Source organism: Calonectris borealis, chromosome 3, assembly GCF_964195595.1.
Source record: "Calonectris borealis chromosome 3, bCalBor7.hap1.2, whole genome shotgun sequence".
NCBI lineage: Eukaryota > Metazoa > Chordata > Aves > Procellariiformes > Procellariidae > Calonectris > Calonectris borealis.
This window is the reverse complement of record NC_134314.1, coordinates 94,064,164-94,203,775: the sequence shown is the minus strand read 5'-3', so window position 1 is coordinate 94,203,775 and position 139,612 is coordinate 94,064,164. Positions and strand designations below refer to the sequence as shown.

General features: G+C 48.6%; 5 protein-coding genes across 20 annotated transcripts; 3 read left to right on the top strand and 2 right to left on the bottom strand.

Moving 5' to 3' along the window:
- The first annotated feature begins 29,205 nt into the window (after positions 1-29,205).
- On the top strand, positions 29,206-42,078 carry CCDC167 (coiled-coil domain containing 167). Of its 3 annotated transcripts, none has more exons than XM_075146794.1 (4): positions 29,206-29,323; positions 36,483-36,577; positions 38,980-39,032; positions 41,222-42,078. In XM_075146794.1, exons 1-4 carry the CDS (start codon positions 29,285-29,287, stop codon positions 41,323-41,325), a joined length of 291 nt encoding a protein of 96 aa, XP_075002895.1. In that variant the 5' UTR covers positions 29,206-29,284; the 3' UTR covers positions 41,326-42,078. The 3 variants fall into 3 exon arrangements, with proteins under 3 accessions (XP_075002895.1, XP_075002894.1, XP_075002896.1); XM_075146795.1 differs by lacking the exon at positions 29,206-29,323 and adding an exon at positions 35,252-35,719; XM_075146793.1 differs by lacking the exon at positions 29,206-29,323 and having other exon boundaries at positions 35,250-36,577.
- Positions 42,079-42,503: 425 nt separating this feature from the next.
- CMTR1 (cap methyltransferase 1) lies at positions 42,504-74,366 on the bottom strand. Of its 3 annotated transcripts, none has more exons than XM_075146782.1 (24): positions 73,642-74,366; positions 70,613-70,747; positions 66,111-66,253; positions 63,470-63,628; positions 61,991-62,083; positions 61,180-61,251; positions 60,411-60,505; positions 60,234-60,306; positions 59,827-60,025; positions 57,270-57,388; positions 56,920-57,016; positions 55,543-55,675; positions 54,813-54,992; positions 54,349-54,405; positions 53,318-53,375; positions 52,592-52,660; positions 52,287-52,418; positions 51,660-51,782; positions 50,873-50,964; positions 50,176-50,244; positions 48,643-48,690; positions 47,941-48,053; positions 47,280-47,388; positions 42,504-45,522 (listed from the first exon to the last, which is right to left on the bottom strand). In XM_075146782.1, the coding sequence occupies exons 1-24, from the start codon at positions 73,652-73,654 to the stop codon at positions 45,390-45,392; spliced, it is 2,514 nt and encodes an 837-aa protein (XP_075002883.1). In that variant the 5' UTR covers positions 73,655-74,366; the 3' UTR covers positions 42,504-45,389. The 3 variants fall into 3 exon arrangements, with proteins under 3 accessions (XP_075002883.1, XP_075002884.1, XP_075002885.1); XM_075146783.1 differs by lacking the exon at positions 73,642-74,366 and adding an exon at positions 72,288-72,435; XM_075146784.1 differs by lacking the exon at positions 73,642-74,366 and adding an exon at positions 72,225-72,420.
- Positions 74,367-75,068: 702 nt separating this feature from the next.
- Positions 75,069-88,254, bottom strand: RNF8 (ring finger protein 8). 8 transcript variants are annotated; one of them, XM_075146792.1, is made up of 9 exons: positions 87,949-88,209; positions 86,125-86,225; positions 85,185-85,313; positions 82,914-83,654; positions 81,682-81,744; positions 80,761-80,850; positions 79,488-79,595; positions 78,283-78,494; positions 75,069-76,413 (listed from the first exon to the last, which is right to left on the bottom strand). In XM_075146792.1, the coding sequence occupies exons 2-9, from the start codon at positions 86,143-86,145 to the stop codon at positions 76,374-76,376; spliced, it is 1,404 nt and encodes a 467-aa protein (XP_075002893.1). In that variant the 5' UTR covers positions 86,146-86,225; positions 87,949-88,209; the 3' UTR covers positions 75,069-76,373. The 8 variants fall into 8 exon arrangements, 7 of the variants coding, with proteins under 7 accessions (XP_075002893.1, XP_075002888.1, XP_075002890.1 ...); XM_075146787.1 differs by having other exon boundaries at positions 78,290-78,494; positions 87,949-88,203; XR_012673118.1 differs by lacking the exon at positions 86,125-86,225 and adding an exon at positions 77,245-77,377 and having other exon boundaries at positions 76,326-76,413; positions 78,290-78,494; positions 87,949-88,254.
- A 54-nt stretch (positions 88,255-88,308) lies between these two features.
- AARS2 (alanyl-tRNA synthetase 2, mitochondrial) lies at positions 88,309-106,136 on the top strand. Of its 5 annotated transcripts, none has more exons than XM_075146776.1 (22): positions 88,309-88,548; positions 88,867-89,055; positions 89,712-89,857; positions 90,658-90,852; positions 91,384-91,528; positions 91,979-92,124; positions 92,401-92,509; positions 93,114-93,152; positions 93,914-94,025; positions 94,576-94,703; positions 95,437-95,587; positions 97,425-97,594; positions 98,577-98,690; positions 99,104-99,244; positions 99,893-100,030; positions 100,441-100,550; positions 101,678-101,786; positions 103,294-103,416; positions 103,857-103,967; positions 104,839-104,922; positions 105,062-105,172; positions 105,566-106,136. In XM_075146776.1, the coding sequence occupies exons 1-22, from the start codon at positions 88,324-88,326 to the stop codon at positions 105,728-105,730; spliced, it is 2,961 nt and encodes a 986-aa protein (XP_075002877.1). In that variant the 5' UTR covers positions 88,309-88,323; the 3' UTR covers positions 105,731-106,136. The 5 variants fall into 5 exon arrangements, with proteins under 5 accessions (XP_075002877.1, XP_075002878.1, XP_075002880.1 ...); XM_075146777.1 differs by lacking the exon at positions 105,566-106,136 and adding an exon at positions 105,299-105,556; XM_075146779.1 differs by lacking the exons at positions 98,577-98,690; positions 99,104-99,244.
- Positions 106,137-127,083: 20,947 nt separating this feature from the next.
- DRC5 (dynein regulatory complex subunit 5) lies at positions 127,084-133,479 on the top strand. The gene is made up of 4 exons (XM_075146775.1): positions 127,084-127,279; positions 129,229-129,797; positions 130,875-131,324; positions 133,229-133,479. Exons 1-4 carry the CDS (start codon positions 127,099-127,101, stop codon positions 133,403-133,405), a joined length of 1,377 nt encoding a protein of 458 aa, XP_075002876.1. The 5' UTR covers positions 127,084-127,098; the 3' UTR covers positions 133,406-133,479.
- Positions 133,480-139,612: the final 6,133 nt, after the last annotated feature.

Sequence of the window (139,612 nt, the reverse complement as noted above, 5' to 3'; positions counted from 1 at the left end):
AGCAGCTGCCGTTCGAGTGCACACCATCAGCTCTGCTCTGCTGGTTGCTCCTGCACTTTGGTCTCCAGGGAAGCCAGACACTCTTGCAAGCCTGGTGCAGGCAGGACAAACAAAAATCCCTCAGTTCCAGGATTTCAGTTGAGGCAGAAGTGATGAGTTTCTCAAACCAGTCAGGTTCTCCTCTTGGGCAGCCCAGTCTGACAGCCCCGTGATCCCCGCTGTACTCTTCAGGACATCCATGACTTACGCCACTGGAAGGGAGCATTGAGACAACTGCATGGAGGGGGGCAAAGGGGTGCATTTCTCCCATGCCCTGCTTGCTGTGGGTGGCACTCCAACTCCTCTGGTCTTGTAACGATTTGCACTCCATACAACATATTGATACTCCCCCCGCGCAGTCAGGCTCAGCTGCTTTGCCACGTAGAGGTACGAGTGAGGAGGGCTAACTCCTCCATCCCGACCTTTGCCAGATAATTCACTTAGTGCTAAGACCTTTGGCTACCACCATTGTGGGACAAGGCCATAGTTTTATAGCAGCATCCCCACTGCACTTGCCTCTGATTATTCTGAGCACCATCAGCTTCAGTTCAGGGCTCACAGCTCTGTCTCTGTTCCAGGGCGGTGACAATCAGTGACTTGCCAGCTTCCCCAAAACACCGTACTCTTCATTTCAGGACATAAGCATTGAAGAGAAATAATACCTATAAACAAACATGGCAAACACTCGTGCCAAGCCGTTGATCGGCCCCAGCAAATCCTGGTCAGGTCTAACATGAATATGTCAGTCCTCTGTTCCAGCTCTGGCTGTGTGTTTTTCAGTCAGGGATGTTTCTTTAAACCCATCACCATCTTTCTTTGTTTGGTTTCTTAGTAATTTCTCCCATGAGAAATTTCTCCTGTGTTTGCAGATCAGACACTTGTATTAATTAAACAAGGTGGACTTATTTGGAAGGGGCAGGGAGAAAGGAGGGGGCAGAGCCCCACCATCACCATTACCCAGTGCCTTGCTTGCTGCAGGTGGTAGGAGGGGAGAACAGCTGTGCAGCAGCCTAACTCCCTCCCCTCCTGCAGCCTGCTGCCCCGCTCCCTTCCCTCTCCTCCCACCCCACTCTGTCCATCCCGTGGGGCTGAGGAGCCCAATGATACATGCCACCGAGAGCACTGATGCAAGAGTCTCTCCAGTGGCCCTGTGCGTGCCTCACACAGATTACATCTCAGGGTAATCGTCTTTGAAGGTTCCTTGCTTCCAAGGTCTTGCATCTGTCACAAGGAGTATTTCCCATCTGCTGGGATTTACTCCAGGTTCCCAGGACCCAGCTGATTCCTGCCTACCCGGCCTCCATCAAGAGCAGTTACATCAATCTCCAACCTGGCTTCAACTAATATCCCCAGGGCAGCACCATGCAGGGAGCGCGTGGGCTTGCACACCAGGAGTTTCAGCTGGTAACTCTGCAGATTATTTTGCAGAGGCCATGGCAATCTAAGGTCATAAAAGGTATCCCCTCTGTCCCCAGACCTTGTGCTTCGGAGTTAGTGGGCTCCTGTAACCCGAGAGGGTGGATACACGCAATGCTGAGGAAGGCCAGGCTCAGACTTGTGGGATGCTCTGGGACACACTGGGGAATGCAATACCTGCAAACCCTTTGATTCCCCAAGACGGAAGGATGACATTAGGAACAGCCATATTTTCAGACCAAGCACCACCCACCAGTGTGGGGCCAGTGCTGAGGAACCCAGTGGCACAGGCAAGGCAACACGGACACACTGCCCGCACGCAAGGTCAGCAATGATTTTCAACAAACTCTTAACTCCACCAGGTTTAGTCACAGTGATCTTTCAGCACCCATCCCAATCCATCCTCGCTAGCTGGTTCCTCAAGACTCACTGCCAGACAGCAGAGATCAGCCTCCACGCCTGTATCTTTGCTTTCTGGAGCTCAGGGAGGAAAGAGAAGTCCCTCAGAGAGTGCAGCCTCCTCCGGATGCTCTGGACTTGTGGGTTTCCCTCTATGAAAAGCCTTGCTGGGAGACTGCAGGCATGCAGCAACATCTACAGAAATTCAGGGTGTACTGCAGGCTCTACAGAGAGAATCAGAGCCAGCAGCAACAGGGAGCCAAATCGGTGCTCTTTTAATATACATCAGCTTTCCACACCACCACCTTCCCATGGCAGCCAGAAATGTGAGAGACGAATCTCAAGCACTGAGCAGAAATTAGAAAAGGCGAAACTCGGGTTTGTTTCCATATTTTGCGTATCAAAGCTCTGAAGCGAGGGAGGCTTTGGTGCAATGAGTCTTGAAATACTCTCTACAATCTCCTGAGTCTTAAGAAGCAGCAACTTAGCCTGCTTCCATGAGAAAAGAGGAACCAGTGGGCTCAATGTGACCACATGTTTTTGTCCACAGTGCTGCTGGTAGTTCAGACCTGCAACGTTTGTGGGAGGTACCAAGCTTGGGATATCTCTTGCACCCAGGCTTGACCCAGACTGGGTTCAATTTATCCAGCACATAATAACAGCCTGTTGCCTATGCGCGGCAGTCTCCTGGCCCAGGCTGGAGTTTATAGTGCAGATAGTGGACAAGCTTGGAGTGGCTTTGGGCTACTGCTAAGTGAGGGCACAGACAACCTCCAGACGTGGTCCATTGAAAGGTGATTCACCCGCACATGAGAAGCTCAGGCATTGCTATTGGTGTTGCTCTAGTGGGCACCAGTGAGCCTCGGGGCACACGGGTGAACCTTTGTTCTCCTCTTAAGTCCCTTCTGGGCTAAGCTAGGAGACGCAGCAGCATCCCAGGCTGATCCCACAGTCCTTCTCACCTGGAAAGCTTTTGTACGCTCCTAGGCAGCCAAGGATTCAGGCAGCTTGCAGAGAAGTGCTGAATACATGGCCAGGACCCTGCTGTGCACCCATCTGAGGAGGAGGCACCAGGAGCACCCCGCCAGAGTAACACCCCCCTCACCTCCAAGCTGGGTGCCATGCTGACTTCACAGGCTTCTTGGGAGGATCGAATCCAGCCAGGGCTTTTCAAGTTACAGGAGGAATCTACAGATTACTGGATGGATCTGCTGGGTCACCCTCTACCTGTCACTGTCACTTGCTTGCATTAGGGTAGCACTTTGAACAAGTCAGCCAGCAACACAGCCAGGAGTGAGCTCTGCAAATTGCAAACAGCGGGGGGAAACAGGAGGTGAATAAAGTGTTTGCTAGTGGACTCATTATCCCCTTTTTACTGACTGGAGGACTCGCACAACAAATGTGGCTGTCAGCCCTTGGTCAAGGAAAAGAAGTTAGCCCAGGAACACAAGACCTCAAAAGCTCCTCCAGCCTTTTCCAGATAGCAGACAGTGCCAGGCTCACAGGTTGCTCCCTCTTCACTCGTGTGGTGCGCAGGGAGGACTGGCAGCTCTGAGCCCCTCTCTGCTTCAGCTCCCAGCTTCAACAGGGGTCCCAGACCAAGGCAAGGCTGGAGAGGGCTCTGAGCACGGGCTGCAAGGGGGGCTCCCCAGTTCCCCAATGTGAGCCTGGCCAGGTGGAAATCTGGCCATAGCCACAAAATGCCATTAGTGGCAGGAGTGATGCAAACAGGATCCTTTCTCATTTTTCGGATTCTGAGTGTTCCCAGCAGCACTAGAAAGCTGAACTGAAAGCCAACATCTCAGCCTCTCTAAGCCTGCCTGACCAGCTGACCAGACCACGTACCACAGCTGGGAAAGCTGAACACATGCAGCACATTCACAGAAAAGAGAATGTCTCTGAGTAATAGCCACGAGTGCAGCAGCATCGTTACTCTGAGCTGCAGCATTTGGGCTGCTGCTGTGGTGGTGTTTCTGTTCGGCTGGGGAGATGCACTGTGACATTGCCGTTATCTATGACGCAGAGAGCAGAGTAGCACAGATCCCAGTGTGTCATGGATTATTGCCTCCCAGCACAAACAACTTTCTGTTGTTTTTTTATAGCTGAAGCCGTCAGTAAAATACACACCTCTGTACCAAAGGAAAAAACAAAAGAAATTATCCTTCTCAGCTGACAGATACATCAGTGTTTTGTTCCCTTTGGCTTGCAGCTCCTCCATTAGCCCAGAATAAGACGTAACACTGACCAGTACCCAAGTGCAGGGCTGGGCACTAGGATGCACTGATCACATCCTTGCCTGCATGAAGGTACCTGAATTTCCTCTCTCTCCCTCACTCAATAAGAGTTCGGCTGCAGTGGCTGGCCTAGGGTTCATGGCAGAAGCTGGGGTGGGTATGTCCATACCTGCCTGGAATCAGCTTCTCTCTTGGAAACCTTGGCTCCGTAATGCTCTGAATCCTGCAGCGGGCTGGCTGGTGCTCAGGAGGCTCTGCACTACAAGACACACGCCAAGGTCCGTGCCAGGGGTCTACAGAGGCACGGCATGCAGAGGGAGGGACAATGGAGCCCACACCTGGGAGTCAGCTCACAGAGATGTCCCTGACCCTCCTCTCCCCCAGCTCCTGTCACCTCCAAGTGACACAGGACCTGCACACCTCTACCTCTCTCCCTGCCAGCCTCCCCCCCAGGTAGGCTAGTGACAACTCCAGGAGAGCAAAGGTGGAAGCAGAGCGACCCACAAAGGGTGTGAGCCACCATGCCTGAGCAGGAAAATTCAAAGTGGGAAATTAAACATTTCCTGGTGCAATATGCAGAATGGGGGGCTTTAGCTCACTGCTCATGCCAGGGGAGGGCTACATTTCTTAGCAGGTTGCCCAGAGGTGTGAAACTGCTGAATGAAGACATTTTCCCAGAGAGCACTGTTAAAGATATTTGGTATATTATGAGAAAAGATAACCCTCTGATAACAGGAAATACTGCACAAATCTCTGGCAGGGAGCAGGGAGCATCATGGAGACAGCCCAGGCCAATTATAGTGGCACGTTTGATTTCCCAAAACCTAGACTTACAGTAACATAGAAAAGCACAGAAGATTGTATTATAGGTCTGCTATGTCTGTACTTTTTCCCGATTTAGGAAGCCAACAGGAAGAGGTGAACTTTCAGCAAGGGCTTAAAAATGATGATCTAGAAAAAGAAAGAATATAAAACATAACACTGACCTGCTGATGCCAAGGGACTCTCTCTGAAGCTTCAGGTTTGGAGAAATACCCTAAAAGGTGGATTTGTCCTTCTTGGCAGTTTAAAAATACAGGCTTGCAATTGAAATACCTGAGCCCAATCCCCTGCTCCCTCTGGCAAGCAAATGACCATATTCCTCGTATATGTTGACAAGCTCTTTCTTAAATCCCACTGGAGCTTTTTCTCCCTGATACACCTGCTGAGAAACTATTGCAGAACCTCACTGCTTGCTGATGCTTACAAGGCCTTTTCCAGCCTACTTTTATTTGCAGGCAGCCCTTCTGATGGCAGTAGTAATTCCTACTCTTTGCAGGAAATACCTTATTTGAGAGGGCTGGCATTTGCCTTTCTCCTGGCTGTATCATTTTCACACAGAACCACAGAAAGGTTGAGGTTGGAAGGGACCTCTGGAGGTCATCTTGTCCAACTTCCTTGCTCAAGCAGGGCCACCCAGAGCCGGTGGCCCTGGACTGTGTCCAGACAGCTTCTAAATATCTCCAGTGATGGAGATTCCACCACCTCTCTGGGAAACCTGTGCCACTGCATGGTCACCCTCACAGTGCAAAAGTGTTTCCTGACCGTTCAAGAACCTCCTGTGTTTCAGTTTGTGCCCATTGCCTCTTGTCCTGTCACTGAGCACCACTGAAAAGAGCCTGGCTCTGCCTTCTTTGCACCCTCCCTTCAAGTATTTGTAAACGCTGATGAGAAACCAATCGTCATTTTAGCCAGCCAGTACGTTGCAGTAGCACCCCCAGGATCTCTATCTTTCTGACTGTTTCAAAGACATGGACACCCAGCTTATAGCTGAGCTTTTCCTAAGCAGTTTCTCAGACTTTCTGACACTGCATTTTATAGTATCAGACCTTATTACCTCTCTATTATTCCAGTCTTCAAAGTGACCCAATTTCTGCTGCATGATATTCTGATCCTCTTCTGTCCTGCTGATATCTCTCACGTTTGTGTGAATATCAAATTCTACCAGAGGACACCTATGCTTCCATTAATGAAAATATTAGATCAGTCCTAAGATTCATCCCTAAGAAACACCGCTAGACCCTTAAGCCAGGTCAGTACACTCTTGTGAAACACACTCTGCTGTCATCTCCTCTTGAGCTAGTTTTTTACCCTAATTGTCAGCTCTACTGATCCCCAAATACTTCAGCTTCACCGATTTCTCAGTGGCATCCTATCAAAAATGTATTTGAAGCATAAATAGACCTCCCACATCTCTTTTGTCTAGAAAATCAGCTGCCTTCTCAAAGAAAGATATAGATTTCTCTGCCATGATCTGCCCAGGGCAAAACCCGTGTTTTATTGTATGACCTTTTCCATTTACCTCTGTTAATTTGTCCATCCTTCACAAGTTGCTCAAAAGCTTTAAATATTGCTGAGGTCAGACATGGCCATGTACATGCCCAGAGCACATTTATCGCCCTTATTAACTAGAGATACTACCTTTGCTAATCTCTAATCGGGTGTTATTCACAGTTTGAAAGATGTATCAAAGCACCATGCCAGCTGCTTGTTATTTGCATGCAAGTATTTTGGAGTTTGGAAAAGCAAATTACCCGTGCTTCCCAAACTGACCACATCCAACATTTGGAGTCAGTTTCCACCCTGATGTGATCGCTCAGCTGTCTGGTACCTGATGCTCTCAGCTGGCCATCTAAAGAGGGAGAACGTGCTGATTGTCTAATACAGCTGCCTCTAGTCAAAAAGCAAATTGAGAAGGGACGGGTTGGGAATGAGAAGACAGCAGCCCTTGAAGGCTCATACCTGGCAGGAGCAGGATGCTCAGAGACTCTCCCAGGTGGCACCAGGACCGGTTTTCCTACAGGCATCACCCACAGATGTGGTCTAGGGCTTTCAGGAACTCCAGCACAGAAGGAGATGTTTTATTTTATTCCCTGCGTTAAAAAAGGTTGTTCAGCTGGCAGATGGGTAACTGTTGTGGTGAAAGGTTGTGCTAGAAATAAAGTAGGTTAGGAGTAGCAGATCAAATTAAGAGAAAAACATGCTAGTAGCTTGGCTGAGGAACAAATGAGGACAGCATGTAGCATCGACAGTTAAAATTAAACACACTGTCCTCATTTGTCTCTTAGTTACCCAGGCAGGTTTCTTACATGTTGCTGCCAGATTATTTTCTATGCACACACAGAAAGAAAGTCCAGAAAGTATCTGTGCGATAATCCAGCTCTCCAGAAGTTGTGCCATCAGTATATGTCCTCAGGACACTGTCTGTGTGCAGGCATTAAATGGATGGGTATAAAAGAGGTATCTGGCACTCTGCTGGGGAAATCAGAACATGCCTTTATTTTATGGCTTTTTTTCCTCCCCTCTGTACTAGAAATCCTGTTGAGTAAAGAAGCAGATTCTGATGCTTGTTCAGTGCCTACAAAAATGGGCATTTCTAATGGCATTCATAAGGATTCTCATTTTTAAGTTTGACAGCTGTCTACAACTTTTTTGAATCTTTTCCTCTCTACATCCAAACCAATTTGACATCATACAGTAGGGTGAAGATGTTCAGATACCATTGTCTGAGTTCGTACCCTAAGATTATATCAATGCCTTCTGTCATTATATCAAGGACTATGACCACTTAATATCTGATGTTAATTATCATTTTTCCATCTCAAAATCAGGCTGAACCCAGCGTAAGAGTTCAAGGTAACATGTTTCCCACAGTTAAGCCATTCACCACTCTAGTATAATGGCTCTGCGGACTCCCAGTCTCCCTGGGCTGCTCCTCAAGGGGCTGTGGGGCCAGTGAGAACCCCCTGGATGCCCCAAGGTGTCTCAAACAGCATGAGGCATCTGTATTTCGGCAACTAAATCCCACCCGTGCCAATGCAGCCTGCAGAGCTGCATGGCTCACTGCGTGGCATTTCCCTCTGGGGAGCTGCGTTGCCCTCCAGACTGTGCTGGCTGCCTTGACTCCGTCTCTGCTGGCTGAAGTGGGAGCGCTGAGCCCTTGCTTGGCACCAAACATTCGGTGCCTTCTCCATCCCACCCCAAACCAGTAGTCCAAGCTGGATGAGGTGGTTGCCTCCTGTGAAGCACCGCAGATGATAGTATTAAATCATGTTTGCCCCATCTCCAGATAGGTTTGGACACAGAGGTAGCTAGCTATGACACTGCTGATGATCATGGTGTGATTTACACATGTGATTAGCCACCACGGCTTATCTTGTGCCAGCACGACAGAGTATATATTTAAATGTCATACTAAGAGGTCTCAGACACATATATTAAAGTCCCTAGGTGTGACATTACCAGGAAAAGGTAGGAGAAAATTCAGCTGGGATTCATCTGAGTCACTGTTCAGAAACCAGCACTGAATTTCTGATATGGCAGCCTACAGGAATGGAGAAGGCTGTTGAAAGGCAGATACATACACATACAAAATCAGTATATTAAGAGGCAAAAGACTCATTTGACAGATAGCGAGCATGAGAAAATGAAAAGCAAATGGGATGCTAAAATGTTTTACGCTACATACTCATCACAGAGAAGGGGAATTGTGTTTTTAATGAGCAAAGATGTATCATTTCACTTACCGAGACTTCCAGCTGATGATAAAGAGACTTGCTTTAGAGCAGCAAGATTAAACAAGGTGCAGATATGGATTATAAATTGCTATGTACCAAATGTGAACAGATTGCCCTTAAATGTCATTCTTATGTAGATAAATCAATCCTGGTTGAAAAGAACAGTTCAGCATGGGAGAAGGTGAAGGAAAAGATACCTGTCTCCTCTTATGCCTCATACAAGATCCAGTTTTACTAAGAAATGTGCCCCAGGTTTTATTCACCCATAAGGTCATTTGTAAGGCCCCCAGCATGTGTGTCACCCTGTTTGCGGTGCTGAGGGAAGCTGGAAAACAGCAGACTCTTGTGCTAGCCCCCAACACAGCCCATGCAAAGCTTCTTCAGCCTCTTGCACGTGGGCTTGGAGGTACCATGGACCACCTCAAGCCTCCAACAGGAAAGACTTCTGTCTTATGCCCCCAGCGTTCACAGCACGGCCTTTTCCCTGGCTTAGACCCCCAGCAAGCCCTTCAGCCCTCCACCTGAGTCAGCCACCAAACCCTGCAGTCTTCAAACCCTGAAGACCTTTTCTTCTCTGGGGCTCTTCCCCTTACCTCATGAGAGCTCAGAACTACTGAAGGAAGCAAGAAACAAGACGGCAGCAGTCTGCAGACCCAGAAAGTGATTTCACGCAGTTTATCCTCCCTTTGCTCCCACTGTCTGAAATGCAGGTCCTGCCTAGGCACCAGCCTGGGGGAGCTGACCTGGGGAAAGGCTGGCCCCAAAAGCCTCGCAGAGCACCACAAAAGCGATAGCAGAGACTCAGCCTTGAAGAAACGAGCTTTGGAACACGGCCGTTTCCCTCCACAGTCTTTGTGCCCTCCTTGGGGATGTAAAGAGGAGTGAGGAATGCACGCTGACCATCTGAGTCCTTATATCTGGTGGGTACTGGTCTGTACCACCACTGGGGGACCACAACTGTCAGTCCATGGATCAAAATCTCTGTTCAAGGCATTGCCAGGAGCAGGAAGCATTGCCAAGAGTCAACTGCAAAAAGGGACTGTTAGAGCAAGGAAAGACACTGCAGGGAAAGAAGGTGATCTCTCCTCAGGATCCCTCTCACCACGCGTTTGGGGGACAGGGAAGTAAGAGGATGAGGTTAGTCCGGGATCACTCTTTTCAGGCGAAATGGAAAAAGGATTGCAAAGGACTGGGAGGCTGAAAGAACAGGTGCATGAACAACCTAATGCGTCCACAGATCAGGAAGGCACAGAGCTGGTTTATCCAAGTCTTCTAATGCTTATGATATTTCATTAAAATAAGCTACTGTATTGAAGGAGGATTAGAGGGCAGTAAAAGCATATCTTTCTTTAAAATTGGCATTAGTGGTGATCCTGGGAATTACAGACCAATGAGCCTTACCCTGAACTAGGCAAATTAGCTGAAAAGATAATTAAAGCACAAAGAATAAAACATCTAGATGACGGTGGTGATAAAACAGGAACAAACCAACACTGCTTCAGCAAAAGTATTCATGCCTCACACATCTACTAGGATGCTTTGTGCATGTCAGCAAAACAGCAGATAAAGGAAAAGTGAGGTGGTTTATTTGGACTTTCAAAAAGCCTCTATCCACACTCCTCACACTGACTGGCACCGTTTGAAAGCAAAGCAGTCAAAAGTAAGATGTAAACAGCTATTGAAGATCAAAAACAGGTTCAAAGAACTGCTAAAATACAATCAGTGGTCAATCTGGTGAGGGACTTCAAATGCAACAGCACCTATATGGGTAATAGAATTAACAAGTGATCACAGAGGCAAGAAGACTTTAGCAATCTCCTCCTCTCTTTATGTAGCTCTATTACAAGAGCCATCTGCCACCTCTTCAGATCACACAGGAGTGTCTGTGTTCATCGGTCCTGAGGAAACAGTGGAGGAAACAGTTGAGCCTGTGTTATCAGTCTTCACCTTTCTTCCATAAATCTTATACTATTTAATGGATAGGAAAAGGGAGAGTCTCAAATCCTCACTTCCTGAAGGCACGTTATTTCCTGAGCATCTCAGCTTGCCTTCTCCCTACAGATTTTCAAACCACATGATTATGGAAAAGAAAGCTGGAAGCTGCATTTGCTAAGCATTTTAAAAACCCAGATAAAAGGAAACTCAACCAAAAAAAAAAAAGTCTTTACAGCAACATGACTTTGAAGCCGACTTCATTTTGGAGCTGCCTCCTGCCTTGTGATGTGTTGGGGCACCACAGCCGTGATGATGCAGGACTCTAATGAGAGATGCGAGTGGGGCACAGCAAGCAATGCTGATAGGAAGCACACCTTTCCTTGCCAGATGTGGCACCCCAAAGGGTGTCTGTAAGGCCAATGCCATCTGGGCTATGCGTCACCAACGTCAACACAGCATCTGGGTGCATAAAGGATGAGATACAAAGAACAAAAGCCCGGTAATGGCCTGTTCCTGCTCTGTCATTGTGTCACCCAAGTGCAGCTCTATTTGATTCTGTGGGATTGAAGCCTGAGACACACAGGGATGAGTCCTGTTCTCTGGGTTTGACTATGGCAGCTCTGCCTCCAAAATGACATAGTAGGAACAGAGAGCGTAGCAAAAACAATTAGAAGCCAGTAGAGCCTTCTGAATAGGGAGAGATAGGGAGATTGAGGCAGGGTAATATAGAAAGAAGATGAATACAAGGGATGGAAAAAATAGGTACAAAATAACGTCTGGATGGGTGGAAGTAAATCATTCCCTCACATAGACTGCCCAATAATACCAGAACAGAGGACATGCAATTAGAGGGAAAGGCAATGCATTTTTAACTGATAAAAGGAGAGACTATTTTTACACAATGAATAATTAACCTGTAAAGTTCACTGCCACGAGATTTTACCGAGGACAGAGGCTTAGCAGCATTCAGAACAGGAAAAGCCATTGATGTGAATAATGAAAATATCCACCGTTACACTTGACAGAATAAAATCTCTCTGGAAGGGATTTTAACTCCTCCTGGCCCAGTGTAGGACCTTCGCTGCTTGACTAGGAGGGGAGAGAGGACATGTCTCCTGGGCACATGCTCTGTTTTAGCCTATGGATGCCCACCACGGTGGCTGCCACATCCCTCTCTGCAACTCTTGGTGCTGGGAAGAGAAAGAGGAAAGATACCAGGCTGAGGGACGGCAGAGCCGCTCTCATGTGATAATTCCAGCATTCTGGTAGAAAGGATTTTAATTGCTTTTCATTTCCATCTCTGCATTGTTCAGCCATCTGCCAGTTCCCAAGGCCTAAGAAGCTTGATGTCTCTGGAGGAAAGGAGAATTCAGCCTGTTTTCTGCCAGATGAGGCTTGTTGCTTTCTCTCTTGCAAATCTGACCAAAGTATCCCTCCTTGACAGAAGAGTTGGCCAGTTTTCATCTAGTCATCTTGACCTCACCCATATCTTTAGCATTTTCATAGGAAACCCAAAGTTATAAAATAACTTCAGTTATCTGAAGCTGGAGAGTACTTAGGTGCTAACGAGTCGTCAATGGATTTACAGAGGAGACTGGACTTCTTTCAGTGCCATTTTGCATTCAGTATTTACCCTCTCTCAGAAGAGCTCTGTTTACCGCTGCTCACTGAGATCAGCATTGATGGTTCCCTGTGAGACATGTCGCATTATCCCTTCTTTCCAGAAGGAGAAAGTGTGGCAGAGGGATGTGATTCACCCTCTATCTCAAAGAGAAGAGTTGTAACAGATCTCCTAGGCCTTCACGCTAAGTCCATCTTTCCCTGCCTAGAGCTGATCACACATCAGCTCTTGCCTCTGCGGACCATCTTCCATCCCAAGAATGCAGAACATTTCATTAAGATTACCTAGGCAGCCCAACACGCCAAGGAAGCAGGTGGGTGAATACCATCTCCATTTGGAACTGAAAAATTAACATGTGAATTAAGCAGCATGTGTGAGCACAAAATGCAGATCCTTAAAACATCCCTGCAGAGCCTATAAGCTACAATTATTGCTCCATGAGCAGCTAAGAGCGCTGCAATACATCATGCAGGCAACCCTCCACCTGCCTCCTTCCCCCTGCTAGGCCTTTTCAGAGCCGGAGCCAGCCACCATGAAAAGCACAGCCAGGGGAAACAGTGCTGCTGCCTTCCCTGCAACACCGTAGCTCAGCTCAGCTCAGCAGGTAAGAGGCATAGCCAAGGCATGGCAAGCCCAAGTGTGCCTTCTACCCCTGCCCCCAGAGAAGGACTGGAGAATGAGCTATTGCCACCAGCTCTGGTGTTCAGCTTGGTGGCTCCTGTGAGGTTTGGGCTTGACCCCCCCCAGCACACACTGGGAGCTCAACCCGTTTCCCCCATGGGATGAGGAGTGTAAGAAACACCCTGAGTCTGGCTAGGTCACACCAAAGCCCATCTAACCAATTACCTTGGTTTCTGTATATTTAGTAAACGAATTTGGATTCCTTCTCCATGAACCTATCCAACTTCCCCTCGATCATAAGTAAGGTTTAAGCACATACAACACCATGTGGCAAGGACTTCTGCTGCTTAGCTACACGATGTGTGAAGGACAGATGTTTCCTCTTTTGAACCTGCTAGCTGTCAGCATGGCTTGATGAGCTCCTGGTTCTTGCACTGGACAGGTGAGAAGTGGAAGGCCAGTGTGAGGAGAGGCTGTGTTTTGGGCATTGCTTCCTGCTCTCAGGGGAAGATTGCAGAGGCTGAAGTGGAAGTATGAGTCCCAGAGGAAGGCTGGGTTAGCTGTGATCTTCTCTCTCCCCATCAGAAAGCCAAGGTGCCTAATCTGGGGCTCTGTGGGGCCAGGTGCTTCTAGGTGAAATACCAAACAACTCGTCTTTGCAGGTCCAGGCGAGTGGCAGGTGCTTGCTTGCTCTCGTGCACCAAGCGCAACTGAACCCAGTATCCCTTGCTCCCAGGGATTGCTGAGGGATACGCCAAGTCACATCACAGGATCACCCACAGGGAACAAATCAAACTTATGTGCTATTAGAGGGGAAAAAAAAATAGGAAGGAACTAAGAGCAGAATGCAAAGCAAATAAAAACCAACTGTTTGTGATGCAGTGCTACTATAATATTGGAAAAGATGCTGAACATAGCATCAAAGAACAGTACAGTATATACCAGGCATGGGGAATAGTCCAACACCCATGGGGGCTGTGATAAACTCAGAAAATTATTAATCGGTCTAAAGAAAAAGGAAGAAAGAGATAAAAATATTCTTCCTACGGAGGATAAAGTGGATTTTTTATAACCCAAGCAGCAAGGTATCAGGGCTGTTTTTGTGGATTACAATAGGTGATTATATACACCGCTAAGTAGGATGAAGTCAGAAGAGGGTTGATCGTCTTCTGGGAAGACATGAATTAAAGGGATTTTAGAAGATGAATAAAGAACTCCAGGTAAGGCTTTAATGGATCAGAGGATACTGCAGCCATGCTGTTGCTACATTAGAGTAAGAGCTACCTGGGGGAGGCTTTTAGGCTTTTCATCAGCAATTAAGCCTTAGCCAGTCAACCTTTCTAAAATGGGTAGCAAAGGCATGGTGCTGTTGCACTGCCTACAGATTGAGCCTGTCAGACCTTGAAATGCCTCTTCTTGGGCTTTCTTGTGTAGCCCCAGATGAAGACGGCCACCTGAAACCTCCAGAAAGCCTGTGATTTGTCTCCAGAGAAGCTGAGGAAGAACATTGCCTGCTTCCCATCTCTGCCTTACCTTGCAATGGATCTGGCCTCTGTTCTTAAGACCCCAGATCCCAAAGGCTGGGGTCTTCTTCACTGGCCACAGGCAAAAGACAAGCTCCTGGTTTCTGACACCTATACCTACAGCCTAGGATGTGAAAAGAACTTGCCAAACTCATTTCACACAGAAGCTGCCATGCATTCACCAGGCCTTAATAACATTAGCTGACAAAGATTTTGCTAAATAGAAAATAGAGTCTTCCAAGAGAAGCTGAAGAAGACGACCTGAATCTCTTCTCACCCAAATAAAGCAGAGGATAATAAGCCTTTTCCTTGCATGAAAGGTTTGCTTTACTGAACTTAGATAAGACTGGAAAAAGGTAAAGTAAATAACTTCCTGTCTCCCTCCTGTGTCCAAAACCCCACTGTCCTTCACAGCAGGGCTTACGCTAGGTCTCAGGGTGACTACCCAAGCAGCGTCCCTGGGGAACAGGTCCTGTGGAAATGGCGCTCAGCAAAAGGGCGGGTGGGAAACACCATGCCTGTCACTGTGGAGGCAAGGAAACCAAGAATCAAATGCCAGGAACATTTCTGCAAGAGAGACAAATCCTCCCAGCCAGTAGTGAGGAACAGAGCTCGGTGGAGAGGAGCGGAGGGAGCGGGCTTCGATGGCTAATGTCTGTGACTGTCCCCGCAGCTGGGGGACAGTCAAGGGACCAGGGATAGTCAAGGGACATACAAGGGACCAGTATGAAGTCCTATGGCCTGTGTTTCATGCAGGTGGGATGAGCTACTGGTTTGTCCGGCCTACGAATCACTGGCTGTGCCTGTAAAGCTCTGAAAGAGCAACTCCAGAGTGGCCACAAAAGTCATTGCCTGCCTCCTGTCTATGCATCCCTCTCCCAGCCACGCTGAAGTATAGGCAGGGAGTCAAACCCACCTCAGACACACTCAGCCTCACCTAAAGACCAGTGCCTGGTCACCTGGATAGCATATCCCTGCTCCCAGCACTCTGCCAATTAAAAGTACTCCATTTGGTGTCTTCGCTGGGCCGGACAGGGGGGATTTGTCTGTTGTTTGTCTGCTGATGAATGTGCTGGGTTTGCAGCCCACCAAATAGAGGCATGTTGGCAAGTCCCAAGCTTGCAATGAGAAGAGAAAAGCTTGCACAAAGTAAGTGCTAATTCTAGAGAGGCACCAACCACCCATGTCGGAGAGTTTTCTTCTCTTCCCCGCTCGCCTTTCCTACTTTGACCCTCAGCAGAGGCGCCTTCAAAGCACTCTGGCAGGTACTCAGTTCAGCCTGTCTTTCAATAGACAAAACAGTTTTACTCATCTCTGCTTCCAGCTTTATGCCAAAGAAGGGCAGCCAGAGCTACCACAGTTAAAGCCAAGAGAGGCAGATGGCAAGGGTCAAGATTTCCTACAGTCCCGCAAGCTGCTCCTACACACTCTGGGACAGATGTCTCAGGAGATGGTTGCAGATCGCCCCACACTGCCTGCGTTCCCGCACTAGCCTGCTCTGAGCAAACAGGGCTGGTTGTTCTCCACCCCTTCTCCAGCCACAACAGAAGACCCAGGGAGAGCATTCCAGTGCCTCCAACCTATTCACCTGCTGCTTCGTGCTCTCCTGGCATCATGTAGGAACCGCATTGTCCTTGTGCCTCAGTTTCCCCAGGTATAAAAGACTGATTTTTTTTTTTGCTGTGTTTCCCAAGGAGTTGCAACCCATTGCTAATTAATGTCTGCAAAATGCTTTCAAGTTCCTCAAAGGGAAGGTGCAAAAGAAGGACTAAATATCATTAACAGCTTTATTTTACACACAGCAGAAAATTAATGAGGTGTTGGCTCCTCGTGAACTGCAACTACCATCCTGCTGAGTAAATTTTGCTTTCATAGCAGGTATTGCCCACATCTGTGTTTCTGGAGCGCTACCATTTGGGATATATCCTCTGAACCAAACCACTACCAGCTCCTCATGTTAGTGCTCTTGCTAAGGCCTGTAGATCTGCCACTCACAGCTTTCCCGTTCATTTCCCTGGAGTTGCCTGGGATGTTGGTGACAGGAGATGGAAACTGGAGGGGCAGAGCCAGGAGACATTTCAAAGGAGTAAGTTGTCTGCTTCCAAGTTCCTAATAATATACTGCAATGGGAGGCAGAAATTAGCTAATATCAGTCTCCGAATTGCATGGCTCTGAAAGCTTCCCCAAGCAGCTCATTCAGAGTGTTTCTGTTGCCAGTCTCCTATTGTCGGGGCTTTCAAATGGCAGCTTTGGGTCCCTGCTGCTTGCAGTGCTGGCAGCCACTCAGGGACTGCAAAGTCATAAAAAAATTGCTCTTGCTAATTTAAAAGTCAGGTCTCCCATTGAGCACGTTTGGAGTTGGAAGGAGCATTGCCTCAATGCAGACAGTTCACAGAACGGGTCTTACCTCAGCTGGCATACCTGCTGCCTTCATATGCCAAACATATGCCTGCTGGGAAAAAAGCATTTCCCTCAGCAGAGACAAGGACATGGTAGGTCCCAGCCATGTCCCAGGCTCCTCCAGGCAATGCACCCAGGGCTGGGTGTTGGGAACTCCTCCTGCAGCTGGGCTCTGCAGCACCCTCTGCTCCCCAGGGCCTCTGTGCCCCCGCGGCAGGGAAGCACAGAGCCAAGGGGTTCGCAGCCACAGCTCCCCCTGCCCCGCTGTTTCACTCTGACATCAGTTCACGCGCAGGCTTCACTACTCCCCACAGTCCCTCAGGGCTGCCAGGGAAAAGCAGGCAGGCTCAACATGGAGTTAGGGCTGCCACAAGCTGTATTCTCCATCATGTCATCTCTTTCTTGCCCACACGCTGGGCACCACTGGACACAGAGCGCTTGGAAAAAGCTGTTAGCTGCCAGGGCTGCCCAACGTTGGGGCAGCCTGCACAGAAAAGTGCTGCCTTCAGTGCACTTCTATGGATCTGCATGTGGGAAATCCCAGAAGAACAAGAATCCCTTCCTGGGCTTCTTGTCCCTAATCCACTGCAAGCTCTGTGCATTAGGGCAGAGCATGAAGAGTGAAGCAGGGCAATGGCATGCTTTTTCAGGGAAGGAACCAAATCACCTCCATTTGCAAATTACCCCACATGGGAAGCAACCAACTTCACAGGAGCAGAGTGCCAGGAGAGAGTCCCGGTGTGGGAGTGCTCAGGAACTAACACTTTCATGGTATTTCAATGTCTCCAGTCCCAGCCTGGGTCCTCCTTCTTTAAAGGAATTTACAGCAACCTTAATACATCAGAGACTGGTGCTCCAGGTCAAGGTCTCAACATGTTCCAGTAAGATACAGGTCCGTTTATCCATAAAGCCCTCAAAAGAGCATCTGCCAGTGCGAGTGAGGTCAGTAAGGCATGGTGTTTGCCAGGTTGCATGTCAACCGAGACAAAGCACTCCCCTCTGAGATAAACTGCAGAGATGAACATGTGTGGAAAACACCCGAGTACTCTCCAACTGAGAGCAAAATATGGCTAAGGCATGTTTGTCAGTTTTAGCAGCAGCTGGTACACAAAATGGCTCTGTCTATTTGTTTCCCCTATAGATGTCTTCCCCTGTTTCATGGCATTTCTCCAGCCTCTTCCAAACCCTGACAGCATCTCTGAAGCAATACGCCTGATGTCATTTCAAGGACTGGCCATTGGAGGTTGGAGCTAAGTAGTTTGGCTAATTTCCTTCTCTCTCCAGGTTATGAAATCTGGGAACAGTGGAGTCCTTTGTAAAGTCATCAAAAAGCATTCAAATCCCACCTGCATGTGCCACACACAGTTCAAATCCCAAATTAGAAAAGAAAATGCATGCCTTGTGCTGCAGCCTTTTTCCCCTACTGCTTCCTTCCATGCCCTGGTCTCCCTCCTGCCTGCCAACGTCACGCTCACAGCCAAGGCGATGGCTGTGAGACACAGCCCAGAGCAGCACAGCCAGATGTATCTGGCCTCATCTTGGAGATGTGCAAGCTGCCCCAGGTTCAGAGCCATCAGAGGAGCATGGAGCGGTCATATTCTTCCTGGGAGAGGAATGAGCCCAACCAGGGCAGCTGCTTTATCCCTAATATGTGAGGCAGGAGAATCATTTTACCAACTGTTTTCACTGGAAAAGACAGATGAGTTTTTGGGACATTTAAACCTTTCCTCAGGTCTGAGACACAAGTAGAGAACGTCAGGTGAAGGACGAAATGGAGAAAATGATGCTAATGTTTAACTTCTTTACATTAATCAGCCAGACAATCTGAGAGGAAAAGGTAATAAGGCTGTTAGCCTGCTTCACACAGCCACAGCCTCTGCTGTCCACAGAAGAAAAACCTTGCAGCAAAGGGAACTCACCTTTCACAGAAACGTCCTGATGGTTGAGGTGCCACCCTTGAAACAAGGCAGGAGCACATCAAACTGTGCCCAAACCACCTCTCAGCTGAGCTAAAAATTCTCTTGGATTCCATCCACATTGCTCTGTCAGAGCAGCCTCCAGAATCAGCAAGAAAAAGGATGCTCCTGCATCCCCCCTGCACAGCTTGTACATGGGACCCCACACAATCTTTAGACTGTGTTTAACCTGTACGCAGAGGTTCACCTGGCCTCCTAGGGGATCCCATACTTGAACACAGTTTGACTGGATTAAAAATAATACACTGTCAACCTTGAAGCAATGCTGAGAGGCTGGCTGTAAGGGGAGAGCTGGAATGGGCTCTCAGCAAGGGCAGAGACCCTGAAAGCATCTCATCCAAGTGTGCGTTCAATTCCTGCTCCCAGAGTCAGGACTGCTCAGGCCCAAGGAAGGGCAACATTGCCCAGCGCAGCCCACAGCTGGCCTGAGCCCAGCTCCCCGCAAGGGACAGGAAGACGGTTGATGCTTTGTGTGTCAGAAACACAGTCTTTGGGGTTCACCCAGAGCTGGTTCACCTCAGCAGGAAAGAGAAAATACACAGTTCTCAGCACTGATTTCAGGAAGATGCCTATCTAGGGAGGCACAGCCTGCAGTCTTGCTTGTTGAGGGGAGAGGATTGGGGGCACTCCTCCACAGGCTGCTCTGACGCTCCCGCTTCAGGGGCTTGCAAAAGCCTAAGGGGCTACGAAGCATCTCTGAAATGGGGACAGTGTCACATTTTCAGGAAAAGGAAGGAAGTGGGAGCCTGAACCTCGCGGAAACACAGCCCTCTCTTGCTAGCAGTTTCACGAGAAGTGTCTTCATGCTGTGTCAGAAGAATCCCAGCAGCAATTGATAGGGAGGATTTCAATCAGAAATCCATCTCCTGTGAGGACTACTTTGGGGGCCAAATGGAGAAAGCAACCTGCAATCTACTTTGTATTGCTGAGCGATAATGGGGCCAGCTCAGATGGAAAGCAGATGGAGAGAAAGTGAATAAGGCCCCCGAACACTGGGGAGAGTGGAAACAATCAGAGCACCGACTGCCGCAATACAGGCCAATGCTTCAACCAGCTCTGCAATAATCAGAGCCCCATCCCTCTCTCCCCTCTATATTTGCCTCATGACATTCAGCCAGTGAGTAAACATTTTCCTGACTATAGACTAGATTTAAAACCACTTTGGCTGCAGCTAATCTCAACAAATAGAAGACCAGGAGCTAGTCTGAGTGTGTGACTCTGCTCAGCTCTGCCTACAGGCAGCTTGTGCACAGCTGCTTTCACTCTCCCTGCAGGATTAGCACCCAGCATACTCACAACCTGATGGATAAGGTGCTGTCTGACCATTGCTCTGTGTAGCGCCTAAACCAGAGCCACAGCAAGGCAGTCTGGCTGTTGCTGCCACTGCTGAGGGGGAAGTGAAGGGAACATCTGCAGGACATTTGGAAAGGAAAGCAACAACTTGGTCACCGTGCACATCCCACCTCCTCTCACCAGACAGAAGCAGCAAGCCTGCTTCTCCCAGGCTCTCCCTCTCTGGGCTGGCCTTGGCTCTGCCACTCACTCCGGCCCTCCTGCCAGGATTCAGCCAGCTCTGCCCCGGGCACACTCCAAAAGCTGCCTCGCAGACAGACCCTTGCCCTGGAAGGAAGCCCAAAGGAGTCAGTCAATCAACGCAGGGCAGCAAAGCCCAGCTATCGCCTGCCTTTCTTAGATTGCCAAAGTAGAGGACTGTGATCTTTTTTGATCATCTCTGCACTAAATGGAAATCTTCTGGAACTGATTTTATTCCTCAAATCCCTGCCCCAGTAGGTTCAAGGTTCAAGGGACAACCTGGAGGGAACACAAACCATGATTAGGTTGGAGAAAGGCTGGAATATATCTGAAGTAACACAGGAATGGCTTCTTGGTGCCCAGGATTTCTGGCCAAAACAGACCAATTTAAAGCCCTGGAGTATCCCATGAGGAGAGGAGCTGTATCCTGCTCTCCTCACCATGTGCCTTTCATTCTCCTTCCCCATCAGGCACAGTGCTTGCCATGGGGTCCTCCTGAAGCCAGGGCACTGGCCAGACTGGACTCCCTATCTGCTCCCGTACCTCTGTTCTTCCTGAAGAGTTTTGGTAGGCCACGGACACACCCCTGTGCAGGGACGCAAAAGGAACTGCAAAATCTCAGAAAGTTTTAGATAACCTCAAAAACGTTTCCCAGGAAGCTGTATTTGTGCCATATTTTTATATTTCAAGTCTGTTCCAGTTCTCTTATCTTTTTTTTTTTCCCCAACACTTGCAGCAGCAGTGTACTTAGCCTGGTAAATAATGCATACTGCTCTGGCTGCTATGCAGACAAAGGCAGGTAGTGTATCAAAGAATAAAATTGTACAGTGAATTGCAGTGTAATAGCTGTAATTTAGTGCCCTGTGGGTGATCAGAGATTCAGAAAGTATCAGAGACCTATGCTCTGCACTGACTGGCAAGGTGACTGGAAATACAGCAAGTGTTTGACCCTTGGATTATTTCCAACCCAAGCGGAGCTATAAAAAATTCAGGAGACCATGCTGTCTCCCAGCAAAATGGTTTGTGGGGTGGATAAATAGATGGATTTTGTGTGTACGCACACACGATATATTTATGTGGGTGCACAGAGATAATCAAAGAAGCACTGATCAAGACCCGGACTACTTATATAACAGAAATGCCTGGGGAAGCTGGGTTTGTATCTGGGTTGTTTTTTATTGTCTGCTAGCAAGAACAAAGGGAAGTCTTCATTAGGGTGCCAGCTGGATCCCAGCTCAGGAAATCTCAATTCATTTCAGATGCAGGCTAGCGGCTAACGATGCGTGTGTGTGTGTCTGTCTGATTTCAGCTCTTTGGCCATCTCAGACCTGGAGGCATTCAGATTTCTTGCCAGGTTCCCATTTCTGGAGCATTTGTCTCCACCAATCACCCAGGAAGTCATTTGAGGAAGCAGAAATGATAGCAGGAGAAATAATGCTATTTTCAGACTCCCTAGTAGCCCCTTGATCAGAAGCAGCGAGACGCATGTTCCCTTGGAGCTTAGAGGATATCTGGAAGAATATAATCACTCTCTTTCTACCTAAACAACACAAGAGCATGCAGGGATGCAGAGGGCTGTCACCTCCCATTTGCAGACATCTCGGTATAGGAGCAAACTCCTTTCTTCTCCCTGCTCGGGGAGCCCCGAGCACCTCCTGTCCTCATAAGCCTCTCTCCCATTGCCCAGGGGAAACAAGAAGCAAAGTGTTGGCCACGTCCTCCTACGAGCACGGGGGCCTGCCCACAAGTAGCAAGCACCAAGAGGGGCTTTGAAGCAGGAGGGTGACTGGGAAGGGCACTGCTTAGCATAAATACTAGGCACTTTCTTTTCAAAGAGCATCCCGCCATCCAGAAAACCACAGGACACATTAGAGGGCAAGTCCCTCACTGTCCCTGCAGACGGGGACGGACTCAGCCTGACTTGACAGTGAGCTGGCTGACCCAGGGAATATATTTACATGGCTGTCCTCTCTCATAACAAGTGACAGCTCTGTTTGGATCGGCCATGGCACTCAGCAGCCTGTTGCCGCATGACAGGCCTGCAGAAGAGACGGTGGGAAGAGGCACAGATTTGGCTTCTCCTGCCTCTGTCAGCAAGGCTACGAAATCCTTGAGCACATCACTACTCTAGCAGCACCTAGAATCTTGTAGGACAAATCCCCCCTGGAATCTGGATAGAGAACATGGCGCTTTTGACAAACAGCAGATGTGGTTCAGCTTCCTCATGCCTTTCAGAGTACCATCAACCAAAACTGGAGATCTTAATGCCCTTGGGACAAGGAGATGGGGAAATGCCACACATAAATTGAGTGGGAAAGTCAAGATGGAAACAGAAGAGAATCGGGCACCGGCCCATTAACTCCTAATGACTGCCAGGCAAAGGAGGTAGAGCCGGTGAAAATGGGGTGACTGGGGCAGGAACAGAGACTGCGGTCACCAGATGACTAAGCTAGAAACCAGCTGCCCAGCACGGGACCAGAAACGCAGTTGCTGACTCTGATGCTGGCACAGATGTGTGTGTGAGCTCCGCCTCACCATCCCAACCTTGCCACCCTAAATCTCTGCAGCCCATTTGCCAAATAAGTACTTTCTGACTCCCTGGAGCCTGCTCAAGGGGATAAATCTCCAAGAAAGAGCTTAGGCTCTTCTGAATGTAGCTGAGGGACCCCAAGTTAAAAATGGGGCTATAAAGCCAGTCACCCAATTTTGAAGTGGCATGGAAGCCCAGAGGAGGTCTCCTGAAGAGACTCTCCAAGACCCCACACGCAGGTCAGAAGCAGACTTGTCCTGGGGAACGGTGACGGCCACGTTTTCCCTCCCCTGATACTTGCCAAATGTTAAAAGCAAGGCATGCTGTTCCACTCAGCCATGCCCTGATTCAGAAATGCACAGCTCCCCATGACTTCCCGGGCAACCAGCGGGACCCTGTACTGCCTCTGCACCATGGCGCCCATCTCAGTGATGGATGCACCTCTGCTGGCTGCAGAATAAACTCGGCCATGGGGTTGTGGCCCCAATAACACAGCACTTCATAAAGCTACTTGGGTCTCTCTCTCTGTTCTCAGATATTTATAAGGGACCCATCCCCACAATATATCTAAGCACTTCACATTGATGAGATATTTCTTTGTCTAACTGGGCTGTTATCCTTGCTCAATAGATAGGAACTATAACCACGCAGCTTCTTAGACCCTCAAGGTGATGCAGCGTGTTTTTGGGAGGACAGGAATGCTTTCATAAAACAAAGAATGTAAATGGCTGGGACAGGCCCAAAAAAATGCCTCCAAACTGGCACCTGGCATAAGAAAACTTGGGCTGACACGTCCTGAGGGAATGGGCAGAGACTAAAGCAGAGGGTAATTTCAGTAATTCATTTGGGTAAATCTGCACCCCTGTTCCCAGGTTTGCAGAGTGGGATGCACCCACCGGACCCATAGATCCCTCTTAGATCACATCTCTAAAAGCCATTGCTCCCGTTCTCCCGTGTCTTCCACACTAACACAGCACGATTTGGAGTTCAGCTTCATTCAGCATCAAAACGAGATCTATGATTACACACTGTGCCTGGCTCTGTGAAAAGCAGGACTCCATCTGTTCCCACTGCAATTACTGCACTGCATGGACAGTCGTGATCTTGCATGAGGCACACAACTCCTCAGAGCCCCTCATGTTTGACCGAGGCATGTAGGACACGGGATTTCATCCAAACAGAATATATTGATGAGGGCAGGCATCAGCCATGGCTACAGAATCCCTTCTTGGCCCAACTCTGCATTTCACCGATGCCAGTTTTGTCTCCGGGTAGGTTGTTTTGATTAATTTCATTTAATTAATTCTATCATCTCAAGCTGTTCCCAGAATCTGTGTGGAGCCCGTCAAGGTGGGAGCAGAGAACATGATGCGCACAAACTGAAGATGCAGTCCATTGGCTTCTCTGTATTTATCTTCCCAGAGGAAAAAAACACCCCGCCCTACAGAAGCATCTTTCAGCCTACAGAAATCTGACAGTGTTTTTTCTTACTCTTCTATTCCCTGGTGGCATTTAATTCTGCAATTGTCCCCCCTAGGGGCAGACATTCTGCATTGGAATTTGTGTCCCCTGGTCATCATCACAAAGATGCAATTTCATCCCTGCTTATAGGGCTTGGGGAAAAAGGAGGGAATTTATGTGTTGGTCCTATAGGAGTGAAGTGGGGGAAAAACAAAGCTCCATAGCTCAGTTTTAGCTCACAGCACCTCTCAGCTTGTTGTCTGCCTCCCTTGCACTCAGTTTTTTCTTCCTCCAGGAGGTCAACACACAACCTCTGCCGCTGGTGACATTTCCTGCTTATTCCTTTGTGATGGGAGTTGTCCTGTCCCAGGGATCACCCATCCTTGGCTGCCCTCAGCAGAAAGATGCTTCCCTCCATCTCTTCACAGGTGCAAGTGTACAGACAGAGGAAGACCCACCCTGCCTGCTCTCACCTCAGCTTTCTCCTGCAGACAGGCTTCTCCCTTGACATGGGGCAGTGACTTCCTTCCTTCTGTGATCCCAGTGACCAGCTGCATTTGGTACAGCAGGGCTGGGAGGGGAGAGGAGACGTGGCACTGGGCTAGAGCTGGACACCCGCTACATTGGGGAAACCTGTTGTCAGAAGGTCCCTGGAAGATCCCCTCCTGTCTCATTGTTCATGAGGCATTGCCTGACAAGCTGAGGAAGGATGTGCTTGGGGAACGAAGGACTGCTCCCCGTGGTATAGCCGAGGATAAGAGGTCAGGCCCCTGCATTCAGTGCTAGCCCAGCTACTTACTTGCTGCGGAGATTGGGTCAGATACTGCCTCACTCTTCACATCTATAAAGTGAGATGTCTGGCCTCAGCTTCCTCTCGGACTAGTCAGAGGACTGATTCATTTGTGCTTACAAAGCACAGTGAATCTTGCAGATGGAAAAGGCAAAAAGAGGTAGGAAGGTACTAAATCAGGAGTGCCCAGAAACATTCTCCTAGACACATCCTGCAAACTAGCCCTGAATGGCTCACATCCATATTATTAAACTCTCTTCACCTCCAAAACAGAGTGACCTCATGCAAAAGCCTATTGGGAATGGTCCTCTGCCTATGATAACTCCCAAATCATGCCTGGAAATTGTCTGGGACAGTCCTAGGGGGACCAAGCCAAACCATGCCATGGGTGTGCTGACACTTAATTCTGATGATTCAGTTTGTATTCTGGGAACGCTTCCTGACCTTGTTTAATTTACTAGTAAAGACTTAATTACTAGTGAAGACTTAATGTCTGTTCTATTAAATTACCCTCAAAGTCAGCACTGCCCTGATAAAAATCAGCAAGTGTCCCTAAGCCTTCTTGAAAATGTTGATTCCTCAGTCATTACATTTCCATCTCCTCAATGAATGGAGAAGTGGAGCAAATTATTTAATAATCAATTTGTTATCACTTAAAGATACTCAGGTGATAAGAAAAAGCCAGCAGAGAGAAAGCCAAGAACAAATCACATCAAACCGGTTAACTTTCTTTGCCACAGTAACTGGAATAGCAGAGAGAGCAGGTCCAGCAATGCAGGCTATCCTGATGCGTAGTAAGGCTTTTTGAAACAATCCTGTATGATATTTGTCACGGGTACGTGCGCTGAAACTTGTTATCAGTAGTTTGCCGTCAGATCAGGAGGACTTACAGAGATCAAGTCCCAGGGGTGCCTGGCCAGATCTATCAACTAGTTTCCTCAATGACTTAGATGATGAAATAAAGTATGTTTATAAAATACATAGCTGGCCCCAAGTCTGGAAGAGCTTGCAAGATTGAAGGCAGGATAGGAAAAAAAATTATCTTGACAAATTGGAGAAACAGCTCACAATCAGCCAGCTAAAATTCTATAAAACTGGTGCAAAATACTGCACTGAGAAGGGGAAAAAATTAAATGCACCAGTAAAGAAACGGGGAACAGCTGGCTAGACCACAGCACTGAGGAAACGGATTGACGAGTTACAGGATCATGAATCAAATATGAATCGCCATTGTGAAGGTATTGCATAAAAAGGCAAATTTAATTCTTGGCTGCATTACTAGGGCATACTGCCTATAAGACAAAGGAGGTAATTTTTTGCTTTCTTAATACCCCCAAGTTAGAGAAGCTCAGTAAGAGAGGCTTAGTCTAGGTTTGGACTGGAGGAAGGTAACAAACAGTGTAAGAAGCGCAAAATGCATAGGGTTGAAAGAAAAGGATTGAGTCTACCAGGGAGAAAACAGAAGAGGGAATATGATAATGAACCTCAGATATATACGGTTGTTGTAAGAAAGATGCTGATCAGTTGTTCCCCATGTCTCCTGAGAATAGGCCAAGATGCAACAAGCTCAATTAGGTTATAAAGAGGAGGGAAACCTTCCCAGCTATCAGTCAATGAGGAGTGTAACAGGTACTGAGGAGGTGGTAGCATTCTTGGCGTGTGTTAAGGGCAAGAAAGGCATATACCTGCTTCTGTGGCATCAGTGTATCTGATCCTGCCTCTGGACACGCAGATGGGGGGACTTCTGAATGTTCCTTTCAGACTGTGTAATTGTTAGTTTCTAACGTCACTTCATCACTCACGTTGGCTGCAGGGATGTGACCCCCCAACACAGTAGGGACAGTCTAATCAGAGACCCTGAGCAGGGTCTCACCAGGGCCTTACCCAGTCTCATTACTGGATATGTTATTTGATATTCACCCGTACGTCACCACATCCTGCACCTTCCTCTTACAGTCTTTGTGTTAGACCGTCCCATTGAAGAGCTTACTAAAAACTATTTCATTCTCACCCCTCTGGCAGGAGGTGTGTTCCATAATCTGATTGCTCTCACAGCTAGAAACTTCTGATTTCCAGCTTAAATATGCTGGTGGCTAGTCAGCAGCCACTTCATATGGAGTAGTTCATACTCATGTCTGTGGATATTCTAAAATACAGAAGCTGATGTCACTGCACATGAAAAACTTCCAGATCTGTTCTTCAGGTTTCAAGATGGAAAAGATTATAAATTTGCTGAGGAAAAGGAACAGTTTTTCCTTTCTTGCATCAGCACGTAGATGACCTGAATGACATTACAAAGGAAATGAAGATGTAACACCAGAAAGGCTGAAGAGAGGGTGCCAGTTGAGAGCAGATCCAGGAGACCCAAGACCAGGTGACAGGCATAATGAGGTTACTCGCTTGATGGATTCAGGAGGGCCAGAAGGAGTATCAGGTGAATTGAAAATGCTGCTTGCAATGGTGGGAACGGTGGCTTGCTTGTGAGGGAGGAACCAGTTCCCTTTTTCTGTCTTCCCAAAAGATGTGACAACAAAGGTCATGCTCGTCTGCCCGCAAAATGGTTTATGTATGTCTCTCTATGGAGAAGCGCATATGTGAGAATTGACAGTCCTCCCCTGAATCAATACTTACCTTTGTAAAGGAGAAAATGCTTTCTGCTGAACTGATGGCTATTTCACTCCATTGCAAACCATAACAGATGGGTTTTCTTCAAACCTCTATGCATTTTAAGATTGTATTTACACTCACTAAGCAAGTCTTCTGTCTAAGAGGGGAAAAAATAACATTCTCCCGCTTCTTCATTTTCTCCCTTCCCCTGGTGCTGTGCTTTCCCAGGGCTGCTGGCTGGGTCCTACTCAGTTTCTTTACTGCCTTCTGATTGAGCTGCTTCTCCTTGGGAAGCAGTTGTCTGTGTCTCACCTTGGAGGTGGGAGTTCTGGCTCCTCTGGGTTCAGCAGTGTAGGCTCCGTAACATAGAGTCAAGTACCAGATTGGGAAGCAGAGAAAAGTGCAGCTACCCCCCATTTTCTCCAGAGAGAAAATGAGACTGATCCTATTACCAACACATGCCACCTCTCGTAGTAAAAATGTAGGGGTTTTTTTTGCAAGAAAAGTGAAATACACTAATTAGGTATTAGTATTATCACTACTTCTGTGACAGGCATCTGCACTCCTGGATCCTAGCAAAATTTCAGCCAGCAGAGGGTATTTAGCCAAAATGAAAATTCAATCTGTGTGTCTAATAAATGCTGCTGCTGCCTAGCCTTCCATTTTTTGGTCAGCAAATGGCTCTCCTGTTCTCTGTCATGTAGCAGTCATGTCCTACCCTGAAAACAGATGCATTTCAGTGGTGTCTCTTGCTTCCTTTTTTTTTTTCTAATACAAGATAGCAGTGTTTCATAAAAAGCTTTCTTGGGTCAGAACAAAAGCTGCCATGCATATGTAACGTTGTGATTAGCATCTTGCAATGAACTGGATAGTGTGCACAAAGTGCTATCTCTGGGCAGATCAAACAGCTGGCTTTTCCTGCAGCTGCTTTAGCATAAAGCGAGTGTTTGGGAAGGAAGCCCCAAGGACAACCTTAAGTTCTCAGTGATCATAACACACAGCAAAACAGCAGTCCTGTTAGTGCCTTGCTTTTCTGAGAGATCACCTTCTTCCTAGGTGAGCCTGGATCCCCAGCAGTACAAGAACGGGCCTGAGCAGCGCAGAACCTCGAAGCAGGATCGAGCTGGCTCCCCTCGGAGGAAAACCAACGGATCAGTCCAGATTTGCCCAGAGGGCATGCCCAGCCAGACAGCACACTGGAGACCCCTGGCAATACCCCCTACCCCGAGGGAGCAGGGGTCTCTAAGGGGTGGAGAGGCAGGACGAGGCAGGTCCGAGAGGGACAGAGAGGTCCCACCTCAGCGTCCTGGCCTGCTGGTCCTTCCTCAACCATCCCTCATCCGCCGCCACTGGCACGGGCAGAGCTGGCTGCGGGCAGCGCCGGTACAAAGCAGCAGGCGCCGCTCTGGCTGCCGCAGGCCACCCTGCCGTACGTCCTCGGCTGTCTTCAAACCACGGCAAAACGGGCTCACGCGGCCAAAGCCGCCGAAGGGGGCCGGGCAGAAGCGCCCTCACCAACATGGCGGCCGCCCCACAGTGCAGCCCCTCACAAAGATGGCGGCAGCCACGCGGACGTGACCGCGCTCGGGCGCTGGCGCAGCGCGGAAGCCTGCGCATGCGCGGCTACGGTCGGGCCGGGGACCATGGGCAGGAAGCGAGAGGGGCTGAGCGTGGCCCGGGAGGTGAGGGGCGGCGGGGAGGGGCGCGGCCAGGCTTGGCAGGGGCGAGGCGAGGGGAGGCGGCTGCCACCGCCACTGCCGAAGCAGCGTTTCCCTGCAGGGCGGAGGGTGTCGGAGAGGCCTGGGGCAGTGGGGGATCAGAGACGCCGCTCCCAGGCTGTGCTGTGCTGGTGCCAGGCCCGGCCGCCATCTTAATGTGCGATGGCAGCAGAGGAGGCCGAGCCGGGACTGCCTGTGCCTGGCCCTCCCGCGACCAAAAAGCTCGGTGCCCCATCCTCCGTCCCAGGCCTTGGACTGAGCGATGGCATTTGGTGCCCTTGCTCCTGCTGAGCCTTTGAGCCAGTGCAGGGAGAGGCAGTAAGTGCCTGCGCCCATGGACGGTGCTGCGGCAGGTGCTTGCCCCTAGCTAGCAAATCTGTACGCAGCCCGGCGTGTGTGTGCGGTGGTGAAAGTCAGCAGTGTGGTGGGCCCAGGCTGCTGCCTTTGAGGAACCCAGCGATAAACCAGCATGTGAGGTGCCTGTAAATCACAGCAAGCAGAAGGGGAAAAGACTGGTTTTTAAGAGTATGCCTTCCTTCTAAAGCTGCCTTTTATTGTTGCGCATGGGTGTTTCGTAATCTCTTGAGTGGCAGGAGAGCTGCAGGTAAGCTTTGTTTAAGCTTTGTATTTGTTTTAACAAACTGACGCATGTTAGTTAAGGTCTCTCAGAGGCATACTTCATTCTGGCTCCTGCACTATTTGGATTGACTTGGAGGAGGCAGAGGAGAGCCCATAGTTCAAGTCTGTGGGTTGTGGATACTTTGGGGACAGCAAAAGCCTGAACCTTCCTGACAAATGGCTGAAATAGGGCAGATCTAACTGGCCACCTCTCTGTCCTGAAGTCTTTTGGGTGAGCATATGCACAACAGACCAAGATAGCCAGGGTAGAAAGGCAAGGGAAAGGACTTGGGGCTTGTCATACATGCTTCATCAGCCAGTAATGTAAAGGTGAGTGTCCTACTGTGCCGTATAAACAGGAGTTCAGTTTATAGTTGTTTTCTGGTCTGTTTCATCTAGTTAGGCTTTCATTAGAGAAACAGACGTTTCTGGGCACTCTAACCTAAATATAACCACCAACGGGAGTCCAGAGGGGAGTGTGCTGACTGTCCAAGCTTCTCTTCAGTGAGCTTCTCTTCAACTCAGGGGAGAGTTGAAATAATGTATTTTTGGTGGTGGTTGTTTGAGATGTGACAGACAAGGAGGGTTGAGATGGTGAGGTCTATCTTACAAACAGAGGTGGTAAAAAGGGTGAGCCTGTCAGGGATCTGCTGGTCACAGAATGAAAGGGACTGATTTTAGCTGCCACAGAAAATTCTTGCAAAGTGTTTGGGGACTTGTGGTAGCTTTAGATTTTTTTTTTTTAGAAGTTGTCATGGTAGAACACACTACTTTTGAAAGGATTGTAAAACCACTCTTCTTTGGTGTGTTATAGATGAAAACTTAACCTCTCAGTGCAAAGATACAACTAAACAATAAAATCCTTCCCCCTTGCAGTGATGAGAAAGGCACTGAATAGAAGTTAGGGAGGAAGAAAACAAAATCCCTTTAAGCCAGAGGAAGAGGGGGCTGTGTTTCAGGTGTCAGAATGCGTGACAAGCAAGATATTGATTTCATAATTTAAACTTTTATTTGGTTCAGTATTACCTTCTGAGCTGTTATGATTGTAAAGAAAACTTCCAAATGAGTCTTAGTATGACATGATGCATAGCTAGCTTTGAAAGGCCTAATCTAGGCAGAGTCATGCTTGTTTAACTGAAGTCATGATGCTAAATGAATGCCATTTTCTATATGGACACTTACCAGATTAGCTTGCACTTACAAATTGCAGGTGTAATTGCTGTGACCTGGTTTAAACTGATATAAATGTGTCTCTGTAATGTTGTGGTGGTTTAAACTCATGCCACTTCTCCTTTCATATAGCAGCCCTATTGACAATGCTGAGCTGCACAGAACTTTCTTGAGGAGACGCGTCAGGAAAATAAACTGGGAAGGCTGGTCTGTTTTGTCGCAAAATAGTGAAAATGGAATGAGCTTGAGAGAGTGACAAGGATGATCAATGGTGTGGAAAACTTCTATGCAAGAAACAACTAAGCATACCAGGTCCTTTTAAGCTTGAAAACATGACTGCAAGGGGACCCAATATGAGTCTATATCCTCTGCATGCTATTTATAACTTTAAACAAAGAATGAACATCCACTGTCAATGCAAAATTAGGGCTATCAAATGAAACTAGCAGCTGATAAGCTCAGAACAAACAGGAGGGGTTGGTTCTTCCCATAACCTTTGGCTGTGCTGTGAAACTCCTTGCCAGAGAATGTTGTAGCCCTTAAAAATATACTTTTGGCTCAGACAACAACTGAAAAAAATTCGTGGAAGCAAAAAAGTGGGGCTGTTAAATGCAAAGAGAACGCCGTACACTCGGCTGCAAAATGTCGAGTGTGTGTTTGGAGAAAGTATTGTTATGTGTATTGCTGCTTCTGACAAGGCAGTGGCTGATCAGTGTCTGTGCAAGAGCATAAAGAATAGGGAGGAGACCAACGTAGTCTTTACTCAGTAAAGCTGTTCTTACAGGATTTTTCAAAAAGCTGTGGGTGGTGCCGTGTGGTCAAATCTTTTGCTATCCTGAAAAGCCGCTGGTCTGAGCTGAGGCAGGGTGGGCTGCCTAACTGGATAGTTTCTGCAAGGCTGAAGGAAGAGATGCAGGTAGGATCCAGCCCTTTCTTCTTTACCAACATAGAGGGTTGATCTGCAGGATTTATCTTAGACTTTGCTGGTGGATCATCCTCTGTTGTGTAGTAGCTTGCCTGGTAAATATTTCCAAGCATGCTGTGGGCACAGCATCGGTGAAATGATTTGCCAGCATGCAAAATGATTCCAGGAGCGTGGTGAAAATGGAAGTGTGTCCATGAACTGCAAGTTGGAATTTGAACTTAAAGAAAACTCGTCTCTGCTGGACTGATTTTAATAATCCAGCCAAATTTGTGGATGGAGGAACCACTAATTCTTCCGTGAAAATAACGGCTCAAGTGTGCTGGCAGGTGACAAAGCGTGAGAAGACTGCTCGGGGAAGGTTTTTTTTTTCTTTGCCCCTACCTCTTCAGTTGGCTTTGATCTGTTTTATGAGGGTCAGAAGACGAAAACTTCATTACCTAACGCTGTTGGATGTCGACGTATGTGTGATATGGCTCTTTGCCAGTATCTTAATTAGGGAATTCATAAAAGCGGAGGGTGGATGCCAGTTCTTGAAAAGCGCTTTTAGCCTTTCTGCTGGAAAGAAAGCTTTTATTAATTCATTACAAAATATCTTAAAAGGGATCCAGCTCAACTCTGTAAGCAAAGTTGCTTCTTTTTCTCTTCTCTCTTTGTTTCTGCCTTTATGTGAGCCATTTTGGGCTCCATGCCCAAGATAGTCCCAACAAATGAGATTTGTAATAAGCACGTAAGTCAGTTTGGATTGAAATCTGCTCCAGGTCTCTCTGGTTTAAAATACTGCGAGTGAGTGTTGCCAGAATTCAACAAAAATGGCTCAATGCCTTGTCATACCTTGTGGAGCAAGGGAGGCATCTGGTCTTAGATCCCTGTGTGCGTCCAAAGCTGCTGGGACTTGACTTTCTGGAGTGGCTCTTGAGGAGCAGAAGGGCAGCTCTGTGTGCCCCAAGCTGCTGCCTGGATGTGAAGCCCCTGTCTCACTTGTCCTTTTTAACGGACACTACTTAAAGATGTTGCTGTGAGTGAAGTCCTTTGTCCCTGCTACAGGCCATGTGAACCTGAGGAGTTGTCATGTGAGCTTTCTGCCTGCTGCACTTCAGCTCTGTCCCAGAGGATCCTCTTCATGGAAAGAAGAGCCAGAAGGAGCAAGGGTTCATCTTTGCAACTTATAAGCTACTATGCTGAGATTGCCACTAAAAAGATAAGCCGGTGCGAAGTGCAGTGATGGTTCAGCTAAGCGAGTGTGGCTCGCTGTTTTCAGGCGGGCTTCCAGGAAGCCTAGGTACATACCCCAACTAACCTTCTCGAGTATTAGTAGGAGGGAAAGCTTTCCATCCACAACAAGCTCAGGTGTGCAACTGCTTCTAGGACTGCTCTCCCAGAGAGCTGCTGCAGGGAATAATGCCAAAGCTCTACAGGTTTTCTTGTGCTACAGCTTTACAGGCTATGGCCCCCCTGGGGCCTCGCAGCCCAGAGAGTAATCAGTAATTCCCAGTCATTACTCTGATTTCTCCCTGTGCGTATTTTCTATTTTTCTCTTTCCTTTGCCCTACAGTGAAGAGTTACTTGGATGGCTGAGCTGCTGAGAGACTCGTAGCTTGCAGGAACAGATCCCAAATCTCAAGTGAGGCAATGGCACTGGCAAGATAGTGCTCTGCCCATAGTTTGGGTCCCTGTCTGAGGCCTCTTGTGTAAATGAGCCACCTCCGGGAGGTAGATAGTATTGTCCTAATTCATAAGTAGGGAAACTGAGACACAGTGAATGGATAGCATCTGGGAATCCTGACTCTTGTCCTTCCTTACAATGCCCCAGACTAGCCTGAAGAAAAGAAATAGTGAGATTCTGGAGGAAAAATATTTTGTTAATTCAGCAATCTGTTCCTCCTCCCTTGCTTTTTTTTGATTATTTTCTGTCCCTTGTGCCCCCAGCTCAGCAAAGCTGATGGTGCAGTTCTAGGGCATGTGGTTTATTAGCAAATTATTGCTCTCCAACAGGGGACCCAAACTTTGGTTGTGATTTAAGAGCAGTAAAAGCAGTTGAAACTTTTAAAGTATTATGTGGAATCTGGAGACTGTTAGTAAGCAGAAAGTAAAAGCATTGGCAGAGTTGGGCAGAATATCCTCTTGTTATGTCTCATGAAATGATGTAAGTATGAGCAGAGAATGTACTAGTGAGAGCAACTGCAAACTGAGCAGGAGGAGCAGTTCTGGAGGAGAGGATAGGAGGTGCAATGACATGGATAATTTAGTGGTGGGGTTGGCAGCTGACTAACCAAAGCTCTCATTAAATTGTATTATTTAACATGATTTTTAAACGTGTTTCCAGAGAAGGCATGATGCATTGTAGTAAGTTTACTGGCTAAGGAGGAGCCAGGTAACACATGCTGAAGTACCTCTTGTATGTGAGGGTTTCCAACAGGTAAGGGAGCAGAGACATAGCCATTTGCAAATGGTAGGAACTGGTGAGAGGGATGGTTTTAAATTGGACTTGACAGACACCCTACCTCCATTCTACTGCACTCTGCCATTAAATTAATTTGCTGTTAAGTGTGGTCAGAGCTGACTTGGGTGAAGCCCTTTGTTGGCCCTGAAGCAAACTGGGGCAATGCATCTTGCTGACTGAGCTGTAGTGGGTGACAGATAGTGATGAGCAGTTGGAGTTAACATTCTTAACTGGCACAGCTGGATATGGAGGAGGACAATTATCTTTGCCTTGACTGAACGCATCTTCAGCTAACATGCTTCAAAAATATCTGTGTCCCCATCCAGGCAAACCCAAGCATTGCCAAACACAGAAGCACCATTCCCTGTGCTCTGGGATCAGGTGATGTGCCTTGGTGCTCCCCTTGGGCTCAGGGAAGCTGTGCAGGTGCCTCTGGGGAGCTTGGCACCTCAACAGCCCTGGCAGAATTGCCTTATAACAAGGGACTTTGAAATTGCTATCTGGTAAAATGCAAAGATGTATTTGAGCCTTGTTATATATGGCCCTCTCCCCAGCTCTGTTGTGCTCCTTGGAGTGAGACTATTCACCTGACTGGTTAAACTCCTTTTTGCAGTCTGCTTTGTTCTTCCCTTTACGTCAAGCCTCAAGCCTCTTCTTCCATTCTGCTTATTTATAACGCTTGCCTGCCTTTCCTGAGCAGAAGGTGTGAGATTGCTAATGAGCTCAGGACAGAGCTGATCCCCAAAGCAGCAATAATTAGGGATCACTACCTTTGATTTTGTTTCCATATCACTGTTTATGGGACTGTTTGTGCTCTGGGCCACCTCTGAGGCTGATATCCAGGCAACTGGTGTCTCATTCCACCTCAGTACTTTACTCGGGACTGTGCTGCCTCTTAGCTTCTGGTTTGTGAAGGCTCCCACCACAGAGAGGCCATGCTGCCAGCCATCTAGGCGGCCTTGGCCTTGCTTGGAGAACCAGACACGGCAGGTGTGTTGCGCTAAGTAGCTAAAAAGAGAGGTCATTGCCACCTCAGGGCACGAAGGCCATTTTCTTTCAGGCTATGCTATTGTGTTCGTATTATCTGATTAGTCCCACCGTTTCCCTGCTGGAAGCAAGCCTGAAAGACAAAGTTTTCCTAAAGATGTCTATGCTCTGGTTGCCAGGCAGAAAAGAGGAATGATTCCCAGGAGAACTGTTGTCCATGGTAGGATCCCCTCCTGGGCAATCCATTTGCACACAAGTGGATCAACCCTCTTACTCCCCTCCACAGGAAGACACGGATGAGGGTGGCTGTTAGGAAACCTGATGAGGAGACACAAGGAGATGACCAGTGTTTTTTTGCTTGGGAACACGTTGCTGCCAAAACTTGGTGCAGGTCAAAGGTGTGGAGGCAGTAGTGAACGCTTTCTTGAGCATACTGTGCAGACTCCTGTTGTAGATTTAGTTGGGAAAAAGAGATGGTAGGTATCAGTGTTTCCCCTTTGTCCCCTTTTCACCCGACCAGACAGCTAGGGGTGCTTTATAGTCACGTTCCATGAACTTCTGCATCTGTTCACAGCACTAAATCAAGACCTTGTCCCTCAGGCTTTGGCCAAGGCCAGTCTCTCTCATTTTATCCTCGTTAAATTGCATAAAGATGCCTTAGATCACATCTTTGCTTGTGGAGCCACATGCAAAGAAACTAGAACAGGCTGGAACAGGATCAGATCTTAGCAAAAAGGTGCTGGCGAGCCACACAAGTGGGAGTGTTAGAGCTGGCTTGGCTGTGTCTGGGATTACAATGCACAGTTACCTGGGGTATAGTACAGGCTGATCTGGGAGTCGATGGGCTCTCTGTGCTGTGATCTCTACACACAGCTGGGGCTTGGGGAGGAAGGAGGTGGAGTGGCCACCCTTCCCATCTGAGTGGGGATGGATCCATGTTAGCTGGGAGAGGAAATGACGGTGACTGGTGTGGTGTTTTCCAGATTGATGGACTGGAGGAGAAGCTGGCACGTTGCAGACAGAGCATGGAGGAGGTGGATCTTAAACTGCGCAGGGAGAAGCTCGGCCCTGAAGGAAGGTATTGATGACCACCTCCTTTCACAGCTGTGGCTGTGCGCTTCAGTTAGCTGTCATCCTGCTGTAGAACTGAGCAAGGGCTCTTGAAGGCATGGGAATGTGTGGTTCCCCATGACAAGACTCTCTTCCCCCAGCTTGGAGCTTACTTGGGGAACTTGCCAAGGTGAGAGGTTCAGTGATGTATGAAGAGAGCTTCATCATACCAACAGCCTCACTCTCCAACCTGCACCGCAACCAGCCAAGCAGTGCCTGAAATTTGCCAGTTCATTTGCAGAGCTGGCTCCTGGCCTGCTAGGAAACAGCTCTGTGAGCCTGGCAAATGTGCACTGCACACTGCTACTCAAGCCTTGCCAAAAATGCCTGAGTTCAATCAGGGGAGACGTGCAGCAACTGCTACTGAGGCTGGGGATGCAACTGCAAAAGGGGCTGAGGGAAATTACTGTATCTGTGCCTGTGTTGCAAATGTGTCTGGGTGTAGGGATGCAGTGACACTGGCTTTCCTTGGGAAAGGGAAGAGGGACAATTCCCCTGAAATCTGTCACTGACATAGAAGAGACAACTGTAGGCTTCTAGAGCTGGGACTCAAGCAAGGACTTTGACCTGGACTTTGCAGCAGACATGGGCAGAACCTGCTATTTCTCTCGAGTGTGAAGCAAGAGATCCTAGATCTCCCAGCTGATTCTCAAATCTTTCTGCTTGAGGACATTCATCCAGTCACCAGCATCCTACTACTCTGCTTTTAGCAAAAAAGGCTGGGAAGCTCAATCATAGGCCCACGGAGTGGTCCTGTTGGTCCTGGTGTCTGCGCTACAGTACTGTCTTACAGAACTCAGTTAGAAATGATCGTAGCAGCAGTGACATCTCCACACCCTGATACTTATCAGCCTCAGTTTAACTTCTTTGTTCCTCCTTCCACTCTCTCTCTTCTGCCCCACCCCCGCCCCTTTACTGGGGTTTTATATCCCCATCCATATTTGGACAGGGTCCTGTCTCCTCCTGTCCCTCATCTCTCTAGCTGTTCATCTCAGCAGTCCTTTTCTAGGCCTAAATTCTTCTTATGTTTACTGTCTGTATTCTTTACAGTACTTAGGTAGCCAATAACCAAACCTACAGTTGTGGTAACTTGACAGGATGGAATATATCTGTATGATTTCTCTCTGAAATGTGGGGCCTAGAGCAAAGAATTAGGAATAGGGATTCCTGGGGCCTTTTCTGAATTTTACAACTCGTATGGAGATAGAAACAAATTCTGTTGCCCGAATCCAGACCATTTGAAAAACCCTGGAGGAAGGTACCATGATCAAAATTATTGATTCAGTGAGTAGTACACAAAGGAGAGCTCTGCTTTCCCATTTTGAAGTTCAGTTGTCATGGTTTCTTCATGTCTCATTCTCAAAGCCTCTTCCTTTGACCCTCTTCACAAGGCAAGTTTCTAAGCAGCAGCTCAGTCATTTTGGTAAATCTGTCTTCTCACTTCCTCCTGGCTGCACTCCACATTGCCTTTCCCCAGTTTCCTTTAAGAGCCCTTTCCTCTCCTTGCTTTCTTGCCATCCCTTACTTAACTAGCTGTACACACAGATTTGGATCTCTTTCCTCCTACAGGTTCTTGCTCTGCCCCAAGGGGAACAAACTCTGTTACACTTACTGCCTTCTCTGTCTGCTGTGAACCAGGAGATAATTTGTTAGTGCATGTTCATTTATATGCACACAGTCTGAAAGGAGTGACCGCGTCCTCACTGCTGTAATAGAAACGCTGTTGCTTTCAGGCAATTTATTTTGTGTTTATATTTTAAACTGTATATTAATTAATCATCTTGTGCAGTTTAAGACAAGGGCTGGGTTGGCCTGACTTACTTATTATTATTATTATCCTGAGTCTTCAGTCTAATAACAGGTTGTTTAATTGGTTGTTACTGGGCTTGGATTGAGCTTGTTTCCTTGAGTTGACCAATTTGTGTAAATTGGATACCTCTGACAAAGGGATCCCAGCTTTAACTGGTGAGAAGAATTAGCATTCCTGCACTAAGCCAGATGTGCTGGAGGGGCAGGATCCTGCAGAGAGCATGTGGGGACCCTGCCCCATCCTGTAGCTGTGGCAGAACTTCCTACCCCACCTGGGGGAACAGAGTAGGAGGCTCTCTGACACACAGACCCCTTTCTAGCCTGTTCTGAAAGGAGAGAGATGAACCAGTTTCAGGGATGAAAAAAATAATCGAAAACTGCTGCATCTCTTCTCTTGCACAGCTTGGGGTTTTTAAACTGTCATCTCTCCAGAGTGAAGGGTGAGGGGCTCATTCAGCGAGCAGATATCCCCGGCAGTGGGACAGTCTCTCTACCATCATATAAGCAAAGAAATAGGCTGTGTTGTGCCTCACAGGTAATGAACTCCTCTTCTCATTACAGAAAGTCACTGGAGAGAGAGAGAAACTTGCTAATGACCAAAGCTGACAACTATGGTAAGAGCTTCATTAAAAATGGTTCCTCTGGGCTGGATGGGATCAGTTCTGCAGCTTAGCTTCGTCTTCAAGCTCCTGCCACCTCTGACTTGCCTTTGAATTTAGGTTCAACCAAAGAGAGCTAGACTGAGGGAAATCCCGTCAGCATATTGTAATAGGAGTCTGGATCCTCCCGCTTGAGCTGAGCTATCATAGGGGGGGAAAAAAAAAGCATCAGCTAATGAGGGGGGAAAGATGTCCCTTTCACACACCCTGAATTACCAGTCTTTAGATAATCTTAGCCAACAGATTGACTTGAGTGGCTTTTAACATCCCCCCATTCCTTTTTTTTATTTTTTCCCCCTCCCTTTTCTTTTTTAATAGAGGCTTGCTAAGCAAGCTGGCAAGTGCTATCTGGAGCATAGTAAAGTATACCTTCCTTGGGGAAGATTCTCACTGCGTTGGTTTCTGGGGCTGTTCAGCACACGAGCATAGCGATTCACACTGATTGCTACCTGCAATTCCAGAGAGCCAGGGTCTTTCCTGCTGCAAGTCCTGCTGTAAACAGTTAAAATGAGAGTCCCTCTGAGCTACCGCACATTTGACAGCACGTCCATTCCGCTAGGGATGTTGCTGTGCATGTCTTCAGGCTCCTGGTGTTGATCAGTGTGTTAACTGATTGACAGCACTCTGCAGCAATGGAAGCACCAGAGCTCACACAGGGGAAAGAAGCATAAGTGTTCTTCTAGGCCTGGAGAGTTGAAAGCTGGGGTATGGCCAGCAAATTTGTAATTTTAACTCATGTTAAAGGACTGTTTCCAGAAGACTTAACAGTTATTTTAAGCAGATTCAAAGCTGTTCCCTAAGGGCCTACCACTAGAGACAGCAGAATACTCTGCACATTGCTGCCACCCTTTTGCCAGCAGTCAGCCATCACTGCTGGCATCAACAGAGCAATCTGACAGGCTGCTCAGACAGCAGCAACAGCCTCACCTAACGGTGATGGCTGCTCTTCCTGGAACAGAACAGAGAGTGCATGTGCACACAGTCTTTTCAGATCACTGCTATGACCTCCGATTAAATCTCTGCTTATTCCAGCTGACACACTTGAGGCCGTGAACTGCTGTTGCTGACAGTGGCATTGCTCCATCAGTTTAAGCTGGCACATAACTTGGGGTTATGTGACCTCCTGCCTCTACCACCTCCTCTGTAGCCTTGCAGATTCAAGCAGTTTGCGTAAGAATGCTGGTACTACGTGAAAAGTGGGGTCAGAAAGAACAGCTAAAAGCCTCTCTTAATACCAGCACAGTTTGGGAACCTGCAGCACCAGGGCATTCCCACTGGAGGCTGCTAGTGCAAACTGTAGAGGCAGTAACGTGTGCAGTCACTGCAGCTGAATTCAGCAGCAAGAGCAGTCTGGCTCTGGAGACAGTCTGCATCCAACCTTGCCCTGCAAAATAATTATTGCTGTTTTGCCATGCAATGTATAATGCTGTAGGCCTCACTTCATGCCTGTACCATTCAGCAAAGTCTCATGGAACAGAACTTACCATCTTTGGTAAAGGGAATGGAAGAGAAATGGAGATCAGTAGGACGCCATACTTTTGGTAGCCCCTGCCTTCCTCTCTCTGCACCTCTGTTTCTTTTGTAAACCAGGGTCAGGGAGAGTGACCTGTCTCTAAAAAGCTGCAGATCCCAACAGAATCAGTGTCCAGGCTCAGACCTGTTCCACACTCATCCTCTGGGGCACAAGGAAACCCAGATTCTGCAACATTCAAAAGGTGACCACAGTTGTATTTAAGTAAACTTGAGCACTAGGAAAAGGTACCAGACTGTTAGTCTAGAAGATAGTAGAAATAGCTCTCTACCTCCGTCGTCTTCATTCTCTTAGGGAACAAGCAATTACTCTAATGACCCATTCTGTCCTTAGTAGGGTCCTAGAACAAGGTCATTTGCAAACAGGAACTGGTCTGGCACTGAAGTATTCCCAAGCACAGCTACTGAGATTGACAGGATGAGAGTTAGCAAATGAAAGGGTTACTGCTAGTTTACTTCCTGTTCAGCACATCTTATAATTGGCAGCTTTGCATACCGATCCCAAAAGAGTTGCCTGTGGCCAAGGTAGCACTGTGCTTTTAAGACAGTTTTGAAAGGAGATGTAGCTGCAACGCAAAGAACATTCACAGGCAAGGCTTTTGTTTGTTTCCCAGAGAAAGAACTGAGTGTGCTTCGTAAGGAAAATCGCAAGAATGCCGCCCTTGCTGTGGCCATGGGGTTGCTGATTGCTCTTATTTACGCCTGCTGGACGATGTGATTGCACTCAAGAATTCTCTCTGCTGACCAAATGACTCTCCTGCAAGGAGCTCTTCTTCCTCTCACCCCTGTGCCTCTGCCAAGGGTGAGGATCAGCATTTCAAATTGCTGTTCTTGTTTATCCTCTCCAAGCCTCATTGTAGGGAAGCTTTTTCTCTGAGAATTGAGGGGGACAGGAGACAAACCAGAAATCACAGCACACTTGCAGTTGGAAATTGGATCAAGCAGAGCTCAAGGTGGTGCTGTCTTACCCAAAACTCAGTCAAGATCGTCCAGCCTGATGCAGGAAGGCAATACGCTCTCCCTTTTGAAGAGGACCTCTGTGGTTGCAGACGAGTGCTCTCTGCCCAGCCCAGTCGGAATACATGCCACCTTCTTGGTTCCTGTGACTCAGCCATAAGCTGAAGGGACATCAAGCTCTTTGAATCAAAGGGTAACTTTGGTATTGTGACCTAAAGACTCCATGTCTGAGTTAAACAAAGGTGTTTCCTCCTCCACGCTTACAGGATCAAAGGAATCCTACCTCCACAAAAACAGATGGGAGGTAGGTATCTCTTTTTCTGCAAGCAGATAGCATCCAACTTGAGATCTGGGTGCTTGGGCTTTGGGAAGATCTACCTACCTCTCCAGTGCATCAGAGCTTGGTAGCCATTTTGTGCCTCTGAGAATCAACACTTGCAGAAGAGAATTTACTATCAACTCCCAGAGATGGAATTACCTCTGCAGGGCTTTAAATAAAATAATTTGACCTTGTAACTTTCTTTTTTCTTTTTTTTCCCTGTTTTGTAACATGCCTGTTAGCCACTGTTTTATTCTCATTCTACCGTCTCCCTGCCAGCACACATTGCACTGCAGTAAGCCTAGACTGGGTTAAGCACTTAACATCAGTGAGGTCTCAACAGTGGGTATTGGCCTGGAATCCGCTTGACTGTTTGCTTCCTTTGAGTGGAAAAGCAGCCTAGCACGCTGCAGAGGAGTGCTGGAGACTGTCCCCTGTAGTCCCCTCTCATTCTGATGCAGTGACATACACTAGGTAGCCCTCAGTGTGCTCTAACTTGCCAGGAAAGCCTTTAAAAGGGGACTGCCTTGAAAATTTAACTGTGCAAGGCATTTCTGTGTCTCCACGCTAGCACACACTGCTGGCCAGAATTTTGTGGGAAGCAAAGTAAACAAGCACTGTTGTGAACTAAAGGGGCTGTATTGGTAATAGAGACAATGAAAGCAGAGGAGTCAACACAAAATGATACACAGCCTAATAACAATACATTGTGCAATTAATGTACATAAACATTCCCTTCAGCAAGACCTTCCTCACCCCCCTTCCCAACATAATCCCTCCATATTTACCCTCCAGCAGGGAAGCAAGTAGCATGGTGGCTCATGCTTGCCTTCTTGAAGGGGGATTCAGAATCAAGGTTCAGTGCATCAAAAATAAAATTAAAAGCAAATTAAAATCAGGAGGAGCTGGAGGCAACTGGGTAAACAGAAAGTATCTGTTCATAAAAGCTAGCCTGCAGGCTAACCAGGTTTTTTTGCACCCTCAGAGGCCTCCACTCACCCTAGTGTACTTCCTAGTCACCCTTCTGTCTGCCAGCCCGCAGGAGACCAAAGCCCTGAGTGGAGGACACAACACTTAGCAAAGGAGCCTGGCAAAGGGAGCAGCATGCTTTGCTGGCATTGGAACAGCCTCAAGGCAGCCCAAACCAGAACTCAAATTACTGGTTGTTTAAAAAGCCAACTGCACACAGGTGTGGAAACCACACAGTTGGGAGGTTCTTTATTGCCCACTGGGAGAGACAACTCCTCATCCCTCATGGAAGTGCCTTTGCCAAAACAAAACTGCCAGTGACAGGCCTCTTGTTCTTTGGGGAGGAAGGGCCACCATTTCTTTCATACATGTTTTACCGATGCTCGAGAGCAGAGGGTGTCTACAGGTCAGCAAGAGGGTGCATTAACAGCATACAGTCCCTCAACTGCTTTGGTAGATCTAACTCTGTCTGGGGACTAATAATCACCAATGTGGAAAAAGCAGCTTGGACTCACTTCACTTTTGGTCGGAGCTTGAGAAGAAACAGAATAGCTCCCCTGCACAATATTCAAGGCTACCTATTTGTAAGCTAACCTCCCATCCACTCCCGAGCTTTTCCTCTTTTAATTTCCATTGACCAACAGACCTTGCAACTTCTGTGCTACTCCTTTAGCCAGGGGTGTGGTTCTGCAGTGATCAAGCCTGCATATAATTTTCTCTGGTGCAAGGAGCCACAGCTATTAATTCTTTTACACCAAACTGTAGAGAACTAATACATGGTTTTATGGAGACAATTTGCTGGTGAAGACATGGAAGTGCTCCAAGCTCAGAGAGCACAGTCTACTTGTAGGATGACATTCAACTGCATGCTGAGAATGAGCACAAAAGCTACGCATGATGCTGGGCCTTAGAGGGTGGAGGTGGGACTTCTACAACATGCCATCCCTGTTCTGGCTTCTTCAGGTGGGGTGCAGGGCACCCATGCATCTATACACCTACAAGTGAAAGTTTCCATGTCTTGCTACATAAAGCTTGGAGAAAGAAACAGGATTCTAAACAACTGCTATAGATTCTAGAACTATAGCTTTCTTTAAGGCACAGTTCAGACAACCCCTAAATCAGTTTCCTTCCTACTGCCAATCTGTGTTCAAAAACACGCCAAGAACAAAAAAAAAAAAAAAAAAAGGGGGCAATTTTGCTGCTGCTTGGCCAAAAGCAGTCAACTGTCAATTGTGTGTTATCTTCTGATTTATGTGGAAGACCTGGCAAAAGTGCCATGGAAGCCAGAAGTGAAGGTAAAACATGCAACAAAAGACAACTTTGAGCCCAGCACAGAAGTGCATGGAGAAGTCTGTTGACAGACAAATACCATGCTGAGAGTTTCACAGCTCTGTGCCTTCACTCCAGATGCAGTTCCAGGGCCAAGGACATGGAGGGTTTCAAAGCCTACTCTGACATTTAAAAAGGAAAGTCTGGTAACCTTCCCAGTGGGCACTGTCAGGGTACAGGATTTCTTCTGATTAACCAACATGGCCAAAGTCAAGATCTCTTTTCACTGAAGCCCTGGGTTTTTTTAACTAAGACAGACGTTCCCATCATTTCCTCCAAAGACCTCCAGCATCCCAACCTTCTTGTGTCTCCCCTCCCACATCTGCTTTCCTCCCTGAAGATTTGGGTAATAGTGTCGAGTACCAAGAAACAAAGCACCTTGGTCTCAGAAGTACCATGAGGCATAGACATGTTCACAAATTAACCCCAGGCTGCTGGCTCAGGATCAGTCATTGACCTGGAGAGGGGAAATCCTTGTCACAGCAACTTCTACGGGTCTGAGAAATCCCTGGCACTGAGCACATAAAATCTGTGCCAGGAACTCTACTCATCACCTGTGTTGGCCTTTGTCCAACAGGATACCATCACATAGGAATTGCCAGTGGCCAGCCAAGTGCCTTGATAAGCAGAAGTGTTGGAGACACCAACAATAATACATACTTGCATCCCAAAGCTAGCATTCCCCAATGAGTTAACACCCTCCACTGGGTAGTGTAGGCCTTTAGCAAGGCCGAGGAGACAGATAGCTGCCAGGAACGATGCAGGGCCGCTTTAATGTGCTGTTGCCCAGCTCTGCCACCAAGACATCTCTGCTCCTTCCCACACTGCCAGGGAAGCACAAGCCTGGAGAGTTCTGGCACACACAGAGCTCCACAAACCTGGCTGAATGTTTGAACAGGAGCAAAGCAAGCTGCCAGCCCCTTGGCCTCATGCGTGCAGTAGGTCACGACAAAAGGGCGTTAGGCCTTGGCTCCAGGAGTCACCATAGGTACTCCAGCAGCAGGCGCTACCTGGGCCGTACTCTTATATACACTGCCAGGGTAGAGCCTCGTCCTGTGCCTTCTGCATACTACTCCCTGGTTCAATCACCTCCAGGAAATCAGCTCTGGAGAAGACCAGGATAGAAGTTGTGGAGCGTCCCCAGTCTCATCAGTCCCTGAAGAATCCCAGCTGGACTCAGCCCCCCCACACCCCTCAAGAGAGCAGGGTTAGGGGTAGTGCGCTTGGATGAAAGACAGGACATCCTCCTTTGATAGCTTCTCTGGATCTTGCCTTTTCTGAGAGTCGTGCACTTTGACACCTTCCCCCCACTCCCAGAAGAGGCGGCTGTAATGGCAGACGCTGTGGGCAGAGAGGAGAGCAAGATTAGTTTGGCAGGGGAGGGGAAGGAAAACACTGTCATCCTAGCCACGAAGTGCACTACAGAGCCAGCTGCCCTTGCAGTGGGAGCCACACAGAGATACTCTGTCTAAGGGGTGCCTTAGAAAAAGACCAGTGCATTCATTCACCTTACAAACTCCACAGCCCTTAAGGTACAGCAACTTCCAAGCCTAAGAGATTTCCATGGAAACAAACTTCTTAATTCTAGCTTCACTTAAGATTCAGTTCAGTATTTGCTGGAAGGAGACAGGTCATTAGAGAAAAACGTACCTCCCCCCAAGTTTTTGAGAGGATGAAACTGTCATTGCAGGCAATGGAAAGGCCTTAATGAAGAATTTAGAAAGTCTGCCAGCAGCAGCAAGCAGCAATCTAATCACTCACCACAAACCTACTGGAAGCAGTAATAGCTGTCCTATGGAGCTTTGCAAACGAACAGCACTTCACACTGTACAAAAGCGGATAGGATCATCCCCTCTTTCCCCTCGTGTGAAATAACCGAGCTCCACTTGGCTGCTGAGAGTTCTGGTCCTACAACGCCATCTCTCACTCCATCCATCAAGCACAGCCCTCCCTCACTGCATCAACATAGTCCCAGCCATAATGAAAATAGAGCTGCTAATTACTGCCGACACAGCAGCCTTTAGTTTTGTACAATTATTGACACTTAATATTCATAGCTTATTTAGTGCTACTGTTCTAACAAAGCAGTACTAGCACAGCGACAAGAGCACATGTCAATGGCTAATTACAGACACATTAGTACTCACTAACCACAACACAACACATCCCTTCCGCAGTCCCACACAAGCGCTCCCTCCACCTCCTTAGCCATTCATGCAGGTTCATGCTGGCCTACTTCTGAGTACAGAGGCAGAACTAACTCCATCCTGACACATGGAGGGAAAAAGCATCATGTGCCTCTGCTTTTTAAGCCTGTTCTTCCATTTACCTGGTTAAGGAAAGCCTTAAGGATTCTTAAAAGCACTGCTGTAAGGTAGGTAAGGAGATTCAAAGGCTCTGTCTCAGAGGCACAGTCCTGGGTAGTGGTGGAGGGCATCTCTTCAGACTACCTGAGGGCAGGGTGTGCAGAACATGTCCACCCATGAGCCCTGAGGCATCTCACAGACTCAGGATTTGCTATACTTAAGACGTGGTCTTAGCCTAGTACTCAATAGATACAGATGGGGTTCAGCAGCCACAGTATTAATGACTATCCAATGACAAGCTACTCCATCCTTTCCCATGGAGCTGCTGCTTTTCTCTCTCATCCTCTCTTTAAGCAGCTCCCAACTACCTACAGCTTATTCCAGAGCCTGGGCTAAATGAACTGGGATTTGCTTTTAAGTTAGCAACTTCCAGCCAAGCATCTTAAAATACAGAGATGCAGCAAATTACAGTTGCTGGGCTCAACTTCCGTCTCCCTGTGTGCAGGGAGGTTCAGTAACTTGTACTCTGCTGCAGACAGGGGAACAAAGCTGCGAGATGTGTGTTATTCATGGCAACTAATTGCAAAATCCATGAATCCAGATCAGCAGTTTCCTGAAAGTCTGAGAAGGTGCCAGCTTCTGCAGCACACCCTGCTGGTGACCAAGCTGCGCTTGCACTGCAAGCGACTGCAAGAACATAGCACAGCACACCTGAACTCCCTTCCAAATACCCCCCCACACAAACTTGCACACAGCTATCCTTCCACAGCCTCAGCTCTGGCTCGTACTCACTGAAAGGGTGCGATGGATTCAGAAGGGAGGTCATATGTCGCTTTCTTGGTCATTTTGTTGAAGAAGAATTTCCTCTTGGAGTTTTTGCTGTATGCCATTGTCCAGGGATCTTGCAGAAGAGTCACGGGGATCCGACAGAAAATGGGAAGGGGAAAAAAGCACAGTATAAATACACATATGGTGCAAGCAGGGAGGAGGAATCTATAAGAATAATTGTGATCCTTCTCATACTCCTTTTTTCCTTCCCTTCCCCAAGAAGACCTGCTTCCCAAACTGTTCTCTATTCACTGAGAAAACTCCCTTCTCCCTGCATTTAAAAGTTGACATTCCAAATAGGATATTTCCATGTACTATTACTCTGGAAAATATCTTCTTGACAAAAAATTATGATCTCGTTAAAAAAGAAAGTCATCAGTCATGTAAATAAATAGAATTACCCACACAATAGCTAATCAATGTGCAACAGAAAAACCTATCATATAAATACCCTAAACCTTATCCAAATCCAAGCTGCCCTCATTACATGCAAACAGTTAATCCCTAGCATTGGAATACTCCCATTAATTTTTTACCAAGTTATAACAGGAAGGAGCCTGGTCAATACTTTATACTTGAAGATACAAAGAAAAGTTAAATAGGAGTGGGGACTCTCTCTTCCTACCATTCACAGTCCGTACGATGTAGAGTCCTGTGGGCACAAAGTGCCGGTCATCTCGGCCAGTGTAGGATAGCCGGGGTATTCCCCCTGAACTCTTGATGATTTTCATCTCTAACCTAAATGTTGAAAGAAGGCAGTGATAGAGGTTCCATTTCTTCCTTTACCATCCTCTTGCACACAACGTGCCACACGCACACCCTTCTCCAGAGTGTCGCTGTGAAAACTGACAGCACCGCACATGACAGGAAGAATCATCACATCCTGGAGAATTCAGTCTCTTGCCTCCCCCACACGGCTAGAGGAACCAGCCAGAGCTGTCTAGATCAGATAGCAAATCCAGTGTTGCAATGAAGGATCTGTCATGATCTACCTCACTTAATCCAAATGGGGTTCCCATTTCAGGTATGAACTCTTAATCTTTCAAGCCACTGAGAAGCCACTGACACTTCTGCACACAAACTCAAGCGCCATTCCTACTCCTACTGTTGTAAAGCGCACTGGCCACATCCACGGCATTAGAACTCAGCAGGATGATGCTCTGAGTCAGCAGCATCTCGGAAACAACAGCCACGAGCTGCACGAGCTCTAACAGGTTTTTCTCCAGGACTCCTCAAGCATAGATCAGCACATCCCTCCCATTCCTGTGCATTGGTGGCTGATAACCTCAATGGGCCCTGAAGTCGCTCATTTGTGCCGGTCCCTTACCTCACAAAAATCTTCTCCATTTCCTCCAATCTGTACACTTCCTTCACTCTGGGGGGAAAAGACAAAAATGTGATTTAAAAAAAATTTAAGCTGTTCTCTTTTCCTGTCCCAGCTACAGGGAGCAGCCACACAGTTCATTTTATACAGCATGAGGTAGTCAGGCATGACTTGAGGTTCACCCTTCTCCTCAATCTTCTGCTCCAGTGCCTTATTTCTCCTGGCTTGAGAAAACACGACACCTGCATGCTCATGGCTGGGTTGCTGTAAGCAGCATACAAGCATCCTTGCTGCTAAGGAAGCTGTGCATTTTTACCTCAGGCTGAGTATACCGAAGAGGAAGAACAATGAAAGTCGGGTGCTTTTGTTTTCCCATGAGGTAAATTCACCAAGATCAGCCCCAGGCAGGTTCTAGCCTCAGCGTGCTGGCCTCGCTGTAAAACTAAACTGCCTGATCTTCACTGTTACTATCCTCAGGGATACCACAAACTGAGGTAAAAACAGCTTGGTTTTTGTTTTTTTGGGGTGGTTTTTGTTTGTTTGTTTGTTTATAAATCAGTAAAGATGATTTGGAATCATCATTCTTATCATTATGTCAAACTACTTTTGTTTTTGTTGTTCTGAGACACAGAAAGAGATAATCGGGAAGTTTCAAAAGCACTGCCTCTGATCAGATATCCCAACCACTCATTTCCCACACACTGCTACAAGCATCAGGCTTCAAAGAGCACAGCTTGAACGCCTTTTCACAAGAGCAGCAAAGGGCCCCTCTATAACCCATTTCTACAGCTCTCCGCTTCACCTTCAGCCCTCCCCAACACTTTGGGCTCCTCCAGTTATTGCAACTGTCTGTTTGTCTTGAGTTTAATTGAGATCCCACTCATCTTTCATTAAGCCACCAAGCAGAACATCCTCTTTCCCTTCCTCCAGCTTCTCTCACAATATCATGGCACTTCTAGCTTCTGAAACAGAAGCTGTTTTGTCCACAACACCTGTCTGATACACAGCACAATGATGCTCTTATGCTCCACTGTAGCAGAATTAATGAAATGGAAGGTCAGGAGGCAACCAAAGCTGAAGCCCTTTGTCAGGAACTTTCTTGGGATTGTAACTTAAGCCTTCTCCTCAGGCTAACCATTTGGAGATTGCAACTGCTGGTCAGCACTTCATTTATCTACTAACAGTCAGCATCTCTGTACCACTGCTGACCCTTCAGGGCAGACAAGGACATAGAAGTCTTTGCAATGATTAAGCTAACTGGGTGCTAACCTACTGTAGCACATATTTGAAATTGGCACCAGCCAATTCACCTATGATGAAAACGTGACTGTCTGATATGTGAAAGGAGGGCACAACTTCTCCACTATCAACCTTTATCTTAACCCCTTATTTAAAGGGGTTTTATCCTCTTTCCAAGGAGCATAACAGAACTATGAATTTCAGCCTGAAATTTAACTCTCCTTCAGCTCCTTATCTTCATCCTCCAACACACTGAAACCAAAGCATGCCAGGCTGAGGGAAGGAGTCGTCACTCACCGAATGGGGTTCATATCTGGCCGGCTAGGTTTAGAAACAGCTTTGACAAACTTCTCCGCCAGCTGAATCCTGAATGAAAACGGAAGGAGAATCCAGCAATTTAGTGAGATCTTTGGCACAGCAGGTAGGTAACAGTTTCAGCAGAATAACTGATTAGACGCTTCAGTACATACAGACTACGTCCACTGCTAGCCAAATGGGTACTGAGCAACACTTTTTTCACTCCGCCCTCCCAGTTCAGTGCCCAGTGATACTGGCTATTATCCATTAGGAATGGGTCTCCATAGCCTCCTCTAAAAGTCCACATGCTGAACATATTGATGTATCAGCCAGAAAGCAGGACTGATAGAGACATCATGCCCCTGAGGAAGGAAACAGAGGGACTCGTTCCTTCTCCCTCAGCCAGTTATCAGCTATGCTCATTCATATTCCCAGGATGCTCAGTTTACCCAGGCTGTGCCTGGCTCACCCCAGACTAAGAAAGGAGCTAGACCTACCCTCGTACACAGAGAAAGTACAGTTGGAAATGGCTATACGCACTTCAGTTCAGAGCAAGTTCATTCACAGTTCATCTTTATAGCAGTGTTTCAGCTGAATGCACTTGTCTCCCTGTGCTCAGCATTCTGCTTTTAGTGTGAACACTGTTTCCCAGACACTCCTCATGTACAAGAAGGAAGCTTCTCCAGATCCCACATACCTCTGGTTGAAATGCTGCTTTCGAACGTCATTGCCATTCAGCACCAAGACATCAAGGATATGGATAGCACTGATTTTTCGCTGGGCTTTCCCCTAGGGAGGGCAATACAGAGACTTACTACTCAGACTGTTCCTATTTCAGCTTTGATTTATAGCCTGTTTTTTGACAGGACATCATTCTCTTCTAGCAAGAAAGCACCTTTCCAGATACTAGAAGCACACAAATTCCCTGCTGCCCATTGTACGGTAATGTGCCATTCTCCAAGAACTGGTGTATCTCAGCTACACAGTTCTGTCTCAGGAGAGGGAGAGAGGGCAGGACCACAACTGCCATCACCAGCTCTCTGTGCTTTATCAGGTACCACAGCACAAAGCCCAGTGCACTACAGCACCCTCATCTGAGGTGCCAGAGGACAGCCAAACTCCCAGGCAGCAATACCTTACGCTGTGAATATACCACGAGAATCTTTTCCCCAAGGCCTGCAGTTATGTACCCAAAGAGCCCCAGAACACATTAAGTCATGTTGGCAGTGTCATCTGCTGCTGCACGTAGGACAACAGCAGCATGTCAAGTCCAAAGCGTTTTCACAGTAATTTTAAAAGCTCATATCTCTAGCACTGGACAGAAAGAAGGAACTTAATCCAAAATAGTTTCTCTAAAGATCATATAGAAAAAAAACTTGCACATGGCACAGATGGAACATTTATTCTGCAGTATCTTACAGAGAATAGGCGAAACTGCTCATTATATTTGCAGCCACTTGGTAAGGGAGAGAATAGTCTCCTACCTCTCCTTTCAGCTCATGAACAATCTCCACAGAGAGAAGGGTATCTCGTGGCAGCTCAGTTTTCAAATCCAGCTTTGTCCAGCGATCTGACTGGCGACCATCCCAGGTGTAGATCTGTGATTTCTGTGTGTAGAAGGCAGAGTCAGATTCAGCCAAAGCTTCATGAGGGCAGGGGTGGAGGAGAGACCTCTGACTAACTGTAGAGCAGCCCTCAGAGAATCTTTTTGTCCTAGGCTGCCGCAGGCAGTTTCTTTGTCAGAAGTTTTAAGGAAGAACCTTAATCTCTACAGCAAAGGAACAAAAACACTGATTCTAATCTGCCAGTGACTTTTCATACCCACACAAAGAACCAGAAATAGAACACCTTTAAAAGGACAGTAGAGATTATTTGAGACACTAGCAAGAGTACAGGTCTCTGTGTTGGCTGCGACTACAAAAACAGGGTTAATTAGTGTGAAAAGCAGTGAAGTCAGGAGAAAGAAACATAAAATAACTAGCAGTCTCAGGGACTGCTGATGGGGATCCTTTCTGGCCTCTGAGGACAGGAAAGGATGGGATGAAACTGCAAGGCAGAGTAGTAGCATTGAAATGAACCAGCAAAACTCCTGGACTGTTCTCAGCACTTACCCCTAGCCCCAAGAGGAACTTCTGCTCACTTCCAGACACCATACACCGGTAGTCTAACACTTGGCGGATTTTCTCTAGTGTACTGGAATTCAGAAGAGTAGGTTTGTAACTGAAGGTATCAATGTCCGTGCCCTAAAGAGTGAGGTATGGAAAAGGCAAGTTAGCACAAGACATCAACAGGTAGGGAAATGCAACTTCTACATGAAACAATAATCCAGGACTAGCTTCTTCATCTCTTAATTCCCATCGGGAAAAGTTCTATTTGTATGAAAGGACTCAGAACAAGCTTCTGGGTAAGGTCTCACCTGGATCAGCTCAAAGAACTTGGACTTGGGATCTGAAGATGAAGGAGCAACACGAGCCTGATCAGGAATCTGAAAACAAATCCAAATGATTATAATAAGTGTTATTCTTTGGCATGTTCATAGGAACCTTTCTGGTTTCAGTACATGACAGAACATCCTGCCACCTGAAACTCCTGCTCTTGGGATTCCAGTCGCTGGAGAGGTCATCTGGCAAATAAAAAGTCTCACGTGTTTTGCAAATTTAATGTTGGCATACCACGTCTCACAGGAAACAACAGGCAACTTCAAAAAGTTTCAGGCTAAATCTTTGATTTCATGCAGGTTTCTATGAAATACTGTTTCATCGAAGACACACAATTAGCCTGTGAAACTGACTCTCATATCTACAGCCCCACGGCAGTCAAAGGCTCAGGAAAGAGAAACTGCAGACTCATAAAACAACGCCTTTTGGAGAGCTCTGCTGCTTGGGAACTAGGTGCTGACTTCACTCTGCGTATGATGAAATATTCTCAACTGCAGCAAAGAAGCCTGCTCAGTTAAGCCGTACACATAATGAATCAGAAAGATCCTGTTTGCTTACATAAACAGCTTGAAATGGTCTCTGACTTTCCCACAAGACAATGCATTAAACCTTTGGCTAGAAAGTCCTATCAGTACTGCAGCTCCATTCTTGTTTCACCACAGCAAGGATATCTTCACGACCTCCCTGCTTGGCAGCTTACTTACCCCCCATAGCTGGAGACACTCCTTTCGGATTTCAGCCTGCCGTGGCTCAATCAGTGTCCTACAGAAAGACAGCAGACGGTTAAGATGGTGCAACCTCCTTGCTCTTGCAGCATTACATATCCCAGCTCTATAAAACTCGCACCTTTCAGCACCTGGCCTGGGAATGACAAACCTGTGCTGTTCCTCAAGAGGTCACACAAAAGAGGATGCTGCCTTCCCGCCCCACCCTCCACCCATCTCCAATCCCCGTGTTTAGCTTTGTTTCATGGTCTGCACTACTGATTAGCAGCCACCACTCCATCCCGTGAAAGTACCACGGGGCATCAATATTTTCAAGAAGTTTTGTATTAGTATGAACTTAGGCTAATCTCCAAGAGCTGGGTGCATAGCCCTGTTTACAAATAGCAATGAAGACCTGCTGAAGGCCACACAAAAAACAGTGTCAATGTTTAACTCTTAGATAATTCCTCGCTACCAGACTCACTCAACTTTCTACTATGTACTTTCTCTGAATGACACCTGAAAAGAAAAGTCATGCCAGCAAAACAGCTATACATTGCAATGGCTTTAGTTTTACACAAGAAATTCACATCATAAGCTTTAGGTAAGTCTAGGTATGTCACTTAGATGCTTTGAATTGCCCCTGGAAAAATGAAGAGCTATGAACCACACCCAACTTAGATGGTCACTGTAGATTTGAACATACCAGCTGGGAGTTACTTTTCTGCCTAAATTCCTGTCAAGAAGCAGGCCCACTTATGGTAGTCAGAAATCATGCAATGCATGGAAGCCTTCTCAACAAGGGTGATAATAGACCATCAACTTTCAGGACTCCTCCAGCCACCCACACATTTCTGCAAATAACTCAGGCAGAGACACAAACTGAGCTACCTAAAAGCACTATTCACTTTCCTGGCTCCAAAGGCCAAGCCAAGCACCAGCTCAAATCAAGAACAATTAAAGAAGGGCAAAGCAATTCATTTATAGTAGGTTAATTCAGTTCTCACCGAAAGCCAGGGGAATATACTCACGTGTCTTGAACAAAGGCACGAATTTTGGCTAGTGCCTTTATTTGAACTTTGCAGTGGCTGAAAGAGAGGACAAGTTTCAGTCAGAGAGCAAGTTAATCACCACCAAGATTGTTCTACTATTCAAAACAAGGAAGAGGGCTGGGACAACAGGAGGAAGCCAGTCTGATCCTCAGAGCAGTGATGGATCATTGCCAACATGATTCAAAGTGACAGCAAGACCATTGGAAAGAACTAGGCAGTAGCCTCCTTTCCTTTCTACACAGTACTCGGAGGCGAGTCACTAACAGTATACAGCATTTCTCTCTGCACAGGGTCCCTCTGCTCTGCTAAGCCTCTCAGGGAGCAAAAGCAGAGCAGCGTACCAGCATCAACAAGTACCTCCATGAGTGCAAGAAGCTACAACTGAACGCCATGTTGGTTAACCTGCCTACAGCCAGCAGCCCTTATTGTCCGTGGGCACTCACTTTTCATTGGACTGGACAATGTAATCGTAGAAATCCTGGTCGCCTTTGATCACATTCAATGGGACAACAAGATTCACATCCACATCAGAGTTGCGCAGCTGGTTGAGTCTGATGTTCACCATGAAGAGATAGTCCCGCACATCATCAATCCCTAGCTTTAATCCTTTGCATATCACGTACCTGCAGAGCAAGGCAGAGATCATGTGGATTCAGTTCTTCCACACAGTGAAGACTGCCACACTCCCATTATCGGGACAGTTTCCCAAATCCCAGGAATTCTTTCCTCCTGGGTATCCCTAGGAAGGTGCAATCTCACCTATCACAAAGTCATTATACATTTTCTACACTTTGGAAAGATTGGGAAACTCAACCCTATTGAAAAACCCCACAGATCTCCCTCAAGTAGTAAATCAATTCTGCTAAACTTGACAAGTACAATGATAACACACATAATACGCTCCAGCTTCATTGGAACCGTAGTTGTTTCATGCAAAACAGAATTTGTTACATATTTAGTTCCACTGCTTTCTCCCCAGAAGGGTAATTTGGCAAATATCTTCTCTACCTTGTCAAACATCATAATTTGCTAAGCATGTAAAATGTTTCCTCCTCCAAGACAGCTGCCAATTGACACAGGTCACAAAGCTTCCACTAGACTTACCAAACCCATCTACCACTGCATTTAGAGGACAGGGTTTCTTTAGTAGTCCCTCATGCTCAAGAATCTCACCTCTCCGAGTTAGCAGGGCGGCTTGTCACAGGTTTAAAGATGCACACTCGCTCAAAGCAGCAATACAGCAGATAAACAAGTCCCACACTGAATGGAGTAAACAGGTCAAAGGTTTTGCAGACAAAATGTCCTCCTGGAAAAAAGAGAGGAAGCACACCAATACCAGCAGATTATAAGGAAACAAGGAGATACCAGGCACCTCAATAACTTTCTCTTCTGCAGAACTGGCAAGAGCGGTTTTGTACAATTAAACAGCATCTAAAGCACATTCATGAAGTGGGCCAATGGGACTCCATGAACCATCTCCCCCATATCTCTGCAGCAAAGACAAATGCATTTCCCTGACTAGGATCAAATCAGTACGCATACTGTCTCAAGAGCAAACCTTCTATCTATCCCCCATCCTCCCCTTCCAGGCCCAAACTGTGCCCTATGGCATGGCAGCACGCTATACAAAAGCCTCAACAGAAGAGGAGCTCTGGTATGTGCAACAAGAAACCTCAGGCTGGAGGAGAAAACTAACAGATGTTACCTAAACAGAGTAACTCGCCATCTAGAAAGAAAAGAGTCTATGTCACCTCTTGCCTTCAAACAAGATTCCCAACCTCCCCAAGCAAAAATCAGTCAATCTTACAGAGCTATTATCTACTCAGAGAGGAAAGACTTAAAGAAGGTTGCTCTTTTTACCATATCACATTTGAGACTACTGCTAAGTAGATCATTGCCTCAGGTACTTCTAAACATAGGGCACAAGATAAATGATAACATAATGAGCGTTTTTATCTTCTGTGTCAGTGCCAAATGTTAACTAAACTCAGCAGAAGAGAAGAGCCATCAAACCCAGACAGAGCTGTAATGTCCATCATTTGGCAACAATGAGGTACGGCTAAGACAATGTGAAACATCATCTTGTTCTGATCGCAGCGATGGCAGATTAAAGGAGAAAAGAGACAAGTTAGAGGGGAGGATGAACTAGATCAACACCACTCTGTTCCAACTAGCCTGATAAAATATTCAGGAAGCAGTCGGTCCAGCTAGTGCCATAAAACTCAGACATACTGTCCAGTTATCAGATTAGTGACCTTAGCCCAAGACAGCTACATAACATAACACATTGTAAGAGCTTTAAACTAACACATTTTACCTCACACTTTTAATTAAAAGCAAAATAGACATAGATACTCTTATTTTTCTGCCCCAGTTTTCTTAGCTTTGTGACGACCATCTCAGGATGTATGCATACATACTCAATTCTGTGCAACTTAGCCCCACTGCAAAGCAGACTTCGTGGCATGTTAATAAAAATTGTACAGCATCCTTCCGCAATGCCACCCACACTTTAGAGAAGGAGGAAGAAGATTAATGGATAAAACATACCTGTCCGGACAATGGACAGTGCTGTAAGGAACTGGCAAAGCATGAGCTGTTTGCTTAGGATTTCTTGCAGATTCTCCTGACCCTCCACTGAGAAACCCTGCAAAGCACATAGCATATGATTAGTATTGCCACAAATCTGTTGATCAAGCAAAGGATTCTGTACAGTTAAATCATGGAATCATGATAATTTCTGTTTCTTTAAGATAAAAAACACTGCCACCAGGAATTTTAATGGCAAGCCTTGAAGAATTTCACATTGTAACTATGGACACATGTCAAATATCCTACTATATGCAGACTGCGGTATCAGTTTTGGTCATTAGTGCAGGAAGAAAAAGAAATGGACCAACCCCATCAGCCATTAAGAAATGCACTCCCTTGTGATCAGTATTGTCCAAAACAAAATTCCGGAAAGCAGTAATGTTCTCTGAGCGAGTGATGTCTCCGTCTCCATCAATCCCTCCCTCTCCTAAGGGGAAAAGAGGAGACAATTACTAACATGTTTGCAAGTACAGATAAAAGATCAATATATGCAGGTGATCTATTGTATTCAATAAGCATTTAGTCAGAAATTACACAGACCTTGATAGGCAAATAAGGATTAACATTCCCTTGTTCACCACCGAAGATGCTTGTTAATTTAAGAAAATTACTCAGATTGTGTGGTCAGGTCTAAAAAGCCATGTAATAACCATGCTCAAATGATGAGTTGTACATTAGCCTCAGCAAAAGACAAATCATTCACTGCCCTTCCCTGAGATGAGAACTGACTACATAACATAATATTCTCATGCAAGTAGGAAGGACACATAGCTGAACCTACTAGAAATGTAAGGTTCAATCTCACTGCACAGCTCACCTGTTAATAACATGTTTTTACAGACAAGCCAAAATTATTTACATTGTGCATTGGCAACCTTCTGCTAAGAATTCAAATCATTCCAAAGAAACACAATACTCTATTTCCAAACACAATGTAATCTGGAATTTAAAAAAGCAACCTCAAAAAAACCCTGCAAACAAGTTTTTAAAGGGAGTAGGGAAATAGGGTTTGTGCATGAATGTTTGTACAGTTTTCCCATATGGCTCTTTTTAAAAAGAGGTACGTTGCCCCTGAAGTTGGTGTTTTAGAAAGCTAATCTAAGGTGTATTCTAGAGCTCCACAATTCTGACTTTGAAGAAGCCTAAACTTCTATTTGGTATTAGTCCCCGTAAATCTTCTACAACTACAGCTTCTATTAACTGAACTGGAGGACTAGAAAGCAGCAGAGATCAGGATGCATGATAGTGCTTTGATAAGTAAATTCCTCATCAATCATCCTGTCAGTAAGTGAAGTGACACTAGAATTTGTTACCATTCTTCACAACATAAATATCACGGCAGTCTACTTCCTTCCCATCACTGGAACAGAGTTTATACACATCTCACTAGACTTTATAGCATAACAGACAGAAAGGGATCAAGAAAATGCATCAAAGTCATTGGGCTATTCCTTTCTCACGTATCTCCATCTCTCCACAAGACCAGTTTGCAGTGAGTTATGAAGATCCAAATGCTGCAACCATTAGAACATGTGTTTATCTGCCTTGCTGCCCTTGCCATGAACCTTCTATTTAACAGATCTAATCCTGAAGCGCTAACCATTCTCTAAGAGTTCATGGTCAGGTGTCAAAAGCGGCAGTCAACAAGAGTCGGGGGGGCGGGGGGAGGAGCACAACAATGGAAAAGCAAACCCTCTTCTCTACAAGACAGTCACACTCCAGTTTCCTTTATACAATCTGAAATAAGAAGCAGGAATACTAGCAATCCTTGCATTTCCCTTCCTATTCCTAGTGGCTATGCAGATAGAAGGCTCAAGCATATCAGCAAGCTTAACAAGTTACCATCCATGAGGTGAGATGCAGCAATTATCTGCATACGCCTGCTTAGTCTGTCTCAAAGTAAAACATGTTAGCTTAAACCTCTTTGGATTAAGAAGCTCATTTAGTCACAGTGATTCAGATACAGTCTCTAGCCCAAATCTGTTTTATTTGTCTTCACTAAGAGCCCACAATCAATTATCAAAGCAGAGCTAGGGAGGTCTGATATAAAAGCATACTGCCAGTCAGGCAAGTAATGTTTCCACCTCTGGCTCTGCTAACAGATCTTTGGGCAGTCAGGGGGCTGGAGGACAGGCTGAGAGAGCTGAGGTTGTTTAGCCTAGAGAAGAGAAGGCTCCGAGGAGACCTTATAGCATCCTTCCCGTACTTAAAGGGGGCCTACAGGAAAGATGGGGAGGGACACTATCAGGGAACATAGTGATAGGACGAGGGGTAACTGTTTTAAACTGAAAGAGGGTAGATTTAGATTAGATATTAGGAAGAAATTCTTTACTGTGAGGGTGGTGAGACACTGGAACAGGTTGCTCAGAGAAGTTGCGGATGCCCCCTCCCTGGAAGTGTTCAAGGCCAGATTGGATGAGGCTTTGAGCAACCTGGTCTAGTGGAAGGTGTCCCTGCCCATGGCACAGGGGTTGGAACTAGTTGATTTTTAAGGTCCCCTCCAACCCAAACCATTCTATGATAAGTCATCTCACTGTGTTTCAGGCTGACATCACTGAAGTGGGAAAAACATTGTCAAGCAATCTTAAAGCACTCTACAATTTTCAGATAAGCAAAGCTTATCAAGTATCAGCTATTACAATGGGACACACATTCCCAGGGCAGGCTGGAAATAAGTGCAGAAATGTGACTTGATATGCAAGCTCACCAATCTCAAGCCCTTTCTCAGATGACAGCCCCCTTCTACCTTTCAAAATGGTTCCCTCTTAGATCCCCATGCTGGTATCAATACCAGCCCCACTCCTGATACAGAGGCTGCCGCATAAGCAAAATCCATCAGGTAACACTCACGCATACACTACATACCATAATAAGGTTCAAAGAGCTCACTGGAAGCAGAATAGAAGTCCTCTAGTTTAAAATCATTTGGTCCTTTCAAGGTCATGCCAAATCCTTTCGCGTGCCACTTCCGCCTCCACAAGACGTACTCAGAGAAGCCTCCGGGACCAGCACACACATCAGCAAAGTAGAGCAGCTCTGCATCTCGCTCCTTTATCAAGGGCCTCTGCAAAAGGAAACTGAGGAAATTCTACTGACCCAGTAACAGCCCCCATCAGTCAAACCAGAGACACCATAAACTGTACTACTCAGCCGGAGAAGTCTCTTTCCAGCATCTGTTTTCCCAGCTAGTATCCTAAGGATTCTCCTTTCTCCCCACCTTCTCCATTCTCTGAGAAACCACTGCTGTTTGGAAGTTAAATAGAGGCCCTCACCCCATGGAAGTCCTTAGGGTTTGTAAACATGTAGTCAAAGACATGGTCCATATTTGCCATCTTCATTGCAGCCCTGTGAAGACATAAACAGGGACCTATTAAGTTTCAACCTTGGCTCCCAAGGCTGAAAGTAGACTAAAATAGGAAAGGGGCTACACTACCAGAAGTTCTGCAAACCTGTTCAGGAAGAAAACTCCACGGATCATCTCATAGGGGTTAGATCTTGTTCGGGCTCGACGCATTTCTTCTCCATCCAGCTCATCAAATACGCTCTGCACAAACAGAATGCTTCTGTATCAGCAGAAACAAAATTGAGCTGCACCTGGCACAGGCTTGAGGGATAGGTAGGCATGAGCATTTCCTATCCTCATGCTTCTCTGTCCTTAGACAGCAAACTCCGTGCAGGGTTTGGTTCACCAATACAGCATGTTTTTTCATCACATAATGATATTCACCCTTCTTCCAAGCCACCCCAGTTCTCAAGCAAATTTAGTGACACTGAAGAATTCTGTACTGATAGCTCCAGAGCCTGATAACGTGGTTAGCCACCTCAAAAGCAGTCACAGCCTACGGTATTTCTCTCACACATATATATACACTCACACTCTACTGCAATTTACAAGGGCGTAATAAAACCTAGGAGTGAAGGTGGAGCACACAAGAAAGGGAGCTTATTTTCTTAGCTTATTCAAGCATTCCGCCTTTCAGTTGAACTAACTAAGAAAGGGAGACTGTTTTCATTAATGTATTTGAAGGCTGATGTGCAAAACAGGTTGCTGAACAGACAGTAACAACCAGGATGCGTGGTCACACTAGTGGCATGGAGGTGAAAGAGGATGTTGTGAGCTCCTGGCAATCACCTAAGTAAACTACTCAATCTCCTTCAATCATTTATTTCACTTGCTTCCCCCAAAACTTCAGTTCCTTTCTAAAGAAGGGGACTCACCTTGCACTGCAGGACATTATGTAAAAGCTCTTCACTACAGAACTCTGTTTCATCTTCAATCGCCATCTTCCTCTGGAACAGGACAAGAACACAGATAACAATTAGCAAACATGGTATCAGTTATTTCAGAATGCAACACGTACCAGTGATGAAGGTTGCCAACCACATACTAGGCTGTATTAGCAAAAGTGTAGCCAGCAGGCTGAGGAATTATTCTCCCCTTTGGCATCTTGAGACCACATGTGGAATACTGCATCCAGTTTAGCACTCCCCCATACAAGACAGACATACTGGAGCAAGCCCAGCAAAAGGGCCACCACGATGATGAGGGTGCAGAAGCACCTGGTGTATGAGGAGAGACTGAGAGAACAGTTTGTTCAGAATGGAGAAAGGGAGATCCTATTGCTGTCTACAAGTACCTAATGGCAGGAAATAAAGAAGATTGATCTAGACTCTTCTCAGAGATGGACAGCGATAGGATAAGAAACAATGGACACAAGCTGCAACACAAAAAATGCCAATTAGCTATATAGAAATTTCCTTTTGCCAACTGGGTTAACCATTCAAAACATTGAAACAGATGCCCAAACAGGTTGTGAGATTTCCAACCGTGGAGATACTCAAAACTCAATCAAACAAGGCCTTGAGCAACCTGACCTAGTTGGACCTGCTTTAAGCAGGAAGCTGCACAGAGCTCCAGAGGTTCCCTCCAGCCTAGGTTATTCTTTGATTCTTTGACAAGGCAATTGTTTCAGGCTGAGTAGTCCTGTGTCTTCTTAGGCTGGTAAGCACTGGGATCTAAAAAAATTACCTTCCCCACAGTCATCCACTCCTTCAGTTCCTGGGCGTCAGGGATTTCCGTGGTACACTCGAGGCACCAGTCCACCTCCTCATAGGCACTGGGCTGCAAACATAAGACATGGGAAGAGTGAAAGACGTTTTCGCTAGCAAAACATAACAACCGATTGCTCCCAAAAATTTGCCTCCCAATCCTAGCATAAGGGGTTATGCCATGACTTTAGGGCCAACTATACAGTTTCTTTCTCCTAGTCTAAAACATGTCTTATTTGTTTGGATTTAAAATAAAATTAAAAAAAAAAAAAACAACACACACACACAAAAAAAAAAGACCACCACCAAAAAACCCCACACCACCACTTTCATCTCATTAGAGTCTGATGAACAATCAAGACATAAAGCAAAAGCCTCGTACTCTCAAGGTACATTTTAGAGACATTGCAAAAGAGACAGCTGCCAAAAAACCACACTTCCTGATGATGCTTTGGACCTCCTTTCTCCCAGTTCTTTCCGAAAGGCCCCCTCATTCCACAACTTAATTCAGGCTTCAAACAATTTTTATAATCTTGGGAAGGAATTGTTTTAGCAGTTAAGATCGAAGTGTGCCACTCCTCCACAAAGAGAGGCCACCGAGATCTGCTAACCTTCTTATATTTATTATAGTAGTATCGCAAGGGTTAATCATACGTAACACTTAACTGCTGTGAGCTGTAGAAACATACTGGAGAATGAGACCTAAACCAATGAGTCTACAGAACAGGTCTCAAATTCCTGGCTCTCAAGGAATAACCTCTGATATTATTTCCAACTGAAAACAATTCAAAGAAAGGAGAGCAAAGTACTATAACATGCACCATATGCGACTTGATAATCATTGCTGCCCTTGACTAACTGGCTGGGACCTTCTGGCTTACTCTCCAGCTGCCAGATTCCTAGGATTCAGTGTTGTGGTTTGTTTTTTTCTTTTTAAAAACAAAGATACAGCAGCTGTTTAGCAACAAATAATATCAAAACTGGGCTTTGCTTTCCTGGCAATATCTATTTATATTTCCCAATTTTCCTCCCTGCTGAAGAGCTTGACGTGACACAGAAATAGAACATCTGAGCATTTTATCTGGGACTATTAAACATCCAGAAAAGATTTAAAAAAAACAATCGCCTATAAAGGCATTAAAAATTATATACAAAATAAAAATGGTAAACCCAAAAGAGCTTGATAACAATTTTCAATCATATTCACTACTGCAAACTTGGAAACAAATCATACAGACCACAGCAATAATCCATCTGAAACTGATTTTGTACCATAATATTAATACATGTGACAGAAAACAAGTTTTGCCATGCTGTTCTGGGACAAAATAAGGCCTAAGTCTACCCAGCAGAGCCACTTGATGGTAGCCAGTTGTATCAGACAACACTAAACATCATTCCCAGAGGGCAAATCCTGAACACAGCAACAGAAAAGGGATTCAAAATAGGAAGTACTTACCTCTGGCTCATCCTGCCAATCAATATTGAGCTCCCCGTCAAATCCTTTGAGGGTCAGCCCAAAGCCTCTCCTTCCCTTCTGACTGGAGGCCTCAACAATATCCTTCCTGCCTTGGCCATATTTTCCCAGACCTTCTCCTTCCCGGAAGCCCATCTTGGCCTATAAAGAAAGCAACGGGAGCACACTGAGGCAAGTGGACTTGAGTTTATGTACTACTACTGAGATCAAAGACTAGCAGGGAAAATGACACATGACCCTGAAGTGACCTGAAGGCATTGAGCATTTTTAATCTCAGTTGTGGCTTTCAGGACTTAATACTGAGTTCACTTCACTGAGGCCGGATGCAAAAGAACTAGATCTAAAGAATGATGTTTGAAAAGACAGCAAATTACAAAAGGTTCAGTAATGCAGGAACAGCCAGCTCAGAGGGAGAAGTAGTGAGGAGCCTGGAGCCATTCATCACCGTGTTCAGTAAGCGTGGAAGGTTCCTAAAACAAAAGGTCCTGGCACAGGAAAAAAATCCACGTTGTGATGATATTCTTTGTTGTGAACATGCATTCACATACATTTCAAGCACCAGTTAGAACTTCACCTAAAACTCAGAGGAGGAATGCAAGACACTGCTCCTGAAACACATTCCCATCTGTTAGGTTAAAAGAAGTATGTTCATTAACTGCTATTTTTTTCAGGCATTTCTCTTCATAAAATTTAGCCACAAGAGAACAGCAACAAAAAGCATGAATGCAGTCAATTTCACTCCCTCCAGTATGCGACTACAAAGACATTAAGTAAATAAAAGACTTAATCCTTAAGTTTCACTTTGAATGAATAAATTATCCATATAGTCCCTCCTGTAAAAAGCAACAAAACCATTGTTTATTAACATCAGTATGAGAAACAACACAAGAATATCAGACAGGTTTCATACAAAGATACATGGTGTTTTCTCTTTGCTACCTGGCTCCAAATCAGAGCCTGAAATATGTACACCAAACGTGACAGCCACTGAGCCCGTTATACAGCGGTTTTCTGAGGACAGAATTTTGAACATCTAGTAATCAAGGACTATTTTCCTTTTACTTATCTAATGCTACCAAATCATTCAATCAGACTTGATATCACATCAATCTTTATATTCAAATTTATGAGGCCTTACAAACAAAAGCCTCCCTAATTCAGTAGTAAAAGCTCCTGTATTGTGGTGATTGAAAGCACACATCCTAATTGGCTCAGGAGAGAACTCTCCAAATGAAAGATAGTCTTTTGCTAGAATCAGCAAACTGCAGCCCAGTGCCAAAAATGCATGTGGACAGATCCTGAATGATCAGCAACAGGATTTATCTACAGAGAGGCACAATCAGCAACTCTCAGCCTCTGGATCCCATTGAGTTTTGAATTCAGCAAGAGCTGAACGTTCCTTTTTCACGAAGAGGTATGATCCTGCTGGTCAGCAGCGTTCCACCTCCTTGAGAGGAGCATCTCCCTGTTCCCACCCCTAGTAGCAGCTAGCACTTCCCAGCTTCTAGTAAAAAACTGAACTTCTAACTTGGCAAAGGCAGGTACAAGCAGGCCTACCACCACGGAAAGATTGCTGACTCCTGTTCCTGTGAGTACAGCACCAGCACAGAACAAAAGGAGACCTGAATTCAGTCCCCCATTGAGTCCCAAACTTCCTGTCACATTTCAAGTAATACACAACTATACATCTCATCTCTACTGCCCTTGGAAATAACATTTTTGTTTCTCCGTTATCGAGAATAGAAATTCTTTCAGGATTATGAGATACTTGCAGTACCACAGTGACAAAGTTTGCATCAGGAAATAAGTGTAACAGCATGCACCGAAAGAGACTCCTCTTCTCTACAGCCTACTATTGCCTTTAAACTCAGGAACAAGTTCCCGCATTTGGGACCACCATGAGACAGACAACCATTTTCTTCGAACTTCCTAAAAGTTCTTTCTTTCCCACACTAACACTGTGTAATCAAGGGGTTGGCTATCGCCTTCAAAGTTTAGTTCTCACAGTTGCTATAATTCACAACTCCCTGCCTTTCCAAGAAATTTCCGGCCCTACATAAAGCAGAGTGGCACACTTGAAAGAAAAAGAAATACCTTAATAATTAAAGTGGTAATTCTACAAGGGTATGCCAGGCAGCACTCCCTGCCTTTCCAAGAAATTTCCGGTCCTACATAAAGTAGAGTGGCACTGGAAAAGAAATACCTTAACAATTAAGGTAATAATTCTACAAGGGTATGCCAGCCAGCCTCCAAGACCAAACAAATTAATGTCAGTCACAGAAATTAAGGCCTTTCTTACAAGGCATTTATTAACTCAAGCATTGCAAAATAACACACAGTAGGACTCTTTTTTCAAGCTCAGCAAGCTGCCTGACCCAGAGATCTTTCCCTTCACATTCACCTCCCTGCTCCTAGGCCTTGAACATGAAAATCAACCTTCTTTTTTAACAGATCCCCTTCAACCAAGCTCTCTCAGCCTCCCCCAATTGCTCAGTAGCTGCTCAAAGAAGCAGAGAACCCTGCTACAAGGAGGATCAGAATCAAAATCTCTTAAAACAGACTGGTCTTTTCACTTCACTCTCATCAGGTCTTAATAGTTTGGTCCAAAACTATTTTGACCTACCATGAGCTTTTGGGAGACACTGTTATACATTGAGTAGCGAGATGAAGTACCCTCCACAAGAGAGTCTTGTTTGAACTCATTGCTGAAGACTGGTCTTTTTTCATCGCTCTCACTGTCAGACCCACTGCTGCTACTGGAAGACTCTGAAAACAAAAAAAAAAAGTGAGAAAAGTGAGTATGAAAATAAAAAGAAAACGGAGGAAAATCATCTCAGTAATCACATTAAGAACTATATGGTGTGACTCATTAAATCCTCTCAACACGTACATAGAGAGGACACTTCAGTATCTCAAACATGCTACAGGAAGCACACAGGTGTAATATAATGTGGAACGAACAACTGGTTATCTGCCCCTTTGTCTCAGGGATGGACTCAACCTCTCTGTCCTGGTTTTGGCTGGGATGGAGTTGATTTTCTTCCTATTAACTGGTATAGTGCTGTGTTTTGGATGTAGTGTGAGAATAATGTTGATGACACACTGATATTTTGGTTGTTGCTAGGTAATGTTTACGCTAGTCGAGGACTTTTCATCTTCCCGTGCCCTGCCAGATGTGCAGGGGGCTGGGAGGGAGCGTGGCCAGGGCGGCTGGCCCAGCTGGCCAATGGGCTATTCCATACCATATGACGTCATGCTCAGCATATAAGGCTGAGTGAAGAAGAAGGAGGGGGGGCGTTCGGAGTGATGGCATTTGTCTTCCCAAGTAACCGTTACGCGTGATGGAGCCCTGCTTTCCTGGCGATGGCTGAACACCTGCCTGCCGATGGGAAGTAGTGAATGAATTCCTTGTTTTGCTTTGCTTGCATGCGCGGCTTTTGCTTTCCCTATTAAACTGTCTTTATCTCAACCCACGAGTTTTCTCACTTTTGCCCTTCTGATTCTCTCCCCCATCCCACCCGGCGGGGGGGTGAGCGAGCAGCTGCGTGGTGCTCGGTGGCTGGCTGGGGTTAAACCATGACACTCTCCGAGCCAGTGGATTCTAGGCCCCGCAAAGGGCTGGGCAAACCCCATTACAGCAGCAGAGCAGGCCACAGCATGACCACGATAGCACACTGTGGTGTGTCTGACTTTGCAATGATCCTGAGGAGCTGAGAAAGTCCACGTAGATTCTCTCACGAGAATAATGACAATTACTGACACCTTGATAAAACATACGGGATTTTCCTCAGTTTCCTACCTAACTACAGGTGTAAACGCATCCCTCACTTAACCAAAAATTCACATCAAGTACACAGGCATCTACCAAATGGCCAACACTGCAGAAAGAAGAGAGAGTTGAATCCCTTAATCCCCATATTAAACTTCAGTTTGACTCTGCTACCCACCTCAGTAGTGAGGATCCACAAGTTCACTACAGCAAATGAGACAGTTTTTCACCTGAAAGTCACCTGAAACTGATGCAGCAGAGCCTTCATGAGCACCAAACAATGAAGCTCTGTCTATGCCCAGTTCCACCCTGAGATTTACTTGGGATGAACCTAGGCCTATATGAGCTGTATAGTCCTTGCTGCTGCTCTACAGTTGAGAGATGCCCAAACCTACTTGCTCTGGGCTGGATGTAACTGGGATGTAGCCCAGAAGGCCAACCGTATCCTGGGTTGCATCAAAAGGAGCATGGCCAGCAGGTCGAGGGAGGTGATTCTGCCCCTCTACTCTGCTCTGGTGAGACCCCACCTGGAGTGCTGCGTCCAGCTCTGGAGCCCTCAGCCCAGGAAAGACATGGACCTGTTGGAGCGGGTCCAGAGGAGGGCCACGAAAATGATCAGGGGGATGGAACACCTCTCCTGTGAAGAAAGGCTGAGAGAGTTGGGGTTATTCAGCCTGGAGAAGAGAAGGCTGGGGGGGGGGCCTTATTGCAGCCTCTCAGTACTTAAAGGGGGCTTATAAGAAATATGGAGACAAACTTTTTAGCAGGACCTGTTGCGATACGACAAGGAGGAATGGTTTTAAACTGAAAGAAGGTAGATTTAGACTAGATATAAGGAAGAAATTTTTTACAATGAGGGTGGTGAAACACTGGAACAGGTTGCCCAGAGAGGTGGTAGATGCCCCATCCCTGGAAACATTCAAGGTCAGGTTGGACGGGGCTCTGAGCAACCCGATCTAGTGAAAGATGACCCTGCCCACAGCAGGGGGGTTGGACTAGATGGCCTTTAAAGGTCCCTTCCAACCCAAACTATTCTATGATTCTATGATCTGGGCAGGAATCATGGTAGTCATATCATTTGTCTTACAGCTGGCTCCGCACCAAACAGGTAGCAAGGGAGGCCCTACAACCCACCAAATCCTTCCGCTTCTCCTGTGGCAATATTACTACAAGGATGAAGAAATGGCACAAATTTCCATCCTGAAATTTGCCTAGCACCACATCAGTCATGCTTTGGGGCAGGCTGTACAGACTACTGGAGCAGCAATCCACAGCAAGCACAGTCACGCTCTTCATTAGACCTCTGCCTCTTGAGCCTCCCTTGTTCGCTGAGTGCTAGAAATCATTCTGTGCTACTTCATACAACTAGGAGAAGCTAAACTACATAAGGTGCCCTGAGATAACAAAGAAAATGGTTGTTAATCCTTTTCTGTTTATCACTTAAAAAGGAATTATTTAGCTCCATATAAGTCTTTAAAACAAAAGACATTATAATTACCTAGAAAGAAGGACTGAACTTCTCTTATATTTTTCTGATTTAAGAAAAAACAGACTATTTCTCTCTCAACTCGCAGATATCTCTATTTTCCTGTTACAGAAAACTGCATAATTAGTAAAGAAAGGCCATTACAAGAAAGTGAAGTGAAAGACGCCACAATGAAATATATTACTGTAGTTAAAACCCTTTCAATGCGTGCTCAATCCTTGTTGCTGAACTATCAGCTTTTAAGATTCAGGACTTGTGTCCCCACATAACTACTGTGCTAGAGTTTTACAGTATCAACCTTTAAGGCTTCCAGCTTGAGACAAGGAAGGCTATGATTTAACTTGTGTTTGCAATATTATATACCCATCTTGATTTTCAAACATCTGTCACACAAGCTACATTTCTCTTTCCTTCACAAAGTTCTTAGATATGAACAGGATCACAAAGGATTTTGCTTTAGGGTCAGTTACTGCTTTCTGCTTCTCCAATACACAGCTTTAATTAACTTTGCTGTCTGCTTTTGAGCTATGTCTTATTTTTCAGAGGCTCACGATGTGCCTCAAACACAGTACCACTACATAAATCTCAAGAAAGTCCCTTCACAACCCTTCTTGCTTTTAACATTTGCTAGGCCATGCTCAGCTGAGATCAGATCTCAAATCACTTCTCTCCCCCAACTTACTTTCTTTCATCAGAAACCACAATGGGTGTAACAGACTACTAAACAATTAACCCCACCCAAAATGTTGTTCTTGAACTGTATCAACTTGTTTCTTAAACGTTAAGACTCACAGCCTATTTTGACCCATATATGAACTCAATAATCAAAAGGGGAAAAAAAAATTTTAAAAATACTGAATTTTTTAGCTCAGCCCTGAGTGCACACAGCATTCCCTTCCCCAGCTCTCACACCCTGCACCTCTCACCTCCTCACTCAGCTCCAGCCTCACCAGACAGGTACACACACACCATACCCTGTCGCTACGACTACTCCCAAACCGACCCACTCATCTTCCATACACATCCCCTTCCATTTTCAAAAGATGAAGGCTTTTTTATGAGTTCAGGCCCTTTCTCACTAACACTTTATGACCGGGGGAAATCCCAAGACTCAGAAGTAGCAGGTGTGACCATGAGGCAACCTGAAGTACCATCCCGGGAGAGTCTGAAGTGCCCCGCAACAGCAATACCAATTGCATAGGGCACTCGCCTCATCTTTGGTATACCCCAGCTCCAGGTGAGAAAGCACACTCCAACTTGAGAAAAAGTAGGCAATTAATTTAATTAAGTTTTTCTTTCTGAAACCAAACACCTGTGAGCTCTCACAACTCCCCCCTCCCCCCCAAAAAATCACACTGAGCCAGCAAAAGAGATGGTGCTACAATGTAGGAGTCTCAATCAACCCGCCCTTTGTGTTCATCTCAATTTCTCCCACCTGCAAAAATGTGATAAGATTACTGATTTTTTTTTTTTAAACAATGAGGGATTATGATGTTTCTTTATGGCACAACATCCACAACTCCTCACTGCTGAGAGTTTCCAAAACAAAAATAACTGCTGAGACTGAAAAGATTCATGCTGCTCATACATTAAAAGAATCTTTACAGCTTTGTACCATACCACTCCAAGTTCTATTTTCTGTCTGAATTCATACAATTTCCAGACCAAACTGTTTACATGAGATTTTAAAAAAGCTTAAAAAAGTTCACACCAATCCAAATTTTTGAATAGAAATAGTGTACTTTTTCTCCTAAAGAGAGAGTATGCCCTTGAAGTTCAGGCTATCAGTTAGGATTTAGGAGACGTAGCTTCAATTCCTAGTTATTATTTAGATTCCCTGCAGCAGCGTATACCTTATCTCCAACCTTACCTTGAGTAGTATGATTACTAAATTGAGTTTCATCATCTGAAGTAGAACTGAGGGTTAATCCCAAGTCTTCTATCCTCCTCTTCTGCTTCTTTTGGGGGCTGCTAAATTCGGGTTCTGTCCTTCTCTTCATTTTTGCTGAAAGAAGATTATCACACTTGGTAAACACTAAGCAAATTAACTTTCTCCTGCATACTGAAGGGTAAGGCACAGCAGCATGGCAGTATAGATCATTTTATGGACTATTCAGTATTATGCTTCTCAACTTAAGTTTGCTCTAGGTAAAAGCATTGCCTTCTTTTGAACCTACTTTTTTTAATAGCTAGTCTAACTAAACAAACATGAAATCCATACAGAAGCTTCCCTATTACTGATTACTTGAATTTCAAATAATTTCTACAACCTACTCACCATTAAACGCTAGTAGATGAAGACAACCCAGATGTCAGCACTTAGATAACTTAAATATATGACAGTTGGTTACTACTACTGAATCAAAGATCCATTTTATCCAAACACACCAAAAAATGAGGAAATAAGATCAATCTAATGGAGAACATGCAAGGTGGAACCTACTTGTCACAAGAGATTCAGAGCATCTCTGACCTCACCTCTGCAAATATTAATTAATAAAAGAGCTTTCCTATATGATCTCTATAGCAGAACTTTATTAAAAACATGTGTGCTCAAGTTGGGTGGTGTTTGTGTTTTCACCAGGAATCACTGGCAAGATATGAAGCTTCTGGATGTGGCTGATAAACTTTGCATAAACCCAGAGAAAGGACTAACGCTTAAGACGGAGTTGATAGAAGCGAGCTGGGAAGGCCTGAAGAGGACAAGGACCAAGGAACAGGAAAGCACATGAAAATTAAAAGGCACAGATGCCTAGAGCACTAGCTAATCCTCCCTGCTATTGATAAAAAGCAATAAAAACCTACTGGTGTTTATTATTCTACATAGGAATGATGGGCTAGGAAAGATGCCCCAGGTCACTGATTCGAACCCTCCGTTACCAAACTTATTTCCACAAACATATACAGAGCAGCTTAAGACCAATTCCTTTATTCATCCCCATGACTCTGACTGCAAAATCATCCCACAACCTCACTGCGCTATGGCTGAGACATCTTTTCACTTCCACCAGAAGCTTATTTACAGCCAACTCATATTTATCTGCTCTTGTGTCAATTTAGGGTTGTTTTGTTTGGTTTTTTCCCCTTGCTTGCTTATCTCTAACAAACTGAGAGCAATTTTCTGCTGAGGTCTTCTCTTACTGGGCGAGCCCGCTCTCAGTTCACCACCGCTGGCTTCCTCTCAAGACCTCCCCCCTCCTAACCCTGCTAAGGGTCCCTGAGCGCATTCGTTTTCCTCATAAATGTCAAACGACGCAGAATTAACCCCAAGTGAAGCGACACCGCAGCCTGCGGGCCGCCCCTCAGCCAGCTTCTCGCTCGCCTCGCACCGCCCGCCCCGAGGGTCCGCCCGCCCGGGGGCCTGGCTCCCGCTCCCGGAGGCCACGCAAGCCGGCGGCGGGCTGCGGGCCGCGCCGCGGCCCCCCCCAGGCCGAGCGGCAGGGAGCCCGCGGGAGCTGCCGGCGGCCGCGCCCCGCGCTGACCCGCACACGCGCGCCGGGACCGGGGCCCGCGGACAGCGCTCTGCTGGACCGGGCGCCACTCACGGAAGAGGCGGAGGCGGGGCGGGGGCAGGCGGGTGCTGCAGGCGGGTGCGTCTGCCGAGGGCCCAGCGGGGCGGGGAGACAGTCCCGGTCCCGCTCCCGCACCGCCGCCGGCGCTCTCGTTTCGTTTCCCCGCTCGGAGGCGCCGCCGTCACCGCCCCCGCCCCGCCCCCTCCCGCGGGTCCTCCCCAGCCAGCCGGCGCGCCACAGTGACGCACCGCCCGCGCCGGCACCGAGGGGCCGGTTCCCACAGGCGCGCCGCGGGCAGCCTCAACCCGGAAGTGGGCCCGGCGCCCCCTCCGCAAGGCCCCGTCGGGTCGCTAGGCAACGCCGGCGGTGCAGCGGCATGGCGGGGCCGCCCCCTCCCGCCGCCGGGCCTGCACCGCCCCGCTCGGCCCTGCCCTGCCCGCTGCGGGCGGGGCGCAGGCCGCGGGTGGGGCCCGGCTCCTTGGGGAAGCAGGTAGCCGGCGGCTTCAGTCCTTCCCGGTGGAGGTGAGGTAGGGGTGCATAGGGGTGAAAATATATTGAAATTCTATGTAAAATGTTATAATTTTTGCAAACATGTTGTAAACAAAAACGTATGTAAAGTGTGTTAACGCACAAATAATTCAGCCACTGCCTTAAAAGCGGCACTTTCTAAGAAAAACAGCTTTTATTATGCTTCTGAAGCGACCTAACAGCACCCCCACCTCGCTGGTGACCGCGGGCAGCGCAGGCAGCACGCCCCGGTGCCTGCTCAGGGCCGCCGCCCCGCCGTGCTGGCTGGAAACGTCATTACTCCTGCAGGCAGCGCAGCTTTCCTGAGAAACTGTCCGCCTACAGGAAAGCCTACAGCCTGCTCACCGCCCGGCCCTTCACCGTTAGCTAACTACAGCTCCGTTACTTGAGCACAGCCAGAACAGGTTTTGTAAGGCCAGCGATGATAAAGCTTCTCAAACAATTAAAGCCTAATACATGCCTATAGATTGTTTGAAATGAGGACTTCAAACACTAATCGAGCTGTCTTGTACTTGACATTAAGTTTGAAACCCAGGGGCATACAGCTCAGTACACAGGCATGAATGCTTAATCTTAAATACCAAAACAAACACGGTAGCACCAAGGGACAAGAGTATACTATTTGGGAAATGTAGTTTATAATTATCTAGTTGCTGCAAGGCATGTGTTTAAATATGTGAAATTATGGCAAAAGGGACTGGCAGGAGGGAAGAAGGACTATGAGCAGGAAGCAAAACATTGACTAGTCAGAGCTATCTTGGATAAAACCACTTAAATTGTGGGGGGACACATGGCTGGGTTATTAAGTTGCCTGTTGCATCTTCTGCAAAGTTAAATGACAGTTGCTGCTAAGGCTTACCAAGCACTGACATGGTAGATCAGACTGATCTTTGAATCCATAGATCTGCAGGAGTTAAACAGCACACCATCCCTCTGTGATGGTCCCGTTCCGCAATCCATTATCACTCCTTCCCAGATATTCCTGCTGATGTTGATAAACAATATATTGCTCTGAAAGTGTTTGATTATCACACTACATGACAGCGATCTTCCAACAGAAAGCAGCAAGTCTTGAACCTGCATCAAGCCTGCTGTGCATCAACTGTAACTAGCTCAGAGTTGTAACCTAAATCCTTGATGCGAGACTGGACATGCTTGATGCCATCCCAAGACAGGTAACAGTTCAGGGGATGACATCTCCAAGGAGACGTTCAGATGTACAATTGAGTAGAAGAAAGGATCCAGACCTCAGACCAAAGGAGAGCATAGTATGAGAAATATGGACATCTTTTCCAGAAGGTCAACAGTTCACCTGACGCTTCTGTATATCTAGTCATCAGCTCCGTATCCGATAGTAGTTTCACTGAGGAACTTCGTGAACTGGGAGGAGAGGTCTGCTTTTGTCAGTGAAATGCTTTTGCAAGTGAACAGTGTTGTTACTGAACCTCTCTCCTTGGGCCTTTACACACTATACATCTGCTGGTAACAGTGGAAATGGTTTGGTATACCACTTATGTTCTTCATATTCTAGTGAAAAGAGGACACACTCAGAAATCACACCGAAGAACTACTCTGTTACTAGAAGCAGCATTATTCTTCTCTGCAATATGCATAAACACCAACATAACAAAATAAATATATTTAGCAAAATGCAATGAGCAAAAAAAGCGCAGCAACATGGAAGAGATACACAGAAGAAGAATTTGCAGTCCTAGGTAACCAGAGTACTTTCCTCCTCCTCTTCATGGGGAATGCTTGTTCCAGTGTCAGCCTATTTCACAAGCATTTTGAGGAACCCTCTTCTCTCAGACATCCTAGAGAGCATATATTCACAAAAGAAGCTTTCAAGAACACATATAGAAAATTAACATTAAAAGGGAAAGAGGAAAACTCAAGATGTAATGACTTTTCACAAAAGAAACCTTACACTAAGATTTTAAGAAAGTTGCCTGGCCCACAGATCAGACCTACCTCCCCTGGTTAAGTTCTACCAATAAAATCTGTCAGGACGCACTACCTCTTTAGGACAGCATCATCATTCATGCACCTTTTTAATGGGATCTTTCTTTACTGGAAGAATATAAGAGGTATGATTGTATCTACTAAATTACTGTTAGGGTAGCCACAGGCTTGAAGAAAAGTCTTTCAAATAACTTTAAAATAGTCACACTGCTTACAGCAATCAAAACATGAAGCAAAGTCATTAAAATGAGATAGTCTGTGTTTTCTCAAAAAATCTAGGACAACTAGGAGAAAGACGTTCATCTCAGTGGTTGCACCAAGGGAGACTAATGCAGAAATGGATTTATATTTTCCTTCTTAAACAAAATAAACATAGAAACAAGAAAGTACATACAAATAGCCCAAGAAATATTACAGATGAGAAGGGCTTCCCCCATCCTCTTCTCACAGTGTAAAACAGTCCTTTCCATGTAACAGCTAAGTCAAAAGCATATGCCACATAGACAAATTCATGATAGGATGAGGCAAGACTTGCTCAGTCTCTTAGGGATGAGTGATTTGCTGTGAGGGTAGTACAACCCACGGCTCAACAGCAATGTTTTGTAAACAATAAAACTAAATGCTTCCTTCTGTGCCTTGTGGTTGCCTACAGATGCTGCTTTCCTACCCTGCCAACAGGACACTTCACTAATTCAGATAGCAGCACTTCTGAAGAGGCAGAGGTTCCTCTCTGCTGCTGACCAGAACTCTATGTGTTTCTGAAGTCATTACTAATAACTTCTGGATGCGCTGCTTCCCAATTCTAAAACCCTTTATGCAAAAGCCTGAAGAGGGAACAAACCAAAGATACTATATGAAAAGAGCACTAGCTAAGGAATTCTGGAAGATTTAATCTTCTCCATCCCTATCTAACAGAATATGAGTAACATCAACAGAGCAAACAGATGGCCAGCGGCTCAGCTTACAATGCATTTAAGCACTTAAGGCTGACAGGGTTCATAACCCACTCTTCGTTACCTTTACTGCCAGAGACTTGGGATGACTCTAGCTGCCATATGAAATTCAAGAGGAAAACCCACATTGGCGCTTTTTCCTGATACACCTCTCCTGCCTGCTGGTGGGGATGGCCAAATAGCTTGGGGCATTCCCTCTGCTGCTTGAAAATAAGGGAAGCTGATGTACATATTTAAACATGTCATTCACTAAGGAAAGGGCAGTGACGCATACAAACTGTTACATTACACCGAGCAGGTCACGAGCGATCATGGAAGCCTAGGTTTTGTATGTCAACCATCTAGCATAATGGCAGTTTGTTCTCTTACAGTGTGTTTTAGAGATCAAGCTTCTGTACATTCATTTAAAAAATAAGGTCCTTCTTCCAAATGCTGCTAGTTCTCAGCCGCAGCCTCTTCATAGTGTCTCTCCTTCCAGACGTCCAGTCCACTCATCCAGCAGTAGTCAACCAAACACCATTAGGTTGGTTCTGGGCAGCACACAGGCAAACGAGTCTGCAGTAACAGTGTTTAGATAATGTAGTAGCTTTCGTTATAGTAAGAATCCTCCTCAGAGTCCTCATTGTCACAATTGCTCATCGACAAGATGGAATAGATGGAAGAAATGACACTGCTGTCATTGTCTGTGGCTGGTTTCACCAACACATTCTGTTTCCCTGCATTCAAAACACACAGATACAAAAGTTAGCAGTGACCACTGTACCCACAAACGCTAAATTACTAGTTCTCTTTGAAACTTGTAGCCTCTCACTGTCAGGTTGCAATAGGTCTTTCAAGCTGCAGGGCACAGGCCTTTTTCTTTTCAATTTCAGCGTTAAAAGAACAAAGGGTTGGGTTTTTTTTTGTTTATTTTCTTAAGTTTCCTATATGTCTTTTCCTGTTAAGATAGCACAGATGAGGAGATGACATTCTCCATCCCTTCACTGGCACACAATTGGCAATGGACGTGGCTAACATTACAGTGCCTTGCCAGGTAAGAAAGAGGGAAGGAACAAAATGTAGTAAGGAGCTCTCAAACAAGTAATGGTTGTTCAGGACACTTACAGCCCCGCCAAAACCTCCACACATTTAAGAGTGCAAGCAATTGGTGCCCGTTCTACTAAGGCTCTTGGAAAGGCTTCTTGGGAGGCTCTGACTGAGCTGCTCAAGTGCCACCTGCGTCATTATTTCTCTTTCAGCTGGTTTCTTCTGAGGAATTCATGTTTAAATAGACACATGGTCATCTATATCTCAATCAAAATATTTCCATCACTGAAGAAAAAGACTGCACAGAAACAATTCATCCTTCCTGCTGAAGTGTGTCATGGTGAAGCTAAATTATTTCCTCCTAATAGCCATATATATAATTACAGTATCTATCACATATAAAGGTAGGCTATGAGCTTATTTCCTTTTTGTTCAAACAAGCATGAGGACCACTGGTTTACCATACAGAAATGAAGTGGGCTCCAATGAAGGCACCACTTCATGTAATCACCACTAGCTACCTGATGAGACACTTCAACAGTGCTGTGGCATACTCTGCAGATGTGCGTATTACACAAGAGCAGTGTCAGTTCTGCAGAGGTGAACGCAATTCACGAAGCCGAGCTGGGCAGCCTCTGCGCAGTGTAGCATTTCCTGAGGGAATCAAACCGAGTTGGTTAAACAGGTTATAATTTCAGTGAATTAACACTGCTTAGCGATGTTGTTCTGTGTCACCATGGAGAATCTGAAACGTTTCAAAAGCACCTTTCATTAGGTAAAAGGCTTGACACATTGCAAAATGAAGGATCATGCACTCACCTCTATGAGGGGAAACCAAGACAATTACTTAAGGGAACACAGCAATAGAAACTTGTTAAGGGGTAGCAGGAAAAGACTTCCACATTTCAGCACCTAGATACCAGTGTCAAGTGCTCTAGAAACAAATTTGGAAGAGGGAAGCAGAATAGGAATACCCCATACTGGAGTATTACTTAAAGCCGTCGCTGCCATGCACAGTCTTTTAGCTACAACTAGGCAAGAGGTTATGCATTTAAGCCAAAGTGGCTTTAACTCCACAAAAATTAACATGGCAGAGCAACTGCCAGTTCAGCCATACACTTACATGACACACTAACACTACCTTCAGAGATTTCCTACACAAATCTAGCACACAGAAGAGAATTCAGAGTTTCTCGTCACTGCTCTGCTGAGTTTTTGCAATGATGTAGTAAATAGTTTAATTAAAAGGTGCCTGGTAAATTTTGCAAGGCCCATTCTATATAGTTTTGCTTTTATTTAATTATCTCTTTGAAACAGCGTAACCTTTAGCATGGTTAAGTTGTCCCGCTCGACTGTGGCATTCATACCGAAATCTTTTTCCAAACTTTTTATTAATTTTATTTTACTGTGCAGTAAAGCTAGTTACACCACATATCTTGAAATTAATTTTCTAGTGTTTCTGGTACATTCCCCGAGTATCTCCTTGGTATAGAGGTGCCAAAGAAAGTTGTGCAAAATAGATGGAATGAGATTGTACTCATCATGCCACATCCACCCACCTCTCACCTTTCCGCTCTCTGATAAGGGTCAGGCGATGCTCTTTCATTTCCACATCCAGTTTTTCTACCATCCTGTCAATGCAGTTATCCAGCACCAGAGAGCGTGTCTTTGATTTGATCTCCTGCCTGCAGATAGGGCACTCCACTTTACGTTTTGTCCACTCATTGATACAGTAGGAGCAGAAGCTGTGCGCACAGTTCAGAGTGACCGCCTGTGGAATTCGACGGAAGGATACTTATCAGAGCATGCTCACACAAGCATTGTCAAGAAAAAAATACTGAAGTCAGAAAAACATTAGGTGTACACTTCCTATAAGGGAAGCGGGGGAAGAAGCCCAAAGCCCCTTTTCTGTAGCCTTTGTAGGGGTTACACACAAAAACTCTCCCACGCCAGAGTGCAGACAAGTTTTACAAGTTGGTTAATGGATTCACCGTAGATCATAGCAAGTCAGAAACACAGACAAAAAGAATTAATTCTATTATAAGTTTCCCCAATTTGAAAAGGATAAATCATGGAAAAACTCAGATATTGCAGAACAGCATCTTAAATTACTGAGAAACCAGAAATCAAAATTTCAGCTAGCTCTTAAGTCATTATAACAAGGCTAACACATCAGGCTTCCTGTAGTAGAAATGAATGTAATGAAACTGAAGTTCTAGCAAAACACAAACAGAAATAACAGTCTACATTTCAGGCACAGCCTATCACTTCTAGAATCAAATAAAAGCAGGCCAATTTCCCAAAGAGTTTATCTGAACAATATAAACGGTTCAGGACTTGACTGAACACTGCACCTCCCTTCCTTTACTAACCTCTTCCTATATCTAAACCTGAAGCAGTCCAACCCTAGTCAACTTAAAGCAAGGTCCATAAAGCAAAATGATTATTCCCCAAGCAGGCTGTCAGCAGCAGCTCAGAGCACCAGTTCAAAAACACCCAAAACTGCTGCAAGCCTATATGCATCTTAGGATTAAGCACTCATCTCTATGCAGGGAGAGACATCAAAGCTGAACTTGCTGCCTAGGAGATAATTAGGTTAGACAGAATGGATTTCTGGACCAACCCTTACCCACAACTCACTGGGTCTGTTGGGACTGTTAAACCAGTGAAGTAAAGAAATAAGCTTGACTATTGCTTTAATAGAACTAGGAAAAGCTTCTCAAGTCTCCTCTTTACTGGCAAACCCATACCGGTTTAAACATACCTCAATGAAGTGCTCAGAACAGATTGTGCACTGCAACTCATTCTCCAACACATCATTCATTTGATTCAACACCTCTTCTTTTTGGGCTCTCACCTTTTCCTTCTCCTCCTAGTGGAAAAGTACATATGGTCATGTATCAACAAAGAAAAAGGTTTTACTCAATATAATACTGGCAGGAAGTGTGTGTGCAGAGGAAGGTGGTACAAGTAGAAAATCATACAACTGCAAGTCCCCACGTGTCAAGTCTGTGTCTATTATGTACCCAGATCTGTAACCTCTCTCCTCTTCGTAGTCACGGCAGTATTGAGAATATTCCCACCCACTGTAGAGATCTTACAAGCAAGAACAGCTGCCATTACCAAAATTCCCTTCAGCCTAAAGAAACTACCAGCTGGATCAATCTTTTCAGAATCTCTTTCAACCTCTTCCTGGCATGAGTTTGGCTTAAGTCAACAGAACAGTTCTTCTGATGTAAAGAGCAAAACACCCAACAGACAAAATACCTCAAATATTAAAAAAAAAGAAGCATAAGAATTTAAAACATTTACTTGCATTTAACTACCCAATATTTTTTTTCTGTTTGGAGTTAAATTAAGCTCCTAGGTACCTGCTCTATCTTCTAAAAATAACAGAGAAATTCTTCCAATTAAAGCTATACTTGAAACAGCAACAGACTTGCAAAGACGACATAAAAAAACCCATAAAGCAAAAAGCCAGGGATGGATAATGTCATAATCTCCAAGAGTAAGACACAGGAAAGGATCTCCTTATTATTTTCCACTCATCACCTTGTGTCAAGGGCAGGAAGAAACGTGGCTTACCTCGTTCATTATTCAAATTCCATGTTGTTTCAGTCCTACACTCCCTTGTAAGACTGCTGGTACACTGCAGTTTTACTTGAACATACTCTAACTGAAAATAAAGCACCTCGCTTTTCAAACACACACTTTTTTTTTTCCTTTTTTTTTGTTTTTTTAAAAGAGTGGGTGGAATGGGCCCACTTCTCTTGCACAACACACAGTTCAGGTGCTCTGGGCTTTTTTTATGATTGAGGAAGATCTAGTAATGACTGTTCAACACTAATTTATAAAGACAGCAAGGTGTATCCTTCCCCAATCCTGGAAACCAGAGTCAGCTGCCACCTCAAAATACAGGAGTTTTTCACTATGGGAGGCAAAGTACAGTCAAGGCAAATGTTAAATAAACCATTTCCTCTGCTGCAGCATATCATGTTTCACTTACGAATAAAACTGAGATTTCAGTTATTCCTTACCTTGGTTTCTTCCAGTTCTTTATTCTTGGCTCGAATTATCTCCTCAAAATCTTTTTTACTACGGCTCAGTTCTTCCATCAAAGCATGATGCTGTAACAATACCATCCCAGAAATTATAAGAGTGCTATTATAAGCTATCCTATTAAATATACATGGCCATAATCATGAGGTTCAGCATACTCATTTCTCCTAATCTCCTCCTAAAAGAGCAACACATGTCTATACGAGTCAGGGTGTTAAGGCAGTTTAGCCTTAACTTAAAATTGGAATGTAATGCCAGTATTTATGACCTTCCCAGTGTCATGGCTCTTCTCATTCCCTCTCCGAGGTTACTCTTTCATTTCAGTTAGGTTTTACGGTCACCATTTTGAGCACATCTGAGACATTTGAGTATGAAGGGGTATTTGACACATAAGGATCACAAAAACCTGTCACTGTATGCAGAGTTACCTGAAGCTGTTTTCAGATTAGCTTTCTGAAAGGAAAGGCCTTCTGGAAAAAGCCTAGGAAACCTAAGTGTGTGGCAATCTCTTCAAAAACATTCCTAACCAAGAGTGAAATTTTTTTCCATCTGGTTAAAATTGACAAAACAACTTCCCCAAAACAGATACCCAGCAGACAGACCTCACAAAAAACCCCACCAGCCCAAGGACCAAATTCAAATTAAAAAAAAAAAAAAATCATTGCAGCTACTTAATGCTTTCAATCTGAGTGCATATTCTCACAATATTTGCTAGCAAATAGCAACTCCCACAAAACAAGGTCTGCCGCTTTCTGCCAGAAATTTGGTCTGTAGATGAAGATCACCCAATCTGCACCTAAGGCAAAGTCCTCGTCTTCTACCAAGAGGCCACAGCAGTAAGACAGATTTAAATATCAGAGTTACACAGTTAGACCAAACCTAGACTCATAACTACTTGCCTCTTGCAGGACCTGGGCCAGCTGCTCCTTCAGATTCTCTTCCCCATGTTGCCACTTTACTCCCTGGGGGCAGGGGGGAGGAAAAAAGGGAGGGGGGGGGGAAAAACAACTTGAAAAAAGCAAGGCATAGAAAATGACTACTTTGCACACTCTCTTTAGAGGATATGCTTAAAGAAACAACGCTGGTTTTCACCAAACCCTGAGATGTCCCACTCTACTGTTAACACGTGTACGACAGAAATTAGAGCGATCATTTACTGTGAAGAGTTAAAATGGATATATGATTTACAGTTACATACTTGGAACACCTCCACGTTACTCTAGCTCTAAAGGCACTGGCATGTTCATAGAAGCAAAGTGGTCAGCAACAGCTTAAATATGAGAAAAAGCTTCAACTCTATCTTTGAGCACATTCAAAGAGGTCAGAGGTACCTACAGCTCCTGCTGAACTTCCCGTTGTGCCTAAGCACACAACTCCAGACTTTCTGTACTTCTGATACAGATATCTTGCCTTTAGCAGCAGATTTTAAAGGAAGTAACTGAAAAATTATGAAACTCACTCCAAGATGAATTCTTACTTCCTTTAAACCAGATTTTGAGCAAACCCAAATAGAAAGAGTTCAGTGTGTTATCTAAAAAAAGCTACTTATCAACATACGCATACTGCTTGAAGACACTTACAGATTGCAAGAAAGGGTTTTTTGAAAGTATTTTGAAAAAAAAAAAATCTCCCTCCCTCCAGGGATTAAGGCATACAATAATTCACGTGCTTGGAAACAGAATGGATTTGCCATGCAAACTGGGCATTAATTCAGCCATATACCAAAAGAAATTCACACTTAAGGTGAAGACTTTTCAACCTGTCCTCTCTGTAACCACAGGAGATCAGGCAGAGACTTTTGATTTTTTTATTTAAAAACATGCTTTTTTACTAACTGAAATGCTTTACTATCTTGCTGCAATGAACGTGCTAGTAAAACAAAAAAAGCGAAAAAAAAATTTTGCGCCTTTTTCCTATTTCCCCATGCAGCCCAATCCCTTCTGTCTCTCCACTTTCTTTTGGTACACATGCCTGGAAGTGAAATACTTCCATGACAATTTTAACAGAAGTAATTCATACAAACATTATTTGTGTTACTGAATGGTTCAAGATCTTATTTGGATCAATGTCTTACATTAGGCATTCCATAAAAATGAAAAGACACAGGCCAAAAAGATTACCACCATTATACCTCTAGCTTCTGCTGCTCTTTAGAGAATGTCCTCTCTAGCTCTTCCACCTGCTGCTGATGATGCTCTTGTTCCATGCACAGCTGGTCCTGCAACTCCCGCAGCTCCTGCTCCATTGCCAGGATCTCCTTCTGAGCACACTTCCTGCGCTTCTGCTTCACATTCAGAACTGCTGTCTGCTTCTCCTGCACTTTGACCTTTAACTTCATTATATCTACTAGAGTTTTCCTCAGCATTTCCAAGCCAGTCCACGACTGTGCAAGACCAGAGCCTTTCTGGTCCTTATGGGGAACAGACACAGCTTCCTTGGAGTGCACAGAGCTAGTACGCACTGGACCACTATCCTCCTCACTTGGTCCAGGAGAAGGCAGCTTGACATCCATCTTCTCTGTTAACTGTTTGGCCTCTTCTACCCTTCCCCACGATTTACCCAAAGGTTCATTGTCACAGGCCACTCTGTCTCTTTTGGATCTGGAGTTTGAAGGGCCTTCTGATCCAGATGTCTCCAATTCCTCCAAACTAAATTTACGTTTAGTTCTTGAACTCTTAGCTTTCCCCAGGTCATTCCTTTGGGCTAAAAAGGGTCTGATTTTCTCCCATTCCTCTTTAATTACTTCATACTCATATTCAGCAGTCTCTTTGTTTTCCAAAGGCACTCCCAACTGGATACGGTCTCCTTCAGCAATAGGATAGGCTTTTGAGGGATCCAGGCGCTGTTTGTTAAGCCAGACTCCATTTAGACTCTGCAAACGAACAGAGAATCAGCAAAATTTAATATGCAGTTAAAGTCCTCTGCAAGTTATTTCTGGCAACTGTAAACATATCCAACCTCTTCAGTGTTGCAATCAGAACAAGCCACCTCTTTAAATAAACCTTGCAATACCCAATTTATTGGCTTAGTATCCCATTTATTACAGTTATTGCATTACGTTATTTACCATGCATTATTCCTGCATTACAGATTTTGTGTACAAGCACTAAGAACAACATCAATATATGCGCTTGTGCAGAAGGAAAAGAATGAACTCTAAGGGGAAAAAGACCTGCCCAAAAGCTTCAGAAATAAGAACTAACCAATAAAAAGAAAAGACTCCACAATAGATAATTGTCAAGGACATAGAATATTGCAGTAATTATTCTTAATAATTAATGTCACCTGAAATTCAAGAAGAAACTAGAAAAGAAAAAGGAGCATAGCTTATACTGCTTAAAGAAAAAAAGAGACAGTTCTCCATAAATACAGGGAGCATATAAACAAGAAGGAAAATGTTCTAGAGATAACGTTCAAAGCAGAAAAAGGGTTTTTAAATTAGACACCAGCTCAAGAAATCGTTCTGAAAAACAGCAAAACTGATTTGTGCTCAAGATGAACTGCAGAATCATTAACAACTGACGTATCTAAAAGAGATTCAATAAAACAACTTGACCAAATGGTAGCAGTGATAACACAGAGGAAGTGTTAGTAGCTGATCTACCACAGATGTTTCCAATCATGCAATACCTGTAAGTTTTCAAGTTTATAGAAGTACTGCAACAGAGTTTTGTTTAAGAGCAGTAATTTTAATAGTAGCCACTCCATTCCTTCTGACTAATTTGCTCTTGACCCAAACATCCTTCAAATCTGAATGACATGTTGAACATTTTTTTTCCACCTGTGCTGTTTTAAAGCAAGTTACTGATTTTAGTTTTCAGCTTGAATGAGAAAGTGGAGAGATCATGATATAAAAACCAGATTACTGAAGTCAAAGTGAGACATAGGTGAGGACTCTGATATCAACACTTTATTCTAATCAGCTGAGGAGAACTTTCAGAAGAAACTCGTTTGAACATAACATGAAGCATGGTTTTTCTAACAATAGATTCTTGTTGTAGTTGATTACAATTAAAGCAATTGTGTCACTACAATAAGGAGTATCAGTTTAGCCTTTCATTAGCAGTACAAGAACATTATCCTTTTGAATACTGCCAAAATTCATAGGATTTTTTTTTTTTAAGACAGTAACACGAAACAGGTTCACAGACTGCAAAGTGCCCTTGGCGAGACTACACTTGTCTGAAAAATGCTAAACCACAAGACAAATGTACATAAAGCAATACAGTTTGCATCCCAATTCCAGCAGACTGAAGCTTCCTGCTGGAAGTGCACAACAGACAAGACGCATTCCCATGGACCTTCTATCACATTTATACCATATTATATCATAGCCCATATATTGTTTGAGCCCATTCTTCAGTGAATCTCAGAGTACAAGGTCTTTAATCAATCTCTGTACCTTGTTATCCTTGACAGTCCACTGCCCTTCTGCATTTTGCTGGAAAACACAGTGCTTACGAGAGATCATCAAGGGACAGGTTTTTGACACCAGCTGGTACGTGAGATCTAATCCTCGGCCTATAGTTACCTAAAAATAAAGGAGTTTAGTAACTGCAATCAGCAACGACATAGTAAATTCAGTCTATATGGTTTCAATTCAAGTACAGAAGAAATCTAGATTAGCATCTTATAGCTATTTCCAAAGAGTTCAGGATAATATGGTTTTTTTTTTCATTTAAATTCAAGAGTAGATAGAAAATGGAAATCGACAAAGATTCAAGTACTGTCTTTCTCTCCCACTGAGGAAAATTTGATTGCTCTAAGGCAGGTTACAGCCTTGGTTTCATGGAAATCTTCGTCAGCAACAAAGCTGCTCAAAGCCACTCTCAATCCATCTGTGTCCCACCTTATTCATTACCTAACTAAACACCATTTCTTCAAACCAGTACAATTGTTTGTGGGTCTCAATATTACTTCTTACCTTCTTCTTTTGCTAGCTGCATCTGTTCAACTGTCTGTAAACAGGAAAGATGCAGGAAAAAATATCCCAGAAAATTGCCATCAAAAAAAACCGCACACGTAACCGTGCCCTAAATGTGCAATACTTTTGTAAATCCCACCATCAATCTTAAGGTTCGGAAACTAAGCTACATGCAGTTCATAACAAGCACTGAAAGTGATCTAAATAATCTGATTAGACTCTAATAGCATCTTCAGAAGAAGGGACATAATTTAATCATACCATTTCACAGTATCTTATTAAATCTGATCTAATTGCAGGCTGCCATTTAAAGCACGGCTCTGCTCTCCCTCCCTCCACTGTCTCCTTTGCAAGATCTGAGAACCACACACACTTTTCTTATTCATCTGTGCGTCGCACAAGTTTTCAGTCAGCTTACCACGTCGTTAGACAACCACATGGATGCAATGTAGCCTTAGATGAAGGCTGCCCTTCTTTTCCCCTGCAATCCCAAATCATTTGCATCACATCTTCCAATTCCTACAAGATGGCAAGATGCTGCAGTCAAGAAAAGTTCATTCACTACACATTACCTGAGCAGGTCTCACCTTGAATTGAAAGCAAGGACTCGGACTCGCATCTCATAACTAAATGTAAAGAAGCAAACCAAGATCTTGAAAGCAAACTTAACCACGTTTGATCCCTACCTCTTAAATGCTTCATCCATGTTAGTGTCTGTCAACGTGGACTGCATTTGTAAGAAGTACAGAGACTCGGGCAGATTCAGTTATAAACTCAGCTTTGCACTTGTCCCGGCAGTTGCAACAGAAATGCCTAACCCATGTGAACGACCCTTAGTGCCCGGTGACACACATCTGCGTGGCCTCGTGCACTAACACCAGCGAGACCAAGTAGGGCCAGCCACAAAACTGCCCCTTGATCAAGTTCATTGAGCAAACGGCAGTGGGGGGCCGAGACATTCCTGCTCGCCTGCTGGAGTTCACTGCTGCCCGCAGCAATACTGGCAGACCACTGCACACCCCCACACCTCAGCAGTGCAGTTTGGCACTGACATTTAAATCCCCAGTGAAAGCAGTTTGTGCTAACACGCCAGCCTGTGACCTGCCAAGCCTGCAGTACCAGGATGCCGTCAGTCCCCCTGTTGCCTGTGACAAGGAATGTAGCGCTGTGCAGGCAATCAGAGTAACAACACCTTGATCGAGATTCTTTGCACAATCAGCAGAGCCCCGGCTGCACGTTTTGCAGATGTATTGTTAACTCGAATCCTTCACTGAGCACACTTGCACACCTCACGGCTTCAAATCCGTGATGGGAGAGCAACAAAACTATACATTTGCTTGACGAGCTGCCTCGCACTGAAAGGTGACTAAGAGGGGTACCTTTGCAATGCATAAGTGCAAAGGAATAAGGTACAGCATTAACCCACAGCACCTCACTGCCCGATTTCGACACTAGAACGGCAATCCTCTCCACACATGCGTTCATCTGCTGGGTTTAAGGGAAAGAGTACAAAGGCCCATTCGGGCTTTTCAATTAAAAAACATGATCATCGAAAAAGGGTTATTCCTGTACCACGCCGACACAGATTTAAAACATGACCTCGTCTACACCTGAATAACTTAAGCCACAAAACTCAACTGCGTTATGTCGTTAACCTCGCCAAAGCACCACCTGGCTGGCCAGGCTAAGGGCTTCCCCCCCACCGACGTTACTGTCACACACTCCTACTTGAGCACGACCCCGCGTGACACAAGACTGACAACCGAAGACTTGGCAAACCGGCCTCTCGCGCCCGCGCCCCGCTCCCTCCCACGGCACCGGGGCTCAAAGGCGCTGCTTCTGGCCGCTGCTCCCCGCTCTCTGTCGGCGGGAGCGCCGGGCAGCGCCCCACCGAGCCGCCCTTCGGGGAGGCCGGGCGGGCACGGCGGCGAACGGCCGGCTCCTCCGAACGGCCATTAACAACCGCCGCTCGTTAACCGGGGCGGGGCTTTTCTCCTCTAGGAAGCGCGTTAAGGAACAACGAGGCTCCGGAACACGGCGCACCAAGGGCCGCTCGCCCCTGCCCCGCGCGGGCCCAGGGAGGAGCGGGCCGCGACGGGGCTCCGGCCAAGCGGCGCCGGTAACGCCCCCCCGCCCCGGGCGGCACCGATGAGCCGCGCCTCGGCCGCCCACCCTCCCCCTCCGAGGGGCCGGAGCCGGCGGGGAGCCCAGGCCGCCCCGCCCCGTCCCCAGCGCGGCTCACCTGCGTGCCGGCCTCCAGCAGGAGCCAGTCGCCGCTGGCTCCGACCCGGCGGAGGCACCAGGCCAGGTGCGACGCCCCGCGCGCCGCCATGGCGTCCGCCCGCCGCCACCAGGCGGGAGCAATCGCTGCGGCCACGCCGGCGCTCTCGCGAGGTGAGAGACGGCGTAGCGGCCGCGCACCGCCCGACAGCCCGGCTAATCGAACCCGGAGCGCGAGAAGAGGCTGCGCAGGCGCTCTAAGAGCCGGCGAGGGCGGTCGCCTCCTCAGCCACCGCGCCCCGTGGGGGTCCTCCGCGATCCCTTCGGCCCCTCCCGCCGCCGCCCTTCTCCCCGCCCCTTCCTGAAGCCGCCGCGCCGTCTTCCGCTTCCGGCCAGCATGGCGGCGGCCGGCCGGCTGCGGCGGCGGCTGCTGCTGGTGGTGCCGTGGCGCTGGCGCTGCAGCCCCCGCCGCGGGGCTGCCGGCTGCCCGCCGGCGGGGCAGGTCCGCGACGCCTTCCTCCGCTTCTTCCAGGAGCGCCACGGCCACCGCCGCCTGCCCTCGGCCCCCGTGCGGCCCCGCGGCGACCCGCGCCTCCTCTTCGTCAACGCGGGCATGAACCAGGTGCTCCCCCCGCCTCCACCGGCCTGCGTCCGGCCCGGGGCTCCGGCTCTCTCCCGCCTGCGGCCCGCCCCCGCGGTCCCCTCCACCGGCTTCCCGGGGCCTCCGCGTCCTTCTCGGAGGAGCGCGGCTGGTCTCTGGGTGACCCCTTTCACGGAGGTCTCCTGCGGTGCGGCGGGCTTTCCCGCGTGGGCTTACCGCGCCGCTGCCCTCCTGTTCGCCTCTGACAGCGCCGCGTCTGCGTTCCAGGAGGCTCGGGCACAGCCCCCAGCGCTGGGTGGCATCTGGCAACAGTGGGTGTCTCTCTGCCTTGATTTCTAGTTCAAGCCCGTGTTCCTGGGCACGGTGCACCCCCGGAGCGAGCTGGCACAGCACCGGCGGGTGGTGAACAGCCAGAAGTGCGTGCGTGCAGGAGGGAAGCACAACGACTTGGAGGATGTGGGCCGAGATACTTACCATCACACGTTCTTCGAGATGCTGGGCAACTGGTCCTTTGGGGATTACTTTAAGGTGAGGCCCTAGGAGCGAACCCTCTCCAGGAGGAAATGTGGCCTTTCTTTCAGAGCAGTGCTGTAGTTCTGTGCTGTCGTGCCATAGGACTGTCTGCAGAAAACGTTTTCGTAAGCTCCAAATTACTTCTTGGGAGCTCTGTGGCCTGGAGTAGTGAGCTGGTATGCTAAATCACTAAATATGCCCTGCAGACTCTCAGAGTCGTTAGCCTTTTAAAGCTGTGAACAACAGGTACAAATTGAAGTTCTCTGTGTGAATGCTAGTATTGACCATTTAATGTGGTGGAAAGAGGTTCCCCGTTGATTTCGTGCTTGTTACTAGAGAGTTTGAAAAGGGAGGAAGGATAAAAGATGCTAGTTGTTTTGCTAGCGAATACTTTTTTTTGCCTTGGAAAGAAAATAATCCATGTAACTCTGCTGGCAAGCACGTGGGTGTAGACTATGCTGTGATCCTGAAGGTCAGTTTTCTACAGGCACCAGTGAGCTGTCTCACTCACCTGACCCTCATCCTGCTCTTTGCAATACGCCTTAAAATTGGAAAGGGAGAGAGTAGCTGAAATTAACTTCTTTGGTGTTTGACTCCCGTTCTAAAAAGCCTTCCTGCATCGCTGTGCTTCCTGGATTACTGTGCTTCATTTATGTTCCCTGCCTGCTCAGGAGGAGGCATGTAGCATGGCCTGGGAGCTCTTGACAGAGGTCTACAAGATCCCCAGAGATCGTCTCTACGTCACCTATTTTGGCGGAGACTCCTCCTTGGGGCTGAGCGCAGATGAGGAGTGCAGGGACGTATGGCTCCGCCTGGGGTAAGTGTGTTAGAGAAGAGGTTCTGAGCAGCAGGTGCTGATGTTTCAGTCTCCATAGTCTCCCATATGCTCTTTAGTTGATGGGAATCAGATGTAGGAGCCAAAAGTTGTGTTTTAAACTCATTTCGTTTCTGGTTTGTTTCGGCTGTTAAAAGTCAGCTGGGCTCTGAGAGCTCTGGGGCACTTGACCTTTAAGCTGTTTCTCATATGTTATCAGTCTGGGGGGCTGTGTACCTAAAACTGGGTGGCCTAGATGAAATGTGTGAACGATCTCTGATCCTTGGCTTCCTCTCCATCATGAGCTGCGGAGAGTACATTCTCCTCTGAAAGCCAGCAATGGCTGCTTCAGTGTGAGGATGAAGCCATTGCAGAGAGCACTGCTGTGCTTTGGGAGCTTGTTCCAGGCTGTATGTGGGCTTTGGACCCAAGGCAGCCAGCTCTGCGCCACTGTTGGTGTTCAGCCTTGTCCTCTGTGGTCAGGTCTTAGGTCTGCTGGAATTCCCTCCAAGGAGGAAGGCGGCTCCACAGACCCAGTGGAGAGCCCGTCTCTGCCAGCAGGAGCCAGACTGAGTTTGCCAGCCATTCTAGGCAGTGAGTAGGATCCTGTCTGGTTTGGTCCAGCTTGTTCCTGCTAAGGAGAATAATTCTGTGTCAACAGAAGCAAAGGAATCCTAATGTGTTTGGTTATTGAGTTTGTAGGAGTCAGAAAGGATTCCTCCCTTCCAACTTCCTCTGTGATCTAGGCTACTGCATGCTTTCTGTGCATGCCCCAGCACTGCCACCTCTGTTTGCCTTTCCAGGGTGCCTGCCAGTCACGTGCTTCCGTTTCCATTGAAGGACAACTTCTGGGAGATGGGGGACACAGGTCCTTGCGGTCCCTGCACAGAGATCCACTATGACCACGTGGGTGGTGGCAGAAATGCTGCGGCACTGGTGAACCAGGGCAGCCCAGATGTAGTGGAGATCTGGAACCTGGTCTTCATGCAGTATAGCAGGTACCGGGCATCTGAACTCCAGAGCCTTTCGCTCTTGTCCGACTCCAAAATCATACGTGTGTATTCTCAGACATCTCACTGCTTTCCAGGAGGTGGTAGTACAGGAGCAAGAGGGAAGCTGTGGAGATGCATCCAGTGTGGCTCTTGGTCCCCTTTGCTTTATTTGTCCTGTCCTCCTTCAACCTCTGCTGCCTGTTCTCCCTCACTGCTGCATCCCAGAGGTCTGTTGAGGTCTGCAGCAGCCCAGAGAAACCTGCAGAAGGAGGAGAAGGCCTTGGGTCCCTGTGCAGGGAAGGCCTTTTTCCCTACGTTATAGTCTATCCTGTCTATCTGATGGTCAGATCCTGGCTGCCTGACAGTGCCAAGGCAGGCTGTTGTTAGTCTTGGCCCTGAGCTTCCTTTTGTTGGGTCACCCACTGTTTCCATCCCCTGTCACTCTTCCATTCTCTTTGACTCACCTGCTCCTTTTCTTTGCCCCCAAACTGACCCTTGCTTCTCTTTTGCCTTTTATTTTTCTTGGCTGGCTGACAGAGAGGTGGAGGGGAATCTGCTTCCCTTGCCGCAGCACCACGTGGATACAGGAATGGGCCTGGAAAGGCTGGTGACAGTTCTGCAGAACAAACGCTCCAACTATGACACAGATCTCTTCACTCCCATCTTGGATGCCATTCACAAGGTGATGGTGCTTCTGCTCGGTCACAGTTAAGCAAAAGCTTCTTGAATGCAGACTGCTTGCCTGGTACCGTAGTACAGCCTTCTCTACACATGTTACTGTGCGCTATTTTGAGACAGGAGGTGTCCAGCCAGGTCCAGAGCAGCTTTCTAGGGAAACTGGGGAGAATTACAGGTTGGAAATCCGCTGGGATATCAGCACTTCTGATCCGTTCTTCCTCCAAAGTTTTTTAAATTCCTCTGTGCCAGGGCATTGGCTGACCTGTTAGGTACAGAAATCTTGGTATATAATGCTCTGGAAGAATTTAATGATACATCTTAGATGCACAAGGTTCAGAGGTAGTTGAGAAGCATGAGGTCAAGTGTAGCTGGCTGCCTCTTGCGTTGAAAGTTGAAACTCTTCCTTCTGCAGCCATTAATTTCTGCTGATCTATCTCCTTACTTTCTCTTTTAGAGCTGCGGGGGGCCCAGATACCAAGGTCTGGTCGGGGATGCTGATGTTGGGCGTGTGAATATGGCCTACCGCGTGGTGGCAGATCACGTGCGCACCTTGTGCGTGTGCATCACTGATGGCATCTACCCAGGCTTCTCTGGAGCAGAGTAAGGACATAAGGAAATGGCATGGGGTGGAGGGAGTTAGGTCTAGAAAGGAATATGGACAGCCAGAGGGAGAGGTTTTGGCGTGAGCCCAAGACAGGGAGTGCACGAGCTTTCGGAGGACAGGAAGATGAGAGCCTGGAAGAGGTTCTAATCTGCAGGCTGATCCTTGGGGAGCAGCTGGCCTGTGTCGATGGATCAGGCCAGAGGGGCTGTGTCGGGGGTGTGCTGGATGTGGGATCTGGGCAGGGTTGCTCACATGGCTGCCTCTGCTTTCAGGCTGGTGCTGCGTCGGATCCTGCGCAGGGCTGTCCGCTTTTGCTCTGAAGTCCTTCACGCTCCACCTGGGCTCCTGGCCTCCCTGGTGCCTACCGTAGTGGAAGTGCTGGTGAGTAAAAACTGCTGCCTTGGGGGAAAAAGAGTATCTCACGTGTCCTATTCAGCCCCTTTCCTGTATGTTGTCAGGAGAAAGTCTTGGATGTAAAGGAGCTCCAGGAGGGCGTATCTGGTGCAATGCATCACAACAGTAAAAATCTCTTGTCTCCTGATCATTTGTGATGGGAGGGAGGGGGCCTAATGTGACCAGTGGTACAGTCAGCACAAGTGTGTGTGTAAGTGTATGCAAGTGCATGTTGTTGTTTCGTGAGGGCGGTGGCTTCCAAGCTGTCATATCTGGTTAAAGCCATCTGAAATTGGTCCCTGTGAGTACTAACAGCATCCTAAAAGACAATGCTTTCTTCCTATTGTGAATGGATGTGTTTGCCAAGAGATGCTGTGCAGGGGCTAGCAGAGGTGGGTCACAGGGAGATAGCCAGGAGATGGCAGCTTAAGTCCAGGTGTGATTCTTCCCCTGTGCTTCTGTCCGTGGGGCTATGCGCTGGGGCTCCCTTCACACTCCTGCCTGAGAAACCTCTATAATGCTTGTGGCATGCTGTGAGATCCCTTGAGGAAAATGCTGAGGATGCTATCACTAACTGAGGCTCACTCCACAGGGAGATGCCTATCCAGAGCTGACGAAGAATGCAGACCAGGTGAGCAATGTGGAATCCCCTGCGCAGAAACCCCATCTCTCATTATCTTTGTGAAGCACTGCTTTCAGGGGCAGAAGTCAGCCCTTTCTTGGGACTTAGCTGGAGGAGTTTGCATAGCCTCCTCCATAACCATGTTCTCATGGGTGGGCTGAGATGTGCTGGGAACATGTTTGTATCCTGGGCATGAAAAGTATCTGTGGCAGATTTCCTTGTGGGAGCTCTACTAGATCCTTACCAGAGACTGCTTGTCCTGGTATAGGGCAGCTGTTGCTCTAACAAAGCTAGGGTAGCTCTTTTGTTGAGTGCAAGTACAGCCTGTCCTAGCCTGGGTACCTTTTGTCCAAAGTGGATTGGTGATTTAAAGCTGGTCCTGGCTTGCTTCTGCTGACAGCAACTGTGATGAGCAATTTCTCTGGCTGTTCCAGCCATGCAATTTTAATTGGGTCACAGACATGAATGTCTGACAGGGAGCATTTGTCAGCCTCCAGCCTTCCCCAGGTGGATGGTCAATATTTCCTTGACAGGAGTGGTGATAGGAGGCACAATGACTTCGGCACTGTTTAGTATTGCATCGGAGCTGTGTTGTGACAGATACTTACAGAACAAAAAGGCTGGTTCAGGCAGACACAGGACCCCTGTTAGACACCTGCTTGATGTGCTTTGGGCTGACTGTAGCAGGGAGCCCAGTGGTAGCAGGACTGAGCTGAGCTGGGGAACTCCCTGAGGTGTTGTGGCTAACCCTTCTTCTGATCTTTGAGCAGATCATGGATATCATCAATGAGAACGAGGCAGCTTTTCTCTCCTCCCTCGAGCGCGGGAGGCGCATCATTGAGCGGACAGTGCAGCAGATGGAGCCCTCCACAAATTTCCCGGGTGAGTCTCCCTCCTCTGACAAGCTGCACTTAAAGATGATTTGATCCAGGTTCTCACAAGCATTGCAGTCAAAACTGTGGTGGATGTCTGCCTCCCCCACGTGTTTTCAGTGACCTTCTAGCCCCAGGCAGAGGAGCAGATGTTGCTCCTTTCTTCAGATTGTGATTGTTTTCTAGTACTTTGTTCTCACAACAAACTAGGCACCAGGAGAGTTAGAAACATCCCCTTGCTGCTTTATTGACTGATTAACTGGGTCCTTACAAGACACCGCTGAAAGAAGGAGCTCAGGACCCAAACAGCAGCTGCCTGTCTAGATGTGCTGCGCTGAATTTTAGCAGGGGTGGGGCTGTGGGGCATCATTAATACTCAGTCCCATACAAGAAGAACTGGATGGCTTCTCTTCCCTTCCCCATTACCAGTGCAGCTGCACACAACACACGTGAATCCAGTTACCAAGGCACACACTAGAGTGGTCCCGTGCAAGCAAATCTTGAGATGGCTTTGCTTTCTGTGTTCACACAGAGTTCACATCCTTCTTTTTGTCCTACAGCTGAAGTAGCCTGGTCTCTCTATGGGAGTTTGGGATTCCCTCTGGATCTGATTGACTTGATGCTTGAAGAAAAGGGAATCAGTTTGGATTCAGCTGCTTTTAACGAACTTGCTCTGGAAGATGCAAAGGTAAAAGGGAGACTCACGTCAGAACAATTCAGAGCCTTCCCTCTCTTCTGTGAGCATGGAGGCAGAATTCCTTTCACTACTGAGGATCTTTGGGTGCACCACAGGGCCATGTGCCTTTTCCCTGAAGGGGAAGTGGGTCTGAAACAGCAGTGGGGTCACAATGCCTTTGCTTGTGGGTGTGGGACTGAGAAGTACTGGCTGGTGATTCTCTTTAGATCACTAGAAGTGTTTTATGATGCTGACTGTTGCTGGAGTGGAGGTGATCATCGAATTACATAGGTTAGGAATGTCCTCTGTCAGTCTTGTAGTCCAGCTCCTCACACAAAGCAGAGCCAGCTTACCCAAACAGCAAGTGATTTATGAAGTTTGCGAAATCTCCTCAGTCTCTATAGTGCTGGAATACTTGCACTGCCCACCCTGGGCAGTAATCAGTTCAAGGCCTTGCTCTCCTGAGCTTCAATGGCCTGGAAGTTTCACAGCTACGCAGCAAGCTATGCTGGGGGGGTTGTGTTAGCTGTTGCTTATGGCCTGTCTCAAGGCTCGCACAGGGTGGTATTGAGTGCTTGTGGGGTTTGAAGGCATGGGTTGGTTTAGTAGTAGCCTCGATCAGCCTGGATCTAAACAAGCCTTTTCCAGGAAGGTGGAGGAAGTTGTTCCTAGCCTTATAGCTCCAATTATCGGTTTGAGTGCCCCCAGGTATCTCCCATCTAACTGTGCCTTTGCTCTGCTGTAGCGGAAGGCTGGTGGAGTACAGGCAGGACAACTGGAGGACACAAACACGCACCTTGATGTGCATTCACTGGCTCAGCTGCAGAGCAACAACGTGCCTGCTACTGATGATTCTCCAAAGTACGCCTACACGCTTGGGCAGCACGGGCAGTACGGTAAGTGGCCAGGTCCCGTCTGTAAGGCAAGCTCTGCCTGAGGGCACTGGAATCCCTCACAAGGCTGCTTTTACTGCCTAACCTCATGCATGCAGAACATGTACTTTGTGGTTCAAACCTGTCCACCTTGCTGCTGCATCTTTTCTCTGCCTCTGTACCTCATCCCAAAGTAGGTGCTTTTCTTATTGCTTTTGGTGTGTCCCCAGGAAGGCTTTGGGCTGGTGACAAGGCTGTGAGCTCTGGGTTGTGTGCAGTGGTGAAGCAGAGACTTCTTGATTTCTGCTAGAGATAAGTCTGTCCCCAACAGTTAGGATTCTGGGTGTGAGTGCTAGGGATGATGAAGAATAATTACGCAAAGGCTTTAGGTAGTTGTTTAAAACAGTGCACTTGCTATTTCTTTGGCAGACCACTAGATGCCAGTGCAGGCTTTTTATCATTTAGGATAACTGGGGTTGCTGATGCTCTAGGGAAAGCATAAAGCTAAACCACAGAGAGTAAGAGGTGGTGTGGCTGTCACAAACAATTAGAGAGAGCTGTGTACAGCCAGCTCCCTCTTACTCAGTGTGCTGGGGGCAACCCACATTAAGCAGAAAGTGAGGCAATTCAAACTATATATACTACAGCAAGAGCATAATGGAGGGGAAAAAAAAACAGCAGCGACACTGGCTGGAATCTCCAAGCTAGCACTGTCCCACCTCCTCAGTCACTGAATTAGAAGTAGTTGAGGTTGGAGGGGATCTCTGGATGTCCAATCTCTTGATCAAAGGAACATCATCTTCGCAGTCAGACCTGTTTGCTCAGAGCCTTATCCATCTGTAAGGACAGAGATCCCACAGCCTCTCTGTGCCCTGTTCCAGTTCTTTATCACTCTTAGTGTGAAAAGTTTTTTTGCTTATGTACCATCAGAATTTCCTGCACTCTACATGTAGTCTCACAAATGCTAAATAGGAGTGAATACCACTTTCCTGGACCTGCTGGCTATGTTTGTGTTCATACAGCCCAGCAGGCAGGCAGTCTTCCTTGCTGCAAGGGCACCCTGCTGACTTGTGTTCAATTTACCCCTGAGGACTCCAAGGTTTCTGTCAGTCCATTTCTGTAGCCTGCTGAGATGCCTCTGAAAAGCAGCCCTACTCTTCAATGTGTCAACCAGTCCCCACAAATTTATTGCCATACACAAGGAGGATATGGGTACATCCCATCTTGTCATGGGTGGTCATTAATGAAGATGTTAAATCGTTTGGGCCCTAATATCAGCCACCAAGTAGCTCTACTAGTAACTGAATATCAGTTGAACGTTGAACTGTTGAGCAATTCCCTGTGGGGCCAGCTGCCCAGCCAGTTATACACCCACCTTATGGTCCACCTGCCCAGTCCATGTCACCTGAATTTGGCTTCAAGGAGGCTACAGGAGAGCATGTCAGAAACTTGCTGCATCAAGGAAGGTGACATCCCTGTCTTCCCTTGTCCACCAAGCCAGTCACTTCTTCATAAAAGGCAGTCAGGTTGGCCAAGCGTGCAGCGTAGCAAGATGCAGACATATATGTGCCACATCTTGCTCTATCAGGCTCATGTGGAGCCGGATTGGGTGTCCCAGCCTGGTTACCTGCTACTCAGCAGGTCTGTCACTAGGTAAGTGAGGGGTGACTTGGTTCCAAATAACAGATCCTTTGTCCTTACTGCCAATAGCTGTTCCTCTCCTACCAAGGCAAAGGAAAGTGCCAGCTTTCAGTATAGACTGGGTATTGGCAGGGTTGGCATGGGGAATTGACCCCTCCTTTCATGTTGCAAACTGACAGGGTGTATGCACTAATTGCTGCCGTATTCTTCTCCCTGACAGAGTTCAGCCCATGCCAGGCCACCATCCTGATGCTGTACAGAGATCAGTCTCTCCAGAAGGAGGTTGGGGCAGGGCAACGCTGTGGTGTCATCTTGGACAGGACTAACTTCTATGCAGAGCAGGGCGGGCAAGCCTCTGACCAAGGCTACATGATACGTTTAGGACAGCAGGTGAGACCCTTTGGTGTCTGAACCCAAGGCCACCATGGATACTGAGGCCAGGCAGATTTCCCCAAGTTTTACTGTGTTAATTTGCAAGCTGCTGACTCTTTACAGTTCCCTTGGCTTTGCCTCGGGGTTGGTGGAGTGACGGAGAGGTAGCAGTAACTTCACAGAGGTGGACCTGCTGCTCTGGTTGTCTTTCTCAGCCCTTTGGAATTTCTTCTTGCTGGGCAACACTAGAAAGTCTTCTTTAATGTGCTGCACTCTTGCCAGCTGGGGTTGCAATGCAGAGAGAAGGCAATCAATGATCAGAGAGCCCACAAGCTGAGTAACTTGTCTCTGGCCAGTCCTTGACAACTGCAAGCAGTGCCCAACTGAAACCCAGTCCAAAAACTCTCCCAAAAGCATCAGGGAAGACCTCCATCTCTGCAGCACGTTCTTCAACCTTGCCAGAGGGAGAGCTTTCACCCTCTCCTAGGAAGTTACATGGGGTGCAGCTTATTCTCCTTCCCACGTTCCAGCTCTTGAGAATCACCCCTGGGCATTGATGCTGCCTTTTTAGCCTTGCAGAATGTGATAGTGCCTTGCTCAGCACTTCTCCTCAAGCTGAAGCAGGGATCAAGTTTCTCTCGCCAGCCCAGTGAGGCAGAAATGGCACCTTGGATGCCTGAGACAGGTGTCTGGCAGCTGCTGTCCGTTTTCTCGTGGACAAGCATCCTTGTTAAGAAAATTCATCAGCATGGGGGTGTTGCTGCCCCTCCACTGCAAGCTGACAGCCTCAGCATGTTGTGCAGTGAGTGGCTGGAGGCAGGGAAGGCCTGAGGCACTCCGGTTACATTGGCAGTAAGTTTGTCCCTGCTTTTCCCACCCCATCCCTGTCTTTTAGAGATCAATGGGGGTTGTGTTTCCTAGTCGGATCAAGCAGGCACCTAGCACAGGTCTTTGGATGTTCCCTGTGTCCTAACTCATCTTTCTGTCTCTCTTTGCTCAGGACATACTGTTCCCTGTAGAATCAGTTCGTCTCTGTGGTGGTTACGTGATCCATGAGGTCACTGCTGTGGAAACCCTGCGTGCTGGGGACCAAGTGCAGCTCTTTGTGGATGAGGTGATAACTCACTGCTCTTAACCTTTTCCTAGCCTTCCCTGAGAGTCTTGTGATGGCCTGAGTAACCTGGCCACAGCAGACCCTTGTCCCTTGTATTCCTGAGACTGCTCTTCATTGTGATGTGCAGTGGGAAGGAGACTTTACAAGTAACTTCGTAATCTTTTGTGAGCCATTGGTCTGTCCAGAAGTCTCTAGCCTACCCTTTGCCGTTTTACAGAGGTGATCCCACGGGAAAAGTGGTTAAATCTGCCCTGTGACATAAATTCATCTGGCAGCTGTGCTACCCGTTGTTTTTCCCCTCTATCTTCTCCCATCCCCTCACATGCAGCCTTTCCCTTATCTCTTCATGCCATCCCCTGCTCCCCCGAGCTGTGGAGAACCAGCGCTCCCTGCCAACTTGTCTGTGCTTTCAGGCCCAGCGGCTGGCCTGCATGACGAACCACACCGCTACGCACCTGCTGAATTTTGCGCTCCGCCACGTCCTGGGTGACAACACACAGCAACGAGGGTCCCATGTGACAGCAGAGCGGCTGCGCTTTGACTTTGATACCAGGGTGACTCTGGACTTCTGTTTTCTTGTTCTCAGCAGTACCAACATCCCAGTAGTGGCCTTCTCTCCAGGGTTTTTTATCCTCTCACCATAATCACTCCTTTAGAGACAGGTCACGTTTTATCTGAGCAGTGAAACTTGGCCCTCTGGAAGTCACTGGCTCTGTTTTGCATTGACCTGACTCTGAGCAGGACTTGCTGAGGGGATGAATGGGGATCTGAAGGGAAAGGACTTAGCAAGGCCAGTGGTCCTGGGACTGACCTGAGTAGTGTAAAGGGGTCTTGGAGAGATTCACCAGCTTGGCTGTGGCACATATCTAGTGTCTGTGCTGGTCATCCAGGTGAGAGGGGTTGGGAACTGAAAGCTGTTGGGTCAGGCTGAGCACTGGCCGTGGTAACCTGTCACTCATTGCAGCATCTCTCTTGAAGTGTTTGGTTGATGCTCTTGGATCAAAAATTCTTATCCTTCATGGGAGGAGGGAGTGGGAGGGTCATGATGCTCACAGGTCCCTTTTACAAGTAGGGAAGATGAGATGCAGGGGGAGAGTGGTGTGCCCAAGCTGAGTTGCCTGGGGGCCCTGCCCCAGTTCTCCCTCCTTTGTTCTGTACCTCTCAGGAGACTTCTCTTTAAGGTGGCTGATTTACTTCCTCAGGGCCCTGTGACTGTGGAGCAGCTGCAGCAAGTGGAGCAAGTGGTCCAGGATATGATCAAACGAAATGAGGTTGTGCATACGGCTGAGGTCCCCCTCACGCTGGCAAGAAGAGTTCAGGGACTCCGTGCGCTGGATGAGGTATGACAGGATGGCAGCAAACATCTTCATGAGCCTTCTCCTTCAGCAGGAATTATCTGGGTCACGAGATGTTGATGTAACAGGTTTCTGCAACAGGTTTCTGATTCCCAAAACTCGGGAAGGAAAAGAGGACAGAGATGAGATCTCAGGAGCGCTGTGTTGTAAGACATGGAGGCTGGTGATGCATAGGCTTTCTGCTCATTTCTTTGGACCAAAAGCTTGTAGTGTCACCCAGTTGTTTCTTTTTCCCTGTGGTGGCTGGTTGTGGGGGAGAAGCAGTGCTGCCCCTGACTCTGGGGCTACTCTAGAATAGGGGAAAAATAAGGCAGACACCTGAAGCCATGTAGTTAGTCTGTAAGTGCCCCTGAAGGACCACGTTGTTAGGTGCTGATCCCTGTCTCCTCTGTCAGGGGTATCCAGATCCAGTGAGGATAGTATCCCTGGGGGTCCCTGTGGAGAGTGTGCTGACCCGCGACTCTGAGGCTGCAATGCAGACCTCTGTGGAGCTCTGCTGTGGGACGTAAGTGACTTTTGCTTGCAGTCGGAAGGTGCGTTTGTGGGCACTGGTGGCTGAGGTAGAGACATTCGTGCAAGCTCCACTCCCTGTCCCTGTGCAACTAAGTTTCCTCACCGGACAGATCTCGTGAGGAGAGGACGGGCAAGTTACAAAGCTTTGGAAGTGCCAGGGTGAGAAAACTTTAGTGAAATGCAAAGCATTTTTCCTTGCTTCATAGCCTGAAACTAACCTGGAAGCCGCAGGATGCCAGCAGAGTGTGGGAAGGTGGGTGTGTGGCCTGTCACAACAGAGCTTTGGCTTTGGGGTTGCAGGAGGGCTGGGGACCCAGCAGGAGACTCTGAGATGGTTGTGAGATCCTGAGAGCACTGTGATTATTTTAATTAATTATCTTCGCCCTCTTCTGCTTTTAGCAGTAATGAAAGTAAAAGAAGAGTTAATCAATCTTGGGACAATGCTGACACAAAAAAACCCAGGAACAAATTGGCCTTTGAGCAGATGCAGCTGAAAATGAGCAAGTTTCTAGTCATGAGATCATTCTTGTGGGAGTAGTGGGACAAGAAACTGCATGGGAGTGGAGATGATCAATTCTTGTGAAGCTGTCTGAAATGATTACTTGTGGTAACAGAAACTGAGACACTGTAGTTGTTTTCTTATCCAGTGTTGAATAGCCAGAAAGGAAAGGGGAGGTTGTCGGTGCTCTGTGACTGCACAACTACCCTGTGACTGGCCAGTCTGTGAGCTGGCCTGACAAGAGCGTGGTGGAGTTCGAGGAAAAAATTACTTTCTACAAGGTTCAGTAGCAGCTGGGTAGAAGAGAAAAATCCCAATTCATCCCAAGGAGAGGAAAGCAAGGCAGAACTTGGCTGTTATGGGCAGTATTTATTTGTTATTTGTTATTTGACAGCAGCCTGCTGGGCAGTAGCGCAGAGGTTCCTCTGGAGTAGCCTCAACTCTGCTGTCTCTTGCCTGACAGGGTGCCATCAGGATTTTAGGGAGGGGAAAGGATTGAAGCTATTGGGATTGGGGAGGGGCTGCTGGACTTGAGACTTGCCTAAAAGGAAAGCAGGCTTCCTGATTTCTTTTTCCAGAGAGCAGCTTGTTTTCTTTCCTGTTCTCTGCTGACTTTGCAGGCACCTTCTACAAACAGGAGCTATGGAAGATCTGGCCATCATCAGTGAGCGTCAGCTTGTTAAAGGGATTAGCCGTGTCATTGCAGTGACAGGGGGACAAGCCAAACAGGTAGGAAAGGGGAAACTGAGATTTCTGCCGTGTCAAGGCAATGCCAGAAGGACCCAACTTTATAGGTTCCTGCTTAGACAATTAGCTTCCCCCTGCTTTGGCTGGAGCCTCCCTGTTACGCCTGATCTGGCTTCCTCCTTCATCCCTGGACCTAGCTCTGCTGCCATACCTCACTGTTCACCTCCACTCCCCCCATCCTAGTCTCTTGTCTCCTTGACCTTCATTCCTCCCCTCAGACCCCCTTTCCAGGATAAGCACAAAATATCAGGAAGTCTCTAGGCTATAAATTTCAGTCCCCAGGTAGGTATTTAAAGGTGTGATCCTTTGTGCTTTGGTTTCACCTCCTGCCTATCACAGTTGGATTTGCACTTTATGGTTACAGGGCTCTGGCCTCGTTCTTACAGCCCTTTTGCTTCTTTTCTTTTTTTTTTCCCTGCCTAACTGTGGTTATAGTCTGGATGAGTCTGTATAAAAAGTAAGCAACCTATTATTGTGTCCATGAGATCGCTCTGTCCTTTGAATATCTGGGAGTGTCAGGGGCCCTGCAACCTTGCCCGCTTCCTTTAAGGCTGCAGTCAGAGTAGAGCGACTCACTGTCAATGGAACTGGGAAGATTAAAGGCAAAGCCCACCCCTGCAAATCTCTTGCTTTTTGGCTGGCTGCCCCCTGTGCATCTGTGTCCCTAGCAAGGCTTTTCTTGGTGCAGAGGAATAAAAAGCTGCAGGGCACATCTGCATGCTTTGCTGGAAGTGCTGACCTGGAGAGCCCCCGAGAGGAGCTGTGTGCATGTGTTAATCAGACAAGGGAGACTGCAGGCATGAGGGAGTGACCTGAAACAAGGGATGTGTATCCTAGCTAGGTAGAGCAGTCCTCATTGTCTACAGCTTTTCTTACATATTCTTTGCTGTCCTGGTCTGAAGTCTAGCAGGACCATCACGGGCACAAAGATCTGGCAGAGAGGAAATGCTCCAAACTGTAAGGATTTTCACTGGTAAAAAAAGCTTGTATTAGTTTTTTTATTAATGGTAGCATTGGTGTTGGGGAAAGCAATAAGAAATGCACCAAGACCAGCTGAACTGGTCCTCAGGAAATGTGCTTGAACAAGTAATGAGTTTTCTTTAGTTTTAGTGTTTCTTTTGTTTCTTCAGTTATTAGTTTCAAGATTGCATTTGCTAGTGAAAAAAGAGCACTAAGGAGTAAACAAGGCTCCCAAGTTTTTCTCATTAAAATCCTGATGATTTGGCGTGAGATACTGAGGAAACAAATGCACGACAGGTTGGCCCTCTGGATGTGACCATCTATTGTTGGTTGCAAACCTAGAGAGGAACGTTCTATTCCAGTGTCTCTTGGGGACAGTCGTTCTTAAAGCCTCTGTCTGTAGGTGTCTTCCCACTGGATCCTGAGCAGTACTTCAGTGGTTATGACCCTGCTGCCTCCCCACTTTCTCCATCCCCATTCATTTTTTCTCTTGCTGTATTTGAAGCATTCTCTCCCTCCTTCTCTTCAGGCCCGGGAAGTAGGCCAGTGCTTGGCTATGGAAGTGGACTCTATCTCCCTACGAATGAAACAGAGGAGTACCTCTATTCCTGAGATGCAGAACCTCTCCAAAGAAGTGGGCCAGTTGACCAAAGTAAGGATTACACTCCTGCACAAAAAGATCCCAGCGTGGGCTCTATACACTTGAGGCACATGACTTCTTTCCTACCAGGTTCACATCTTACCATGGTCAATAGCAAGGGCATGTCGCTACCTGCTGGTGCCACTTTGGTCGCAAAGATTTCAACCAGTGCCTAGGTGCCTGTGTTGCAGATGACCTGCTGCCAGAGGGAATGTGAGAGAAGACAGTGGTGGGGAGGGTAAAACAGTGAAAAAGGATTCCCAGGCTTTTCCCCAAGCTTTAGACGCCCAACTGAAAAGAGAAAGCTACACACCACAGTGCCTTGCTGGCCTGATCGCATAGGGGTATAGGAGGGTCTGGGAAGAGGCCAGGCTCTAGCCTGACCTCCCAGAAAATTAGCAGTTTATTTCTAGGTACAGTTAAGTGTCCTTACACAGCAAATTGTCTTGCAGGTGGTGGCTAACACTGCAGTGCCCCAGTGGCAGAGAAGAGAACTACAGACTACCCTCAAAGCACTACAGCGAACAGCCAACACGGCTATCAAGAAACTGGAGATGCAGCAGGTACTGTGGCAGCAGCACACTCACTTGCAGCCTGCTAATAGCACTGTGTGGCATACACCAGTGGACCTGGTGTCTCTGTCACACTTGACAGCCACTCGGTCACTGGGGTCCCATTAGAAGGCAGAAGAAAGCAGGTACAATAACAGACAGTGCAACATAAGCCCTGTGTTGGGTTGATTTCACTGGTATTAACCAGGGCCATCATTTAAAATGCAGTGAATGACCGACTGGGCTTTTGGCACCTGCAAAATCCCCGTGTCTCTCTGCCTGTGAGGATGGAGAGCCCCATATCAGCACTTCTGGCGAACACCAATAGGTGGATAGGCATCACTTTGCTGTTTGTACATGGAGAAGATGGAGTGGCCCTGAAAATGGGCTTTACAAGGTCACGCAGTGAGACAGTGGCAGGACAGAGCCTTTCTCCCAGCCATATGGATATTGCTCTGGCTTCCCACTGCATTTGTGTCTTGCTAATTTACGTGATTACATTAAAAGCCCTTTGGAAATGGTTATTCGTGACAGCGTTCTCAGCAAGAACTATTCTTAAAGTAGGAGCATCTTGCCACAGGAGCCTGCCTGAGACCTGTGGCAATGTGTAGGTCCAGGAGAGAGGCTGAGGACCGAACGGGTTACTCTCTATTCCGCTTTTGAAAGGGTTTCATCTCTGCTTGCTTTTGAGGAAGGAGGGTTGTACAGGTCTTCATGTGGAGATTTCAGTCTGCCAGTCTTACTTCTGCTAACATACATTCCTCCTCTATCCCACAGAGCAGCACTTCCATTCCCTATGTACCTAAGTTGCACACATATATCCCCATCCAACCCACCCTGTGCCACTTGTAGCCCCTCAAGTGCTGTGTGTTTCCTCCTTCAGGCTGAAGAGAAGGCACAAAGCCTGCTAGCAAAACATTGCAACCAACGTGTCATCATTGATACCGTCCCAGCTGACTCCCTCTCTGTAAGTAATCCACAGGACTTGTTGGCCCAGCAGTACCTCAGGTGCTGCACACAGTAAGAGGGAGCTGCTGGGCACGTTTTCTGCTGCATACCAGTTTCCTTTGCTGTAGCCTGGCCCCTCTTCTCCTTGCCTCTCCTAGATCCTAATGAAGGTAGTGAACCAGCTGTGTGACAAGTCTCCTGGCACATCAGTCCTGCTGCTCAGCCCTCAGGTTTCTGGTGAGGTGCTCTGTGCCTGTCAGGTGTCCAAGGTAAGCAGAAGCCTGGCAGAGACACAAGGAACCTGCCTGCAAAGGGGGGACTGGACCCACTGCTCAGCAGGTCCCAGTTAGGGCTTTTCCTGGGGTTCTGCCCAGTGTTGGTGGTTAATCACATAGGGGTAGGACCTGAGATGACCACACTGGGACCAGATATGCTTTCAGTCCTTGCTGGGCGCAGATATCCCTGGATCCTCCAGGCCGTGTTTGCCCAGGGCAGGATGCAGCATTGACATGTAAGCTCAGCCTTTGCGGCCCTCACAGTCACGACTGCCTCAGGTTAGTGAGGGCCCAAGCTGGGTGAGGAGAGAACGTTGCTACCTTTCTTCCTCCAGACTGCAGAGTGCCCCACAGTCCAAATTACTTTGCTCTGTGTCTTTTCCTCAGAATTGCCTCCCCGTGTTCTCTGCTGCTGACTGGGCCGCGGCTGTCTGTACGCAGATGGAAGGGAAGGCAGGAGGCTCTCCCGTCGTCGCTAAGGGCAGTGGAAATGCCAAGGGTATGCAGGGAGCCCTGACTGCTGCACTAGAGTTCGCTCAGAGTAAACTCTGAAATAACTGTGATGCTTTGGTGGCAGGACAGCTGTATGCAGCCCAGCTGCAAGCTACGTGGACACTTGATGCAGAGCATATGTAATACTCTGCTGATCTGAAAGGTTTAGCAGCTCCCACACTGAACACTGCTGCAACCACTGCATGGAGCATTTGGCTTCTGGCCGTCAGGGATCAGCAGAGACCCCGCTTCTGATCCCACTGACAAAACGATGCTGCCTGCTCTCAGCGCGGACATATGGGGATTGAGCCTCGGAAAGCACCAGTTGCAGCAGCAGAACCTACTTCTTCTGGAACAGTGCAGTGTTTGCCACAAAACCAGCACCGAGAGGCTCCATGAGAGCATGGGGAGATGGCACAGTGTTATCCTAAAGCCATTAAATGGTAGAGAGTGTTTGATCCTCTGATGTTTCTTGTTAGCTGCATCTTTTTTTTTTTTCTCCTTTTTTTTCCTTTCTGCTCTGTTCTGGCAAAGGGGTTTGTGCTGTCCCTGCAGCCTCACAATGCACTCTTGTAAGCAGTGTCATCCTACTGCAGAACTCAGAATACCCATCTGATTAAAAATGCTACTACAATTTTGAAATGGGGGAAGAAGTTCCCCTGCTGCCTGTGGGCTTAGCTTTTTGGGCTTAGCCCATGCTTGTTGGGCTATGCAACAAGTAGAGTTAAAGCCAGTCCTCGGTACTGAAGCACAGAGGGATCAAAATCACCCCACCTCTACCTCTTTGCTTTGGATGAATGTTCTTATCCTTGTTTCCTCTTGCCACTCCCTTGTAAGTCCTTCCTTCTCACACTGCCTCCTGGCTTCTTACTTACCAGCACCTACCTAAAAACCGTCATGGGGACTGTTGCTGTGTTGCAGCATAGAACTCCCTGCAGCAGGACACTTAGCCTTGAGGTGAGCAGGTCTCCCTCCTAAACTGGTTGCTTTTCACGAGTGCTAGCAGACACAGCAAACTCAACTCATAAAGACATTTCAGACTTCATTGTTAGAGTGATGTCTAGAGCTCTTAGCCAAAGCGCCATTACTTTAGATACTGTATTGACCTAAATAAAGAGAGATCAAAAATGGTAGCTGATGCAAAGGTGCAACAGGATAGTGATACAAGCAGGTTTTCACCCTGTGAGCAGCAACAGCAGCCTGACAGGGATGAATTTCACCAGCAGGTAGGGTGACTGGCACTGTGGAGGGAGGTGGAGGAGGCAGTAGCTACATGCTTTTGGGGAGAGGGGGAGAAGGGTGGAAGCACAGTGATGCTGATGGATGGGGAGCAGGAAATGGCTGTCACATAGATAAGGATTGGTGAAGAGGATGTGCTGGGGAATGGCCCAGTCTCCTAATGAGAGGCTTTCTCCACTTTTCTTAGCTGTCTGCGTGAGGGGGAGAGGGCGAATAGCTGCTGTGAGCAGAGCATCCTCTCCCTTCTCTCTTCAGTGAACAGCTCACCTGGGGAAAAAGGAAGGTGGACTTACAGGCATCACTAGAGGACAAGGGGTTTTCTTCCCTATCTCAGTGGCTGTCCACTCCCATATCTCATATGTGGTCCCTAAGGCTCCTCATCTTAATGAAGTGCCAGGAAGCTGTTTTTGTGCTTGGCTAAGTGCCTGGTATAAATATGAGGACTTGGAGGCAGAAGGAATGGGGAGCCTTTAGGGGTTGGTGGTGCTCCCCACTATCCTCCTCTGCTCCTCCAAAGCACTGACAGCTACAGTTGCAGCAGCACTGCACACCTTACCTTACCAGAGAGCTTAAAGCAGGGCTTGTTGCAAAGGGGGCTACGTGCCAAGGTCCCTGGGCATCTGCCCCTGTTGCCAAGAGTTCAGCCATCAGAGGGGTGCACAGGCCCCTTTCTTTCATCACCCCGCCGGTGGGGCAGGTTGCTGCTCACCACAGACCCTGCCTGCGTTCCCATATGTTGCAGCAGAGCAGCTCGGTGCTTTCTCAAATTTCTTTCCATTTCTGGATGCAGAGGTGCTGCTGGTGCTCATAATATCTCTGCAAGGAACCTGAGCACAGGGGAGAGCTGGAACACGCAGCCCAGCACTCCAGGAACCTTGTGACGAGGCTGGTAGGGTGCTGGAGAAGGTGCGTGGAGTCCCAGGGGATGGTTCGTGCTGTCAGTTGAAAGCAGCGCTAGTGCCCGGTGTTGCACAGCTCCAGTGTTTCACTTGGGCCACAACGGTACCAGATGCGGGGAGGGGAAGGGATGCTTTGTCTTATTGGGAAAGTGCTTTCCTGGGGTGCTTTTTTGTTACTGTATTAATAGCTGCTACAGGGCATGATGTCTCCTGTCGGTATTCAAGAGTAGGTGTGAGGAGGAGGAGAGGAATGCTGGGTTGAGCTGCTCCTGCACCATGCCCCAAAAGCAGAGCCTGAGCTTGCCAGCAGCAGCCTTACGAAATAAACCCCCTTCGGCCTGACTTTTTAGCTTAAAAACCACTGACCCCTTGTAAGCTTTTGCCCAGCCCTTTAAGGGGCAGGGGTCTGTGCGCTGACTTTCAAGGTAGTGCCTTTACTGACGGGGAAGTTGAGCCCCCCTCATTGCCCTGGATGGCCAAGGGCTGCTGCTGCAGAGGCAAGCGGAGCGGTGGCCCCTGGGGCCCCTGGAAAGAGGTCCGCCTCTGCTGCGGGAGCTGTTGGGCTCTCAGCACTGTGCGGTGAGTGAGCAGCAAAGGCCTGATGGCTCAGCACCCCAGCTCTGCTCTCCCCCTCCCATGTCCCATGGGAAAAGTGGCTTCTAGCTCTCAGGGTGACAGACCCAGCCCTACAGTGAGAAATAAACCCCCAAGCAGGGGCACTAGGGGAAGGCTTAACAATCCTTTAGCCACTTCCAGGCCACTGGAGAACCGAAAGGTGTTGGTTACATGACAGCAATTACAGCTTGGCCAAGCGATGGTGGAAGGTGGGCAAAAGGAAAGGCCCGCCACAGCCTTGCACTGCACGCACGCCAGCCAGCAAGGATTACAGGGCTCCTAAGGCACAGTAGGGGTGTCAATCTGGCCATCCTACGTGGAGTCTGTAGGTGGTCTTGGGTGACCTCTGCAGCCAGGCTTTCCAGAAGGCAGCCCAGAGTGGCAGGAGGCTGCTGAGGACCAAGTCCCACAGCTCATCAAACCGCTCTGGAGGTGGTAGCAGTACATCTTTGAGCAGAGAGCTCTCAACCACCTGCACGGCTCTCCCCAGCTTCTTCATGCCCACGGCTACCTGCAGGGTCAGCTGAAAGACCTGCTCAGGCTGGGAGGAGTTGCTCTGCAACAGCCACGCACCATGTGGCATCAGGCCAGTCCTATACCATCTCCACACCAGTTTGGTATCCATGTTCCTCAGCTTCCGCACCTCCAGCTGGAACCACAGCCCCTTCTCTGCATCTGCAGCAGCCCCAGCACTCCCTGCACCCGGGGCTGCTGCATCTCCTGCACCACCTTCCTACAAATGTTAAAAACCATCTGGTCAGCAAGCAGGGCTGCAGTCTGCTGCGATGGTGCCAGCTCTTCTCCTGCCTCCGCCAGGGCAGTCTTGGGGAGACCTTCCAGCTTGGAGCCCATTTTCTTTCTCCTCCTTTACTGCTCTTGGCCTTTCTGGGCATGAAGCTCAGTATTTCCTTTCCTCTTTCTGAGCCTGCAAGGATGTAAGTGGGTCATCAATGAGGTCACGGCATAACCAAGTCATGGTCTTACTAGATCTCATAAGCTCAGTAGCACTAAACCTGCTCTGTAATTGAAGGAGAAAAAGGATCTTATCCTACCAAAGAATAGTTTTGTTGAGGCATCTGTGGTGCCCATATCACCCCAGGCTGGTAAAGTGGGTTGCTGCGGTAGAAATGCTGGTTTTTGAGCCGTGGCCGTGCCAGGCCATCGCTGATCCTAGGAGACAGCATTTCCTGCTGTTCTCCTGGCGAACCCCCAGTGCACAGACTTACGTCCTATTCTCCCCTTTCCCTGCCGCAGAAGGACAACGTATTCACGTCCCGTGCTGCAGCCGCAGTAGCTGCCATGTTTCTGCCCGGGACATCCTGTGTTTCAGTGGCGGGTCAAGCGATGCTCAGCTGGGAGAGCTTGGGGGAATGAAACACGAGTTTTAAACATAACTCTCCAGCCAAAATAACAGCCTACATTCCCTTATGGTCATCAAGGATCTAAGGCGTGAGCAGTACCCTGGGCACACATTTGCAACTCCAAACACACGCACACAGAAGGGACGGCAGGAAGCGGGAAACTAATTAAAGAGATGATGGGTTTTTTGCTGTGAACAGGTGCTGTCAGGTTGGCAACACCTCCGTAAGTCCAGATGGACCCTGAGGTCCCTTAAGGGCATGTGCAATGCAAGGGCTTGCCAGTCCCAATCCCAAGCAACTACCTGACTTCGGCAGAAGGGGAGCAGAAAGTACACACGTGTCTCTTCTCACCCGCTTTGCTCCAGGAGCTTCGCTGTCGATAGCCTGGGCTGCAGAGTGAGAGGCTGGCATGTGGCGCCTGCGAGAAGCCCAGCTCTCCCTAGGCTCCCCTGCCACCCCCAGCCCTGGGGCTGGCTGCTGTAGGGACCCGAGGCTCCGCACCCCGGATCCCATGGGACTCCCTGGAGGAAGGTGCTGGGATCAGAGCCAAGCCATGCAGAGGATGCCAAACGCATGCTGAGCCACAGGCTCAAAAGCCATGGGGCTTGGTCCCTCATGCCTGGAGCTGAGCATCTCCCGGAGATACTGAACATAATGCAGCGTGTCCAAGCTGAGCTCTGCAGGGAGAGAGAGCAGCCCAGGGGCTGGTGCAGGGAACCAGAGCACACCTCCTCCCCTGCTGCAACACCTTATCCCTGCCACCAGTGCCTGCAGGAGGTGGCCAGTGGGCCACGAGGAGCAGCTGGGGTCTCCCCAGCACCCATTGGCCACCACTACCACCCCTTGCCCCAGGGATAGCAGCAGTAAGCGCTCTCCCGGCTTGCAGCCGAGCGTGGCACTGAGCCAGTGAGACGCACCCCCGGGGACCAGCCCACCAGCAGGTAGAAGTAGCAGATCCCCTGCACGTGCGGGGACACCCTCCCACACCAGCACACCCCTCCCAAGCACCCACTGTAAGGATGCGCACCTGCACTTACACAGATCTTCCTTCACACAATTTCAGGTGTGATTTCCCTCACATCGCCTAGAAACACTGGAAGAGGTTGCCCAGAGAGGTGGTAGATGCCCCATCCCTGGAAAAAATCAAGGTCAGGTTGGATGGGGCTTTGAGCAACCTGATCTAGTTGAAGATGTCCCTGCTCATTGCGGGGGGGAGGGGTTGGACTAGATGACCTTTAAAGGTCCCTCCCAACCCAAACTATTCTATGATTCTATGTGCGTAGGGATAGTGTGCACCGAGCTGGCCACGTCGCACGTACACGTGTGTAACCCAGAAACCCACACATCCACATATGTGTGGGTTTCTGGGTTACACTTACAGGCTCTCACCATCTCACTGCCTCCCACGCAGGCTCCCTGCTCCCACAGCAGCAGGGCACCCATGCCAAGCAGCACCCACGCGCGGGCAGCTGCTGCATAGCACACACAAGGCTGCAGTGGTGAACCCATGAACCCGGAACACTAGCGGCAAGGCAGGATGTCCCATCCCTCTGGAGGAGCTCGGGGCCACCTTGAGCTGGTGCTGCCACTCATCTTCTGCATTCCAGCTGCCTGGGAAAGGAGGGGATGGCTCTGTACTAGAGGTGTTCAGCTGAGGGACAGGCAGCGTGTAGGGCATGCAGGCAGGGCAGGAGCAGCCCCTGGGCCTGGCGATGAGGGGCAGGGGGTCTCTGAGCCCCCAGCTCCCAGGGACCATTGCTGGGGAAAGAGCCAGGCTTACACTGCAGCAGAGCGCCGTCCGCAGCGGCGTGCCGAGAGCCCGCAGAGGCAGGAGAGGCATTTCACGGGGAATCCTGGCAGCTCGCCTTTGCCACCTGCCCTTCACGGCCAGCCGGAGAGCGCTGGCGCCTTGCAGTCAGCTCCTCAGCCTGGATTGCAGCTGGCGTTTCCCTGCCGCTTGCTGAGGGAAGTGATTTGCTCGGCTGCAACCCAAGCTCCTCTGTCCTCCAGAAAGCTCTGGGAAAACCCACGGGGCTGGGAGAAGGACTCTGCTCCCCCTGCATCCTCCCCACCACCAGCTCCACCACCATCCCGACTGCCATCAGGAGCACCCTGCTACTGACCCACGTTCCTGACCGGGGCACAGTCCGCTGGAGGGAACTCGAGGGATGAATTTTGATTGATTTATGCCATTCTGGGTCTTAGTCTATCAGAGGGTGGCTGGTGGGGGCCCAGGATGGCAGCACAGAGGGTGCGCCAGTGAGGCTGTCATGGTGTTACCCAGTCTGCATCCAGATCCGCTACCCAGAGAGCCATGCGCTGCTGCATCAGCCATGCACCGCAGAGCCGCTCACCCTGCTGTCATGCAACCAGAGCACGGCTCCTAGTGGGAAGATGAGCAAAGCTGCACCCGTGACCAGCCCCAGGCACTGGAGTGCTGCTGCCTACCATGTGCAATGGCTCCCCTGAGACTGGAGAGGGGACGCTGTCCTGCTGGGTCTGCTGTGGGGGAGACTGGAAGGAGCTCCGTCTCGCCCAGGTCCGTAGTGCACCCAGTGCCTCTGTGTTGCTCTTGCAAGCTGGGGGACTTCAGAGTAAGTTGTGGAGTCCTACCACCCACAATCATTAAAGACTCCCGTGGAGTCTGTCAACCTTGAAGTCCTGCTGTAATTCCAGTCCAAAGCCCTTCCTGTGTTTTCAGCTGGCTGTGGGATCCCTATCCCAGAGCTATTGCCAACAAATAGTCTGGTCTTTCCAGGACGCTCCCGCCCGAGCCTGCTGCAAAAGTCCCTGAGGCTAGGCAGACGCTGGGTTACTATTCCAATCCCCCACCAAGATCCCTGCATCTCCTTCTAGTCCTTGCCCAGCCTCGTTTCACGCACTTCCCTCTTGTTTTGCATCAGAGGTTGCCTGGGCTTGAGCTCCAGGAACGGGAAGATACATCTGAACCTATGAAGACGTTCTTTTCACATGGTGAGGAATTATTTACACTTGGGTTGGGATTTGCTGCTCTACTAATTTTGTTGTCTCCTCATTTGCCTGTTTGTCCCACATTTCAGATGGCATTCCCTCCCTCCCCCTTCCTTCCCTTGCTGCCCCTACTTGCAGGTGCCTTTCCTCTCTCCTCCTCCTCCTCCTCCTCGTCCTCCTGGCTGGTCCGGTTAGGCAGGTGCAAGAAGAAGCCACACAAGGAAGATAATTCATCAACTCAAATATCACCGAGTTTTACAGAGAAAGGGGGAAAGAGATGTAAAACTAAATGACCTTTAAAACAAGCGAGCTCTTAGCTTCCCTCCCCCACCCAGAAGCGGCTCCTCTGCTCTGCTGTAACCTTCTCCTCCCTGTCCCAGCATTTATTTATAAGCACCATCAATAATTAAGAAGCTGCCTGCCTGCCTGCTTGCCTCGGCTGCCGTGTTGACGGAGACATCTCTGACGTTTCGTGGCTCAGCCTGGCTGCATTGCTCACTTGGGTTTTTAATTTTCTTCCCCTGCCTTGTTAGAAACACAGGAATCACCCACCTGGAACACACCCGAGGTCCAGAGAGACAGGAGAGCTCCCTGCAGCGGGCTGGTCGCCCCAAGAGCAACCCGAGAGCTGTCGGCTCTCGCAGCCCCGCGGCAGCAGCACGGGGTGGGATGTCTGGGGTGTCCCTGCTCCCTGCCAGAGTCAGGCTCCAGGAGAAGAGACCCCCTTGTCCACATGCAAGGGCCGGGGAGCTCCCACGCTGGTGGCTCCTTGCTGAGAAAACCGCAAGCGAGGGCTCTGTGGCTGGAGCCCCCAGCCCCGGGGGAGCAGCATCACCCTGGATACCCAGCCCCGGGCACCCAGCCAGGGAGATGGAAGAAGGAGACACCCACCAAGCAGTGCAGCCAAAAAGCACAGCCGAGCGGGATGAGTTGGCCCTAGCAGGCGGAGCTGGAGGCCTTACAGCAGAGGGGTACAGCTGGGCTCCGAAATCGGGGATGGAAGGCTTTACACTGGCCTGGAGGAAGCACCGCAGGACATAACCTGGGGACAGGCCAGGCACAGGAGCAGCAGCCAGGCTTGGCACATCGCTGGCACTTCAGAAGTCCTTGGGAACACTCCGGGTTGCTCCCTGTGGGTTCAAAGGCACCCTGCAGGCATCGGGCAAGCTCTGGCCCTTGAACAAACCCTCAGGTGTGCAGTTTCCAGGCAGCCCGGCTCAGCAGCTGCAAGCAGAGCCTGCAGCGTGCCAGGGTTGAGCCCAGGTCCCCTTGCCAGTGCAATCCCAATGAGGCAACGGGGCACAAGAGGGAAGCCCGGTGGTTCTCCCTGAGCTGGCCTGCGATGCTGCCAGACACGGTCAAGACAGGCAGACAAGCAGTGGCGGATAGCTGCAGCCGGAGGCGTTCGGCAGCGTGCACCCAGTTCCCCCCAGCACACAATGTGATGCCTCGAGCTCCCCGGCTCCGCCAGCCGAGCCCTGAAAGGGAATGCAAAGGGGGCTGGGGCTCTGACGGGGCCCCCGCACCCCGCTGCGGGGCCGGGGAGTGCCCGGGAGCCAGGCGCAGCAGCAGCGGGAAGCAGATCTGTCACAGAGCATGTCTCTGGAGGGACAGTGATGGCAGCTGGCAGCTCCCCAGCCCTGCTGGTGCCGGGCTCTGCTGGGGTTGGGAAGAGGGCACCAAAGGACAGTGTCAACTCAGCAGCCCTTGGCGCGCAAGCTCCCAGGCTGTCCTATCCCACCAGCGTCTGACTCCCGCCACGGCGACCGCCCCGACATTGTCCTTGCTGTGATGGGGTGGATGGGGCCCCCCTTCTGCCCCTCCAAGTTGCCCCACACCAGACCCTGCAACTGCTGATGCAGAATGTACGGAGCTGCTGCTGGGGGACACCAAGGGTCTGACAGATGGAAAAGGTGCCTTCTTCCCCAAGTACCCCTACCTCCCCAGCCCACGCAGCCCAGCTTTCCTGGGGGTGCTGGGAGGGCTCACCCCCTCCCCACTGGTCTCCCTCTTCTGTGGGTCAGGGTCTGAGGAGCATCCCCAGCCTTCAAGGGAAGGGGTATTGGGGTCCCTCTGCAAGGGGTAATACAGCCAAGCTTGCCTTGAAGGTAAATAAGGCAAGCAGGGACGATGCCCTCATTTCAAATATAACAAAGCCCCCAGACCTCTGAGCTGCTTTCTGGTGGCCACATGAGGGAAAGATGCTGCACTGCCTGCCCTGGGCTTTTCAAAATCTGCCTGCGCACCACCTGTGCTGTAGGACCTAAGCCCCCGCCGCGACCCTCTAGAGCACTTACCCCTGTCACAAGCACCTTGGGTTTACCAACGCACAGCACAACAGGGAGAGGTGGGAATTGGGGCAGGGGAGGGAATGACACAGAGTCACAAGCTAAAATGCAAAGCATGGACCACGCCGAGGAAAAAAGAGACCACGCAAAACCAGCGGACTATCTCCATGAGACAGTGCTGGAAAACAGCCTCCCACTAACTCTCATCCCCAGCCTGGGAAGGGAAAAGTTTCACACCTGCTCTGAATGTCGTGAAGGCTGCAATCAGCCCAGACAGGAATAGAAGTCACTAACTAGATGCTTTCCCTCCTCCAAGTGAAAATGCAGCCTCCTCTCCTCTCCTCTCCTCTCCTCTCCTCTCCTCTCCTCTCCTCTCCTCTCCTCTCCTCTCCTCTCCTCTCCTCTCCTCTCCTCTCCTCTCCTCTCCTCTCCTCCAGCACCCCGGCAGCCGCGGTGCCGGTGCAGCAGCGTGCATGCTGTCCCAGCTTGGCTCACGCACCCACTGCCAGGTTTGTCGAGCGAGGTGACGCCATCCACCTCGGAGAGCCCTGCAGCCGGCGGCCAAGTGTGCAGGGCAGGGAGGAACGTGGCCAGTGCGGCCAAGGGGAGCTGGCCGCATCCGGCACCCTCGGTGAGGACACGACAGCACCCCATTTCACAGGAACAGAGGTGCGGAGGAGGAGGGCTATCAAAAGTGTTCAGTGACCAGCATTATTATATTAATTACCTCCTTCATGGCCTGACCTGCTGGAGCTAGCCCTGTTTCTGTGCACATCTCCTCCTGGACTCTACTAAGGGAGATGTCTTCCCCGTCCCCTCCAAGGAGATGAGTGGCAGCGACCTGGGAGTGAGGGTACACGTGCTCCAGGGACAGGAGCCATGGGGATTGCTGTGGCACAGTAGTGAAAGTGGAGACCCTAGAGCTCACGCAGTGCTAACGGAGATGCCCTGGGTATCAAGAAGAGCCAGCAGAAAGTGTCAGAGTCCCTCCAGGAAAGGAGGGATTGCTCAAGGGGCCACCCAGTTCTGAGCCAAAAGCAGCAGGCATTGCGCTAATGCAGCCATCTGAAGCAGAAAGGCTGGGAATATCTGAGCAAATCCTCCCTGAGTCCCTTTTGCTGCCCGAATACAGCCCCATGCTCCCAGCAGGGCTCACAAATAGGACGTTTCTGCTGCCCACAGCCTCCGAGATACACTTTCTGGCAGGACGGTTGCTCTGCTTTTCCCCTCCTCCTCCTCACTTCAATAAGGGGGGACTGGGGGCTTGTCCTGCCCAAGAGAAGCTTGCTAAACCTTCAGACCTTCAGACCTGTAACTACCTTTGCAGGCAGTTACCCAGTGGTGGTGAACAACCCTGACCGAACAAGAAATTTTCCAACAAGGAAGGAAGCAAGCAGGGGCGAGGGAGCGTGGAGGAAGCAGCAACTGTGGTTGCATCCTAGGCATTTCTTGTTAATTATAGCATAGCCTGGGAGCTGGGCACAGGGGAGAGCTTCAGAGCAGGTCCTCTCTTCCCTGGCTCCCCTTGGTCTGGGGTTCTGCCAGCACCTAACACGTCAATCCCATCGCAACTGAGGCTGAAGACCAGGGAAGCTGGAGCAAACACGGCAGCCTGAAATCTGGCAGTGCTGGTTCTCCACCTCTTTTCTGTAGATCGAAGGGTGGAGAGAAAGGGAGGGGAGCCTGGCACAGCTCCTGCCCGAGCCTAGTGTGCCATCTGGCATTTGGATGCAACATGAGGGGCTGAGTGGGAGTCAGCAGAGAGACCTGAGTCTTCTGGCCTGACGTTGGAGGGATCTCGGCAAAAGGGCTCCAGCAGCAAGGAAAGAGGCGTTTGCACATGGGAGCCAGTAGGTTCCTGGGCACAGATCCTGCCCACAGGAAAGTTTTCATGATTCATTCATTCCAGATCTGGAAAAAAAATTTAAAACTAAGAAGAGGCAAATAAACTGTCTTGCCTGGGGAGCTTCAGCTTGGCAGGGTGAGGCAGTGTGTCCGCCCTTTTCCTCTCACCCTGCCACAAGCAGCAAGGGTCACTGAAGGAAAGGGGTTCCCATGGTGGAAAGTGTTACCAGCTGCTGAGCTGAACCAAGCAGGAATAAATCCAAAGGTTTGGGGAGCAGCAAGGATTTGGCTGGCTGCTGAGATACCATGGATTTCAGATGGGCAGGATGGCACAGAGGTGGGGTTAGCGAAGCACAGCATTAGCAAGCATCTTGGGCAAACACTGGGGCCAAGGATGTCCTGCCCCAGAGCCAGAGTCTGGGATGTAGAGGAAAGATTTAACAGCAATCCACCTTTGCCTCCATCTTCCTGGGATAGGATTCCTGGGAGGCACAGCCCCAGAGGATGAAGAAAACCTCCTGCACTATTTTTGCACCTGAGCTAAAGTAACCTGGATGAAAGAAACCTTCCTGCTTCAGAGTTCAGGCCAGAGGTAGAGTGGCGTAAGAAGGAAAAAAACATCCCCCTTGGCCAGGTCGTACCCTGACTAACCCTACACAGCTGGGCTCTGCCCCGTGGGAGATGGGGAACAAGTCCAGGCGTATCCTGGGACTGGCTTGCACCAGCAGCAGAGGAAGGATGCTCCTTTTCACAGACCTTGGATGCGATGCATGGTGGTGGGGATGCCAACCATAACAACAGGTCAGATCCCCTGATTATTTCTTCCTCTGTCTTGTTTCTTTAATTAATCTCAAAGAGAGAGCGTCCAACCCATCCGCACCCTCAGGCTTTGGTGGGATCATTTATCTCGCCCCCCGCAGGGCTCCTGTGTCCCCCTGGAGAGGCCAGGGTGAGACGAGCTGCTGCAGCCCGCCAGCTGGCAGGCCCTGCCTCCTCCCCTGCGCCCAGCATCCACGGGCAAGGCCTGCGGGATGTCCCGGGGAGATGAGCCTCCGCTCCAGCTGCCGAGCCCTGCTCCCTGCGGAGCCGGCGCAGGCAGCAGATGGGCCCGTCTCTCCCTGCCAGCGCAGGCAAGGGGGCTGGAAGGTAGGAGGTGGAACCAAATCCAGTCTAATTAACGGTAATTACCATTCATCCCAGGAAGCGGTAGGAGACAAAACCCACGTTCTCCCTATCTATTAATAGCTGTCAGCAGCTGCACGGTTCCTGCTGGGACCCGGGGAGAGCGGAAAGCTTTGGGAGGCGTGGCAGCACGGAGAGCATCCTGCTCCCCCGTCCTTCAGCGCTGGCTGCGCAGGGGGATTTTTCCTCCTTCCAGGATGCCGTTTCTTTTGCCGCTTCCCCCCAGGACTCCAGGAGATGCCAGCTGGTTTTAAGCAGTGTTTTCCAGCAGGAGCTGCAGGGAGCCAGCCAGAGTAGGGCCTGGAGACAGGGCTTTAGAGCCAGTCCCCACGCCTCAGTGTCCTCAATTTGCCGAGTCCCCCCCAGTTTTGGCAACTTTCTGTGCTCCTCTGAACTTCCCAGTGAAAGGGTAGAAGCCATCCATGCAAAAGGACTCCCCCAGAGCCAAGGACAAACCTCGCTGGCTCCCGCCTTAGTGAATCCCTTTGGTGTCAGGCAGACATCAAACATCAACTGCGTCCTCTCAAACCTGACCTTCGGCTCCACGCGCGGTTCTTCCCCCCAGAGAGATGAACCACATCTGATAGATGAGGGGTGCCTTGCTGAAGGCATCAGCTAGAGAAGCTGCCCTACATGGTGTAACGGACTCGAATAAAATACATCCTGAACCAGTATCGTGACTTCTGGCCATCACAGCATGATGTGAGGTCAAAGGGGGCTGCAGGAGATGCACTAGCAGAGTTGACCGGGAGGACATGTGCACAGGGTTTTTTTTTTCCCCTTCCACTCCTGCTACCTCCAGCTGCCACTGCGAACAAACAGTCTGCCCCTTGCCGTGGGCAAAAACCTCACCAGATGCGTTTGGGCAGTCCCCAAGGAGACAGCTGGTGCTGGTGCCATTCACCAGGGAGAAACCAAGAAGCAGATCAGAAGAGAGGAGAGCTGCTTGGCTGCGGGGTGTCTTGTGGCCGGGCAAAGCAGGCTGGAGGACAGAAATGCATCCTTCTGTGCCTGGGCACTACTCTGGCACTAGGCAATGCCTGGCAATAGTCCCTCTCCCAGGGACACCCAGCACAGCTTCACTGCCGGTGGCTGCACAGCTGTCAGCAATCCTTGTGCTCAGCGCTGTGGGGGCGAGGGTCCCCTTGGGTCCCCTTCTCTCAACTGCTCACCTTGAAGTGGAAGATGCCTAGATTGAGAGGGGCCACATCCATCTTCTCTGAGAGGAGCAAGACTCTGGTTCTTGCTGGAGCCTATTACCGAAAGAAACGAGGACAGCAGCAGAGAAGGAAAACATAAGAGCAGAGGTTCGGGTCAAAAGAGGGAGCTGCCCAGGCCAGCCATGGATGGGCAACTTTGTCTTTAACTTTTGCAGGTCCCTGCAGCACACAGGCTGCATACAGGCCACCAGTCTCTCTCCCTGGATGATCTTCAGCAGACGCAGTCTGCGGTGCTATGAAAAATCATTTGGGGATGGAGCAGAGGTTTGGAACTCTCCAACAAAGCCTGAGCTTCTGGTGCCACAGATCTAGAAATAACACCTAGTCGTGAGCTTAAGTCGTGGGCAGATAAAGGATTTTCCCTTCTCTTCCCTTCCCAGGATGACATGGTGCTGCCTTCATCCCCACATGGCTTGTCTCCCAGCAAGTCCTTACAAGCACCCTCAAAGAGACAAAGAAATCAGAGTGGGAGAAGCCAGGCAGAATAACATGTTTCTAGCCCACCATGCCCGGGACACTAAAAAAAGTTGTCACCCTAAACCATAGCCCTATCTCCAGAACAGGACCTAAATTTTTGCATCAGCAGCAGAAGATGCCCTGTGGGATATGTTCCCCCTACACAAGGCACTGCAGGACCTGGCTTCTGTCGTATTTATTTGTTATGATATGAAGTTCGACTACTGTTACACTGTCCTCAAACTCCAGGCAAAGGCGGCAGAGCTGATAATGCACAACACCACCACAGGCGCTGTCTGGGGGAAATCTGAGCCCTGACAGCTGGAGGGATACCGAGGGCAGCTGGGGTTTGCGGGTGGGATGATGCTCTAGTCACTGAGGCCAGGAAGCAGTGCCTTTCCCCATCATCCCCCTCAGATGTCAACAGTGGGGGTGGGAATGGGAATGGGAATGGGAATGGATCTGGTTGTTTTACCCTCCACATAGTCAGCTACTCCATGGCATTTGAGGAGCAACTGCCACTGCATACCCCACTGGAACACATGCTAATGTCTACAAGCATGGAAATAAATGCTAAGGTAGATAAAGAGCTAAGCCAGCCACTTTTGGGGTACCACTACTTTTTTCAGCATATGATTCAACACCTGATTGCATCCAGTTCAACAACTGACTGCAATACTCAGGCAATATCGTCTCTGGGATCCGATGACTCTGGGCAGGCATGGCTGGATCCCGTTGAACCACAAAGTCTTCAAAACATGACATTTGCATTATATTAGCTGTGAGGTGACCTAAAGACTTCCCTATTGCTGTTCACAGTTGTGGAGACAACTCGGGGGGTCTATTTCTGTGGATCCGTTTTTGCTATCTCCCTTGCTATTCAGGAATCAAACTGAATTCAGGAGTAAGTGCATGGAAATCAGTGCAAGGGAAAATACTTGTGGTTCTATATCACCCTCATTCCTGCTTTTCAAGATCTCAAAAGCCCTGAAGATGTGCTGCCAGGAATAACATGGTCAGTGTGGGGCCAGTGTTTGTGAAGGGCTTTACAAGGCTTCTGACACCCCCGCTGTGTTAAACACCAGCTTGACTCACAGGCAGCGTCACTGTCTTCTGGAGAGTTGAGTGACAGAATCAGGCCACACCTAGAAAAGAAGTACATTGCTGCCAAAGTCTAACTCCCCATCTTTGAAACTCACAAAGGAGGCCTGAAAATTCTGATCCTTTTTTTTAATCTCCACGTCTTTGCATTTATTGTTTTGTTGCTGAGCCTTTCAGCTAACCTTGGATCACGTTTGTAACATCTTCGGATCACGTTTGTAACATCTTCTTCACAACCAGGAGGTGTATTTTATGTGCAAGTCAGTGCAGCTTCCCAAAAATGCCAGCTATCATGGGACTTGCAGGACTATCATGAGAGCTGGCACCAGTATGGTATATGCTCCCACAGGGCACAGGCTGGCTACGCTCGGCATGTACCCGCTACTGAGCGCATCAGCACTTTGAAGGAGCAAAAGAAAGCCACGTTTCAGTCTGAAAATCTACTGGCGAATACCAAAATGCTTAGATCTGAGAAATGGGAAGGAGAAGATACACGTTTTCATCCCTTTGTTTACCGTCTCTATTCCACAGCACTATGTGTGCAGTCGCTGCCATGCCGAGAATTCAGGTGTTTCCCCTGCTCTACAAGAGGGTGCTCACTAGCAGAATGAAAAAAGAGCAGACCAAGGAGGAGAGAGGTGTGCACGCAGCAGATGGACCGAGATCTTGCAGTTGGTGGAGTTCTCAGATTTGCTGTCCTCCCCCTCAGACCTGTTGCGATCTGTCATTCGGGAGTAATGGCCCCAAAATGTGAGGCCTTGAAGCAAGCCGGTTTCAGGCACCACCAGCGAATCTTTAGCAAGGAAGTTGTTGCGAATACTGATGAGCCTTAAAATACAAATGTGCAACAAAACGAGTATCTTGAGCCCAGCAAAGCATTCACCGTTTGAATACTGGTGAATACTAATCACTCACGGAGCACTGCTTGCCCCATTCTTTCCATGCTGCCGAGACGCCACAGCAGCTGCCACTCCGCTGCAGGAGTGTATAGGACCTCGGCAAATGTCCCCACCAGCACCCCTGGAGCAGCTCCCTGGGCCAGTGCGGTGTGTGAGGGACCTCGTGGTGAGCTCACACACTTCTGCCGCGCTGGAAAAGGGGGCTTCCACCAAGGCCCAGCGTCGCGGGCCTCCAGCACGGGGTTTCAGCAGCTTCGGTGGGGCGGGGTGACACGGGAGCACGATCCCAAATCCCATCCCTCTGCCTTCCTGCTGTTTCTTGGCACCCCGCGCGGTCCCTGGCAGCAGGCAGGGCGTGTGACAGCCGGCGCGGAGCGCAGCACCCCGCGCGGGTTCTACTCAGGTGTCCCGGCTCGGCAAGGACCCACCCGCGACGCCCCCACGCGACGTGGGACCAGCTCCCCCACGAGCCCACGCCCTTCCGCTCGGGCTGCCACGCGTGCCCGGCCCGGGAGGGGCTCACCGCACCCCCTTTTTGCCCCCGCAGAAACCCCTGTACCGCCCAGGGCCCCTGCCCCGCCCGCCCCGGCAACGGCCGCGTCCCCAGCGACCGGCGGCGGCGGCGGCGGCGGCGGCGGCGGGTGAGGGGGCGGCCGGGCCGGGGGGAGGCGTCCGGGCTGTTCGTACCCCCTTCCCCGCAGCCGTGGGCAGGGACAGCCGGCAGAGCCGGCAGACGAAACCCCCAGGGCCGAGGGGCGAGGAGGGACCCCGCGTGTTTAACGTCCAGGCTGCGTCCGCGGCATTGCCGGGGGCTGCCGCCATCCCGCGCCCGGGGACCTCGGTGGACACCTCCCCCCCTCCCCGGCAGTTTGCAGGTCTTCTTCTTAATCAAGCGGCTAATGAGTTTTCTTCCCTCTCGGGGATTCTGCAGAGGGGCTTCGCTGGGAGGAGGACGCGTAGGGTCACACCACCGGCATTTTGGGGAGCTGGGCTGATGGGGCTGGCGGGACCTGGGGCGTTTAGCAGCAGCCAGGTGTTCTCCTTGCCTCCTGGGGGCAAGAGACCCCCTCCAAGTCTCCGGGGGCTGACAGGACAGAGCCAGCTGCGCGGTGTGGCCAGGGCTGCAGTGGGCCACGCTCAGGTCCTAAAGTGCTTTCGTGTTTCTGACATCCCTTTGGGGCAGTGGCCCTTACCTGGGCACGCTGACAGATATCCAGGACCACGGTGTTGGCCCTTCGCACCGCCTGGGTTACGGTGATGACATTAACCATATTCCCAAACGGCCAGCTGGCCTCGTTCTGCCCAATCTCCTCTTACAGACAAATTCCATTATATCTGAAGATAAATAGATTCCTCATTCGGCACGCTTTTTTCTTAACTTACTTACAGCCCGTTGCAGAGACTCAGCCCCTTGATGAGCCTGCAATATGCTATCCTAATGCACACTTAGCATCAGCCTTTTGAAGTGCAAGGGAGCGTGGCAAGTCCCTGCAGGTGGCAGGGGTATCAGCAGTGTTAGCCAGCTCCCGGGATCGCTTGCCGATGTCCCCACTAGCCTGCCTGGAGTAGAGGTGACAGCACAAAGGCCAGGACACCTGCAGAACAGCTGGCATATTCAGGGTGCTGCTGCAGTGACGTGAGAGCTTCCTCAATTTCTGGGTAGACTGAGCTTCAGTGCGAATGCGATCTCAGCTGGGGCATAACCACCGTCAGAAAGAATTTCTCCTGCACTTACAAACTCCCCAGTAAACACAGTGTTTACGGTTGCTCCATTTCTTGGATCAGCGTACTGCTGGTAGGAGGCATCAGCCAAAGGTCACCAGTTTCCATGCAACTCTTCTTTTTTGGTCTCTCTGGGCTTTGGTGTGAATCAAAAAGAGCAGAAATCTTCTATTTCCAGATAAAACAGGTTCAACTGAAGAAGGTTTGCTACACATGCCTAGGTAGCAGCGTAAGTTGGCTGTGTGAGTGGATTTCTAAAAGATCGGCTTCTTCCTGGGAAGGGAAGTGTGATTTCTTTTTTTTCAGAAGTTTTAGTATCATTTACCTTTCAGCCTAATCTGGGTGTTAAGTGACATAAACTGGGAATTGACTACGTGACCCCATTTGTTGTATATCATTTAATAAAGCCTTTTTAGCGTAGGTGACTGATGTGTATGTAGAGTGAGTGGGAAGGAGCATGCATTAACCGTGTTGACTTGGCTTATTGATAGTGAATTACAGCGCTTCTCCGGTGTTTAAATACATGCTTAGCAAACCCAGCTATGGGAACTGGCTTGGCGCGTTAACCTCTGGCTGGGTGAGACTTCTGCAGCCCAGGCAGAGGGGACGCAGCGGTGAAAGAGGTCCTTCCCTGGCGGTAAGCACAGCCGGTGGGGTGTGCTTGCCGTGCCGGGGGTGGTGGGAATGGATGCAGTGCGAGCAGTGACTCAGCGTCAGACTCAGCCCCCCCCTGGCAGCGCAGGCGTGGGGTTGATTCAGACACCTTGCGGGCTGGCTGTCGCACGCCGGCAGCCTCGCTCGTGCTGGCTTCACACCGAATGCTGAGTGGGGATGGTGGAGTCAGCTGAGCTGGCTTGTTGTGGAGCTCAGGTCGAGGGAAAGCTCCTCAGCAGCCCGGACACAGACACCCCGAGCTGTCTGCCTCTCTTTTGGGGGGCCACCATACGTTGGGGCTGGTCCAGAACTGGGTAGCGCACAGCAGCTGACCTCCTGCTGCAGGCGAGCTTTGCTCAGCGACCTTCTTCCAATGTATGGAGGGGCTGCACTGTTTCTAGAGCCGGGTTTCGGCTCTGCCGGAAGGCAACTGTGTCTCCCGCTTGGTCTCCAGGAGCCCCTTTGGCAGTCCTGCATGCACCATGGGTTACGTACCCTCTAAAAATCAATCTGCCATTGGTAAACTGGCAATCAGATCATCTGCTGGAACGCAGCCATGAAATAATCCTAGGCCAGCGATGCTGCATTGGCTTTCCCCAACAGCTGACCTTTAACAATTGCTTCCAAAAGGTCAGGAAAGCCATCAGAAGCTCCAATTAGCTGTGACTGGCCTGGGGGACAGAGTGACACAGATGCTTTTTGAATAGGATGACGGACTGAGCAAGGAGAAAACATTTTTCTCAGTCACTTCTCCTCTATTAATGCCACCTCACTGCCATCCAGCTGCGCTTTGCCCTTCTGCTGAAGTCCATCAAGCACCAAGAGCTGGGTTTCAGCTGGGTCAGTGTGCTGTGGAGAACCAGGCCTCTTCTCTCCCCCCTCAATGGTGGACCGCCATCACAGCACCTTCCTTTGGGCACAGGGGTCTTCGCAGAGAAAGGACTCCCAGTCCCCACATTCCTTCTCCTTCCACACCCACCCTTCTTCAGAGCAGGCTCCCTTTTTCTACAGCCTTTGCCTTTGTCACCCGTACACCAGTGCCTCCCAGGAAATACAGCTTCCCTGCCCTCGGCGCCCTTCGTCCTCCTGCTTTCTGCTGGCGGATGCCCTGCCGCTGCCATCTCCACCCTCTCCTGACTATCATTCTGAAACTGTTACTCTCTTCTCGGACCTGCTTCAAGGGCATTTGAAGAAGCCTTTGCTGACATATTTGCTGCAGTACAGCATGAATCATATTGCTCCTCTCCTCTGGTTCTCAGCATTTCACAGATCTCCTCTCTTCCCCCTTTTGCTGGTTCATTTGCAGGCCCTTCCTCAGATGTCTTTTGGAAGGGGAAGGAGCAGGGGGAGGAACACTAGCAAAGCCAGCTACAAAGCTTTCAGGGAGAGAGGGGCCTGTGCTGACTGAGGCAGCACAAACTGGGAGGGCAGAGGAGCAGGGAGCAGCCTGGTGCAGGGGAAGGACGTCAGACCTTTCATCTGGGGCTCACGCCCTTCACAAAGGAGGAGCTGTTTGGGATCAAAGCAGTGTTCAGCTGAGGGATCTTGTGGCACAAGATACTACATGGCAGTTATCTTCTGTGGAGGATGTTACCATAGGATCCTTTTGACTATACTGTGGTGCAAGGCTACCTTTGCACGGAGGCATCCTCTTGGTCTTGCAGGAACCTGACCTCACCTCTGACATGGCCATCCATCCATCTGCCTCATGCTTCTTTTAGGTGTCCTCCAGTCTCTAACCGCTCAGCCTTATGGTGCAGCCCTGTTATGTCCAGTTAGCCCCAGTAAGGATCATCATCTATGCCCTGGGAGATGCTCACCAAGCCTGGGTGCTCTTTTTGAACCCAGAACTCAAGGGACAGACTCCTTCCTAGTGTCTTCTCTGCCTCTTTCAGACTGGTGGGGCTGGAAAGGGAACCATTAGGACTTCCAGGCAATAACCATATACATGGGATCCTGATGGCTGAGAGCGCTGGTCCTGAGTTTGGGATAGGAAACCAGCAAATGGGAAACTGTGGTCTGGGAAAGCTCCGCAGAGCTAATAGGACTGGGCATCCAGCCTTCTGCTCCAGGCTGGTTCTTTTAGCTCATATCTGCTTAGGCTCAGTGTGGTCTGAAGAGGTCTGACCCATCTCATCAGTTAATGGATGTTTGGAAGGAGTTCAGCTGGAGAGTAATTGGGAAAAGCAGAAAAAAACCCGAATACACTTACAGTGTATTCATCTGTAAAGCCTCTGTCTTTAAAGACTCATAAGAACAGGCATACTGGATCAAACCAGGGATGGTCTGGCCCAGTATCCCATCTCTGACAGTGGCTAGAAGCACGTGCCTGGAGAAGAATAGAAAAACAATGCAAATATGTCTGTTTCTTTCCTCCAGCACTCTCCCTGCCTCCAGCTGTGTTCAACTCATACTGAGCCAGATGTGGTTTCTGTGCATTGAATCATTCTCAAGGGGTTTCTCTTCCATAGACTTGTCCTGGAACCTGCACAGACTCTCAACATCCACAACATCCTGTGGCAAGGAATTCCGCAGGTCAACTGCAGACCGTGTGAAGAACCATCGTTTTCCTTTGCTTTAAACCCAGCTCCTGCCAGCTTCACCTATTTCTTTTACTGGAAAAGACAGTAAACAATCAATTCCTGTCCATCCTTTTCAACAGCACGCTGAATTAACACCACGTTATTATCTGCTTATTACACATGGTACTTAGAGACCTCTTTGTACAGGGCACTGTATAAAGATAAGGCTGAAGAATAGTTGTTTTGCTGCAGTGCTTCCAGTCCGAGCAGAGGAGGCAGGCAAAGGGCAGGGGCCAAGTGCGTTACAGGAGAGCAGTGTGAGCAGACCATTCTTATCGCTGGCCTTTCTAAAGTTGCCTTTTTCTTTTGCAGGCAGCCCAGCTGGAAAATGTGGTGGTGACTCTCAAACAATTTTCCTCTTGCTTCTCCTGAAGGAGAAGTGGGTCCTGAGCAGGATGCAGCAGCCAGCGGCTGGTGACAGGAGCACAGCCATTCCCGCGCTGTATCCATCCCAGGCCAGCCTCGCTGCTGACTTGTACTATACACACCGCGTCATTGAGGATCCCGAGTGGTCCCTCGCCACTGTCCCCCACCTCACTGAGCTCTGCCTCCAGCACATCGTTCACAATTTCGAAAGTAAGCGGGAACGCGTTTCCCCTGGGACACACGGAGAGAGAGTGTCAGTCCCAGGCAGCAGAGGGTCAACAAGGCAGGCAGATGCATCTGAAAGGCAGAGTGTGGTACCCAGCCCTGCCAAAGGAACAGATGGGGAGAAATATCCCCTCAGGCAGCTCGTTAAACAAACTGTTTAGTTGCTAAGTATGTACTTGTACACTCCAGGGATGGCTGTAGTCCTCTGGGCTGCTATCCAGGATGTGACTCTGCCCTAACCTTGTCCTATCATTTATTCTTCCTTCCCTGCTCTGCTGGACTCACTTACCTCAACCGTGGCCAGGGCTGTGAAGTCACTGTTTCCTTCTCTTGATTCATGCATGCATTTTGGTAGCATTCAAGGATGGAGCCCTGTTGTGCTGAGCACTGTACAAGAGATGGGGAATTGCTCCCTGCTCGGAGGAGCTGCCATCTCAGATACGTATTGTACTCACGGTCTCAGGGCTTCTCCATGGCTTTTGGTGGTGATGTGACAACTTATATCCTCAGGCAGGAAATGTGCTTTTGAAGCAGGTGGATTGATGAAGCATAGCAAAACAGAAAAAGCATGTCTCACCTGGGAACTGACTGGCAGTGGGAAAGAAAGAGCCTACCTGTCTTTTTGGCCGAGTCAGTGGAGTAGCAGCAAAGACCAAAGATAGGTCAAAGGCTATGTCCATGTTGGGACTGTAAGTCAGTATAGAAGAGCTCAGTGCTGCTTTACGCCAGGAGCTGATGGTACTTGGGGATCTGAGCTGGGAGACCCTTACAGTCCTATCAGCCTGGTCAGTCAGTCCGATGCCAAATGGATTGGACTTACATTACGTGCACATAAAAGCAGTGTGCTCGGTGTCTTGGGGACCCTCATACCCTCACCTGAGCTGTGCAGCTGCATCTTGCTCACCGGTGCTGCCTGAGTGAGCCCGAGTGAAGCTAGCCCAGTTCTGCCCATACGTGTCCCACCTCTGCTCGTGTTGTCGGACTTCGCAGAGAGGTCACCGCAGTGCCAGCTGTTGGACACTGGAGAAGAGACTCCAGGAAGAGGCTGTGGTAAAACTCTGGGTGTCCTTAGGAAGGAAATGACACAGAAACAGAGGAAATATAAAGCAAACCCCGCTTTGTGTCTCAAAATCTGATTTCCCATGCGCAGATAGGCCCCTCCCTTGATGATTTCTGTTACTCAACACTACCGTGTACGTAGTACATGTACTACCAAGCGTTTATGGTGTGAGTGCACACGGCTTTTCTCTCATATTTCTTACCACAAAGAACTTCCACCAGGCAGAAGCCAGCTGAGACTTAGAACGAGCATCGGGAAAGAGACTGAGGGGAGAAAGCTCCTGGAAAAAGAGAACGTTTATTGAAACAAGGTGGATCTAAAAGCTAAGAGTGGGTCTAAGTGGAAAGGAACAGGAATCAGTTTGGGGTAAGACAGACACATGAGTAAAGATAAAAAGGCACATGGACTTGCATGAAGAGCACACAGACAGTTGTTCTCAAATATCGTCCTTCAATATGCTTAGAAACCAAAGGGAGAAAGTTCAGCAAATGACAAGCCAAGCTCTCCCATCGCTGTAAGGCTGAATTAGCTCTCTTGGGAGCAGAAGTCCTGCTCTGAATATAAACTACATTCAGCCTAAATTTAAACTGGGAGCTAAGTTTCTGATGCAATTCCCAAATATTATGGGAGTAAACCCAATTACACTGATGTTTTACTGTAAAAGTTAGAAATCCTACACAGAAATGCAGCAGAGGGATCCTACACATTTTTTTGCTAGCTTGGCTCCCTGCACCAGCCGCTGGCAACTGAGACAAGAGCGAGTATCAGCAGTGAGGAGGGCATGGGCACACAGCTGGGGGCCCGAGCAGAACCGTAGTGCCAGCCATGGTTCCTACAGCGCAGACCAATCTCTCCTTCTCTTCCTCCCCTCCAGAGAACCCTATTTTGGACCGTCTTCTGCCTGAGCACCAAAGGAAGGTGCTGGACAGGCTCTCCACTGGCCTTCCGCTCGCTGTGACTGCCAACCTAATAAGCGATGAGGACTACTGGAAGAGGTGCTGCACTGAGCGCTGGCAAGTGTGTGACATCTCCAACTATGGAGACAGCTGGAAACGGATGTTCTTCGAACGTCACCTGGAGAACATCCTGAAATGTTTTATCCCTAACACCACAGACCCCAAGCAGGTCCTAGAGCTCATCCCGCTCTGCAAAGACTATGTGTGGAAACTGGAGGTTGATCAGTTCCTACCACCAGTGAAGGTGGATCAAAAGGAGGAGAAGGATGACCTCTCTGATACAGGGAGTGATTTTGGGCTCGGCGAGGTCTCCACGCATCACTACAACCTGGGAGTCCTCATTACTGCTCTCCCTCACCTGGAGGAGCTTCATCTCACTTACGGCGTGAAGGACTGTGGCATGAACTTCGAGTGGAACCTCTTTAACTTCACCCACCAGGACTGCTGCAACCTGGCTGTCGCTGTGAAGACGTGTCACAACTTGAAAGTAACGTATCCCAAACTGAACATTTCTTCCTCACCTAGATCTTCAAATTGCCCAGGGAACAGAAACCCAGGGACCCGTTTTGTTTTGCACCTTCCCTTTGAAAGCTGCAGTCTGGCAGAGTGCAGAGATATTAACTCGCTGGCCTAGCTCTGAGTATCTTGTTCTGCATATGTCCTTGTTAGCACAGGTTGTCAGAGGTCAGTGAGAAAAATACTTGCTCCCACAAAACATGTTCCCGGTAGCCCAAGAGAAAGCAACACTCCTGTTTTAACTCCTCACATAGTTCTGGGAGGGAGAAGAGGAGAAGCCCAGAGAGAATTTTTCATAAGGAGTTTTTGGTGGTTGTACTCAGAAAATACATATCAACATGCCCCAGGGCAGCAGAGATCCTCAAGAAGAACATGGGAAAATATTCACATTTGCCTTAGAGTGATGAGGCTTTTTCTTTCTGGGCTGAATCTCAGTTCTGTGGCAACTGCAGTGCAGATGCTCAGCCCCTCCAAAACGTCAGTGGGCATTGCTATCCAGAGCGCAGCCAGAGGGAGCTGGCTGAACGCTCTCCCCACAGACTGGTGTGCTTTGGGAAACATTTGTCCGCTTGGCTTCCAGAAGAGAAATTACCTCTCCTGTGGCTATTGAGGCGCCCTGGCCACGTAGGACATTGCCCTTCACAAAGAGCACTGTGGGTTAGCAGCAGTGCACGTGGTTGTTCAGTGTTCGACTGTGATCTGGGGTGAGTTCTGCTGTTACTCTCTGCAGACGTTTCGGCAGCTTTATCTCATTTTAATTTAGCCCCCTGTGTCAGAGATCCCGCGAAGCCAGAGGAGAGGAACAGGCGTTTCCAGGAGATGAACCATTTCTCCCTAGAATAGGCATGGGACATCAGTGGCACACCCTGCCTGCTGGAAGTATCTGCCCACTATAAAAGCAACTACTTGAGCCTACTGGCTAAAGGTGTCTGAAGTGAAGGGAGATGAATCCTATCTGGTGGCCATGGGCTTAACTCCCTTGAGGTCTTGTACAAAGCTCAATCCAAAGCACTGGCTGTTTCAGTGTCCCTGTCCTTTATCCCCACAGGTTTTCAAGCTGACGCGAAGCAAAGTGGACGATGACAAGACCAGGCTGCTGGTCCGTAACTTGCTGGATCACCCCTCCTTGGTGGAGTTGAACTTGTCCCACAATCTCATCAGGGACAAGGGGGCACAAGCTGTTGGCAAGTTGATCAACCACAGCAGATTAGAAACCCTCGATCTGTGTAACAACCAGATCCGTCACCTGGGGGCTCAGGCTCTTGCTCAAGCCCTGGCTGAGAACTCCACCCTGACCTCCCTGAATCTGCGCCTCAACTGCTTGGAGGACAAAGGCGGGGAGGCGATCGGCCATGCCCTGCTGACCAACACCACCCTGAAGTCCATCCATCTGGGAAGTAATAACCTGTCAGAGCCAACCGCTGTGCTTTTCTCCCAGGTCCTGGCTCAGAACACCACCCTGATGAGTATCAACTTCTCATGCAACCACCTGGGGCTGGTAAGAGAAACCCCTTCTCCCTGCAGTTTGTGAGCCTGCGTGGTGGCCTTGCAAAGCAGAGGCTGAGCCTGCCCTGCCTCAAGGCTGCAGAGGCAAATGCATCCCTCACTTTGCAATTTTGCTGCGATAACAATCAGTTGCGAGCAGGGAAGAGACTCTAGCAGACGGCAGGAAGGAGAAGGACATCTTCTGTGCACGCACATGCATTTATCTCGCTCGTTCCATCTAGCTCTGTTCACAGGGCTGAATCTGGCTTGTAGGCTTCGGGCTTTTGGGCAGAGAGGGATTTTCCCCCCAGGAAACTGAAAACCAGGGAGTATGTCTGGGAAAAATCGCAGCCGCTTCACACACGTGGGAGTAGATAATAATGATAGGCGGCATGAGACGAGGGCCTTATGCATATCATCTGTGCTTTGCCATCTGTCACTCAGCAGCACACAGATAGTGTCACCCTTCCCAGAATCTCTCCTGGCCGTCACGCACTCAGAGGAGACTGTTAGAAAATTGGCCCGGTTGTTGAGCTGCTTTAACTCACCCTGCAGCTCTGGAGCGGTGCAGTAGGTCAAAAGTGTCACGTCTGGGTGCTTCTAAGTGGCTCCTAAACCACAGGCTTACATTTTCTAGACAGAGGAGCATCCACAGATCTCAGTACATCCCTAAGAGCTGCAGTATGCAAGATGCTCACAAACCAGACCGCTTCTCTTCTGCTGTTTAAAAAGAGCTTTAGAAATCTGAAACTAGACAGCCAAATGCAATCATGCTGGCTTTTAAACTTTCTGCGCTGCCTCAATTTTTTTCACTGTCACAATAAAGAGATAGCAAGACCAGCTGTCCCTGCTGGCAGGAATATTGGCATCAATGTGTTTGACAACGGTTTTAAAAAGATTTGATGGCAGAAAACCTTTTGTGAGTTCTGAGTTTTATGATTCTGGACGTGGAAAACCATTTGAGTTTAATGATACAAGGGGGCAAAGGTTGGAAAGGATGGAAGAATTTTTGCTCAGTAAATAATAATCTCTATGCTTAGCATTTTCTTTCTGATGAGCTCTCCTGTGACCCATTTGTGAAGCCCCACAGCAGCCCAACAAGTGGGCTGGTGGTATTATCTTTGGGGAAATGGGGGTCTTTGCTAGAAATGCATCAAATTCTGACCTCCATACCCCGTTAAAAAGAGACTCCCTCCCAGTCCTTTTTGCTCTGTCCTTTTTGGCAAAAGGTCTGAGAGGCAGGGTGCTGGGATGAGGAGACCGCCGGGATGGAGGAGATGAGGGCAGGAGGTGTATTTGGTACCTGAAAGAGAACAGCTATGGGGGAAAAAAAGTCGAATTTTCACATGCCTAAAGACAGTGCTTCAGGTAAGGGAGGCAAAGGCCCCAAAGTGAGTTGCCTCCCTACAGCTATCTACATCACGTTTTCTGTCCCATACAGTTGCGTGAGATGTTCCCCCCAGGAAAGCCAACCCAGCCTGGGAAATGGCATCCAGGCAGGAGACTGCCAGCACAGGGGTTCTTGTCACTGCCGAGATGAGGCGCAGCACACTAATCACACCGCCCTTTGTCCCCAGCCAGCACTGAGCTGGGGACCGGGAGACAGAGGAGAGCAGAGATTCCTCTCAGGTTGTCATCGCCAGCCGTGCTATTAACCAGCCTGAGCTTGAGGACTCCTGACATGGAGTCATTAGCATGTGTCATATCAGTGAGTGCTGCATAAGGTTACGCTCCTTCCCCGTGTGCTTCTCCTGAGAGCAACATTTCAGGCTTGGGTGAAGGTCTTCGTCCCTTTTGGCACCATCTCATGGGCTCCCCATCACCGGCAGCAGAAGCTGCCGTGGGGAGGAGGGAAAGGGAGAATACACTTCACTTTTGGATCTCCTCCTTTAACCCCAACTTGTCACGCATTTGCAGGATGGTGGGAAGCAGCTGCTTGAAGGGCTGAAGGATAACAAGGCTTTGACTGAGTTTGACCTCCGCCTGGCAGAGGTGGGCCAGGAGACCGAGTACCTCATTCACCAAATTGTGTGGGCCAACCGGGAAGCGGCGAGGCTGGGGGCTCTGCAGCACCCCCCCACCAAACCCCTCTGAAGAAAACGCTCCAGAGAACAAAGAGCTTTGCAGGTCTTGGAGATACTTTACTTCAGAGGCTTGTTTTTATTCGTATTTCTGAGAAAAACTCAACTTGTGGCCGCCACCGCAGCCTTTCCCAGATCCCCATCACCCAACCTGTGACTTAATATGAGACAGACATTAGACCTCATGGGACTGTAGTGGCATCACAGTAGCAATCTGCCTCTTGAGCCCTCTCTCCCACTGCACCCGAGACTAAATCCCACCTCCTGTGGTGTTTCTTACGTGCTCGGGCAGCAAGCTTCAGGCAACTGGATGTTGTTCCACCTGTAAAGCAGCTAAGGTGAAGTCTCCACCATCTAAATGATCTAGTCCAGACCTCACCTTCAGGGCAGGCAGCTATTTTAGGCTTTTTGCTGAGGAGGACGTGAGATGCATAGAGGATAGAGGGAATGTTGTTTCTAGTTCCTTGACAGCTTTTTCTGGCTATTGCTCTGCTCAAGGATTTATTCGTTTTTATAGCAAAATCTGTCTGGAGTCTCAGATATGGGTGGTGAAGAGTAAAAAAAAAATTTCACTAAATTATAGGTCTCTCCACCATGGTTTCCTGCTTTGGGTTGCTATGCCTTTGATCAGCTAGCCTGCTTTGCAAACAGGTGAATTCTTTACAACCAGATGCTTACCTTAACTAGTAGTGTTCTTCCGTGCAAACCTGTCAAAAAAATCTGTGTTTTGCATAACTCAAGCTAGAGGGGTCCGTGCAGGACTGCTGGCCCACACAGCCCACAGGGTTGAAAACGGAGCAGCTTCCTTGGGCTTGGAGGAAAACGGAGCAGTTTCCTTCTGCGCCATGGACTGTGGCCACCTGAGGAGAGGGCACGTACCTGATTGCCTCGGTGCTTCCACCGCCCCACTCAGGAGAGGTCAGCAGGGAATTAAGCAAGCGGGCTGACCTCCCTCCCCTCCTGCCCCCTGGGCAATGCAAGGGCTTCAGGCGTCCCCCAGCCCTGCCCGGCACCAGCGCTCACAGACCCACCACTGGCAGCCACCTCAGTGAATCATCTGAAACTTTTATTACACCGATTTGGTTTACAATCTTTGTACTTTGATATTTCCAACAAAAAAGGCAACATTGTGATATACTGTTTGTACATATATAGAGAGACAGACAGAGCTAGATCATATTGACAGAGTTGAAAAGTAAAAACTGTTTCCCAGTGCTCACAAAAGAATTTGTTCGCCACGTACCCGCTTCTGCCTTGCTCTGCCTGATGGGTACAGATGCCTGCGGAGCCGCCAGCCGACAGGACCTTTACCTGCCCTGTGTCACCCCCTTTTAGAGCAGAAAGGACGGAGCGCGAGGCTGTCCCCGGCAGCAGTGGCCGTGTGAAGGGTGCTGACAGGGCTCAGCCCCAAGCCCTCTCAGGTTATGTAGCGCCCTTCCCAACTATTTATGGATGCTCCAGGGGCTATGTCCGCAACAAAACTTAACCAGTGGCAGCAGCTGTGAAACCTCCCCACCCGGGCATCTCCCACTACTTGCTTCCCATCCTCGAGACCGAGGTATTGAATAGATTTATTTCTTTTAATTTGCATTTACAAAATATTTCCACTGAATGACACACCTGAATGAGATGAGAACTTGTTTTCAGAAACAGCAGAAAAGACCCAGATCAGTATCAGGCTGATGAAGGAACAGCTCCAGCAGCGAGGGTGGAGTGGGGGCTTAATGGGGGTGGCCTGGTCCTGGGCAAGCCCGCCTGTAGCTCCAAGTACAGGGCTGCATCTGGTCAGCCAGTTGTGCAATGAAAGCTCGTGCTGGGAGGGCAGCGATGAGATCCCTCAGACATGCTAGCAGATACGTGAGGAGGAATTGGCCGCCAGAGCCAGTGAGGTACAGGGATGGAAAGGAAAGGGCTTGGGAAAATGTATCATCACCAGAACAACTGTTGACTTGCTTTCCAGGATACTCACGGCTCCTCTTCCTGCAAATGGCCGAGACTGTTAACACCACCTGAGCACCCTCCAAACCCACTCCTGGGCTGCCACACGCAGGAACGCCTGGACAGGTAGCTGCTGCCTGGAGAACCCTTTGCCTTCCCTCCCATCAATCTCTTGGCCAAAGAGCAAAGCCCAAACCAAGCAGCCTGCACCCTCCCCCACACCCAAGACCAACAGTCCACCATCTGCCAGTTTGCAAGGGTTGAAACCATTTCAAACGCCATAAACGTTTGGTAAAAATGAATGCCTTGCCAGCAACAGCAGATAGTCTGTGAACACTCTTGTCGTTGGTGGGTCCCTTGTCAGCTTCAGGTCCGGTTACCGTGGTGGGACTGCCTTGCAGAGCAGTAACTAGCAGGTCACTCTGTGCTGGGAAGGGCACGTGCCAGCGCAGGGCCAGTACGGACCCCTTAGCTCTCCCGTGAGATCCATCCCCAAGGAGTACTGTGGGGCTTTGAGGAGGGGGGTCAGCTGTGGGCCTCCGTCTGGAGGAGGGAACGACCTCCAGCGCCTTGCCTGGGAGCTGGTCTTCCCCCCCGCCGCCATCCACCGACGCAGCGTGAGCGGCACTCAGCCGCAGAGGGACTCCAGCCAAGCTGGGAGCATCCCCCCGCCTGTGGGTCTGTGCCAGAGAGATGGGGGGAGACGGGGGGCGGCCGGGAAGTAAAGGAGGGGGGATGACACAAGGGCTTGCACTTGGACTACGCCAGCGGGTGCTCCATCGGGCCGGAGCAGGGCCGCCCGGCTGCCTCCCTTCCGGAGCAGATGGCGAGCCCTGCTTCCGCTGCTCTAAGCACAGTGCGTGCAGCGGCAGGAGCCGGTGGCCGGCTTCCCAAGCCTGGCGGCTTCTGCTCACAGCGACCCAGGCATCGATTTGCAAGGTGTCATGCAGGCATATGTCGTAAACAGGATGGCAAGTTGATTTCGCGCACCGACTCGGGGTGGAGGAGCAGGCTGCCGCGGGGATGGGCAGAGGCTGTGCATGGAAATGGTTGCTGCGTTCAGCCTCCCTTTGCTCCCACGGAGCTGGATTTGTCCACGCTGAGCTTCTGTCCCTGCCTGCCGGGTATCTGCTGGCCCTCTGCACAGCCAGCCGAGGTGCTGGTGGCTGGGGTTCAACAGCAGGGAGGAAAATGGGGAGGCCTGTGCGCTGTGCCCCCAGGACAGCATAATAGAAGCGTCTCTGGACTGGGTGAGGGCTTGGGCTGGGGTGGGCTCAGAGCATTTCCAGGTCGCCAGAGCAAACTATGAAACTGAACTGGGGAGTAAATGGCATGTTTGTAAAACATGGCGCCAAGCACTACTGGCCCGAAACATGCACAATGCAGGCCACAGCCCTGCACCCCAGACAAGTAATGCAAGCTCTCCCGATCGCTGGGGACCCACCGCTTTACCCTGTCAGCACCTATACCACTCGTGCCCTGTGTGCAGCAGCCTCCCTCCAAACTCCCTCACCAGCTAGCCCCGGCCAGGCCCACGCACCGCCCTGCTGACAGGGCACTTCTGGCTAACCTAGACCTTCTCCTGCTTCTTCCTTCGGTCGCAGTGCGCCTGAGCTCATGCGGCTGGGAAGCTGGGGAGCAGTGCAGAGCCAAGCCCTGCATTGGCTTCCCTATGCAGAGGGGACAGCTCAGAAATGAAGCGTTCCTCCTCCCTACAGGCTATACCTGAAATAGCCAAGCCTGTCAGATCCCCGTCCCCGGCCATGATGGATTAGCCTCTCCAAGGCACAAGGCAATTTATTCATTAGTGACATTTACACCTTGTGGCTGCATTAGCTATTGCGGTTTGGTGACACGTGCTCGAGCTGTCAGTGCTGGGCTTGGAGGCAACATCGCTGCTCTGACAGTGCAGCAAGGCTTGGCCTGGGCACCTCAGCTTGGAAATACCCTCTGCCTGTCTCCTCGGCCAGAGCATGCACAGCCTGCTTTGAAAGCCCGCTTTGTTCCCAGGCTTCTCCATCAGATGCCCTGCTCCCTCTGTTTCCCTCCCACCCTCCCGGCCTCGCAGACCACTGCTCCAGCACAGCAGCCTCCTGCCCTCTCTTGCCTCATGTCTCCCGCAAAAAACACCGCATCTGCAAAGCCTTTTACAGCTGTTCTCGTACCGCCCCTCCTTTCCACACATCTTGCTGAGCATTTACACGCTATTCTGCCCTCCTCAGCTAGCTCCTCCATCAGCTGTGCCTTGTTCAGCCCACAGCAAAGCTGCCCTCGGTCCCAGCAGAGAAGCACAGGGCCCATGTTCAGAGACTCCCCCAGCAGACACACTGCTTTCACCGCAATGCTGTCCCCTGGTCCCGCACTACCACAAAAGCCGACCTGCCTCTCCTCCCCAGTGACAGCACTGGGGCACTGGAGATCAGGACCACCAAAATGTCAAGGCTTTCTGTTTTCTAACCTCTGTCTGTCAAACTTACCCTGCCTACAAAGGCTCAGAGAAGTGCTGTGAAATTCTCTGGGAAAGCATGAAGTGATGCAAAAGTGAGGCCAGGATGCGCTGCAATGCTCTGCAGGCTGTGCTGTCCCTCCACCAAGCAAGCAGGAGGCATGCCAGGGCAGGGAGCATTGCTGGACGGCCGTGCGCAGGCAAACCAGCAGGTTACGGTGAGGTCTGGCCACCAGCACGCCTGAGGTCATCACGCGTCCGCTGGCGTTTCACAGCCAGCCCACGGCACCAAGCAGGGAGAGGACTGAAATGATGTGAATGCACGGCCTCGGAGGCGTTTAGGGGAGGGGGGTGCTTTGGCTAGCTCAGAGGAATGACAGTTTGCACATCAGGTTTAGGGAGGGTGAGAAGAGCTGGAGAGTGTTGGCCAGGGAGCAGATCCAGCAGCTCTCCCGTTTCAGGCAGCCAGCAAGGGATTAGCTTGTTCTCAAACACAGCTTGCTCCATGCTTTTAGCCCTGCTCCCTGCCACTCGCTGCAGCAAATGTGACACTTCACACCATCTCCTCACAAAAACCAGGTCAGAAGTTTCCTCTCACGAGGAACAAGCAATGTTCTGTCACCTTGCAAAGCCCTCGCCACGAGGACGGATGGGCGACACCAGACCAAAGCCACAAACACCAACCCTCTGCAAGACCGTGGGTCCTGGCCATGCACACGAGCAGGCAGAAGCACGCCCTGCCACGCACGCACCCTTGGGTGGGCAGCCAGGTCACACCTCCAGGGGCAGAGGAAGACTTTAAACTCCAGCCTCCGTTCCTGATCAGCCTACCCCACTGCGAAGCCGCAGGGCCATCGTCCCAATCTTCCTTGAGCATTTTTTTTCCACCAGCACTGCACATTTCTAACAGAGCTGGCTGAAGCCAAGTGTTTAAACCCACCTCATTGTCAAAATTTAAATTTTTTAAGCAAGGAACAGCAACGTGAAACACTCCTCACAACTGTTAAGGGCTTTTAGTCTCGTTTCAGTTTGAAAAAGCCGTTGGCATTTCCAAAGTGAAATCCTGTTATTTTGGGGGTCTAGTTGTCACGGCTTTATTCCCAATCGGCTGAACGGTGCTGTGCACGCTGCTTTGTCAGATGTTACTTTCCTTCCCCTCCGCTCGGCCCCTGGGGACAGGCTCTCCCTGGGAGGGCAGGTGCCGCACAGACAGAGCCCACCAGCTTCTGGCTGGGCTGAGACGGAGGCGATGTCTCCTTTCAGCTGACTCTCTCTCTGCATCTGCTTCTGGAGATGCGTATAGACTCGGCCTTGGGTTTTTTCAAACCTTTTCACCCTCACCGGTTTGTGGGCTGCCATCCAAAGTCCGAATTCATGGCACGGCAGCTGACAGCACTGCTAATGGACATTGCGACCATGGGACTGATACAAAACACTAAGTCATCTCACCACATTCTAGCTAGGCTTTTTCTTTCACTAATGTGAGTAGCTAAGATTGCAGAAGCAGCTTGTGCTGATGGAGAGTGAAAGAACCTTGTGTGTCTGTGTGTGAAGTCACTTCGCTCTACAAAGTCCGCTAAATTATAATCACAGTAGGTGATCCATCCGTTCCTGAAGTTCAAAGGACTAGGGAGGGTTCAGGATGGGCACCAATTTCTCACAAGCTTCATTTTCCCAAATGAATTTTACAAAAACCAAACAAACGAACAAAAAGCCCCAACAAAAACAGTCTTCCTCGGGAGGAGAGGAGGAATAAAACCCACTTAGCTTTCCGGCAGCCGCTGTGCTTATTCTCAGTGCTGGATGGCCATGCCACACATTGTAAAGGGCTCCTGA

What these genes read in the sequence shown, in the direction of transcription:
- CCDC167 (XM_075146793.1), top strand. Translation starts at nt 36,435, where the DNA reads ATGTTAGCTGGGAGAGGAAATGACGGTGACTGGTGTGGTGTTTTCCAG. An exon ending in AAGCTCGGCCCTGAAGGAAG is followed by an intron (nt 36,578 to 38,979) that starts GTATTGATGACC and finishes TTCTCATTACAG; the next exon opens with AAAGTCACTGGAGAGAGAGA. An exon ending in GACCAAAGCTGACAACTATG is followed by an intron (nt 39,033 to 41,221) that starts GTAAGAGCTTCA and finishes TTTGTTTCCCAG; the next exon opens with AGAAAGAACTGAGTGTGCTT.
- CMTR1 (XM_075146782.1), bottom strand. An exon ending in CGTGCCTTTGTTCAAGACAC is followed by an intron (nt 53,376 to 54,348) that starts GTGAGTATATTC and finishes GTCTTTCTGTAG; the next exon opens with GACACTGATTGAGCCACGGC. An exon ending in AGTTCTTTGAGCTGATCCAG is followed by an intron (nt 52,419 to 52,591) that starts GTGAGACCTTAC and finishes CTCACTCTTTAG; the next exon opens with GGCACGGACATTGATACCTT.
- RNF8 (XM_075146785.1), bottom strand. Translation starts at nt 88,038, where the DNA reads ATGGCGGCGCGCGGGGCGTCGCACCTGGCCTGGTGCCTCCGCCGGGTC. An exon ending in AAGAGCAGCAGAAGCTAGAG is followed by an intron (nt 81,745 to 82,913) that starts GTATAATGGTGG and finishes CCCTGCCCCCAG; the next exon opens with GGAGTAAAGTGGCAACATGG. An exon ending in CCTTATCAGAGAGCGGAAAG is followed by an intron (nt 76,414 to 78,289) that starts GTGAGAGGTGGG and finishes TTTTGAATGCAG; the next exon opens with GGAAACAGAATGTGTTGGTG.
- AARS2 (XM_075146776.1), top strand. Translation starts at nt 88,324, where the DNA reads ATGGCGGCGGCCGGCCGGCTGCGGCGGCGGCTGCTGCTGGTGGTGCCG. An exon ending in TGATACGTTTAGGACAGCAG is followed by an intron (nt 97,595 to 98,576) that starts GTGAGACCCTTT and finishes CTCTTTGCTCAG; the next exon opens with GACATACTGTTCCCTGTAGA. An exon ending in AAGTGGGCCAGTTGACCAAA is followed by an intron (nt 103,417 to 103,856) that starts GTAAGGATTACA and finishes ATTGTCTTGCAG; the next exon opens with GTGGTGGCTAACACTGCAGT.
- DRC5 (XM_075146775.1), top strand. Translation starts at nt 127,099, where the DNA reads ATGCAGCAGCCAGCGGCTGGTGACAGGAGCACAGCCATTCCCGCGCTG. An exon ending in CATCGTTCACAATTTCGAAA is followed by an intron (nt 127,280 to 129,228) that starts GTAAGCGGGAAC and finishes CCTCCCCTCCAG; the next exon opens with AGAACCCTATTTTGGACCGT. An exon ending in CATGCAACCACCTGGGGCTG is followed by an intron (nt 131,325 to 133,228) that starts GTAAGAGAAACC and finishes ACGCATTTGCAG; the next exon opens with GATGGTGGGAAGCAGCTGCT.